The following is a 143,236-nucleotide window of genomic DNA, read 5'->3' on the forward strand; positions in this document are numbered from 1 at the left end:
AGAGGCAGCCCCTCCCTCTAGCAGCCTCCACAATCAATTGAAAAACAGAAACCCTGAGAATGGCTCCAGGTTGGGCTCTGTGAGTTTTTCACAAAATAGCCCCAGGGAAAAGCTACTGTTTGTTGAAAGGCCTCAACTCTACCAGAACCTAGCCTCATCACCCCTCTTTTGTGATTCTCAAAGCAGATCACCCTCCCATTAAACTAACCTGGGAGGGGGATCTCAAAATCTTGGGTAAAGCAGAGCATTTTTCTGCCTGTTCGAACAAACTGACTTAAGAAACCACTCAAGCCACAGGACCTCAAGCTGACCAGAGACTCCAACAAGAGGCTGGTTACAGACAAAAGGGAGATACAGGATTCTTCCTACCTCTTCCAAAAAAAATCAAAAAAAAAAATCAAAGAACTTTTTTTTTCTTCTTCTTCTTTTCTTTTTTTTTTTTTTTTTTTTTTGGTAACTTATATATATAAAAAAATTTTTTCTCCTTTTCTAAAACTTTTATTAATCTTTAATTTTTGCCTTTTTTGAAAAAATAATTGTTTTCCAGTAACTTTTTTTCCCCTCTTATAATTTTTATTTTAGGAATACGTGAATGTGCGTTTTCCTTTCTTTTCTTGTCTTCTTTCTCTTTTTCTTTCTTAATTATCTTTTTGTTTTTTGTCTAGCTCTACTGAACTTCTGATCTTTTTTTTTCTCCCTTTCTTATCCATTTCACCTTTTCCTCTCTTTTGTTCTTCTGTATGTGACTTAACAATTGTCCTGCACATCCTCAGATAAACCCATAGTTAACTAGTAGACCCTATCCCCCATTGTGTACACACTTAGTCCACAAATTTATTACTCAATCCAAAACCTCTGAGACTTAAATTCCTTAATAGCAGTACTACCTCTTTATATCTATATAATATTTTAAGCATTTTTTTAAGTTTTCACATCTCCTCTATCTCCCTCCTGTTTTCTCAATATATTCACATTCCTCTCTAAGTAGATGGTCTTTCAATCTCCATAACTATATTAATTTTTACGTTTCTATTTTTTTTCTGGTCTCTTTTCATTTCCGTTTCCCTTTCTTCTTTTTTTCTCTCTCTCTACTTGCATCCTACCCAACCTATTTCCTGCATTAAGATTAGGACATAGTTAACTCTCCCTGTGCCTCCCCACACCAATCTATTCCTATTTTTTACCCACATCTTTCCATAACCCTAAAAATTTCTGGTTTTCCAAATTCTTCTCTGCGGTTTGAAGCCCATTAACATATAGTTGTTTGATGTTGAATAGATGTATCTGTTGAACTAGATTGTATCTGTAGACTATTGACTGTATAAATGCAAACGTTGGTTGATGGTTGCCTTAAGATAGTGTTTTAGCAAAAAACTGGTGCTATTTTCATCTCAAATGGGCAGAGTAAGCCGGAAAAACACAAGAAAAATGGCAAATCCAGGTATCTCAATTCCCAATCTTGATAATCAGGGGTCAGATCAGATAATGAACAATCCAGAGGAGAGTTCCCAAATAGCTCTACAAACACTGGTGGCAAACATGATAAATGAGAAGTTTGACAACTTACAAAGGACTCTGTATGAGTGTGATAGGGAGAGAGAGGAGGCATCCCAAAAGTTTATACAGGAATATCATAAGCATGAGGAAGCTACTCAAAAACTGATACAGGATTTGCGTGAACAACTTGAGAATACTCAGAGAGAAAGGGAGGAATGGCATGAGCAGGCTGAGAACACTCAAAGAGAACTGCAGGAATCCCACGAATGGGAGGAAAGAGAACTGCAGGAATCCCACAAACGGGAGGAAGCTAATCAAAGAGTAATTCAGGAATTGAGAGACCAGGTAGAGAATACAAAAAGATCACTAAAGGCATTCATGGAATCCATTAGCAAAGAGCTGAAGGAAGTCAGGGAGACCACAAAGGGAATGCTGAATGGAACCCAACAGAAGGAATGGGAGACCAAAGAAACCATAACCAATCAACTAAGTGATTTGAGAACAAACACTGAACACCAAATTAAGGAAGTAAAGAAATTCATACAAGACCTAAAACAGAGCTTCAACAAAGAACTTGAAGCCATCAAAGCTGACCAATTAGAAGGAAAAGAGATAAAAAACAAAGTAGAGAGTCTTGACAGCAGGTTAGACCATGCAGAAGATCGAATCTCAGGGATTGAAGACAGCCTAGATATTATAGAGAAAGAACATACAACCATCCAAGACAAGTCCAAGAAATATGATAGATCTATCCAACACCTGGAAGACACCATCAGAAGGCCCAATCTAAGGATCATGGGTGTAGAGGAGCACCTAGAAACAGAAGTTAATGGTCTAGGAAATTTGTTTAACAGGATCCTAGCAGAGAACTTCCCAAACATACAAAAAGATAGGCCTATTCAGATACAAGAAGCTTTTAGAACCCCAAATAGAGCAGACCAGAATAGGACATCCCACCGTCACATTATAATCCACACAGGATCAACTCAGACAAAGGAAAAGATCCTTACAGCTGTCAAGGAGAAAAGGGTAATCACCTATAAAGGGAAACCAATTAGAATCACCTCAGATTTCTCAGCAGAGACAATCAAAGCAAGAAGAGCCTGGAATGACGTAGGCCATGCCCTAAAAACAAACAACTATCAACCAAGAATACTGTACCCAGCTAAACTCTCCTTCATAACTGAAGGCCAAATAAAAACCTTCCATAGCAAAGAAAAATTGAAACAATACATCTCCACCAAACCAGCCCTACAAAAGATTCTTAAAGATGTCCTACACATAGAAAACCAACAAGAACGCAACAAAGGCCAAGAAACTGCACCCAAACTGAGAATCCAAGAACCATAGGAAGAACCCAGTTTTCGCAGCCCCCAAGAAGGTGGATAACATGGCAGGAACTCCCAAATACCTCTCAGTCCTATCTCTTAACGTTAACGGACTGAACTCTCCAATTAAGCGACATAGACTGTCTAGTTGGATTAAAAAACAAGACCCTTCTATCTGCTGCCTGCAGGAGTCACATCTTGCCCGTAAAAACAAACACATTTTCAATGTTAAAGGCTGGAACAAAAACTACCAAGCAAATGGCCCCCATAAACAGGCGGGAGTTGCAATCCTAACATCAGATAAAATAGACTTCAAATTAAAATTCGTGAGAAGAGATAAAGAAGGTCGCTACATACTAATTAAAGGATCTCTCCTTCAGGAGGATATTACAATTCTAAATATCTATTCGCCAAAAAATGGAGCACCCAAATTTATCAAAGAAACACTACTTTCCCTCAAATCCCATATAGATCCAAAGACATTAATTGTTGGGGATTTTAACACACCACTCTCCCCACTAGATAGATCAACTCGGCAAAAACTCAAAAGAGAAACCGCAGATCTAAACAGCTGCATAGATCAACTAGACTTAACAGACATCTACCGAACATTTCACCCAGCAGCATCAGAATACACGTTTTTCTCAGCAGCACATGGAACGTTTTCTAAAATAGACCACATTTTAGGCCACAAAGCAAACTTGTCTAAATTCAGAAACATTGAAGTTATACCTTGCATTCTCTCTGACCACAAGAAAATAAAATTAGAACTCAACACCAAAAGCCACCAAACAAAGTCCGGTATCACATGGAGGCTGAACAACACACTGCTGAATCACGAGTGGGTCATGGAATAGATGAGAAAGGAAATTCAAATGTTCATGCTATTCAACAAAAATGAACACACAAATTACCAGCTCCTCTGGGACACAGCAAAGGCAGTACTCAGAGGCAAGTTTATAGCTCTGAGCTCCTACATCAACAAATTGGAGAGATCTGAAACCAACAATTTAATGACACATCTAAACCTCCTTGAAAAAGAGCAGCAAGATAAACCCCAATCCAGTAGACAGAAAGAAATAATCAAAATTAAATCAGAATTAAATGAATTAGAATCCAAAAAAACTATAGAAAGAATCAACAAAACAAAGATTTGGTCCTTCGAAGAACTTAACAAAATTGACAGACCCTTAGAAAACCTTATCAGAAAAAGAAGAGAACACACCCAAATTAATAAACTCAGAGATGAGAATGGAAACATCACCACAGAAACAACCAAGATTCAGAACAGTATAAGGGAATACTTCTCAAAACTTTATGCTAATAAGTTTGAGAACTTGACAGAAATGGAACTTTTCCTAGCAAATATTGACATGCCAAAACTAAACCAAGATGAGTTAAACCAGCTTAACAGGCCCATATCAAGCATTGAAATAGAAACAGCAATAAGAGACATCCCAGCTAAGAAAAGTCCAGGACCAGATGGTTTTACAGCAGAATTTTACAAGGCCTTCAAAGCAGAGCTCACACCAATACTCCTCCAACTCTTCAATGAAATTGAAAGAGAAAGCTCACTACCAAACACATTCTATGAAGCCATCATAACCCTCATCCCAAAACCAGGCAGGGACTCATCAAAGAAAGAGAACTTTAGACCCATTTCTTTGATGAACATTGATGCAAAACTTCTCAACAAAATTTTGGCCAATCGACTTCAACAATTCATCCAAAAAATCATACACCATGATCAAACAGGATTCATTTCAGGGATGCAAAGCTGGTTCAATATACGCAAATCAATTAATATTATTCATCACATCAACAGAAGCAAGAATAAGAACCACATGGTTTTCTCAATAGATGCAGAAAAAGCATTCGACAAGATCCAACACCCCTTTATGATGAAGGTTTTGGAAAAATTAGGAATCCATGGAACATTCCTCAATACAATAAAGGCTGTATATGACAAACCTACAGCCAGTATTATACTCAATGGTGAAAAACTAAAGCCATTCCCTCTTAATTCAGGAACAAGACAAGGATGCCCACTCTCTCCACTTTTCTTCAATCTAGTATTAGAATGCCTAGCTACAGCAATAAGACAAGATGCAGACATAAAGGGGATCCAAATAGGGAAAGAAGAAATAAAACTCTCCCTCTTTGCAGATGACATGATCTTGTATTTAAAGAATCCCATAGACTCCACTCCCAAATTACTCAAGCTGATTCAAAACTTTGACAAAGTAGCAGGTTATAAAATTAACCCCCAAAAATCAATGGCTTTTCTGTATGCCAACAATGAGAAAAGTGTGGCTGAAATTAGGAAAGCAACTCCATTTGTAATAGCCCCACAAAAAATAAAATACCTAGGAATTAACTTAACTAAAGAAGTGAAGGACCTCTATGATGAAAACTTTAAAATCTTAAAAAAGGAAATCAACACAGAACTTAAAAAATGGCAAAACCTCCCATGCTCCTGGATTGGCAAGATTAACATCGTGAAAATGGCAATACTTCCCAAGGCTATCTACAAATTCAACGCAATACCCATCAAAATTCCCACCTCATTCTTCAAGGAAATAGAAGAGGCAATCCAAAAATTCATATGGAACAATAAAAGACCCCGAATAGCAAAAACGCTCCTCAATGGAAAGAACACTGCTGGAGGAATATCAATACCAAACTTCAAACTCTACTATAAAGCCATAGTATTCAAAACAGCTTGGTATTGGCATAAGAACAGACCTCAGGACCAATGGAATAGAATTGAAAACCCAGAAATGAACCTACAGACCTATAGCCATCTAATCTTCGATAAGGGAGCTAAAACAATAGAATGGAAGAAAGACAACCTCTTCAGTAAATGGTGCTGGCAAAATTGGTTAACTACATGTAGAAAACTTAAGCTAGATCCTTATATATCACCCTGCACCAGAATCAACTCCAAATGGATCAAAGACCTTGAACTCAAAGCAGACACTCTGAAAACATTACAGGATGGAATAGGAGAAACCCTAGGTCTCCTTGGCTCAGGCCGAAATTTACTGAATAGAGACCCGGAAACACAACAAATCAAAGAAAGGTTGGACAAATGGGATTGCATAAGATTGCAGAGCTTCTGCAGGGCAAATGACATAGCTGGCAAGATCAATAGAAAGCCCACCGATTGGGAGAAGATCTTTACTAGCCATACAATGGACAAGGGTCTCATATCTAAAATATACTTGGAACTCAAAAAATTAACCCCCCAATAACAATTCCTCAAAGGAACAACTGCCCAATAAATAAGTGGGCGAAAGACTTAAAGAGAAACTTCTCTGAAGAAGAAAGAAGGATGGCCAATAGACACATGAAGAAATGTTCAACATCCCTAGCCATAAAAGAAATGCAAATCAAAACAACATTGAGATATCACCTCACTCCAGTTAGAACAGCAAAAATCAAGAACTCTAATAACAACAGATGCTGGAGGGGATGTGAACAGAAAGGAACCTTACTTCATTGTTGGTGGGAATGTAAACTTGTTCAACCACTTTGGAAAGCAGTATGGAGGTTCCTCAAAAGACTTCACATAGAACTCCCCTATGACCCAGCAATCCCACTTTTGGGCATTTACCCAAATGTTTACAAACAAGACCACACTAAAGCTACCAGCACAACTATGTTTATTGCAGCATTATTTACCATAGCTAAGATATGGAACCAACCCAGATGCCCCTCAGTAGATGAATGGATCAAGAAAATGTGGTATATATACACAATGGAATTCTATGCCTCCATCAGAAAGAATGACATTGCCCCATTTGTTAGGAAATGGAAAAACTTGGAAAAAATTATATTAAGTGAAGTAAGCCAGGCCCAAAGAAACATAGGTCCCATGGTTTGCCTTATTTGTAATATCTAGTGTATGTATGAGTCAAGAGGAAAAGGTCAGATAATGTGATGTTAGGAAAATGAACCCTTAGATGTGTATTTTAATGTTTTTTTCTTTCATGCATGTGTTTCTAAAGCATTTATAAGATTATCTCTTTGTTGCTTTGTATATCCCTCCCCCACAATATAACCCCTGCTTTCACTATATTTGATGTCAGTATAACTTGTGGAGGAGATGGGGAAAAACCAGTTGTTTAAGGATACAGGTGGACCTGTTGCAACAATGAGAAGTACAAGTTGTCATGTCCAAAACTAGCTTTACAACGTCGGTGTGGGGGGGGAAGGAGGGGGGAAGGAGAAGGATTGGGATTGGGGGGGAGGGGGAGGCTGGGAAGGGATGTGAAGGGTAAACAAAGGAGGAGGCTGCAATGCTTGGTAAGAAATGTCCGCATTATCCTGCCCACGTAATTGTAACTCCTCTGTACAGTATGTTCACAAATAAAATAAAATAAAATTTAAAAAAATATTTCTACCTGATCTTCATAAGTTTTCCACATGGTCACTTATTGCAGCCATTTTGACCTTCCGAGATAGCGAATATAGAAAACCTGAATGCCACTCTTCCTCTGAAAGCAGAATGACCATATCGCCTAAATCTTAGGCGCATCTATATATGAAAATAGAAACCAGGTGTGTGTGGAGAGGAAAACTTCAATCCTAAACTTACAAAAGGGAAAGACACAATAGTCTTCACCTGTCATCATTCCTTACAAATTATGAAAATAATAGCAAGGTAAACACAATATGAAAGGAAAGAAGAAGAGCACAACTATGAATGCAAGCTATACAAAGAGCAATAGAAAAGTCTGAACTGGGCAGTGGTTGCTCATGTCTGTAATCCGGGCTACTCAAGAGGCTGCCTCAGGATTGCAGTTCATAGCTAGCCCAGGCAGGAAGTCCGTGAGACTCTTATCTCCAAGAAACCACCAGAAAACAGAAAGTAGCACTGGGGCTCAGTTGGTAAAGTGCTGGCCTTGAGCTGAAGAGTTCAGGGATAATGAATGCCCAGGACTAGAGTTCAAGCCCCACCAACGACACAAAAAAAATAAAAGAACGAAAAGTTAGTGAAACCAAATATTGGGTGTTTGAAAAGACCAAAGAATTGCACAAAACTTTAGATTCACAAAGGAAAAACCAGAAGATTCCAATTACTGAACCAGAAATGGAAGTGCACACATGCTTCCTAACCTGTGGAAATGCAAAACAGAGCCAGGAAAGGTGGCTCAGGCCTATGGTCCTAGCTCTTCAAGAGGCTGATTAGGAGAATCAGAGGATACAATCAGAACAAGCACAAAGGTCCACAAGACTCCATCTCCAAAATAGCCTACAAGCTGGGCACAGGTGGCTCATGTCTGTCATCTTAGCTGCTCAGGAGACTGAGGTCTTAGGATCAGTGTTTGAAGCCAGACCAGGCAGAAAAAGCTGTGAGAGTCTTATTTCACAATAACCACATAAAAGCTTTTTGTAAAGCTGAAGCTCAATTGATAAAGAGCTAGCCTTGAGCACAAAAGCTCAGGGACAACACCCAGGCCATGAGTTCAAATCTCTAGAATGGCACAACACAGACTCTAAATTAAAACAATATAAAAAATCCTGGGCTGGAGTCATGGCTAAAGTGGTAGAGGACCAGCAGAGTAAGCAATTGAAACAACCACAGGTCCAGAATTCAAGTATTTGTACCTGAAGCAAAAGAAAGAGAAAGAGAGAAATACAGACAGACAGATGCACATGCCTGTAGGACTGTGCACATGCGCACTTGTGCGTATGCACTCGTGCCCACACACAAAAAATGGATTCTAATCATTACAAATAATTAGGAATCTTAAAGTATCTAGGAACACTACTTCTGTCAAAATTGACTCAAGGAAGCAGACATTCTTGGCTAACGCCTATAATCCTAGCTACTAAGTTGGCTGAGATCTGAGGATCGCTGTTGGAAAGCAGCCAGGAGAAGAAATTCATGAGATTCTTATCTCCAACAAAGTACTCAGAAAAGACCACAAGTGGTGCTTTGGTTCAAATGGTAGAGCACTAGCCTTGATCAAGCAGAGCTCAGGGACAGCAGCCAGGACTTAAGTTCAAACCCCAAGACCAGAAAAAAAAAAGGCACAAGAAAGAAAAATTAAATCAAGAAATAGCAGGAAATCCAAATAACTAAAAAAGAGATTGGGTCTGTAATATAAAGCCTCCCAACACAGACAATCCATCAGATACTCACACACACACTATCACACACAATTGTTTATCTATATTTGAATCACCACAATGAAATATATTCTATTAACAGATGATAGTATTTTAATAAAAGTAAAATTTGGGAAACTTTGTCAAATGCGATTTACATTTTACTTGAGCATTGACCAAATCAACTTTAGGAGGACTATTGATATTGTGCATGAGGTTAGGCCTTACAGTGAGTCTATCATACTTTTAGGACAAGGATGGAATTCTGGGCTGGTCAGCAGTGACACAGGTTTACTGCTTGACCTTATACCATCTCTCCTGGTGCAGGTCAAACATGGCAGATATCTTCAGATCTCTGACATAATCGTGATCCACAGGAGAGACCTTTCTAGATGACTCTTCTTTTCCCTGAAGATGCTGGATCTAAATGTGTTTGAATGTAATATGTTTTCAGGTACCAATGTGAAAAACCAACCAGTAATAACACTTTGTTTTGTGCTAAATATTGAACTTTACTTCCAAGTTTAGTACTCCTCATTACATTTACTCAGAACAATTCATGAGGTAATGTTCAAAAATGAAGTGTAATTCCTGCATAATAGGGTGAAAACATTCATCTTTTGGTATCTCAGTTACTGCAACTTAGCAATTGTACCTTATGCAATATTTGTTTAGTGAACTAACAATAAAAGATAAGTAGGCCTTATTAACTACATTGAAATTTTCTATTACTATGTTTTATTTGCGTTTCAGGCAACAAATTTGGGGTCTTAGGTAGGCAGGAACTTCACCATTGAGATACTCCCAAAGTCCTCTTTCAGTCAGTTTAACACAGATTCTTACAGAATACCTTCTATTATATACTCATTTAATAATTTTAAAGATAAAATATATGCCAGGTGCTGGTGGCTCACACCTGTAATCCCAGCTACTCAGAAAGTTGAGATCTGAGGATTGCAATTGGAAGTCAGCCTGGCAGGAAAGTCCATGACACTCCTTTCTCCAATAAACTACTCAGAAAAGGCCTGAAGTGGCATTGTGGGTCAAAATGGTAGAGGGTTAGCCTTGAGCAAAAGAGCTCTGTGACATTGCCTAAGTCCTGAGTTCAAGCCCCACACTAATAATAATAGTAATTATTATTATTATTATTATTATTATTATTATTATTATTATTATTATTATTATTGGTTCATTATTTAACTCAAAGATTGATCAAAGGTGGATGCAGCAGCTCACTCATGCAAGATTGAATTAGGAGGATTCAGATCCAAGGCCAGCCCAGGAAAACAGTTCACAAGATCCCCCCTCCAATAACAGCTGGGTGTGGTGGTGTACACTAGACATCCCAGCCATGTGTGAGGCTGAGATTGGGACGTTTACAGTGATAGGTCAGTCTGGGTAAAAATGATTCCCTAAGACTCTAAACAACAAAACCTCAACATCTACATTCATATCTCTCATTCCAGATACATCAGGAAACACAAAAAATGAGTATGAAATTGCAGGCTGACCTGGCTAAAAATCAAGGGTATAGCTTACAAAAGTAACCAGAGTGAGCTGGGAAGGTAGGTGAGTGGTAAAGTGCTTGCCTGGCATACATGAGGTCCTGGGTTGGATTATTAGGCACCACATTATGAGAAAATGCTGGAAGTGGTGCTGTGATTCAAGTTGTAGAGCAATAGTCTTGAGCTGACGAGCTGAGGGACAGCACCCAATCCCAGAGTTCAGGCACAAGGACCAACCAAAATAAATAAATAACCAGAGTAAAAAAGACTAGAGCAGGTGTCTAGTAGTAGAGCCTATATCCTAACAGTGCCAAGTGCAGTGTGTAAATGCCACTGCTGCAAAAACAAAACTATGAACCAACTGGAAATTGAATGTAATGGCTTGGTTTAAGTGAATCATGAAAATCTTTTATTCAGTGTAGGAATGAAACACCTGAGTGATGCGAGTGTCACTGCTGATGAGCACAAAGGGACTCAGAAATGAGAAACATGCACCCAGAAACACAGACGTGTCCACCAGCCACAGGTCTGGTTTTGTATTTACACCAACATAAAGAGTGAAAATGGCAGAGAGGAAGTAGAAGGAGACGAACATGCTCACCAGGATAAGGATGGTCCCCATGGCCCTGGCCTCATGATCTGGTCTTCGGGAGGCAATGCGGCTGTGAATGTGACAGACCCTCTGCTTGTGTCTGCGCAGGACAAGGACCATGGAAGAACTGGCCCACGTTATGAAAACCAAGCACATAACATCAATGGAAGTAAGTAAGATCATCTGTGACAAATGTACAAATGGTTTTGTAGGGGCTGCTTCTGTGGAGCAGTATCTATAACGCATGTGCAGAGTAACATTTTGTTTGTGTCTTGGGCCAATCACTCTCAAAGGCACATAAACATTGACCAGGAGCTGCAGGATCCAGAAAAGGCAACCACAGAATCCACAGCCCTTGGGGAATCTAGTAGTGATCTTCCACCAAGCATTTCTAGTGCAAAGCTTTGAGACCTGGAAGCCGCTCAGAAGGCAGGTGACATTAAGACAAACCCCTCTGGCTACTCTGTGGAAATACCAAAGAACTTTACATCCGCCATCATCCAGGAAGTACTTCCATCCAAATCCTGCCATTGTCTGAGGGATCCCAGAGGATAAAATAACCAAGTTGTTGGCAAAGACCAGATGGCTGAGGATGAAGTCTGTGGGCCTCACCTTCTGTCCAGTGAGGAGGGTGTAGTTGTAAAAACAAAAGAGAGTGGAGTTCCCCAGCACCCCTGCTGTAGTCTGTGTGAGGAAGGCAACCCACATGTGAATGTTGGCTTCGGTCATCTTTTTCATATCTAGAAAATCATGGATTTATTTATTTATTTATTGTGTTTTGTTTATTTCTTGTCAGTCATGGGGCTTAAACGCTGAGCCTGAGCACTGTCCTTCAGCTCTTCAGCTCAAGTCGTGCACTCTACCACTTGAGATACCGCACCACTTCTGTTTTTTTCTGGTGGTTTATTTGAGATGAGAGTCTCACAGAGTTTTCTGCCCATGCTGGATTTGAACCGTGATTCTCAGAACTGAGCCACCTGAGTAGCTAGGATTACAGGCTTAAGCCACCAGTGCCGGGCCCGGTTTTATTTACTTGTTTGTTTGTTTGTTTGTTTGTTTGTTTGTTTGTTTTATTGTGAAAATACTATACAGAGAGGTTATAATTACATGGGCAAAATAATGAGTACATTTCTTATCAAGCATTGTTGCCTCCTCCTTTGTTGAAATTATGGATTTTATTGTGACACAAAAAATAGCATGAAAAGTAAACAAATATGAACATGGTAGCAAAGCCAGATTCATAAGGATCGCAGCTTGAAGCCAGTCCAGGAAAAAATGTCCCCATCAGACTCTGTGGCTCAAGGCTAAGCCTTGATTTTAAGCCCTATAATCAAAAGGATAAAAGAATTCTAGGAAATATTATTTTAATTAATTGCATGATTAGTGATATATACCGATACTTGACAGAATGGTGAGACATTAACCAGCATTTTGTTTATAAGGAATATTATTTCTTTTTTCTTTTCCTATTTTTGTCAGTAGCAGGACCTCACTGCTTTAACTGAACTTGTTTTGCTCAAGGCTAATGCTCTTCCACTTTGAGCCATAGCCAATTCTGGCTTTTTGATGATGAATTAGTGATAATACCTTCATGGATTTTCTGCTGGGCTGGCTTTGAATTTGGATCCTCAGAATTCATCCTCCTGAATAGCTGGAGTTACAGTCCTGAGCAACATTATTTCTTATGATAAAGCAGATGAAAACAGTTAAAAATGTGTAAGGCAACACTTGGTTGTGAAAAGCACAATGTCTTAATCCATTCACACCAGCATCAAATAGCAGCAGAGACATATGGTAGACTTAGAAGGAAACACAAGTAGTGCACAAACTAAAGTGTATAAAAGACACACCTTGTTAGTGTGTCAACAAACAGGTATAATCTGAATTTACTCTAGCAATTTCAAATAATTAAGAAATCTAAGGAAGCCAGCCACTTGGAGGCTGAGACCTGAGAATTGCAGTTAGAAGCCAGCTTGGCCAGAAAATATCTCAGAGACTCTTATATCCAATACATTACTGAGAAACGGTCAGAAATACATTACTGAGAATACATTACTGAGAAACGGTCACTGTGGCTGAAGTGATAGAGCACTATCATTGGCCAAAAGCAAGCTCAAGAATACTGCCTAGGCCCTCAGTTCAAGCCCCATGACTGGCAAAAATTAAAAAATAAAAAATATGTACATGGTTGTGTTATATCATTTCAGCAGAGAATGCTCTACCCCTGAGCACACAAAGCTGTGTGGTCTCCAGGATACAAAGGGATGTGGAGCTGCACCAAGATTGCTAACTGAGGCAGGAGACAGGCCTTTGACTCTCACCAAACATTTCTCCTAAAATTAATGAATGTGCCTCATTCCAACCCCACACAGCACATACATTTTACAGAGAATTTACTTCTGCAATTTCTTGATGAGTTCCATTTACTACTGTCACTTGCCTGAGAAGAATAGCTGCTTACCCAGTAGGAACTGGCTGTCAGGACAGAGAAGCAAAGGCAATGGTCACAGCATGTGTGCTCAGCCACAGAGCACACATGATAAAGGCTCAGGACTGCATGGTCTCATCTCCTCTGTGGGCATGCTCATCATGTCACCTGAAAGTGTGGTGACACTGTGTGCATGGGGAACAGATGTTCCCTATGATACACACTGGAGAATTGTAGGTACTGATTAGTACCACTGAACTTCCATGACCATTTCCAACAGATGTGACCCATGGCAAGGGGAGTCCTAGGAATATGGGGCATCTTTTGAAGACAGTCTCATTAGAAGTGAGTAGAGGAACAGGGAACATCTATTTGGTGAATTTTTATGGACTTTTTTCTTTCATATGCAACAAGCAATTTCTCTCTTTAGTAAAGCATTATGTTAAAAGTAAAAATAGGGTGTCCTTTTCTCAGGCATGTGATCCCAGCAGCTCAGGAGGCTAAGATCTGAGGCTGCAATTTGAAGCCAGCCTAGGCAGAAAAGTCTGTGAGGCTGGCTTCTTCAATGAGCTGTGAGAACTCGTGGAGTTGAAGTCCCACCCATTCAGACATCATTGTCGAGCTTCCAGACCGCTGAGGCCAGGCAATCAAAGTGCCCCCTAGGAGGTGAGCCACTGGATATAGGGGGTCGGGGAGTTCTGCAGCAGGGATAGAGAGAGAAGGAAGACATCCAAGGGATGTGGGAAAGAAAGGTGCCTCCCTTAGCCTCACACCTGAGGAGGCCTGGGCCAGCCTGAGGAGGAGAACAGCAGACCAACACAGGCAAGTAAAGAGGCCCAGGAAGAGAGGACCATGGAGGCCAAGAGGCCTGGGGCAAGGCCGTGAAGAACCAAGAGGCCCCAGAGAGCATCATATCCCTCATCCCAAAACCAGGCAGGAACTCATCAAAGAAAGAGAACTATAGACCCATTTCTTTGATGGACATTTGTTGGGAGCCGACGGTAAAGCTCAACAGTAAAGGTCATCTTGACCCTTGTGCTTGCTTGAAGGCACATACAAAAAACTAGCTTACTTGAAAAACACCAGGTGCCCGGAATTGTTTTGCTATGCCTTCAGAGTCTGTTTTACATTTAACCACTTGATCTTGTCTTGTTTTTATTGCACTCTGTTTTAAGTAAACCTAAACATTCCTTGTTTTTCTGGACTATAGTAATCTTATGCTACTTCTTGACTTCCAACAGTACATATTAGGGAAAGTTAAAAATAAACGGTGCTTGAGCCGGGCGCTGGTGGCTTACACCTGTAATCCTAGCTACTCAGGAGGCTGAGATCTGAGGATCACGGTTCAAAGCCAGCCCGGGCAGGAGAGACCATGAGACTCCTATCTCCAATTAACCACCAGAAAACTGGAAGTGGCGCTGTAGCACAAGTGGTAGAGCGCTCGCCTTGAGCTGAAGAGCTGAGGGACAGTGCCCAGACCCAGAGTTCAAGCCCCACAGCCGACAAAAAAAAAAAATGGTGCTGCACTCTTGAGCCGCAGACCTCCGACCCCATCTTTTGTATTCTGTCTTTTTCTTCATTCTTGCCCCTTAAATCAGGATTCCCTTTTGTTGCCAGAAGGCTCTGGGAAACATTGTTGCAAAACTTCTCAAAACAATTTTGGCCAATTGGCTTCAACAATTCATCCAAAAAAATCATACACCACTATCAAACCGGATTCATTTTAGATGTGCAAAGCTAGCTCAATATACACAAATCTATTCATATAATTCATCAAACCAACAAGAGCAAGGATAAGAACCACATGGTTATCTCAATAGATGCAGAAAAAGCACTTGACAAGGTCCAACACCTGTGTATGATGAAGGCTCTGCAAAAACTAGTAATCTAGGGAACATTCCTCAATACAACAAAGGCTGTATATGGCAACCCTGCAGCAAGCATTATATTTACTGGTGCAAAGCAAAAACCATTTCCTCTTAACTCAGGAACAAGACAAGGATGTCCACCCGCTCCACATCTCTTCCATTTAGTATAAGAATGCCTATCTACAGCAATAAGACAAGATGCAGACATAAAAGTGATCCAAATTAGGAAAGATGAAGTAAAACTCTTCCTCTTTGCAGATGACAGGATCTTGTATTTAAAGAATCTCCTGGATTTCACTCCCAAATTACTCAAGCTGATTGAAAAATTTGGCAAAGTATGAGGGTATAAAATTAACCCTCAAAAATCAATGGCTTTTCTGTATGCCAACAATGAGAAGAGCATGGCTGAAATCAGGAAAGCAACTCCATTTGAAATAGCCCCACAAAAATTAAAATACCTAGGAATTAACTTAACCAAAAAAGTGGAGAACCTCTATGATGAAAACTTTAAAAACTTGAAAAAGGAAATCAAAACAGAACTTAGAAAGTGCAAAAACCTCCCATGCTGGACTGGAAGGATCAGTATAGTGAAAATGGCAATACTTCTCAAGGCTATCTATAAATTCAGTGTGATACATGTCAATATTCCAACCTCATTCTTCAAGGAAATAGAAGAGGCAGTCCAAAAATTCATATGGAACAATAAAAGTCCCTGAATAGCAAAAATGATCTTCAACAGAAAGAACAGTGCTGGAGGAACATGAATACCAAATTTCAAACTCTACTACAAAGCCATAGTAATCAAAGCAGCTTGGTACTGGCACAAGAACATACCTAAGGACCAATGGAATAGAATTGAAAACCAAGAAATGAACCTACAGACTTATAGCCATCTAATTTTCAATAGGGAGTTAAACAAATAGAATGGAAGAAAGGCAGCCTCTTCAGTAACTGCTGACAAAATTGGTTAATCACTTGTAGAAAACTAAAGTTAGATCCTTCTATGTCACCCTACACCAGAATCAACTCCAAATGTATCAAAGACCTCAGAGTCAAAGCAGACTCTCTGAAAACATTACAGGATGGATTAGGAGAAACCCTAGGTCTCCTTGGCACAGGCCGAAATTTTCTTAATAGAGACCCAGAAACACAATAAATCAAAGAAAGGTTGGACAAATGGGATTTCATGAAATTGCCGAGCTTCTGCATGGCAAAGGACACAGCGAGCAAGATCAATAGAAAGACTGCAGATTGGAAGAAGATCTTCACTAGCCAGACAATGGACAAAGGTCTCATATCTAAAATATACCCGGAACCCCATAAATTAAATCCCCCAACAACAAATCCTCAAAGAAACAACTGCCCAATAAATAAGTGGGCAAAATACTGAAAGAGAAATTTATCTGAAGAGGAAAGAAAGATGGCCAATAGACATATGAAGAAATGCTCAACCGCTCTAGCCATAAAAGAAATGCAAATCAAAACAACATTGAGATACTACCTCACCCCAGTTAAAATGGCCATTATCAAGAACTCTAACATCAACAGATGCTGGAGAGGATGTGGACAGAAGGAAATATTACTGCATTGTTGGTGGGAGTGTAAACTTGTCCAACCACTGGAAAGTAGTATGTAGGTTCCTCAGAAGACTCCATATAGTGCTCCATTATCACTCAGAAATCCCATTCGGGCATTTACCCCAATGATCATAAACAAGACCCTACTGAAGCTACCAGCACAGCTATGTTTATTGCAGCATTATTTACTACATCTAAGATATGGAACTAACCCAGATTCCCCTCAATAGATGAGTGGATCAAGAATATGTGGTATATATACACAATGGAATTCTATGCCTCCATCAGAAAGAATGACATTGCCCCATTTGTTAGGAAATGGAAAGACTTGGAAACAATTATATTAAGTGAAGTAAGTCAGGCCCAAAGAAACATAGGTCCCATGGTTTCCCTTATTTGCAATAAGTAGTATATGTCTGACAGAAACAGAAATGGTCAGATAAGTTGATGTTAGGCGAAATGAACCCCAAGATAAGGACTCAAATGGTTTTTCTTTCTTGCTATTTTTTCTAACATATGTTATTTATTGTGAAAATACCATATAAGGGAGTTACAATTACATGGGCAAGATAATGAGTACATTTCTTATCAAGTATTGTTGCTGCCTCCTTTGTTTCCCTGTCCTAATCCTTCCCATCTCCCTCCACCCACCCCCCCATATCCACCCTCCCCCGCCAAAGTTGTAAAGTTCGTTTTCCACATAACGACTTGTACATCTCATTGTTGCAATGGGTACACCTGTACACCTGTATCCCGATTTAAACGATTTGTTTTTTCCCTTCCTGTTTCTAACATATTTATAAGATGATTTCTTTGTTGCTTTGTATGTCTCTCTTCCATGGTATAACCACTGTTTCCACTGTATTTGATGTTGGTATAATTTGGGGAGGGGAAGGGAAAAAACAAATTGTTTAAGTAGAGATACAGGAGGACCCATTGCAACAATGAGATGTACAAGATGTTATGGTGAAAAATGAACTTTAGAAATTTAGCATGGGGGGGCTGCACGAGGGCCTCAGGGGGTGTTGGAGGAGGGAAGAGATGGGAAGGGATGGGAAGGGGAAACAAAGGAGGAGGCGCATATGCTTGATAAGAAATGTACTCATTACCTTGATCATGTAATTGTAACACCTCTGTAAGGTATTTTCACAATTTAAAAAAAAGTAAGTTGAAGAGCAGTAAGTGAGAAGACAGAGGAAAAGAGAACACATTGAGGAAATTGGTTGGAATGTAAATGACAAACCAAAGTATTTTAATTAAAATCAACTAGCTTCGTAAATTCATATCATTATTTGCCAGGTCACAATTTCTTCTTTTGTAAAATCTCTTCCATTGATTATCTTCAAATAGTATACTATTGCTTTAAATGTAATGAGAAATCATATCAATTACTCATGACAAAAAGTACCAAGCTCTATGAGATCATTTTAGCTGAGAATGTTTTACCCCTGAGCACACAAAGCTGTGTGGTCTCCAGGATAGTAAGGGATGTAGAGCTTCACCAAGACTGTTAACTGAGGCAGGAGAGAGGCCTGTGACTCTCACCAAATATTTTTCCTAAAATTTAACGTGTGCCTCATTCTAACCTCATGCAGCACAAACATTTTACAGAAAATTTACTTCTGCATTTTCTTGATGAGTTCAATTTACTACTGTCACTTGCCTGAGAAGAATAGCTGCTTACCTAGTAGGAATTGGCTGTCAGGACAGAGGAGCAGAGGCAGTGGTCACAGCATGTGTGCTCAGCCACAGAGCCCCAAGATAAATGCTCAGGACTGCATGATCTCATCTCCTCTGTGGGGATGCTCATCATGTCACCTGGAAGTGCGGTGACACTGTGTGCGTGGGGAACAGAGCTTTCCTGTGACAAACACAGGAGAATTGTGGATACTGATGAGCACCACTGAACTTCCACAACCATTTCCAAAAGATGTGGTCCATGGTTAGGGAAGTCCAGGGAATATGAGAAAACTTTTGAAGATGATGTCATTAGAAATGAGTCGAGGAAAAGAAAATACATTGTGTTAGAAGAGCATGGAACTGAGCAAACAGATTTGGTGATTTTTTGGGGGGGGGAGGGAGGGGTCTGGTCATGGGGCCTGAACTCTGGGCCTCGGTACTGTCCCTCAGCTTTTTAGCTCAAGGCTAGCACTCTACCACTTGAGCCACAGTGTCACTTCCAGCTTTTTTATTTTTGCTTATGTGGTGCTGAGGAATCGAACCCAGGGCCTCAGGCTTGCAAGGCAAGCACTCTACCACTGAGCCACCTTCCTAGCCCAGATTTGGTGATTTTTTTAGGGGGATTTTGTTTCCGTTTGTCTCCAAGATGTGATTTCTTTCGTTAGAAAACCAAGATATACTTTGTAGGTCCCTCCCCCACGGTTTAACCCCTGCTTTCACTGTATTTGGTGTTGTAATGATTTGTGTAGGGGAAGGGAAAAAACAAATTGTTTAAATAGGGATAAAGGTGGACCCATGGCAACAATGAAACGTACAAGTAATTATGTCGAAAATGAACTTTACAACTTTGGTGGAGGGAGAGGAGGGGTGAGTGGGGGGTGAAGAGAGGATGTGATAAGAAGGGGAAACAAAGGAGGCAGCTACAATGCTTGATGAGAAATTTACTCATTGTCTTGCCCATGTAATTTTAACTCCTCTATATAGTTTGAAGCCAGCCGAGGAAAAACAGTTTGTGACCCTTATCTCCAAAAAAACATTCAGACAAGCAGGGCACTGGTGGGTCATGCGTGTAATCCTAGCTATTCTAGAGGCTGATTATCTGAGGATTACGGTTCAAATGCAGCCTGGGCAAGAAAGTCCATGAGACTATTATCTCCAATAAACCACTAGAAAACCGGAAGTCACACTTATCTCAAGTGGTAGAGTGTGAGCCTTGAGGTGAAGAGGCCACGCCCAGATTTCAAGCCCCAGGACCCACAAAAACAAAACAAAAAACTGCTCAGACAAAGCTGTAAGTGCCATGTGGCTCAGCTGGTTGAACACTAACTATGAGCATAAAGAGGCTCAAGACCAGTGTACAAGGCCTGAGTTCAAACTTCAGGACAGGCTGGTGGGAAAGAAAAAAATATCTCAAGTGGAAGTACCATGTAGTATGTAATGGTTAATATTGCTTAAATTATCAAGGCTCAGAGATATGTTTTACAACAGTCTTTTTAATGTTTCCACATGATCTTCATAAATGTTCTACAAGCTGACTTGTTCCAGCCATCCTTCAGAGATAGAGAATATAGAAACCCTGAATGCCACTCTTCCTGTGAACACAGCATGACCATATCACCTGAATCTAAGAGCATCTGTATATGAAAATAGAAACCAGGTCTGTGTGGAGAGGGAAACTTCGATCCTGAACTCAAAAGTCTCCACCTGTCATCATTCCTTACAAAGTAAGAAAATAACAGCAAGGTAAACGCAATATGAAGGGAAAGAAGAAGAGCATAACTATGAATGTAAGCTATAAAAAGAGCAATAGAAAAGTCAGTGAGCTGGGCAGTGGTGGCTTATCCCTGTAATCCTAGCTAATCAAGAGGCTGTCTGAAGATTTCAGTTCAACGCCAGCCCAAGCAGGAAAGTTTCTGAGACTCTTATCTCCAATGAACCACCAGAAAACAGGAAGTAGCATTGTGGTTTAAGAGATAGAGCATTTGCCTTGAGCTGAAGAGCTAAGGGACAGTGCCCAGGACCAGAGTTCAAGCCCCACTACTGACATTTTAAAAAAAGAAAGAAAGAAAAGTCAGTGAACCCCAATGTTGGGTGTTTGAAAAGACCAAAGAATTGCTCAAAACTTTAACTTAGATTAGCAAAGAAAAAACCAAAAGATCCAAATTACTGAACCAAAAATGGAAGTACACACATGATTCCTGACCTGTGGAAATACAAAACAGTGCCAGGAAATGTGGCTCAGGCCTATGATCCTAGCTCCTCAGGAGGCTGAGTTTAGGAGGATCACAGGTTACAGTCAGAACAAGCACAAAAGTCCATCTCCAAAATAGCCTACAAACCGGGCATAGGTGGCTCATGTCTGTCTAGCTACTTGGAGACAGGTCTGAGGATCAGTGTTTCTAGCCAGACCAGGTAGAAAATCATGTGAGAGTCTTACTTCAAAATAACCACACAAAAAAAGCTGGTACTGAAGGTGAGACTCAGATAGTAAAAGCTAGCCTTGAGTACAAAAGCTCAGGGACAACACCCAGGCCCTGAGGTCAAGCCTGTGGAATGGCACAACACAAAAGCAGAATAAAAGCAACATGAAAAACCTAGGCTTGAGTCATGGCCAAAGTGGTAGAGGACCAGCAGAGTAAGCAATTTAAACTACCACAGGCCCTGAATAAAAGTTCTGCCACCAGCAGAAAAAGAAAGAGAAAGACAGAAAAACAGACACCCCCCTTCCGCCCCACAGAATGGATTCTAACAATCACATATAAGTAGGAATGTTATGTTTTAGGAACACTACTCCTTTCAACATTGATTCAGAAAAGCAGACACTGTGGCATCACACCTATAATCCTAGCCACTCAAGAGGATGAGATCTGAGGAACTCTGTTGGAAGCCAGCTATGACAAGAAATCCACCAGACTCTTATCTCCAACAAACTGCTGAGAAAATACTAGAAGTAGTGCTAAGGTTCAATTGGTAGAACACTAGACTTGATCCTCCAAAGCTCAGGGACAACACCCAGGACTCAGTTAAAGCTCCAGGACCAGAAAAAAGGAAGAAGAAATGAAAAATTGAATCAAGAAATAGCAGGAAATCTGAATAACTAAAGAAGAGATTGCATCTGTAGTATAAAGCCTCCCAACACTGACAATCCCACAGATACTCACACTATCACACACAGTTGTTTATCTATATTTGAATCACCACAATGAAATGATACATATTCTAGTAACAGATTATAGAACTTTAATAAAAGTAAAACTTGTGAAACTTTGTCAAATGCAATGTACATTTTACTTGAACATTGACTAAATCATCTCTAGGATGACTGCTGATGTGCATAAGGCTAGGTCTTACACTGATTCTCTCATAATTTTAGGACACGATGCGGGTTACATATAGGAATGAGCAGTGACACAGCTTTACTGCTTGACCTGACACCATGTCTACTGGTGCAGGTCAAACATGGTGGATGTCTTCAGATCTCTGAAATCCCCGTGATCCACAGGAGAGAACTTGCTAGAATACTCTTCTTACCTGATGATGGTGGATCTAAATATGTTTCAAGGTAATATGAGTTCAGGTTATCTATGTGACAAAACAATAAGGAATAACACTTTGTTTTGTGCTAAGTATTGAGCTTTATTTCCAAGTTTAATACTTCCACTCATTACACTTAGCACAATTCATGGGGTAATGAAGAAAAATCAAGTGTTATTCTTGCACAATGGGGTGAAAACATTCATCTTCTGGTATCTCAGTTACTCTACATTAGCAATTATACCTTATGCAATATTTGTTTAGTGAACTAACAATAAAAGATCAGTAGGCCTCATTAACTACATTGAACTTTCCTATAACTTTGTTTTATTTGAGGTTTAGACAATAAGTTTGGGGATTTGCATAGGCAGGAACTTCACCGCTGAGATACTCCCAAAGTCGGCTTTCAGTCAGTTTGACAGAGATTATTACATAACACCTTCTATTATACACTCATTTAATAATTTTTTTCATTTAATAATTTTAAAGATAAATATATATGACAAGCTCTGGTGGCTCACGCCTGTAATGGCAGCTACTCAGGATGCTGAAATCTGAGGATTGCAATTCAAAGCTAGCCTGGCAGGAAAGTCCATGACACTCCTCTCTCAAATAAACTACTCAGAAAAAAAATCTGAAGTAGAGCTGTGGCAAAACAGTAGAGTGCTAGCCTTGAGCACAAGAGCTCCAGAGAATTGCCCAGGTCCTGAGTTCCAGCCCCACCACCACAACAGGAACAAGAACAATAATAACATCGTCATCAACAACAACAACGACAACGACGACAACTAGTAATAATAATAACGTTACTCAAAGAATGATCCAAAGTGGATGCAGTGGCTTACACATGCAAGGCTGAATCAGGAGGATTCAGATCTAAGGCCTCCCCAGGAAAACAGTTCACAAGATTCCCCCCTCCAATACTAGCTGGCTGTGGTAGGGTATACCCGTTATCCCAGCCATGTGTGAGGATGAGATTGGGATGGTTGCATTGATAGATCAGCCTGGGCAAAAACAATTCCAAAAGATTCTATCTAAACTATAAAATTTCAGCATCTACATTCATATCTTTCATCCCTGGTACTTCAGGAAACACAATTGGAGTATGAGGGTGCAGGGTGACCTGGGTACAAAGCAAGGGTAAAGCTCAAAAATAATCAGAGTAAAAAAGCACTAGTGCAGGGGCTCTATGTAGAGCTACTGCCCTATCAGTGCAGAGTGTAATGTGTAAATGCACTGCTGCAAAAGCAAAACTATGAGCCAACTGGACATTAATTGTAATCGCTTGGTTTAACTGAATTGTGAAAATCTTTTATTCAGTGCACAAATGAAACACCTGAGTGATACGAATGTCTCTACTGATGAGCACAAAGGGACTCAGGACTGAGAAACACACACCCAGAAACACAGACGTGTCCACCAGCAAAAGGTCTGGCTTCCTAAGGAGACAAACACAAAGAGTGAAATGGCAGACAGACAGTAGGAGACAACCATTCTCACCATGGTCAGGATGGTATATGTGGCCCTGTCCTAATGGTCAGATCTTTGGGAGGGAATGCAGCTGTGAATGTGCTGGACCTGCTGCTTGTGTGTGCAGAACAAAGACCATAGAGCCACTGGCCCACATCATGAAAACCAAGCACATAACACCAATTGAAAAGAATAAACAACATGTAATAACATTGGAAAGGGTTCTAGCAGGCCTGGGGAGCAGTATCTAAAATACATGTGCAGAGTGACATTTTGTTTGTGTGCTGGACCAATCACTGTCAAAGACATATAAACATTTACTAGGAGCTGCAGGATCCAGAAAAGGGAACCACAGACACCAAAGCACTTGGAGAATCTAGTAGTGATCTTCCACCAAGCATTTCTAGTGCAAAGCTTTGAGACCTGGAAGACACTCAGAAGGCAGGTGGCATTAAGACAAACCCCTCTGGCTGCTCTGAATAAATACAAAAGAACTTTACATCCAGCATCATCCAGAAAGTACTTCCATCCAAATCCTGCCATTGTCTGAGGGATCCCAGAGGATAAAACTACCAAGTTGTTGGCAATGACCAGATGGCTGAGGATGGGGTCTGTGGGCCTCATCTTCTGTCTGGTGAGGAGGGTGTGGCTGTAAAAACAAAGGAGACCGGAGTTCCCTAGGACCCCAGCTGCAGTCTGAGTGAGGAAGGCAAGCCCCATTTCAATGTCGGCTTTGGCCATCTCTTCCATATCAAGGAAATCATGGATTTTATTGTGACACAAAAGAGAGCATGAAAAGAAAACAAGGATGAACATGTTCAGCCAAGCCAGCTAAATGAGGATCGCAGTGTGAAGTCAGTTCAGGAAGAAAAGTCCCCATGAGACTCTCATCTCCAATTAACCACTCATACACCAGGAGTGAGGCTGTGGCTCAGTAGGTAGAGCACTAGCCTTGAGCACAAACAGGCTCATGCACAGCACCAAGACCCTGAGGCTAAGCCCAAGAACCAACAGAAAAAAAAAGAATTCCATGAAATATTATTAATTAATAGCATGAGTAGTGATACACACAATTATTTGACAGAATATTGAAACATTACCAGTATTTTTTTTTTTGCTGGTCGTGTGGCTTGAACTCCCTTCCTGGGCCCTGCCCCTCAGTTCTTCAGCTCAAGGCAAAGGCTCTACCACTTGAGCCACAGTGCCATTTCCAGCTCCTTCTGCTTATGTGGTGCTGAGGAATGAAATGCAGGGCCTCATACATGTGTGGTAAGCAGTCTATGTCTGAACCACCTTCCCAGTCCTCAACCAACATTTTGTTTATAAGAAACATTATTTCTTTTTTCTTTCTCTCTTTTTGTCACTAGTGGGGCCTTGGTGCTGTTTCTGAGCTCATTTTGCTCAAGTCTAGTGCTCTTCCACATTGAGCCACAGCTTCACTTCTGAATTTTGCTAGTGGATTGGAGATAAGAGGCTGGCTTTGAATCTGGATCCTCAGAATTCAGCCTCCTGCATAGCTAGGCTTACAGTCCTGAGCACGACAAGCAACATTGCTTATAATAAAGGAGATTATCTTGGATGAAAACAGTTAAAATTTTATAAACCAACGCTAGTTATGAAAAGCACAATGTCTTTTTTTTGCCCTATGTGGGGAGCCTGAACTCTGGGCCTGGACACCGTCCCTCAGCTCTTCAGCTGAAAGCTACCTCTGTACCATTTGAACAACAGCGCCACCTCCAGCTTTTTCTGCTTATGTGGTGCTAAGGAATCGAACCCAGGGCCTCATGCATGCAAGGCAAGCACGCTACCACTGAGCCACCTTCCCAGCCCAGCACAATGTCTTAATACATTCACACCAGAATTAAATAACAGCAGAGACATGTTGTAAAATGAGATGGAAACAGAAGTAGTACACAAAGTTTACTTTGTAAAAGAAACATCTCACTAATGTACCAGCAAACAAGTATAATCTGAATTAACTCTGGCAATTTCAAAGACATCCAAAGAAGACAGGTGCTGGTGGCAGGTGCCTCTAATCCAAACCACTTGGAAGCTGAGAGCAGAGAATCACAGTTAGAAGCCAGCCTGGACAGGAAATGGCCCTGAGACTCTTATCTCCAATACACTACTGAGAAAAGCCAGAAGTGGCACTATGGCTCAAGTGGTAGAGCACTTAATTGGGCAAAAGAGAAGCTCAGAAACAGTGAGTAGGCCCTGAGTTCAAGCCCCAGGGCTCAGAAAAAATAAAAATTTTATGATGATATCATTAGAACTGGGTAGAGGAAAAGGAAATCTGTTGTGTAAGTGTATGACACTTTAAGAATGGCTTTGGTGAACTTGTAGGTTTTTTTTTCCCTTTGTCTCCAAGATACAATTTCTTTCTATAACAAAAAAACATGATTTAAAAAACAAAGCCAGACATCTGTTGCTCATGCCTGTAATCCTAGTTACTCAGGAGTATGAGATCTGAAGATTGCAATTCAAAGGCAGCATAGGCAGAAAATAGATGAAACTCTTACCTCCAAAAAACCACTCAGAAAAAGCTGCAAGTGGCACTGTGGCTCAAGTGGTAGAGCACTACCTTGAAAAAAAACACCCTCAAGGACAGTGCCCAGGCCCTGAGTTCAAGCCTGAATACCTGTAAAAATTATACTCATTACCTTCCTCCTGTACCTCTTACCCCTCTGTACAGTATTCGTACAACAAAATCCTATAAAAATGCTATGTCTCAGTTGAAATGCTATGTTCTGATCAATATTCAAATAATCAGGGCTCAAAGTTTTACAGTAGTCTTTTTTATGTTTCCCCAGTATCTTCATAGATACCTTCATAGGTTTTTCATATGCTCACTTATTCCAGCCATTTTGACCTTCTAAGATACAGAGAATATAGACATTTCTTCTTCTGAACACAGCATGAACATATCGCCTAAAACTAAGGGGTATCTGTAGATGAAAGTAGAAACCAGGATGGTGCTGAGAGGGAAATGTATAACTTAGAAATGTATAACTTAGAGTCATTATAAAAGGAAAGACCAAGAAGTCTCCACCTGTCATCACTCCTTACAGAGCATGAAAATAATAACAAAGTAAACACAAAATGGAAGCAAAGAAGAAGAGTATAACTATGAATGCAAGATGAAGACAGAAAATAGAAATAAAAATCAGTGAAACCAAATGTTGGATGTTTGAAAAAAGCCAAGGAAACAAACAGAAATTTTACTTCGTTTGGTAACAAGAAAACCAGAAGACTCAAATTACTGAACCAGAAATGAAAGTGCAGACATGATTCTTGACCTGTGCAAATGCAAAACAGAACCAGGAAAAGTGGCTCAGGCCTATGTTCCCAGCTCCTCAGGAGGCTGAGATTATAACAAGCACAAATTCCACAAGACTCAATCTCCAAAATAGCCTACAAGCTGCGCACCTGCTCATAGCAGCTCAGGAGGCTGAGGTCTGAGGATGAGGGTTTGAATCCAGCCCAGGTAGAAAAGCCTGTGGGATTCTCATCTCTGATTCACTACCAATAAAGCTGGAAGTAAGGGCTGTGAAGGTAGCTCAGTGGTAGAGAGCTTGCCTTGCATGCCTGAGTCCCTGGGTTCGATTCCTAAGCACCACATAAGCAAAAAGAAAAAAGCCCAAAGTGGTGCTATGGCTCAAGTGGTAAAGTGCTAGCCTTGAGCTGAAGAGCTGAGGGACAGCGCCCAGGCCCAGAGTTCAGGCCCCATGACCGGACCCAAAAAAAAAAAAAAAAAGCTGTAAGTAAGTAAAGCTGCTGTGCAGATGGTAGAGAGCTAGCCTTGATCAGAAAAGCTCAGGCACAGCACCCAGGGCCCAAGTTCAAACCCAGGACTGACACAACAACAACAACAAAAACCTAGGCTGGAGGTAAGGCTTAAGTGGTAGAGTACCAGTTGAGTGAACAAGGTTAGCAAGCATAGGACCCTGAATTCAAGTCCTGGGACAAGGAGATCAGACACAGAGAGAAAATAGATTATAACAATTCCATAACATAAACTAGATGAAAAGCATTCAAGTTTCCAGGAACACTACTCTTGTCATAACTGACTGAAGGACAGGTGTTGATGTCTGTACTCCCAGCTACTCATAAGGCTGAGATATGAGAATCACAGTTTGAAGCCAGCCCTGACAAGAATGTCTGTGACACTCTTCTCTCCAAGAAACAACTCAGAAAAGGCCAGAGTTGGCAGTGTGGCTCAGGTGGTAGAGAGCGAGCCTTGAGCCATAGAAGCGCAGGGACAGCATCCAGGCCCTGAGTTCAAGTCCAGGAAAAGAAAAAAATGACTGAAGAAATAGTAGTAACTGTGAATATCGAAAGAAAAAGAGAGATTGCATTTCCAGGATAAAGCCACCAACACAGAAAAGCCCACAGATACACACACAGACAAAGACACACAACACACACACACACACACACACACACACAGAGTTTTTTTTTTACCAACATTTGCATCACCACAGTGAAAGGATGTAGATTTTAAGAACAGTTGTTACTAATTTAAAAAATAATTTTAAATTTTCTTTGTCAAATGCACACTACATTTTCATTGAACATTGACTAAATCAGCCTTAGGATGACTGCTGATATTGTGCATGAGGTTAGGCCTCACACTGAGTTTGTCCGACTTTTAGGACAAAGATGGAATTCTGGGCTGGTTCTGCATCACAATTAGGAACCAGCAATGACACAAGTTTACTGCTTGACCTGCCACCATGTCTCCTGGTCCAGGTCAAACATGGTGGATGTCTTCAGATTTCTGAAATGCCCGTGATCCACAGGAGAGACCTTTCTAGACTACTCCTTTTACCTGAAGATGTTGGATCTAAATATGTTTGAAGTTAAGGTTTTCAGGTATCCAAATGAAAAAACAACATCTAATAACACTTTTTTTATGCTAAATATTGAACTTTATTTCCAAGTTTAATATTTCCAAACATTAGAATTGTGCAACACATTTATTAGGTAATGGAGAAAATTAAGCATAATTCCTATATACTGGGGGGAAATATTCATCTTTTGATATCTCTGTTACTGCTAAGAAGACAGTAATTGTGCCTTTCCTTCTTCTTCATTTGCTTAGTGAACGAATAGTAAAGTATCATTAGGACTCAGTAACTGCATTGAAATTTTCATATATCTTTATTTTATTGTGGTCCCGGCAACAAACTCAGGGTCTCATGTAGGCCAGTGCTTCACCACTGAGATACTTCTGTGGCAGTCCTTTGTCAGTTTCACATGGATTCTTACAAAATACCTTTTAATATATAATCGTTAAATAATAATAAAAACAAAAATTTCTGCCAGGTACTAGTGGCTCATACCTGTTTATCCTAGCTACTCAGGAGATTCATATCTCAGGATTGGGCTTTAAAGAAAACCCAGGCAAGAAAGCTTGAGAGACCCTTATCTCCAATAAACTACCAGAAAACCAAAAGTAGGGCTGTGGCAAAAATGATAGAATATTAGTTTAGAGCAAAAGAGCCCAGGGGTAGCTCCTAGACCCTGAGTTCAAGTCCCATAAATGACATAATAATAATAATAATAATAATAATAATAATAGTAATAATTTAATGAAAAACGGATCCAAGATGTATGCAGCAGTGGCTCATATCTGTAAGGTTGAATCAGGAGGATTCAGGTTCAAGGCCAGGTAAACACTTCATTAGATTTCATCTCAAGTGCTAGCTGGGCGTGGTGGTGCTCACCTGTTATCCCATCCATGTGGGAGGCTGAGATTGCAGTGGTGGCAGTTATAGGTAAGACTGGGTGAAAAATTCCATCTCAACCAAAATCCACGTCAATATCTTGGTTCACATCTGCCATTCCAGGTACTTCAGGAAACACATAATAGGGTAAAAAAGCAAGACTATATCTCAAAAATAACTAGACAGAAAGAACTAGAGCATGTCTCCAGAAATCAATCCCCTACCCTATCATTTCAGGGCACAGAATATAAATCCCAGTGCTGCCAAAATAAATTATGAACTAACTGTAAAATCTGATGTAAGGTATGGTTTCATCAACTTAGGAAAATCATTTTTAGTGCACACATAAAACACCCAAATGGCAAAGGTGTCTCGGCTGATGAGCTCAAAGGGGCTCCTTACTGAGAAACATGCATCCAAGAGCACAGCTATGTCCATGAGCCCTGGGGCTGGCTTCCTATGTGAACTAAACCAAACAGTGAAAATGGCAGAGAAGCAGTAGACAGAGACAAACATGCTCACCAGGGTCAGAATGGTGCACGTGGCCATGGCCTCGTGGTCAAGTCTTCAGGAGGGAATGCTGCTGTGAATGTGCTGGACCCTCTGCTTGTGTCCTTGCAGGACAAGTACCATGGAGCCACTGGCCCACATCATGAAAACCAAGAACATAACATCAATGGAAATGAAATAAGACCACCTGTAATAAGGTTGTAAAGGGTTGTGGTGGACCTGTGTTGCAGTATCGATAGCCCACGGGCAGAGTGACATTTTGTTTGTGTCTTGGGCCAATCACACTCAGAGGCACAGAAACATTTACCAGGAGCTGCAAGATCCAGAAAAGGGAGCAACAGACCCCAAAGCACTTGGAGAATTTAGTAGTGATCTTTCACCAAGCATTTCTAGTGAAAGCTTTGAGACCTGGAAGCCACTCAGAAGGCAGATGGCATTGAGAAACCCCTCTGGCTACTCTGTGGAAATACAAAACAACTTTACATGTAGCATCATCCAGGAAGTACTTCCATCCAAAACTTGCCATTGTCTGAGGGATTCCCCTGGATAAAACAACCAAGTTGTTGACAAAGAACAGAGGGTGGCAGATCAGGTCTGTGGGCCTCATCTCACGTCCATGCAGTGAGGAGGGTGGAGCTATAAAAGCAAAAAATGGGGGAGTTCTCAAGAATCCCAGCTGCAGTCTGAGTGAGGAAGCCAACCCCCATCTCCATGTTGGCTTGAGTCTAGGAAAGAATTTTTTTTATTGTGAGACAAAAACTACAATGAAAACAAATAATTTTGACCTAGCTAGCTGGGCACTGATGACTAAAATCTTTAATCCTAGCTACTCAGGAGGCTGAGATCTGAGAATGATTCCAGATCTGAGAATTGTGATTCGAAGAAGCCAGTCCAGGCATAAAATTCCCATGACACTCTTACCCTCAACTAACCACTCAAAATCAGAATCAGTGGTTTAGCTGAAAGTGTTGGAGCAGTAGCCTCCACATTTGACCCAGGCCTTAGTTCAAGACACTGGGCAATTTTTTAAAAAGCTATCAAGCTTCACCAACCACATAAAACAATAAAGAAAAGTCAGTTAAGCCAAATGTTGGGTTTTTGAAAAAAAAAACCTATGAATTGTACAGAACTTTTACTTAGATTGGCAAAGGAAAAAGTAGAAGAGTCAAAATACTGAACCAGAAATGGAAGTGCACACATGATTACTGACCTGTGCAAATATAAAACAGAGCAGAGAAAGGTGGCTCAAGCCTATGATCCTAGCGCCTCAGGAGGCTGAGATTAGAGGGATCACATGTTACAAACAGAACACACACTAAAGTCCACAAGACTCCGTCTCCAAAATAGCCTACAAGCAGGGCACAGGTGGCTCATGTACGTCATCTTATCTGCTCAGGAGACTGAGGTCTTAGGATCAGCGTTTGAAGCCAGATCAGGCAGAAAAACCTGTGAGAGTCTTATTTCAAAAAAAAAAAAAACACAAAAAGCTGTTGGTGAAGTTGAGGGTCAAATGATAAAGAGCTAGCCTTGAGCACAAAAGCTCAGGGACAGCACCCAGGCCATAAGTTGAAACCCCTGGAATGGCACAACACAAAGACAGAATAAAAACAACATAAAAATCCTTGGCTGGAGTTATGGCTAAAGTGGTAGAGGATCAGCAGCGTAACCAAGTTAAACTACCACAGGCTCTGAATTCAAGTCCTGGTACCTGAAGGAAAAGAAAGACTAAGAGAAAAAGACAGACAGACAGATGGACACATGTGTGTGTGTGTGTGTGTGTGTGTGCGCGCGCGCGCACGCGCACGCAGGGGGGGCAGACACTCACACATACACACACAGAGAATGGATTCTAATAATTACATAAAATTAGGAATGTTAACGTTTCTAGGAACACTACCCCTGTCAAAATTGATTCAAGGAAGCGAAACTGTAGGCTCATACCTATAATCCTAGCTACTCAGGAGGCTGGGATCTGAGGATCTCCATTGGAAGCCAGCCAGGACAATAAATTCATGAGACTATTATCTCCAACAAAGTACTCAGAAAAGAGGAGAAGTGGTGCTATGTTTCAAGAGGTAGAGCATTTGCCTTGATCCCACAAAGCTCAGGGGGAACACCCAGGACCTCAGTTCAAGTCCTAAGACCAGAAGGAACAAGAAAAGAAAAATTGAATCAAGAAATACCAGCACATCTGAATAACTAAAGAAGACATTGCATCTCTAGTATAAAGCCTTCCAAAAGAGACAGTCCCATAGACACTCACAAACACACTATCACACAAAGTTGTTTACCTATATTTGACCCACCACAATGAAATGATATATATTCTAGTAACAGATTATAGTTGATTCACAGCCAATTCTGGCTTTTTTGTGATGAATTGGGGATAATAGATAGCCTCATGGACTTTTCTGCTGGGCTGGCTTTGAACTTGGATCCTCAGAATTCATCCTTCTGAATAGGTGGAGGTACAGTCCTGAGCCCAACAAGCAACATTATTTCTTATGATATAACAGATGAAAACAGTTATAATTTTGTAAAGCAACACTTGATTGTGAAAAGCACAATGTCTTAATGCATTCACACCAGCATCAAATAGCAGCAGAGACATATGGTAGACTTAGAAGGAAACACAAGTAGTGCACAAACTTCAGTTTATAAGAGAAACAACTTGTTAGTGTATCAACAAACAAGTATAATCTGAATTTACTCTAGCAATTTCAAATAATTAAGAAATCCAAAGAAGGGCTGGGAAGGTGGCTCAGTGGTAGAGCGCTTGCCTTGCATGCTCGAGGCCCTGGGTTCGATTCCTCAGCACCACATAAGCAAAAAGAAAAAAGCCAGAAGTGGCGCTGTGGCTCATAGTGGTAGAGCGCTAGCCTTGAGCTAAAGAGCTGAGGGACAGCGCCCAGGCCCAGAGTTCAGGCCCCACGACCGGATTAAAAAAAAAAAAAAAAAAGAAATCCAAAGAAGCCAGATGCTGGTGGCAGATGCTTATAAGCCTAGCCACTTGGAGGCTGAGACCTGAGAATCACAGTTAGAAGCCAGCTTGGCCAGAAAATATCCCTGAGACTCTTATCTCCAATACACTACTGAGAAAAGATCAGAAGTGGCACTGTGGCTGAAGTGATTGAGCACTGATCTTGGTCAAAAAAGAAGCTCAGGAATAGTGCCTAGGCCCTGTGTTCAAGCCCTAGGCCTGGCAAAAATAAAAAAAAAAATGTACGTAGTTGTGTTAGATCATTTCAGCAGAGAATGCTGTAGCCCTGAGCACACAAAGCTGTGTGGTCTCCAGGATATGAAGGGATGTAGAACTGCACATAGACTGTTAACCGAGGCAGGAGAGAGGCTTGTGACTCTCCCCAAACATTTTTTCCTAAAATTCAAGACATGTTCCTCATTCTAACCCCACATAGCACACACATTTTACAGAGAAGTTACTTCTGAATTTTCTTGATGAGTTCCATTTACTAATGTCACTTGCCTGAAAAGAACAGCTGTTTACCCAGTAGGAATTGGTTGTCAGGAGAGAGGAAATAAGGCAGTGGTCAAAGTATGTGTGCTCAGCCAAGGAGCCGCAAGATAATAGCTTAGGACTGCATGATTTTATCTCCTCTGTGGGTATGCTCGTCATGTCACCTGGAAGTGTGGTGACACTGTGTACATGGGGAACATAGTTTCCCTGTGACAAACACTGGTGCATTGTGAATAATGATGAGCAACACTGAACTTCTACAACCATTTCCTACAGATGTGGCCCATGATTAGGGAAGTCCAGGGAATATGGGGAAACTTTCAAATGCAATCTCATTAGAAGTGAGTAGAGGAATAGGAAATCTATGGTGTAAGAATGTGAAACCTAGAACTTTTATTTGGTGAATTTTTAGGGAATTTTTTCTTTCGTATCCAACATGCAATCTCTCTCTTTAGTAAAACAGTATGTTAAAAATAAAAATGGAGTGTCTTTGTCTGAGGCCTTTGATCCCAGCAGCTCAGGAGACTGAGAGCTGAGGATGCAGTTTGAAGCCAGCTCAGGCAGAAAAGTCTGTGAGGCTGGCTTTTCCAATGTGTTGTTAGACCCTGAGGAGTGGAAGTCCTGCCCACGCTGACATCACTGTCCAGCTTCCAGACAGCGGGGCCCTGGCATCAAAGGGCTGTTGGGGGGGCACTGAATATAGGTGGTCTGGGAGTTCCTGGAAGGGATAGAGAGAGGAGGCAGACGCCCAAGAGACTTGTGGGAGACAGTTGCCTCCTGGAGCCTAAAGCCTAAAGCTGGCCTGATCAAGATACCCAAGCCAGGTCTGAGGGAGAGACATGGACCTTTCTGAAGTGAGTGCAGGCCAGCAGAGATTACCAGGAAAAGAGATCCACTGAGGGCTGAGAGGCCAGGGGAAAGGCCTTTGAAGAATCAAGAGGCCTGAGAGCATCATAACCCTCATCCCAAAACAAGGCAGGGACTCATCAAAGAAAGAACTATAGACCCATTTCATTGATAAACATTGATGCAAAACCTCTGAACAAAATTTTGGCCAATCGACTTCAACAATTCATCCAAAAATTCATACACCACGATCAAAAAGGATTCATTTCAAGGATGCAAAGCTGGTTCAATATATGCAAGTCAATTAATATAATTCATCACATCAACAAGAGCAAGGATAAGAACCACATGCTTATCTCAATAAGATGCAAAAAAAATATTTGACAAGATCCAACATCCCTTTATGATGAAGGCTCTGGAAAAACTAGGAATCCAGGGAACGTTGTTTACTACAATAAAGGCTGTATATGACAAACCTACAGCCAGCATTGTATTTAATGGTGAAAAACTAAAACCATCTCCTCTTAGCTCAAGAACGAGGCAAGGGTGTTCACCTTCACCACTTCTCTTCAATCTAGTATTAGAATGCTTAGCTACAGCAATAAGACAAGATGCAAACATAAAAGGGATCCAAATAGGAAAAGATGAAGTGAAAATCTCTCTCTTTGCAGATGAGGAACTTATATTTAAAGAATCTCATGGACTCCACTCCCAAATTACTCGAGCTGATTCAAAACTTTGGCAAAGTAGCAGGATATAAAATTAACCCTCAAAAATCAATGGCTTTTCTGTATGCCAACAATGAGAAAAGCAGGATTGAAATCAGGAAGCAACTCCATTCGAAATAGCTACTTCAAAAATAAAATTTTTAGAAATTAACATAACCAAAGAGATGAAAGGCCTCTATGATGAAAACTTTAAAAACCTGAAAAATGAAATCAAAACAGAACTTAGAAAGTGGCAAAACCTCCCATGATCCTGGATTGGAAGGATCAACATCATGAAAAATGGCAGTACTTCCCAAGACTATCTACAAATTCAATGCAATACCTATCAATATTCCAACTTCATTCTTCAAGGAAATAGAAGAGGAAATCCAAAAATTCATAGGGAACAATAAAAGACCTGAATAGCAAAAACGATACTTAACAGAAAGAACAATGCTGGAGGAATATCAATACCAAATTTCAAACTCTACTGCAAAGCCATAGTAATCAAAGAAGTTTGGTACTGGCACAAGAACAGACCTAAGAACCAATGGAATAGAATTGAAAACCCAGAAATGAACCCACATACCTATAGTCATCTAGTCATTGATAAGGGAGCTAAAAAATAGAATGGAAGAAAGACAGCCTCTTCAGTATATGGTGCTGGCAAAATTGGTTAATCACTTATAGAAAATTAAAGCTAGATCCTTATATATCACTGTGCAGCGGAATCAACTCCAAATGGATCAAAGACTTCGGATCAAATCAGCCACCCTGAAAACATTACAGGATGGAATAGGAGAAACCCTAAGTCTCCTTGGCACAGGCCGAAATTTTCCTAGTGGAGACCCAGGAACACAACAAATCAAAGAAAGGTTGGACAAATAGGATTGCATGAAATTGCAGAGCTTGAGAGTTCCGGGAACCTGGTGGAGGAGAAGCTGGAGGCTAAACAAACTCTGGCATAAAATGCAGTTTTAGTGTTCCATTGAACAGTCCTAGGCCTAAGAATTACACCAAGTGTGCCATCACAGTACAGAGAGTTTGGCCAAAAAGAGAAAATCCAGGCAAGGAGATAGATCTGAGCACTTGCCAGCAGACGAGGCTGCTGCTGTAGTGGCAGCAGTGGCAGCCATAGCTGCCATACCTACAACACAGAAAGTCCGGGACAAAGGCACCAGACACAGTGGGTGAGCAGATTCTACTCAACACCAGCAAGAATTGACAAGGAGCAGATATCTTCATCCTGCAGAACCCAGACTAGAGATGACCTAGGAACCAAAACTCCAGTGGCATGAGTTTAGAACCCTGAAATCCTCACTCATTCTCGGGAAGCAGAGGAGGGAAGGCCACCCATACCCTATACCATTACCGGAGATCTCCATCTTTATACTGACAAAGGCCTGGCTGAGCTGCTAGCTCCAACTCAGGCCTTGAGAGAAAACAAAAGAGTCTTTTAGCAGGTCACAGGAATCTTCCCAGACCTGCCAGGCTCAGCTCCACCCAGGGAAAAGTCACCTAACCCAGAAAGAGCAAGCTCTGCCTTCCCAGGAATGGCTTTCTGCACTGGGTAAACAGAGCCAGAGACTGCCCCTCCCTACAGCAGCCTAGACAAGCAATTGAAATCCAGTAAGCATAAACCCTGAGAAAGTCTCCAGGCTGGGCTCTGTGTCTCAGAAGCTAGCCCTTCAGGGAAAAGCTACTGTTTGCTGAAAGGCCTCAACTCTACCCAGAACCTAGCCTCATCACCCCAGCATCTCCAAACTAGAGGAAACAGCCATCTCCCTCTTTTGTAATACTCAAAGCAGATCTCCCTCCCACTGAACTAACCTGAGAGGAGGATCAAAAAATCCTGGGTAAACAGAGCATTTTTCTGCCTGCCCAAAGAAACTGACTCAGGTAACCAATCAAGCCACAGGAAAACCAAACACCACAAGCAGACCAGAGACTAGAACAAGAGACTGGTATTGGACACAAGGGAGATACAGGATCTTCCCATTCCCCATTTCCCCAAAAAAAGTCAAAGAACTTTTTTTGTACCTTATTTAAAATTTTTTTTATTTTTAATTTCTTTTCTTTTCTTTTTGTTTTTTTTTTCTTTTCTTCCTCGTATAATTTTTATTTAGGTGTATATGTGTGCATGCTTTTTTATCTCTACTGACCTTTTTATCCCCTTCCTTTCTTCCCTCCTTTCTTCCTTCCTTCCTTTCCTTTCTTTCTTTCTTTCTTCCTTCCTTCCTTCCTTCCTTCCTGTCTGTCTGTCTTTATTTCTTTCTTTCTTCTCATTCTTTTCACTTTTGCTTCTCTCTTGTTCTTTTTTGGGTGAATTAATTGCTGTTCTGCTCATCCTCAGATATACCCATTGTCGATTCTTAGATCTTATCCCCCATTGTGTGCACACTTAATCAAGAAATTTATTACTCAATTCAAAACTTCTTAGACTTAAATCCCTTAATAGCAGTATTACCTCTTTATACCCATATAATATTTTAAACATTTTTTTAATTTTTCATGTCTCCTTTATATCCCTCCCCTCCTCTCTTCCCATCACCATTCTTCTCTGAATACTGTTTTCAAATTTGCAGTTTTTAAGTGTTTCATTTTTTAATTTTAATTTTTTTCCATTTTTTCTTGTCTCTCTTTTTTCATTTTCTTCTTTTTTTCTCTCTGCTATCATTCTGTCCAATCCATTTCCCTCTTTGAGATTAGGACTTGTTTAATTTCACTCTCCCCTCACGGTTCCACATCTCTCTAATCCTATTTTTCCCCAAATTCTCCCTAAACCTAATAATTTCTAGTTTGCAAATTCTCCTTTGCTGTTCTTAGGCCATTAAGACATAGTTGTTTGATGTTGAATAGATTGTATCTCTTGAACAAGATTGTATCTGCAGGCTTTTGACTGTGCAACTACAATCTTTGGTTGATGCTTGTTGTTGAGTGTTCTAGCACAAAATGTGTTACTCTCATCCCAAATGACCAGAACAAGCTGAAAAAAAAAAATAAAACTGGCAAGTCTGGGAATCTCAACTCCCACTCATGATAATCAGGTGACAGAACAGAAAATGAATTATCCAGAGGAGAGTTCCCCCCAAACCTCTACAAACACTACTGGTAAACATGGTAAATAAAAAGAGTGAAAACCAGCAAAGGCCTCAGTGTGAGGATGATAGGGAGAGAGAAGAGGCAAACCAAAGATCAATACAGGAATCTCATCAGCGTGAGGAAGCTACTCAAAGATTAATACAGGAATTCCATGTGCAGATTGAGAACAGTCAAAGAGAAATAAGGGAATTGCATGAGCAGGTTGAGATCAGTCAAAGAGATAGACAGGAATTGCGTGAGCAGGCTGAGATCATTCAAAGAGATAGACAGGAATTTCCTGAACTGGCTGAGAACAGACAAAGAGAAAGTCAGGAATGGGGTGAGCAGGCTGAGAACACTAAAAGAGTACTACAGGAATAGTGTGAACATGAAGAAGCTAATCAAACAGTAATACAGGAATTTAGAGAGTGGGATGAGAATACAGAAAGATCACTAAAGGCATTCATGGAATCCATAAACAGAGAGCTGAAAGAAGTTAGGGAGACCAGAAAGGGAATGCTGAACAGAACCCAACAGAAGGAATGGGAGTCCAAGGAAACCATAACCAATCAACTAAGTGATTTGAAAATAAACACTGAACACCAAATTAAGGAAGTAAAGAAGTTCATACAAGATCTAAAACAAAGCTCCAACAAAGAGCTTGAATCCATCAAAGTCGACCAACTAGAAGGAAAAGAAATAAAAAACAAAGTAGAAAGTCTTGACAGTAGGTTAGACCATGCAGAAGTTCGAATTTCAGGGATTGAAGACAGCCTAGATATTATATAGAAAGAACATACAACCATCCAAGATAAATCCAAGAAATATGATAGATCTATTCAACACTTGGAAGACACAATCAGAAGGCCTAATCTGAGAATAATGGATGTAGAGGAGCACATAGAGACAGAAGTTAATGGTCTAGGAAATTTGTTTAATAGGATCCTAGCAGAGAACATCCCAAACATGCAAAAAGATAGGCCTATTCAGATACAAGAAGCTTTTAGAACTCCAAATAGACCAGACCAGAATAGAACATTGTGCCACAACATTATAATCCACACAGGATCAACTCAAACCAAGGAAAAGATTCTTAAAGCTGTCAAAGAGAAAAGATCCATCACCTATAAAGGGAAACCAATTAGAATCACCTCAGATTTCTCAGCGGAGACAATCAAAGCAAGAAAAGCGTGAATGATGTATGCCATGCACTAATGACAAATAACTATCAATCAAGAATACTGTACCCACCTAAACTCTTCTTCATACCCGAACATCAAATAAAACTATTCCATAGCAAAGAAAAGATAAAACAATAAATCTCCACCAAACCAGCCCTACAAAAGATTCTTAAAATCCCATGGACTCCACTCCCAAATTACTCAAGCTGATTCAAAACTTTGGCAAAGTAGCAGGTTATAAAATTAACCCCCAAAAATCAATGGCTTTTCTATATGCCAACAATGAGAAAAGTGTGGCTGAAATTAGGAAAGCAACTCCATTTGTAATAGCCCCACAAAAAATAAAATACCTAGGAATTAACTTAACCAAAGAAGTGAAGGACCTCTATGATGAAAACTTTAAAATCTTGAAAAAGGAAATCAACACAGAACTTAAAAAATGGCAAAACCTCCCATGCTCCTGGATTGGAAAGATTAACATCGTGAAAATGGCAATACTTCCCAAGGCTATCTACAAATTCAACGCGATACCTATCAAAATTCCACCCTCATTCTTCAAGGAAATAGAGGAGGCAATCCAAAAATTCATATGGAACAATAAAAGACCCCGAATAGCAAAAATGCGCCTCAACGGAAAGAACACTGCTGGAGGAATATCAATACCAAATTTCAAACTCTACTATAAAGCCATAGTAATCAAAACAGCTTGGTATTGGCATAAGAACAGACCTCAGGACCAATGGAATAGAATTGAAAACCCAGAAATGAACCTACAGACCTATAGCCATCTAATCTTCGATAAGGAAGCTAAAACAATAGAATGGAAGAAAGACAGCCTCTTCAGTAAATGGTGCTGGCAAAATTGGTTAACTACATGTAGAAAACTAAAGCTAGATCCTTAAAAATGCCCTATACATAGACAACCAACAAGACCACAATAAAGGCCAAGCAACCACACCCAAACTGAGAATCCAAGAACCATAGGAAGAACCCAGTTGCCGCAGACCCCCAAAAGGTGGATAAAATGGCAGGAACCCCAAATACATCTCAGTCCTATCTCTCAACATTAACTGACTTAACTCTCCAATTAAGCAAAATAGACTGTCTAGTTGGATTAAAAAGCAAGTTACTTCTATCTGCTGCCTTCAGGAGTCACATCTCCTCTTAAAAACAAACACATTTTTAATGTGAAAGGCTGGAACAAAATCTACCAAGCAAATGGTCCCATAAACAGGCAGGAGTTGCAATCCCGATATCAACTAAAATAGACTTCAAATGAAAATTAGTGAGAAGAGATGAAGAAGATTGCTACATACTAATTAAGGGATCTCTCCTTCAGGAGGATATTACAGTTCTAAATATCTATTCGCCAAACAACTGAGCACCCAATTTTATCCAAGAAACACTACTTTCTCTCAAATCCTACATAGATCCAAACACATTAATTGTTGGGCACATTAACACACCACTTTCCGCACTAGATAGATCAACTCAGCAAAAACTCAAAAGAGAAACTGCAGACCTAAACAACTGCATAGATCAACTAGATCTAACAGACATCTACTGAATTTTTCACCCAGCAGAATCAGAATACACGTTATTCTCAGCAGCACATGGAACATTTTCCAAAATAAACCACATTTTAGGTCACAAAGCAAGCTTGTCTAAATTCAGAAACATTGAAGTTATACCATGGATTCTCTTAGAACACAAAGGAATAAAATTAGAACTCAACACCAAATGCCACCAAAGAAAATCCTGTAACACATGGAGGCTGAACAACACATTGCAGAATCACGAGTGGGTCATGGAAGAGATTAGAAAGGAAATTCAAATGTTCATGATATTCAACAAAAATGAGCACACAAATTACCAGCTCCTCTGGGACACAGCTAAGGCAGTACTCAGGGGCAAGTTTTTACCTCTGAGTTCTGACATCAACAAATTGGAGAGATCTGAAACCAACAATTTAATGACACATCTGAACCTCCTTGAAAAAGAGCAGCCAAATAAACCCCAATCTAGTAGATGGAAAGAAATAATTAAAATTAAATCAAAATTAAATGAATAAGAATGCAAAAAAATAGAAAGAATCAACAAAACAAAGAGTTGGTTCTTCGAAAAAATAAACAAAATTGACAGACCCATAGTTAATCTTATGAGAAAAAGAAGAGAATACACAAATAAATAAGCTCAGAGATGAAAATGGAAACATCACCACAGAAACAACCAAGATTCAGAACAGTATAAGGGAATACTTCTCAAAACTTTATGCTAATAAGTTTGAGACCTTGGGAGAAGTGGACCTTTTCCTAGCAAATATTGACATGCCAAAACTAAACCAAGATGAGTTAAACCAGCTTAACAGGTCCATATCAAGCATTGAAATAGAAACAGCAATAAGAGACCTCCCATCTAAGAAAAGCCCAGGACTAGCTGGATTTACAGCAGTATTCTACAAGGCCTTCAAGGCAAAGCTAACACCAATACTCCTCCAACTCTTCAATGAAATTGAAAGAGAAAGTTCACTACCGAACACATTCTATGAAGCCATCATAACCCTCATCCCAAAACCAGGCAAGTACTCATCAAAGAAAGAGAACTTTAGACCTATTTCTTTGATGAACATAGATGCAAAACTTCTCAACAAAATTTTGGCCAATCGACTTCAACAATTCATCCAAAAAAAATCACACACCACGATCAAACAGGATTCATTTCGGGGATGCAATGCTGGTTCAATATACGCAAATCAATTAATATAATTCATCACATCAACAAGAGCAAGGACGAGAACCACAGGGTTATCTCAATAGATGCAGAAAAAGCGCTTGACAAGATCCAACACCCATTTTTGATGTAGGTTCTGGAAAAATTAGGTATCCATGGAAGATTCCTCAATACAATAAAGGCTGTATATGAGAAACCTACAGCCAGAATCATACTCAATGGTGAAAAACTGAAGACATTTCCTCTTAACTCAGGAACAAGACAAGAATATCCACAATTTCCACTGCTCTTCAATCTAGTATTAGAATGCCTAGCTACAGCAATAAGACAAGATGCAAACATCAGGAGATCCAAATAGGGAAAGAAGAAATAAAACACTCCTTCTTTGCAAATGACATGATCTTGTATTTAAAGAATCCCATGGACTCCACTCCCAAATTACTCAAGGTGATTCAAAACTTTGACAAAGTAGGAGGGTATAAAATTAACCCTCCAGAATCAATGGCTTTTATGTATACCAACAATGAGAAAAGCGTGGCTGAAATTAGGAAAGGAACTCCATTCGTAATAGCCCCCAAAAAATAAAATACCTAGGAATTAACTTAACCAAAGAAGTGAAGGACCTCTATATGAAAGCTTAAAAACCTGAAATCAAAACAAAACTTAGAAAGTGGCAAAAACTCCAATGCTCCTGGATAGAAAAGATCCACATCGTGAAAATGGCAATGCTTCCCAAGGCTATCTAAAAATTCAGTGCAATACCTATCAATATCCCAACTTTATTCTTCAAGGAAATAGAAGAGGCAATCCTAAAATTCATATGGAACAATAAAAGACCCCCAAATAGCAAAATTGATCCTCAACAGAAAGAACAGTGCTGGAGGAATATCAATACCAAATTTCAAACTACTACAATGCCATAGCAATCAAAACAGCTAGGTATTGGCATAAGACCAGACCTGAGGACCAATGGAATAGAATTGAAAACCCAGAAATGTAATCAGTGATAAGGCAGCTAAAAAATAGAATGGAAGAAAGACAGCCTCTTCGGTGAATGGTCTGGCATAATTGGTTAGCTACTTTTAGAAAACTAAAGCTAGATCCTTATATATCATCCTGCACCAGAATCAACTCCAAATGGATCAAAGACCTTGGAGTCCAAGAAGACACTCTGAAAACATTACAGGATGGAATAGGAGAAACCCTAGGCCTCCTTGGCACAGGCCGAAATTTTCTTAGTAGAGACCCAGAAATACAACAAACCAAAGAAAGATTGGACAAATGGGATTGCATGAAATTGCAGAGCTTCTGCATGGCAAAGGACATGGCTAGCAAGATCAATAGAAAGGCCACAGATTGGGACAAGATCTTCAGTAACCATATGACGGAAAAGGGTCTCATATCTAAAATATACCTGGAATTCAAAATATTAAATCCAACAACAACAAATCTTCAAAGAAACAACTGCCCAATAAATAAGTGGGCTAAAGACTTACAATGAAATTTCTCTGAAGAGGAAAGAAGGGTGGCCAATAGGCACATGAATAAATGCTCAACCTCCCTAGCCATAAAAGCAATGCAAATCAAAACAACATTGAGATACCACCTCACCGCATTTAGAATTGCTATATCAAGAATTCTAATAACAACAAATGCTGGAAGGGAGGTAGACAGAAGGGAACCTTACTACATTGTTGGTGGGAGTGTAAGCTTGTTCAACCACTTTGGAAATTAGTATAGAGGTTCCTCAAAAGACTCCACATAGAGCTCCCATATGACCCAGCAATCCCACTTTTGGGCGTTTACCCAAATGATCACAAACAAAACCATACTTATGCTACCAGCACAACTATGTTTATTGCAGCCTTATTTACCATAGCTAAGATATGGAACCAACCCAGATGCCCCTCAGTAGATGAATGGATCAAGAAAGTGTGAGATATACACAAAGAAATTCTATGCCTCCAACAGGAAGAATGACATTGCCCCATTTGTTAGGAAATGGAAAGACTTGGACAAAATTATATTAAGTGAAGTAAGCGAGGCCCAAGGAAACATAGGTCTCATGGTTCTCTTATTTGCAATACCTCGTATATGTCTGAGTCAAGAAGAAAAGGTCAGATAAGCTGATGTCAGGGGAATGAACCCCAAGATAGATAAGTATTCACATGTTTTTTTTCTCTTTCATGCAATTGTTTCTAACATATTTATAAGATGATTTCTATGTTGCTTTGTATGTCCCTCCTCCAAGGTGTAACCCCTGGGTTCACTGTGTTTGATGTTGGTATAATATGGGGACAGGGGAATGGCAAAAACAAATCGTTCAAATAGGGATACTGGTGGACCGATTGCAACAATGAGAAGTACCAGTCGTTATGTTGAAAAACAAACTTTACATCTTTGTTGAGGTTGGGGAGAATCGGGTGGGGATTGTGGGGGGAGTATGGGAAGGGATGGGAAGGGAAAACAAAGAGGATGCAACAATGCTCGATAAGAAATATACTCCTTTTCCTTCTTGTGGCTTCCGGGAGGAGGCCGGTACTATCTTGTGGATAAGCCCGACAGTTGTGGCCAGGTTGGGGGCTGTGAAGCATCACTGGCCATCACTTCAAGAGTGTAACATTGCCAGCTACCAGTGGCTCTCCCCTTTGATCCTTGCCACTATGGAGGCGGACATATGAGGATGGTGGTTAAAGTCAACTCAGGCTGGAAAGTCCTTAAGGCTTACCTGCAGTCGATCATCAGAAAGTTGGATGTGCAGCTTTGGCTCACTCAATTGACTAGCTGCACCTTAGAAATGGAGGCTGAAGATGGGAGAGGCAGAGAATTGACAATTGATTCCATCATGAGCAAAGTGAGAGATATTAAGAATAAATTTAAAATGAAGGCCTTAGTGATGATTTAAGCTTGACTAAAGTCTTTGCTGATACTACAGATAACTCAGGAACTGTTAACCATATTTGATAATGGCGAACAACCCCGAGGACTGGTTGAATTTCTTGCTCAAATTAGAGAAAAACAGTGCCTCCTTAGATGATAGTCTTTTAAATAAATTGACTGGTCGTTACAGTCAAGCTATTGAAGCACTGCCTCCTGAAATATATGGAAAAAATGAGAGTTTTGCTCAAATTCAAATTAAATTTGCTGAGTTAAAAGCTATTCAAGAGCCTGATGATGCTCATGACTACTTTCAGATTGCCAGAGCAAAGTGCAAGAGGTTTGCTTTTGTTCACATATCTTTTGCACAGTATGAGCTTTCTCAAAGTAATTTCAGAAAAAGTAAACAACTTCTGCTGAAAGCTGTGGAAAGTGGAGCAGTCCCACTGGAAATGCTGGAAATTGCCATATGTAACCTAAACTGCCGCGGACCGGGTTCTGTCGGGACGACGGAGGATACCTAGGGGAGGAACCTGGAATAGGATGGGGAGATGGCAAACAGACAACTCACACACATTAGGAGTGGATGCTGAGTGCTGAGTGCGATTTAATGCAGAGGATAACAAACTTTTATAGCAAAAAGTCTCCATAAGAAAGGGCAAAAGGTTACATAATCTTGCTGCAGGGCTTCATTCTTGGGCGGTCACCAGCTGGTCGCCTGAAAGGGCAAAAGGTTACACAACCTTGCTGCAGGGCTTCATCCTTGGGTGGTCACCAACTGGTCGCCTGATAGGCACTTGTTTCCAGCTTATCTCTAAGAAATATAATGGGTTTTGATGTTTGTCACCAACTAACCATTACCTTATTTCTATAGAGGCCTTAATTGTCCCATAAGATCTTTTCTGTTCCTTCTTTAATAGTAAACACCAAGGAGACTTAGATTTAGCAAGTCTCTTAGTAAATGAGGAAGTTCTTTCTCCTAAGTAGTTATCTCAGCAATTGCCATACATTCTTTCTGTTCTAGCCGCGCCTACAACTTTTTGTAAATCTCTTACAAACAATTCCTTCTGCTGAAGTGACTTTGTGAAACCCCCAATACTTTTATATTTGCTTATGGCTTGTCTACTAGCCTCCATAAGAGGGGTTTCAGGGTAGCACTTAACTCTGGTGAGTTAGTCATATTTTTAAGACACTCATCAGATATTGGAGTCGTCAACACTCTTAAGAAAGAGCTTTGAATAAGGGAACGTTGACAATGAGTAAGTACAATGAGCAGAAGAAACAGTAAAAGATTAATAGGCACTCTTATGAGGAAAAGATAGGCAGAAACACATCTTTTCCAGGGGTTTTGCCAGCCTTTTCCCAGGAGTAGGCCTCTTAGAAGCCCTATTCTCCGAGGTAGACTTCGGTGAAGTCCCAAAACTCAGAGATAGGTCTCGAGGCCCCTATCATGGTCTGATAGATGGTTTCCCATGCTAAGCAGACTCTACTGGGGTCGGCGTGGCACTAAACCTCTAAAAAAAAGAAACTGCTTTCAGAGGAGGAGGAGAAGAGTCTGTCAGGTTCTACGATGTTAACAGCCCAGGAATCCTCCTCTGGTTCTCTTGGACATGTGTTGAATAGGGACATTGGCAGTGACTCCAGAGGACTGGCCACTAAAGCCTGTTATTTAATGGAGAGAACATACCCTCACAAGAGGCAAAAATAGGTCCTTGAAATCCTTTGAAGCAAACTAACAAAACTAAACTGTCTTGCCCATTTGGAAAAGTTCCAATTAACCTTCTGAACAGCCCAGATTATCAAGGGAAGGGGTTAGCTCAGTTGTGCCAGCTTTTACAAAAAGACAGAATTCTGGATCAGAATGCCGAGATTTGATTGTGTCTGGATCTAAACCCAGTGGAAATGATTGTTAAGAATCAAGAGTTTTGAAGTCTATTCAAAATATCCATGCCAAGGAGCCTATGGTATCAGATGAAAAGAATTCTGAATTTCTTAATGATTCGATAACCCTGAACAACAAAACTGAGCCAAGTCTTCTAACTAAATTAGAAGAAGATAGAGTATCAAGATCCAAAGATTCTAGGAAGTACAAAGAAACAATGGCAGTCAATGAAAAAGTCAGAATGTGTGAACCAGAACCCTGTATTTTCAAATCAGCAGCATATTCCTGAAGCAGCTCCAAAGCTTGATACAGAGAAATGTGCCACGATTGAACAAACTGTCTTGCCCATTTCAAAGCAGTCACCATCAGTATCTGCACCTAAATGGACTGATCCAAAGTCTATCTGTAAAAGACCAAGTAGAGATACCTTGGATGATTACATGAGCTGTTTTAGAACTCCCGTTATAAAGAATGACTTGCCACAGGCCTATCCGTCATCGATTCCTTATGGCTAGCGCACTTGTTTCCAACAGCAAGTCTCTGCTACTCCTCTACAAATCTCACAGTTTTCAGGAGCCTCAACAAATGAACGCATTTCAGTTAAAGGAAAAATGTATGCTATATTAAAGCAGGTAGGCAGTGGAGGTTCTAGCAAGGTATTTCAGGTATTGAATGAGAAGAAACAGATATATGCTATAAAATATGTGAGCTTGGAAGATGCAGAAAACCAAACTATTCACAGTTACTGGAAAGAAATAGCTTATTTGAACAAGCTGCAGCAGCACAGTGATAAGATCACCCAACTTTTTGATTATGAAATTACTGACCAATACATTTACATGGTAATGGAATATGGAGATATCGATCTGAACAGTTGGCTGAAAAAGAAAAAATCCATTGATCCATGGGAATGCCAGAGTTACTGAAAAAATATGTTTGAAGCAGTGCACACAATCCATTAGCATGGCATTGTTCATAGTGATCTGAAGCCAGCTAACTTTCTGAGAGTTGATGGAATGCTAAAGCTAATTGATTTTGGGATTGCAAACCAAATGCAACCAGATGCAACAAGCATTATTAAGGATTCTCAGGTTGGCACCATTAACTACATGCTGCCAGAATCAATCAAGAACATGTCTACCTCAAAAGAGGGGAAATCCAAGTCAAAGATTAGCTCCCAAAGTGATGTTTGGTCCTTAGGATGCATTTTGTACTATATGACTTATGGGAAAACTTCATTTCAGGATATAGTTAATCAGATTGTAAAATTACAAGCCATAATTGACACTAATGATGAGATTGAATTTCCTGATATTCCAGAAAAAGACCTTCAGAATGTATTAAAGTGTTGCATAATAAGAGACCTTAAATAGAGGATATCGATTGCTGAGCTCCTGGCACATCCTTACGTCCAGATTCACAGGAAACAAAGTAACAAAGGACAGCACTGATGAGATGAAGCAATTTCTGGGTCAGCTTGTTGGGCTCAATTCTCCTAACTCCATTCTGAAAGCTGCTAAAACTTTATATGAGTGCTATAATAGTGCTGAAATCATGATTCCTCATCTCTAAAACTTTTGAAAAAAAGTGGGAAAAATAATAATGAGCAGCTACTCAGAACCTGTCAGATAACACTATAAAGTATGTGGGGTGGTTCCCCTGCACTCTGGAACCTGGGCACTATGAACTGTAAAAAGTATTCTGTAGATTATCCTCAAGAGAAAACTGTAAAATAGCAGCCATTAATGGCACTGTATATATTAAATTAAAAAATTGTTTATTTACCTCTTTTCTGCTTTCCTGTAAATCTAATCTATTTGCCAGCATTTCACACTGATGTGTGCACAACTGCAATACATTCAGAAGGACTCTGTAAATAAAGCTTTGTGGCCTAAAGTGATACTAACATTTCAAAGTGGAAAAATTATTTTTAAAGCAAATATATGGTTAACAGGCTAGCCTAATTTTTAATAAAAATTGCAAGAAGAGAAAGCTGGACTAGGTGTTATTATGTAAACTTTTTAATTAATTTACTTCATTGTTATTGTAATGGTGATTATGTAATGAGTACATTCCTTTTGTGCAGTGTCTTCCCTTCACTCACACTGTCCCAGTCCCTCCCTCCCATCTCCACACACAAGGGTCAAGTGAGATGTACTGCTGTACTTTTCCACCTTTTTTCCTCAAGTTCTCTACCCTCCAGAGATAGACACATGAATACACCATATATAAGGAATACAGAATAATTGAAAACATAAATTAAAATACAGAAAAAAAAAGAAATGTACTCGTTTACATGCCCATGTAATTGTATCTCCTCTGTAAGGTATTCTCACAATTTAAAAAATGCCCTTAAAAAAAAGAAATTGCAGAGCTTCTGCATGGCCAAGGACATAGCTAACAAGATCAATAGAAAGCCCACAGATTGAGAGAAGATCTTCACTAGCCATACAACAGACAAAGGTTTTATATCTAAAATATACCTGGAACTCAAAAAGTTAAATCCCCCAAGAACAAATCCTCAAAGAAAAAACTGCCCAATAAATAAGTGGGCTAAAGACTTATAGAGAAACTTCTCTGAAGAGGAAAGAAGGATGGCCAATAGACATATGAAGAAATGCTCAACCTCCCTAGCCATGAAAGAAATGCAAATCAAAACAACATTGAGATACCACCTCACCCCAGTTAGAATGTCTAGAAGCAAGAACTCTAACAATAACAGATACTGGAGGGGATGTGGACAGGAGGGAACCCTACTGCATTGTTGGTGGGAGTGTAAACTTGTTCAACCACTTTGGAAAGCAGTATGGAGGTTGCTCAAAAGACTTCACACAGAGTTCCCCTATGACCCAGCATTCCCACTTTTGGGCATTTATCCAAATGATCACAAAGAATACCACACTGAAGCTAATAGCACAACTGGTTATTGCAGCATTATTTACTATATCTAAGATATGGAACTAACCCAGATGCCCCTCAAGAGATGAATGGTCAAGAATATGTGGTATATATACACAATGGAATTGTATGCCTCCATCAGAAAGAATGACAATGCCCCATTTGTTAGGAAATGGAAAGACTTGGAAACAATTATATTAAGTGAAGTAAGCCAGGCCCAAAGAAACATAGGTCCCATGGTTTCACTTATTTGCAATAACTAGTATATGTCTGAGACAAGCAGAAGTGGTCAGATAAGTTTATGTTAGGTGAAATGAACCCCAAGGTAAGGATTCAAATGTTTTTTCCTCTCGTGATTGTTTCCAAAATATTTATAAGGTGATTTCTTTGTTGCTTTGTATGTCCCTCCCCCATGGTATAACCCCTGTTTTCACTGTATTTAATGTTGGCATAATTTGTGGTGGGGAAGGGAAAAAACAAATTATTTAAATAGGGATACGGGCGGACCCATTGCAGCAATCAGATGTACAAGACATTATGTTGTAAAATGAACTTTACAACTTTGTTGAGGGGGAGGGGATTGGGTTGAGAAGGTTGGGTGTGGTGGTGTGGGAGGTGATGGGAAGGGATGGTAAGGAGAAAACAAGGAGGAGCAAAAATGCTTGGTAAGAAATGTACTCATTACTTTGCAATGCTTGATAAGAAATGTACTCATTACCTGCTCATGTAATTGTAACCCCTCTGTCCGGTATTTTCACTCTCAAAAAAAAGTAAGTTGAAAAGCAATAAGAGAGAAACAGAGGAAAAGAGATCACATTGTAGACATTGGTTGGAATGTGAATGAGAAGCCTAAGTGTATTAAAGTAATGTCAAATATCTTCATACATTCATATCATAATTTGTCAGGTCACAATTTCTTCTTTTGCAAAATATCTTCCAATGACTATCTTCTAATAGTATACTAGTGATTTAAATGTAAAGAGAAATCACATCAAGACATTACTCATTGCAAAAAAGTACTGAGCTCTATTTGCTTATTTTAGCCAAGATTGTTTTACCCCTGAACATACAAAGCTGTGGGGTCTCCAGGATACGAAGGAATGTGGAGCTGCACCACTGAGGCAGGAGAGAGACCTGTGATTCTTAACAAACATTTCTTCTAAAATACAAGAAGTGTGCCTCATTGTAACCCCACACAGGACACACATTTTACAGAGAAGTTACTTCTGCATTTTCTTGATGAGTTTCATTTCCTACTGTCACTTGTCTGAGAAGAATACCTTCTTACCCAGTAAGATTTGGCTGTCAAGACAGAGGTGCTGAGGCAGTGGCCACAGCATGTGTGCTCAGTCATGGAGCCCCAAGATAAAGGCTCAAGACTGTGTGATCTCATCTCCTCTATGGGTGTGCTCATCATGTCACCTGGAAGTTCAGTGACACCGTGTGCGTGGGGAACAGAGGTTCTCTGTGACAAACACTGGAGAATTGTGGATACTGATGAGCACCACTGAACTTCCATGACCATTTCCAACAGATGTGACCAAGATGAGGGAAGTCCAGGGAATATTGGAAAACTTTTGAAGCCGATCTCATTAGAAGTGAGTAGAGGAAAAGGATATCTATTACGTTAGAAGAGCATGGAACTGAGTTAAATAGGAGTGGTGAATTTTTAGGGCAATTTTTTTCTTTGTCTCCAAGATGTGATTTCTTTGTTTAGAAAACCATTATAAAATATAAAATAAAAAAGCTGGGCACTAGTGGCTCAAGCCTATAATCTTAGCAACTCAGGAAGCTGAGATCTGAGGACTGTAGTTTGAAGCCAGCCCAGGCAAAAAAAAATTGAGATGCTTATTTCCAAAACAGTATTCAGACAAGCAGGGCACTGGTGGCTGATGCCTGTAAACCTAGCTATTATGGATGTTGATAACTGAGGATTACAGTTCAAATGCAGTCTGGGCAAGAAAGTCCACGAGACTTTTTTCTCCAATAAACTACTAGAAATCCCGAAGACACTCTTAGCTCAAGTGGTAGATTGTGAGCCGTGTGGTGAAGAGCCCACGCTCAGAGTTCAAGCCCCAGAACCAACAAAAACAAAACAAAACAAGAAACTACTCGGACAAAGCTGTAAGTGCGATGTGGCTCAGGTGGTTGAACCCTAACCATGAGCACAAAGAGTCTCAGGACCAACGCACAGGCGTGAGTTCAAGCTTCAGCACAGGCTGGTGAGAAAGAAAACAATACCCCAAGTGGAAGTACCATGGACTATGTGATGGCTAAGGATGCTTAAATTATCAAGTCTCAGAGATACGCTCTACAACTCTCTTTTTAATGTTTGCACATGATCTTAAACTTTCCACTTGCTCAATTATTCCAGCCATTTTGACCTTCAGAGATAGAGAATATAGAATTCCCGATTGCCACTCTTCCTGTAAACTCAGCATGACCATATCGGCTAAATATAAGGCGCATCTGTATATGAACGTAGAAACCAGGTCTGTGTGGAGAGGAAACTTTGATCCTGACCTTACAAAAGAGAAAGTCCCAAAAGTCTCCACCTGTCATCATTCCTTACAGAGCAAGAAAATAATAGCAAGGTAAACACAATATGAAAGGAAAGAAGAACTATGAATGCAAGCTATAAAAAGAACAATAGAAAAGTCAGTGAACTGGGCAGTGCAGCAGTTGCTCATGCCTGTAATCCTAACTACTCTGTGGTTCAAAGCCAGCCCAAGTAGCAAAGTCTCTGAGACTGTTACTCAATGAGCCACCAGCAAAGAGGAGATAGTATTGTGGCTCAAGTGTTAGAATGCTCACCTTGAGCTGAAGAGCTCAGGGACAGTGCCCAGGACCAGAGTTCTAGCCCCATGACTGACGTAAAAAAAAAAAAGAAAGAAACGTCAGTGAACCCCAATGTTGGGTGTTTGAAGAGACCAAAGAATTATGCAAAACTTTTACTTAGGTTGGCAAAGGAAAAACCAGAAGATTCAAATTACTGAACCAGCAATGGAAGTGCACAGATGATTCTTGACCTGTGGGAATGCAAAACAGTGCCAGGAAAGGTAGCTCAATCCTATGATCCTAGCTCCTCAGGAGGCTGAGTTTAGGAAGATCACAGTTTAAAATCAGAACAAGAACAAAATTCCACAAGACTCCATCTCCAAAACAGTCTACATGCCGGGCACAGGTGGCTCATATCTGTCATCTTAGCTACTTGGAGACTGAGGTCTGAGGATCAGTGTTTCTAGCCAGACCAGGCAGAAAAGCCAGTGAAGCTCGTACTTCAAATAACCACAAAAAAAAGCTGGTACTGAAGGTGAGACTCAGATAGTAAAGAGATAGCCTTGAGTACAAAAGCTCAGGGAGATTACCCAGGCCATGAGTTCAAACCTCTGGAATGGCACAACACAAAAGCAGAATAAAACCAACATGAAAAACCTAGGCTTGGGTCATGGCGAAAGTTGCAGATGACCAGCAGAGTAAGCAATTTAAACTACCACAGGCCCTGAATTCAAGTTCTGGTACCTGCAGAGAGACAAACCGCATCCCCCACCCCAAAGGTTTCTAACAATCACATATAATTAGGAATGTTAGTTTCTAGGAACACTACTCCTGTCAAAATTGACTCAAGAAAGCAGACACTGTTGCCTCACATCTATAATCAGAGCTACTCAGGAGGCAATCTGAGGATTGCTGTTCGAAGATAGCCATGACAAGAAATCCATGAGACTCTTATCTCCAACAAAGCACTCAGAAAAGACCAAAAGTGGTGCTATGATTCAAGTGGTAGAGCACTAGTGGTGATCCAGCACAGCTCAGGGACAACACCAAGAAACTCAGTTCAAGCCCCAGGACCAGAACAAAAAAGGAACAAGAAAAGAAAAGCTGAATCAAGAAATAGCAGGAAATCTGAATAACTAAAGAAGAGATTGCATCTGTAGTATAAAGCCTCCCAACACAGATAATCCCACAGACACTCACAAATACATACACTATCACACACAGTTGTTTATCTGTATTTGAGTCACCACAATGAAATTATATATATTCTAGTAAAAAATCAGAGTAATTTAATAAATGTAAAACTTGTGAATCTTTGTCAAATACAATGTATATTTTACTTGAACATCGAGTAAATCATCTTTAGGATGACTGCTGATATTGTGCATGAGGCTCGGCCTCACACTGAGTCTGTCAGAATTTTAGGACAGGATGGAATTCTGGACTGATCTGGGTTACATTTAGCAATCAGCAGTGACACAGGTTTTCTGTTTGACCTGACACCATGTCTCCTGGTTAAGGTGAAACATGTCCGATGTCTTCAGATCTCTGAAATCCCAAAGGAGAGACCATTCTAGAATACTCTTCTTACCTGAAGATACTGGGTCTAAATATGTTTCAAGGTAATATGTTTTCAGGTATCTATGTTACAAAACAATAAGTAATAACACTTTGTTTTTGTGGTAAGCATTAAAGTTTATTTCCAAGTTTAATACTTCTATTCATTACACATACTCAGCACAATTCATGAGATAATGAAGAAAAATTATGAGTAATTCCTGCATAATAGGGTGAAAACATTCATCTTCTGGTATCTCAGTTACTGCAAATTAGCAATTGTACCTTATGCAATATTTGTTTAGTGAGCTAACAGTAAGAGATCATTAGGCCCCATTACCTACATTGAAATTTTCTATACCTTTATTTTATTTGAGTTTCAGGCAACAAATTTGGGCTCTTCCAAGGCAGGAACTTCACCACTGAGATACTCCCAGTTTCACACAGATTGTTACATAACACATTCTATTATACGCTCATTTAATAATTTTAAAGTTAAAAATTTATGCCAGACTCTGGTGGCTCAGGCCTGGAATCCCTGCTACTCGGTCGGAAAGCTGAGATCTGAGGATTGCAATTAGAAGCCAGCCTAGAAGGAAAGTCCATGACACTTCTCTCTCCAATAAACTACTCAGGAAAGATCTGAAGTGGTGCTATGGGTCAAATTGTAGTGTGCTAGCCTTGATGAAAAGAGCTCTGGGAAAGTGTCCAGGCTCTGAGTTCAAGCCCCACAACTAATAATAATAATAATAATACTCAAAGAATGATGCAAGGTGGATGCAGTGGCTCACACATGCAAGGTTGAATCAGGAGGTTTCAGATCCAAGTCCAGCCCAGGAAAACAGATCACAAGATCCCCCCTCCAATAGTAGCTGGGTGTAGTGTTGTACACCCATCATCCCACCATGTGTGAGGATGAGATTGGGATGGTTGCAGTAATAGGTGAGCCTGGGCACAAACAATTCCCCAAGACCCTATCTAAACTATAAAATCTCAGCATCTTCATTCTCATCTGTCATCCCTGGTACTTCAGGAAACACAATAGGAGTATGAGGGTACAGGCTGACCTAGATATAAAGCAATGGTATAGCTCAAAAATAACCAGAGTGAAAAAGGACTAGAGTAGGTCTCTAGTAGATGAGCCTTTGCACTTGCAGTGCAGATCGTAGTGTGTAAATGCCATTGCTGCAAAAACAAACCTATGAACCAAGTGGAAATTGAAGGTGATGGCTTACTTTAAGGGAATCATGAAAATCTTTTATTCAGTGCAGGAAGGAGACACCCGAGTGATACGAGTGTCACTGCTGATGAGCACAAAGGAGCTCATGACTGAGAAACACACACACAGGAACACAGCCGTGTCCATAAGCCACAGGTCTGGTTTCATATGTAGACCAACACAAAGAGTGAAAATGGCAGAGAGGCAGTAGAAGGAGACGAACATGCTCACCAAGGTCAGGATGTTGTGCAAGGCCCAGATCTCGTGGTCAGGTCTTTGGGAGGGAAGCTAGAAGGAATCATGTTGAGCTAGGTAAGCAAAGAGCAAAGAGACAAACGGTACATGGTCTCCCTGATATGTGGATGCTAAATCCAAAATGTTAGGTGATACAACAAAATTAACAGGACTTAAGAAACAAAGAACTCCCACTCATCTGGTCGAACCACTACTAAATATCCCCATGCTGCTGATCACAAGTATGGTGTATATGTGTACACCATTATATGTTATAGACTGTGATAGACAATTTGCTCCAGGAAAGTTAGAATGAACTTGTGACTTTAAATGAGCATCATTATTCCACCATACTGTGAAATTTGGGAAATTATGTAATCACTTAATCACAATTAAAAAAAAAAAGATCCTTGGGGAAGGTAGGGAGGGAAGGGATGGTAAGGGGAAAAAATGGAGGGGGTAACAATGCTCAATAGGAAGTGTACTCATTACCTTCTCATGTAACTGTAGTCCTCTGTATAGTATCTTTACAATAAAAAAGTAAAAAATAATAAAGAAAGAAAAAATTTAAAAAATAACCAGAGTGAAAAAGGACTAAAGCAGGTCTCTAATAGCTGAGCCTTTGCACTTGCAGTGCAGATCGTAGTGTGTAAATGCCATTGCTGCAAAAACAAACCTATGAACCAAGTGGAAATTGAATGTAATCGTTTAGTTTAAGGGAATCATGAAAATCTTTTATTCAGTGCAGGAAGGAGACACCTGAGTGATATGAGTGTCACTGCTGATGGGCACAAAGGGGCTCACAACTGAGAAACACACACACAGGAACACAGCCATGTCCATGAGCTACAGGTCTGGTTTCATATGTAGACCAACACAAAGAGTGAAAATGGCAGAGAGGCAGTAGAAGGAGACGAACATGCTCACCAAGGTCAGGATGTTGTGCAAGGCCCAGATTTCATGGTCAGGTCTTCGGGATGGAAGGTGGCTGTGAATGTGTTACACCATCAGCTTGTGTCTGTGCAGAACACAGACCATGCAGCCACTGGCCCACATCATGAAAACCAAGCACATAACATCAATGAAAGAGAATAAGACTATCTGTGATAAATGAACAAATGGTTTTAGTGGGGTTTCTACTGTGGAGTATATATAATGCATGTGAAGAGTGACATTTTGTTTGTGTCTTTGGCCAATCACTCTCACAGGCACAGAAACATTTACCAGGATGAGAAAGGTCCAGGAAAGGGAACCACAGAATTCAAAGCACTTGGGGAATCTAGTAGTGATCTTTCACCAAGCATTTCTAGTACAAAGCTTTGAAACCTGGAAGCCAGAATGCAGGTGCCATTAAGGCAAACCCCTCTGGCTACTCTGAATAAATACAAAACAACCTTACATGCGGCATCATTCAAATCCCTCCATGTTCTGAGGGATCCCAGAGGATAAAACAACCAAGTTGTTGGCAATGACCAGATGGCTGAGGATGGGGGTCTGTGGGCCTCACCTTTCAGTGTAGAGGGTGTAGCTGTAAAAACAAAGGAAGGGGGGGACCAAGATGGCGACGGAGCAGTAGGGAAACGCCACAGCTCTCTCCAACCAAAAAGAGAGTTCGAGTTCCAACGCTTAATCTCCCCAAGAGACTGACAACAACAAAAAGACGAACACTCAGAGAAAAACCAGAGGCAGAGAATAACAAAAAAAGAAAGAGACGAAAAGAAGAATTTCAGAACAGAGAAAAGTGAAGACCCCTCCCCCAACCTTTACTGGCCGCGCGGCAGTGTGCCAAGCCGCTGGCCAGCCGGCCCGGCGGGGGCTACGGGAGCCCCAGAGACACAGCAGAGACACAGGGGGCCGCTTTCAGATAACCAGGTACCAGTTTGCAGAACAGCGGATCGCCAGGAACAGAGAAACCTACCAGCCGGGAGTCTCCACGAGGATCCCACCCCCACCCCTCACTCTCCACCCGAGCAGAGAGGCTCCATCCCGCCAAAGCCGCTCGGCACCAGCAGCGCAACAAAGGGACCTGTTGGCAGACCACCCGCCCGCCCAATCGCGATCGCAACGACCCAGCCCTGCTCGGGCCCCAGAGGTACCGTGAAGAAGCTGCCTGAGCGTGGACACTTTTGACCCGACAGCTTCGACAGAGGCAGAGACAGAAAAGAATCACACAGAGCCACCACCGCCCAACCCAGCCCGGATTGCAACAACAACTGACGACCTACAACACACAGAAACAACCAGCTCCAGGGTGAGTACCCCACAGGGGAAGTGTATCCCTCAAGGGAGACCAGAGCTGGAGGGAATCCCCAGACCCTGACCTAGACTCCCTACCCCCAACACCCGGACCACAGGACCCACTAAAACTGGGAACTGTTTGAGAGCTCCACCAGCCCGTGGAGCACACTCAGCTGGCCAGGCTAGAGCAAGAGCACCCCTGGAAGGGAGCTTAAATGCCCAAGCCAGGAACAGCGCCCCTGGGTCAAGACTACCAACAGTAGAAGAAATTTGAACTGTGTCCCCCAGGCTGTATAACCTAGGTGGTATACACATCAGCACAGGCCTAACGAGTGCGCTCCAGGCTGCATAACCTAGGTGGTACACACATCAGCACAGGCCTAACAAGCGCGCTCCAGGCTGGGGCCGGAACCAGGCCCGGGGATCCGGCGCCTGAACAACACAACCAACTCCTCCCAATTGAAGTAAAAAGCTGAGCCTCAACAGAGGGGAGAAAACCAGGAAACAACACTCCCCGGGAAGCACGCCTGTGACAACAAAAGACCTGGAGGCCCAGGACAAGAGAAGCCCAAACCCCACCAAAACTCCACCCATATACCCTAGACTGGGAATTGGGCAACACAGGCTGCCAGCACCTGATAGTAAGCAGGAGCTCAGACTGTTAAGGCGGCTCAGCAATAGAGTGATAGTCTTGGATGTATGAGGCCCTGGATCTGATTCCTCAGCATCACAAAAGCAAAAAGGGTCAGAAGTGGTGCTGTGGCTCAAATGATAGGGTGCCAGCCTTGAGCTGAAAAGCTGAGGGACAGCACCCAAACCTAGAGTTCAAGCCCACAACCAGCCCAAAACAAACAAACAAAAACACATCAGGAGCCCATAGCAGACTCCAGTATTTGGGAGAGTGCATCCAGAGCATCTGTTCTTCACAAGAGCACCCGTAGGAGCAAACACAAGCAGTCTAGGCTGCTCAACCCTTCCAAAGGCGGGAACTGCCAGCAATCTACAGCAGAGAGCTGAGAATCCTAAGTAAGTCAGAATAGCAGCTGGAAATAGGCTCTCAACAGAACCCAGATCAGGCACAGACTCTCTCTACCAATACAGAATCAGCAACCAAGCAAAGACAGACACACCAAAACAAAATTGAAGAGCAGTCTCCTGAACCTCCATGCGAAAATCACAGAGAAAAATCACAAGGTTTACCACCACCCAGGAAAGCAAGCTCACCTAAAAAGCCAGCAGCCACACAGGGGAGAGCCCCAGTGGGAGCAAAGCAGGAATGGAAGACAAAAGCTACATCCAAGGGTTGCTGGAGGCAATGACTCAAGAAATAAAGCGAGAAATTGATCAGAAATTGAAAGAGCACAAGGATGAACTATCCAAAGAGATACAGGGTATCAAACAAGAGATGCATGCAAAAATAGAAGCTGCACAAACCTCAGTAAGAAGTGAGATAAACGCCAAATTAGAGGTAATGCATACCTCATTGAGAGGTGAGATCAGTACTCTGAGAACCAACATTGAATCCATAAAGGGATCCATTTCCTCCATGCAAACCACAATAGAAGCCACTGTCAACAGAGTGAATGAAATGGAAGGTAGAGTGTCAGATACAGAAGACAGAATACACCAACTGGACCAAAAAGTGACAGATATGGAAAAATCACTCAAATTAAACCAAAGGGATATTCAAGAGCAAGCAGATAATGCTAAAAAATTTAACCTTTGCATAATTGGAGTGGACGAAGGTGAGGAATTCCAGAGCAAGGGAATACAACACCTATTTAACAATATAATCAATGAAAATTTTCCCCACCTCAAAAACGACCATCTTAACTACATCACAAAAGCTTATCGAACACCCAACAAGCAAGACCCCAGGAGAAACACTTCTAGACACATTATAGTAAAAATGATAGATCTGAATAATAAGGAAACAATCCTGCATGCAGCAAAAATGAAGAAGGAGCTATACTACAACGGGAAAAAAATAAGAATTACTGCAGATCTCTCTACACAAACAATGAATGCAAGAAAAGCCTGGGAAAGCACCATACGAGCCCTGAGAGCCAATAACTGCCAACCCAGACTGATATACCCGGCAAAGCTAGTATTCACATTCGATGGAGAACTGAAAACTTTTAATAGCAAAGAAAAACTAAATGAATACATAAACATTAAGCCAGCATTACAAAGAATTCTAAGAGGGGAGACACAACCTGAAGAAAGCAACCAGGAACTGGGGCCTGCCCCAAACAGGCGTTATTCAAAGTCTAACTGAGCAAGCACAGGAGGAAAGGAAAGAAGAAAAACTTAGGAAAACGGAATGGCAGGGACAACAATGCATCTCTCTATACTTTCTCTTAATATAAATGGGCTGAATTCGCCAATTAAAAGGAAACGAACTGAGGACTGGATCAGAAAACAAAACCCATCCATCTGTTGCCTTCAGGAGACCCACCTCTCAGCCAAACATAAAAACAAACTCAGAGTGAAGGGGTGGAAAAGGATCTACCAATCAAACGCCCCCAGTAAGAAAGCAGGTGTAGCTATCCTGATATCTGACAAAATAAACTTTTCATTAAAATCAGTACAGAAAGACAAGGACGGACACTACATATTAATAAAGGGAACAATCCAAGAGGAGGATATAACCATCATCAACTTATATGCCCCAAATATTGGTGCACCCAGATATGTCAAACAAATGCTCTCAAACTTACAGAATAAAATAGATCCCAATACAACAATACTAGGAGACTTTAACACACCACTCTCACGAAAGGACAGGTCTACCAACCAGAGGATTGGCAAAGAAGCTACCGAATTAAGAGAGGCCATACTTCAAGCGGAATTAACTGACATCTACCAAGTATTTCACCCTAAAACAACACAGTACACATTCTTCTCAGCAGCTCACGGAACTTTCTCCAAAATAGACCATATCATAGTTCATGCAAGGAACTTAAGCAAATACAAAGGGATCGACATAATCCCCTGTATCCTATTTGACCACAGTGGAATCAAGCTAGCTCTCAATAACAAAGCATACCGCAGAAATTTCTCTAATACATGGAAATTGAACAGCACACTCCTTAACAATGCCTGGATAACAGAAGAGATCAGAGAAGAAATAAAGCATTTCCTACAATTCAATGAAAATGAAAACACCTCACAAAGAAACTTGTGGGACACAGCAAAAGCAGTCCTGAGGGGCAAATTTATTGCCCTCAGTGCCCACATCAAGAGAATGGAGACAGACCAAGTAAATAATCTCATGTTGCAATTAAAACAGCTAGAAAAACAAGAAAAAATGGGACCTAAAGTTACTAGACGAAGCCAGATAACCAAATTAAAAGCAGAGATTAACCAATTAGAAAATCAGAAAACCATAACCAAAATAAACCAAACAAAAAGCTGGTTCTTTGAAAAAATAAACAAAATTGATGGTCCATTGGCTAGATTAATTAAAAAAAGAAGAGAGGAAACCCATATTAATAGGATTAGGGATGCCACGGGAAACATCACAACACATACCCAAGATATCCAAACAATTCTAACAGACTACTTTCAAAAGCTATACTCTCTAAAGGAAGAAAATCGGGCAGAAATGGATGCATTTTTAGAGAAATACAAGTTGCCCAAACTGAGCAAAGAAGAAGTTAACCAATAAGCCAATATCCTATAATGAGATACAAGAAGCTATCAAAAGTCTTCCAACAAAAAAAAGCCCTGGACCAGATGGATTCACAGCAGAATTCTATAAGACCTTTAAACAAGAACTAATACCCATACTCCTCAAGCTCTTCAGAGAAACAAAGAAGGAGGGAGCTATCCCAAACTCATTCTACAAAGCCAATATCACACTCATCCCCAAACCAGGCAAAGACCCAACCAAAAAGGAGAATTACAGGCCAATCTCCTTGATGAACACAGATGCAAAGATCCTTAACAAGATTCTAGCTAACAGAATCCAGAAACACATAAAAAAAAATAATTCACTATGACCAGGTAGGCTTCATCCCAGAGACACAGGGATGGTTTAACATACGTAAGTCAATAAATGTAATCCAACATATCAACAGAGCCAAGGTCAAGAATCACATGATTATCGCCACAGATGCAGAAAAGGCCTTTGACAAAATTCAACATTCATTCATGCTAAAAGCTCTGGAGAAAATAGGAATAGAAGGAACATTTCTAAAAACAATAAAAGCCATTTATGACAGACCAATAGCCAATATTATACTTAATGGGGAAAAGCTACAACCAATTCTCCTAAAATCAGGAACAAGGCAAGGATGCCCACTGTCTCCACTCCTCTTCAATATAGTCCTAGAACCCTTAGCCAGGGCAATAAGGCAAGAAAAAGACATTAAAGGGATCCGCATAGGGAAAGAAGAAGTTAAGCTATCCCTTTTTGCAGACGACATGATACTATACCTCCACGATCCCAAAAACTCCATCTCCAAACTCTTAGAAATCATAAATCACTTCGGCAAAATAGCAGGATACAAAATAAACCCACAAAAATCAGTTGCCTTCCTATATACTGATAATGTACAGGAAGAGAGGGAAATAAAGGGAGCAACCCCATTCACAATAACCTCCCAAAAAATAAAATATTTAGGAATTAACCTAACCAAAGATGTAAAAGAACTATTTAATGAGAACTATAAAAAGTTAAAGAAAGAAATTGCAGAAGACACTAGGAAATGGAAAGACCTCCCATGCTCTTGGATAGGCCGACTTAATATAGTAAAGATGGTAATACTTCCAAAACTAATATACAAATTCAACGCAATTCCTATTAAAATCCCAATGACGTACATCACTGAAATACAGAAAACAGTCCAAAAATTCATATGGAACAACAAAAGACCTAGAATAGCCAAAACAATTCTAGGGGATAAAGACAATATGGGAGGGCTATCCATGCCGAACTTCAAACTCTACTACAGAGCTATAATAACAAAGACAGCATGGTACTGGCACAAAAACAGACCCGAAGAACAATGGAACAGAATAGAAGATCCAGAAATAAATCCACAGGCCTACAGCCAGCCAATATTCGACAAAGGAGCCAAAGACATACAATGGAAGAAACACAGCCTCTTCAACCGCTGGTGCTGGGAAAACTGGGCAGCCACATGCAGAAAACTAAAAGTGGACCCCAGCCTATCACCATGCACCAACATCAACTCAAAATGGATTAAAGACCTTAACATTAAACCTGAATCTCTGAAACTACTGCAGGACAGAGTAGGAGAGACACTTGAACTAATAGGCACAGGAAGGAACTTCCTGAACAGAGTCCCAGGGTCACAACAAGTTGGAGAGAGACTCGACAAATGGGACTACCTTAAAATAAAAAGCTTCTGCACAGATAAAGCTATCGCAACCAAGCTAGAAAGACAACCAACTAATTGGGAAAAAATATTTACCAGCAATATATCAGACAAGGGGTTAACATCCTGTATATACAGGGAACTCAAGAAACTAATCCCTCCCAAACCTAACAAACCAATTACTAAATGGGCAAGGGAACTAAAGAGGGACTTCTCAAATGAAGAAATAAAAATGGCAAAGAAACACATGAGGAAATGTGCATCATCCCTGGTGGTGAAGGAAATGCAAATAAAGACAACCCTGAGATACCACCTTACCCCAGTCAGAATGTCCCACATCCACAAATCAGCCAACAACAAATGCTGGAGGGGATGTGGAGAACAAGGAACTCTATTACACTGCTGGTGGGAATGTACACTTATACAACCACTTTGGAAAGCAGTCTGGAGGGTCCTTAGAAAGCTAAAGATTGACCTCCCTTACGACCCAGTCATACCACTTCTAGGCATCTACCCTGAACAACAGGAACCAATATACAAGGACACGTGCACCTCCATGTTTATTGCAGCACTGTTCACAATAGCTAGGATATAGAAACAACCTAGATGCCCCACCACAGATGAATGGATCCAAAAATTGTGGTATCTATACACAATGGAATATTATGCAGCCATTAGAAATGACAAAATAATGGCATTTGCAGGGAAATGGATGGAGTTAGAAGGAATCATGTTGAGCGAGTTAAGCCAAGAACGAAGAGACAAACAGTACATGGTCTCCCTGATAAGTGGATGATAAATCCAAGATGTTAGGTGATATGACAAAACTAACAGGACTTAAGAAACAAAGAACTCCCACTCATCTGGTTGAACCACTACCAAATATCCCCATGCTGCTGATCACATATATGGTATATAACGTGTGAGCACCATTATATATTACAGACTGTGATAGACAATTTGCTCCAGGAAAGTTAGAATGAACTTGTGACTTTAAATGAGCATCATTATTCCACAATACTGTGAATTTCCGGAAATTAAGTAATCACTTAATCACAATCAAAAAAAAAAAAAAAAGAACCTCGGGGAAGGGAGGGAGGGAGGGGATGGTAGGATGGAGGGGGTAACAATGTTCAAGAGGAAGTGTACTCATTACCTCACTCATGTAACTGTAACCCTCTGTATAGTATCTTTACAATAAAAAATTTAAAAAAAAAGAAATGTATGCATTATCCTGCCCATGTAATTGTAACCCCTCTGTACTGTATGTTCACAAATAAAATCAAATAAAAAAATAAATTTAATTAAAAAAAAAGATGGAGTCATAAGCAAAATGGAGTTACAGAAGCTCAGAGTAAAGTCTAAGATGATGGGGTTTGACAAGTTCTCCTACAATCTAAGATAAACTGCTTTTATTCCTAGTGATGGGGCTTGAACTTAGGGCCTAGGCACTATACCTGAAACTCTCTGTGCTCAAAGCTAGCACTCAACCACTTTTGGCTTTTTCTGTTTATGAGATACTGGGAATTGAACACAGGCCTTCATGCATGCAAGGCAAGCACTCTACCCCAAAGCCACATTCACAGGCCAAGATAAGCTCCTTTGTTATAAGAAACAATGTTCCTTCTCAGACTCAGGTCTCTAATCCTGGCTACTCAGGCAGCTGAGATCTGGGGATCCTGCTTGGAAGCTAGCCTAGGCAGGAAAGTACCTGAGACTCTTCTCTCCAATTCACCATCAGAAAACCAGGACCTGCGGCTCAAAGTGGAAGAGCACTAGCCTGGAGCAAGCAAGAGCTCAGCAACAGCACCTAGGCTCCACAACTGACAAAAAAGAAAAAGAAAAAGAAAAGAAATAATGTTCCTTAAAGGCAAGATGTTGGTTGATGTCTCACCATTATATCAAGTATTTGTTTGTATCACTAACATGCATCTTAAATAACATTTCATGGAATTATTTTGCTGTTATTGTTGTTGGTCCTGAGGCTTGAACTCAGGGCCTGGCAACTATGCATGGACTTTTTTGCTCAAAGCTAGCACTGTACCACTGCAATATGGCTCAACTTCTGGCTTTTATGGTAGCCAAATGTGTGGTATGGGAATTCAGTCATGAGAAACAGAGAAACCACATTTTGAGAGGTTGAGTTGGGAGTCTTACTGGAGAACCAACGAAAGCAGGTGTACTTGTGTCACAAAGACCTGCAGCCCCTCAAATACACTTAACACCTTCAGAAAAGAGGAGACAGAGCTGAAAAACAACATCAACAAAACATAGCAGCTCCTATGGAGAGCTGAATTGGGACACAATGGTGACTGGAGAAGAGCAGGGGAAGGAGGCATGGCGTAATGGAGCCTGAGATGGTTCTGGCCTAGAGAGGGTCAGGGTCATGGAGCAGTGTCATTGGGAGATCAAGAGTCAAGTTCAAGGCATAGGACTGACAGGTCCAGTATCTATTGTCCAAGTCCATGCCACTGCCTCTAGGATGCCCCCATCATTTGTGTGTGGGAATTCATCTTCCCTCATCACAAAGACAAGATGGTGCCAGTGACCACTTTAGCAACAGGTTGACCCAGTATCTTAATTACATGGGGATGAGACTCTCACAGACCTCTTGACGGACTGGCTTTGAACTGTGATCCTCAGAACTCAGCTTCCTGCATTGCTAGGATTACTGGTACCTGGCTTGGATAGCTTTTTGTTTTTTATTAAGGTCTTGAACTGAGGACTGGGTGCAATGTGAAGCCTACTGCTCTACCACTTTCAGCCAAAGCACTGGTTCTAATTTTGAGTGGTTCGTTGAGGGTAAGAGTGTCATGGGAATTTTCTGCCTGAGCTGGCTTTGTCCAACCACAAGTCTCAGATCTAGAATCATGATGCTCAGATCTCAAGCTCCTGAGTAGCTAGGATTAAAGGCATAAGTCACCAGTGCCCAGCTAGCTTGCATGGTCATAGATATTTGTTTGTTTTTATTGTATTTTTGGTCTCACAATAAAATGAATTCTTTCCTAGACTCAAGCCAACATGGAGATGGGGGTTGGCTTCCTCACTCAGACTGCAGCTGGGATCCTGGGAAACTCCTCTCTTTTTTCCTTTCATAGCTACACCCTCCTCACTGGACAGCAGATGAAGCCCACAGACCCAATTCACCACCATCTGGTCTTTGCCAACAACTTGGTTGTTTTATCCAGGGGAATCCCTCAGACAATGGCAGGTTTGGGATGGAAGTACTTCCTGGCTGAGGCCGGATGTAAAGTTGTTTTGTATTTCCACAGAGTAGCCAGAGGGGTTTCTCTTAGTGTTACCTGCCTTCTGAGTGGCTTCCAGGTCTCAAAGCTTTGCACTAGAAATGCTTGGTGGGGGGCTGGGAAGGTGGCTCAGTGGTAGAGCGCTTGCCTTGCATGCTCAAGGCCCTGGGTTCAATTCCCCAGCACCACATAAGCAAAAAGAAAAAAAAAGCCAGAAGTGGCGCTGTGGCTCAAGTGGTAGAGTGCTAGTCTTGAGCTGAAGAACTGAGGGACAGCGCCCAGGCCCAGAGTTCAGGCCCCACTACCGGACCAAAAAAAATAAAAATAAAATAAAAATAAAAAGTAATGCTTGGTGGAAGATCACTAATAGATTCCCCAAGTGCTTTGGATTCTGTGGTTCCCTTTTCTGGATCCTGCAGCTCCTGGTAAATGTTTATGCCCCTGAAAGTGACTGGACCAAGACACAAACAAAATGTCACTGTACATGCGTTATAGCTACTGCGCCACAGGCCCACCACAACCCTTTACAACTTCATTACAGGTAGCCTTATTCTCTTCCATTGATGTTATGTGCTTGCTTTTCATGATGTGGGCCAGTGGCTCCATGGTCCTTGTCCTGCACAGACACAAAGAGATGTTCTGGCACATTCACAGCCCCATTTCCTCCCAAAGACCTAGCCACCAGGCCAGGGCCACAAGCACCATCCTGGTCCTGGTGAGCATGTTCGTCTTCTTCTACTGCCTCTCTGCCATTTTCACTGTTTGATTTAGTTCACATAGAAAGCCAGCCCGATGGCTTATAGACACGGCTGTATTCCTGGATGCATGCTTCTCAATTCTGAGCCCCTTTGTACCCATCAGCAGAGATACCCACTTCACTTCGGTATTTTATGTCTACACTAAAAAAATTATTTTCCTAATTTGGTTAAACCATACCTTACAGTAGATTTTACAGTTGGATCATAATTTGTTTGGGCAGCACTGGGGTTTATACTCTGTGACCTGCACTGCTAGGGTAGGGGATTGATTACTGGAGACATACTTTAGTTCTTTCTCAGTCTTGTTATTTTTCAGATATAGCCTTGCTTTGTACCCAGGTCAGCCTGCACCCTCATACTTCTATTATGTGTTTCCTGAAGTACCTGGGATCTCAGATGTGAACCAAGGTGTTGAGGCTTTTTTTTCTTATCAATATTTCACCCAAGTTTACTTATAACTGCAACCATCATAATCTCAGCCTCCCACATGGATGGGATGACAGGTGAACACCACCACACCCAGCTAGCACTTGAGATGGAATCTTATGAACTGTTTACTTAGGCTGGCCTTGAACCTGAATCCTCCTGATTCAATCTTACAGATATGAGCCACTGCACATATCTTGGATCCGTTTTTCATTAAATTATTACTATGATTATTATTATGCCGTTTATAGGGCTTGAACTCAGGACCTGTGTGCTATCCCTCAGCTCTTTGCTCCAGACAAATATTCTACCATTTTGAACCACAGCTCTGTTTATCCGTTGGTTCATTGGAGATAAGAGTCTCTCAAGCTTTCTTGCCTGGTTTTCTTTGAAGCCCTATTCTCAGATCTCAACCTCCTGAGTAGCTAGGATAACAGGTGAGAGCCACCAACACCTGGCAGAAATTTTTGTTTCTATCATTTTTTTAACAAGTATATAATAAAAGGTATTCTGTAAGAATCTATGTGAAATGGACAAAAGAGGGCCAGGAGAGTATCTCAGCAGTGAAGCACTTGCCTACAAAAGACCCTGCATTTTTTAACAGAACCACAATATAATAAAGATATATGAAAATTTCAATGCAGTTATTGACTCCTAATGATATTTTACTTTTAGTTCCCTAACCAAATGAAGAATAAGGAAAGGCACAATTGCTGTGTACTCAGGAATAACAGTGGTATCAGAAGATAAATCTTTTCCTCTATTATACAGGAACTCCCCGACCCCCTATATCTGGTGGCCTACCCTCCAAGCCACCCTTTGACATCATTGAAGAAGCCAGCATCACAGACTTTTCTGCCTGAGCTGGATTCAAACTGCAGCCTCAGACCTCAGCCTCCTGAGCTGCTGGGATCACAAGCCTGAGACAAAGACACCCCATTCTTATTTTTAACGTGGTGTTGTACTAAAGAGAGAAATTGCATGTTGGATACAAAAGAAAAAAGTCCCTAAAAATTCACCAAATAAATTTTCTAAGTGTCACATTCTTACACAATAGATTTCCTGTTCCTCTACTCACTTCTTAGGAGGTCAGCTTCAAAAGTTTCCCCATATTCCCTGGACTTCCCTAACCCTAGGGTCACATCTGTTGGAAATGGTTGTGGAAGTTCAGGGATGCTCATCAGTATCCACAATTCTCCCGTGTTTGTCACAGGGAAGCTCTGTTCCCCATGCACACAGTGTCACCACACTTTCAGGTGACATGATGAGCATCCCCACAGAGGAGATGAGATCATGCAGTCCTGAGCCTTTATATTGAGGCTCCCTGGCTGAGCACACATGCTGTGACCACTGCCTCTGCTCCTCTGTCCTGACAGCCAATTTCTACTGGGTAAGCAGCTATTCTTCTCAGGCAGTGACAGTAGTAAATGTAACTCATCAAGAAAATGTAGAAGTAACTTCTCTGTAAAATGTGTGTGCTGTGTGGGGTTAGAATGAGTCACAGGTCTTGTCATTTGGAAGAAACGTTTGGTGAGAGTCACAGGTCTGTCTCCTGCCTTGGTTGGCAGTCTTTTTTTTTTTTTTTTATTCCGGTCGTGGGGCCTGAATTCTGGGCCTGGGCGCTGTCCCTCAGCTCTTCAGCTCAAGGCTAGCGCTCTACCACTTGAGCCACAGCGCCACTTCCGGCTTTTTTCTTTTTGCTTATGTGGTGCTGAGGAATCGAACCCAGGGCTTTGAGCATGCAAGGCAAGCGCTCTACCACTGAGCCACCTTCCCAGCCCTTGGTTGGCAGTCTTGATGGAGCTCCACATCCCTTGGTATCCTGGAGACAGCACAGCTTTGTGTGCTCAAGGGTAGGGAATTCTCTGGTGAAATGATATAATACCACTTCATATTTTTTTTTCAATAGTAATGAACCAACATGATTTCTCCTTACATTTAAAATAATAGCATGTTATATGATGATAAACATTGGAAGATGTTGTACAAATGAGTAATTGGTGACATGATAAATTAAGATATCAATGTATGAGGTTAATTGACTTTAATTTATAATGCCTTGCTTGTCATTCCCATTCCTGCCAATTTCCTCAGTGTTCCCTCTCCCTCTGCCTTCTCTCTCATTGCCCTTGCACTTTTGTAAGGAGTTCCTTCTGATTATGATTATTTTCCATTGTGGGGCTTGAAATCGGGCATAGGCCCTGTCATTTAGCTTTTTCACTCAAGGCTGGTGAACTACCATTTGAGCCACAGTTACACTTCCAGTTTTTCCTGGTTGTTATTTGGAAATAAACGCCTCATGGGGGCTGGGAAGGTGGCTCAGTGGTAGAGTGCTTGCCTCACATACATCATGCCCTGGGTTCGAGTCCTCAGCACAACATAAAGAGAAGAAGCTGGAAGTGGGTGCTGTGGCTAAAGTAGTAGAGCACTAACCTTCAGCTGAAGAGCTGAGGGACAGTGCCCAGGCCCAGAGTTCAAGCCCCATGAACTTTCTTGCCTGGGCAGACATCAAACCTCATTCCTCACATCTCAGCCTCCTGAGCTACTTGCTCCTAGCTTAGGAGATTCTTTTTTTTGGGGGGGGGGGTCCGGTCATGGGGCCTGAACCCTGGGCCTGGGCGCTATCCCTCAGCTCTTCAGCTCAAGGCTAGCGCTCTACCACTTGAGCCACAGCACGACTTCCAGCATTTTTCTTTTTGCTTATGTGGTGCTGAGGAATCGAACCCAGGGCCTCAGGCATGCAAGGCAAGCACTCTACCACTGAGCCACCTTCCCAGCCCAAGAGATTCTTTTCCAATGAAAACTTTTGACTGGAAACTCTATTTCATTGGCAGACTTATCTATGTACATGATCAGGGAGCACATAATATATGCTTTTCCACATCTCTGAGAATTGTTTATGCTCTGAGAAATAGAGAACCCTCATTGTCCATGAGTCACTGAAGAGTCTGGACCACTCAGAAACCACAGCCATGTGGGATATACAGTCTAAGAGCTTGAACTCAGGGTCTCAGTCTCTTGCTTAGTTTTTCAGTCAAGAATGCTGTTCTATCACTTGATCCATGTTTCCATTTCTGGCTTTTGGATGGTTAATTGTGGATACAAAGTCTTGTAGATTTGTCTGCTCAGGCTGGCTTCAATCTGTGATCTTCAGCTCTCACCCTCCTGAGTGGCTAGGATAACAGGCATCAGCCACCAGCACCTTGCTTCTTTGGATTTCTTTTTTGAAATTGCTACAGTAAATTCAGATTATATTTGTTCACTAATAAACTAATAACATATATCTTTTACGAATTGAAGTTTTGCAATACTTGTGTTTCCTTCTGTGTACAATATGTGACTGTTCTTATTTAATTCTGATATGGATACATTAAGACATCGTACTTTTCCTTCCAATTTCTTTAAACTAAGCACTGTATTACAAAATTTTTTTTAATTTTTTTTTTTTATTCCGGTCATGGGGCCTGAACTCTGGGCCTGGGCGCTGTCCCTCAGCTCTTCAGCTCAAGGCTAGCACTCTACCACTTGAGCCACAGCGCCACTTCCGGCTTTTTTCTTATGTGGTGCTGAGGAATCGAACCCAGGGCATCGAGCATGCAAGGCAAGTGCTCTACCACTGAGCCAGATTCCCAGCCCTGTATTACAAAATTTTAACTGTTTTCCTCGAAGATAATCTCCTTTATTATAAGAAATAATGTTCCTTGTCAGGTTCAGGACTGTAATCCTAACTACCCAGGAGGCTGAGATCTCAGGATCCTAGATTGAAGCCACCCAGGGCAAGAAAGTCCATGAGACTCATCTCCAATTCACCACCAGAAAACCAGAAAGTGGAGCTGAGTCTCAAAGTGGGAGAGCACTAGCGTTGACTAAAAACAAAGCTCAGGGACAAAACCCAGGCCCCACTAATAACAAAAAGATTTTTTTTAAAAACAACAGATGTTCATTGTAGGCAAGATATTGTATGATGTATCAACATTCTATCAAATATTTGTGTGTATCATTTCATGCAACTTTTTTCTATTTATTTGTTTGTTTGTTTGTTTGTTTTGTTGGTTGGGTCTTGAACCCAGGGACCAGGCTGTCTGCATGAGCTTCTTTTTGCTCAGTGCTAGTGCTCCACCATTAAGCCATGGCTTCACTTTTGGGATTTTTCAGTAGCTAAGTGGGGATCAGAGTGTCACAGACCTTCCCACCCAGGCTGGCTTAGAAACAGGTTCCTCAGATCTCATACTCTTGTGTCACTAGAACTACTGGGTCCCAGCTTGGCTAGTATGTTCACACTTGTTTGTTTTCATGCTATTTTTTGTGTCACAATAACATCCATTATTTTCTAGATATGAAAGAGATGACTGAAACTAACATGGAAATGGGCATTGCCTTCCTCACTCAGACTGCAGCTGGGGTCCTGGGGAACTCCTGTCTCCTTTGTTTTTACAGCTACACCCTCCTCACCAGACAGAAGGTGAGGCCCACAGACCCCATCCTCAGCCATCTGGTATTTGCCAACAACCTGGTTGTTTTATGCACTGGGATCCCTCACATGATGGCAGGTTTTGGGTGGAAGTATTTCCTAGATGATGCCACATGTAAAGTTGTTTTGTATTTCCACAGAGTAGCTAGAGGGGTTTCTCTTAACACCACCTGCCTTCTGAGTGGCTTACAGGTCTCAAAGCTTTGCACTAGAAATGGTTGGTGGAAGATCACTACTAGATTTCCCAAGTGCTTTGGTGTCTGTGGTTCCCTTTTCTGGATCCTGCAGCTCCTTGTCAATGTTTCTGTGCCTCTGAAAGTGATTGGCCCAAGACACAAACAAAATGTCACTCTGCATATGCGTTATAGATACTGCGCTGCCAGCCCACCAGAACCCGTTGTACGTTTGTCACAGCTGGTCTTAATCTCTTCCGTTGATGTTTTGTGCTTGGTTTTCATGATATGGGCCAGTGGCTCAATGGTCCTTTTCCTGCACAGACACAAGAAGAGGGTCCGGCACATCCTCAGCCGCCTTCCCTCCCAAAGGCCTGACCACGAGGCCAGGGCCATGCGCACCATCCTGACCCTGGTGATCATGTTTGTCTCCTTCTACTTCCTCTCTACCATTTTCACTCTTTTTATTGGTCTAAGTAGGAAGCCAGGCCTTTGGCTTATGGACACAGCTGTGTTCTTGGGTACATGTTTCTCAGTATTGAGTTCCTTTGTGCTCATCAGCAGTGACATACGCATCACTCAGCTGTTTTATATCTGCCCTAAAAAATCATTTTCATAATTTGGTTAAACCAATACAATTCATCAGATTTTATTGTTATGTCACAGTTTTGTGTTTTGCAGCACTTGGACTGAGGCTCCACACTCTGCACTCACTAGTGCATGGCTCTACTTCATGTGTCTACTTCTGATCTAGTTCCTATTACTCTTATTATTGTTGAGATATAGCCTTGCTTTTTAGCCTGGTCCGTCTGAACCATAATATGCCTAGTATGAGTTTCCTGATGTATTTGGGATAAGTCATTCTCTAAGTCGCTGAGATTTTTTGGTGAGATAAATTCTTAGGAAATATTTTTGCCAAGGCTAATTATAACTGCAACCATCCCAATCTCAGCCTCCCACATGAATAAGATGACAGGCATACACCACCACACCCAGCTAGTACTTAAGATGGGGTCTTATGAACTGTTTCTCTGGCCTGGCCATGAACATGAATCCTCCTAATTCAACTTTTCAGGTGTAAACCACTGCATACATATTGAACCAAGCTTTATTATTATTATTATTATTATTATTTTGAGTTGTGGTGTTTGAAATCAGGGAATGAATGTTATCCCTAAGCTCCTATGCTCAAGGCTGGCATTCTATCATTTACAGCCTCAGCTCCACTTCCAGATTACCAGTGGTTATTTGGAGTTAAGAGTCTGTCAGACTTTCCTGCCCAGGCTTGCCTGGAACTATGAGCCTCAGATCTCAGCTTCCTAAGTAGATAGGTTTACAGGTGTTAGCCACCGTCGCCCAATATAAATTCTTAGTCTTAGACTTGCAAAATTATTATATAATCAAAGGTATTCTGTAAGAATCTGTGTGAAACTGAGACAAAATTGCCATGGGAGTATCTCAGCTTTGTGGAGTACTTGCCTCTGTGAGTTTGTTGCCTGAACCTTAAATAAAATAAAGTCATAAGAAATTTCACTGAAGTTATAGAGGCCTAATGATCTTTCACTGGTAGTTGACTAAGCAACTAATGAATAAGAAAAAGTACAATTGCTGTCTAATTAGCAGTAACAGAGGTACCAGAAGATGAACCTTTTCACCCTGTTTTACAGGACTTAAACTTAATTTTTCTTCATTACCTAGTGTCTTGTAGCTGAAGTAGTAATGCTGATGTTAACCAGTACCATCTTGGTCATGTTGTGGATAGGGAGTTGGTCTAGCTGGCGCCACTTTTTCTCCAAAGAGTAGCTAGGTGAAGTCCCACCTTCCAGGTGATGGGGATGCCTGAATTCCTGGAGGCAGTGGTGGCCACTGGGACAGTAGTCAGTCCTGTGTTGAACTTGGGAAACCCTTGATTTTCCTGTAACCCTGCTCCCTGATCCTGACAATGTAGGCCCAGGCGATCTGAGGCACCATGACACCATGCCTTCTGTGCTGTGTCTCCTGTGTCTGCTGCATCTTGGCTCTCCCATGATAATCATGGCATCCCACTCCAGCTCTCTATTTTGGTTTATCTGGCTTGATGGTATTGTTTTTCTGCTCTTTCTTTTTGCTCCTGTTCTTATGGCTCAGTTTTCTGACCATATTTAGTGAATTTGAGGGACTGCAGGTCATTGGGACAAGCGTGCACCTACAGTCACTGGCTCTCTAATAAAGACTCTTAATTCAACCTTTCAAAATATGGCTTCTTTGTTTCTCATGACTGAGATACCTTACAACAGATGGGGGTTCGTCATCTGGGATTTCAGTCAGCAAGATCCCAGTGTGAAGAGGGCACTTGGGTTCCTTGAAGCCACACTGGCAAATGGACTCTGCAATCCAGGCTGTTTGAGGATGGGGGGCTTGAAAGGCAGGCACTGCTTGAGAATTTCTCAGAGCCCAATGGCTTTTTGTCCATTCTGACAGCCAGGATCTGGACACTGCCATGCCACTAAAATCTTTTTGGAGTTTGGAGTCGCTCAGGAGACCTCAGAGTGAGTTTCTGTTTTATCCCTGATTTCTTTTTTTTTTTTTTTTTGGGGGGGGGGTCCGGTCGTGGTGCCTGAACTCTGGGCCTGGGCACTGTCCCTCAGCTCTTCAGCTCAAGGCTAGCACTCTAACACTTGAGCCACCACGTCACTTCTGGCTTTTTTCTTTTTGCTTATGTGGTGCTGAGGAATCAAACCCAGGGCCTCAGGCATGCAAAGCAAGCGCTCTACCACTGAGCTACCTTCCCAGCCCTATCCCTGATTTCTGTTGTTATGATTTTTCTGTTTTCTGGGGCTCAATCCATCTGGAACAGTGGAGAGCTGGGGAGTGGCCACACTTGGTAAACCATTCCCATCATCTTCATGAGTGTGACTACACTCTGGGGTTGTTTGCTGTGGTGAGAGGACCCAAGGGACCAGGCCAGCCTAGTGGCTGTTTTGCCCTGCTCTCATACTGTAGAGACTTTTGACTCTTAGGACAGTAGAGAGTTCAGGTTACAGCAGAGGTGGGAGTGGCCACCCAGCCACCTTGGATTTTTGTGTGCCTGTCTTGTCCAGTACTGTTTTCTGCTTCTTTGTTTTTCATTTGAACATCTCTGGGGGAATCAAAGTTTCAGCCTCTGACTGGGGCCGCTTGTGGGCCAGCTACATCCCCTCCTCATGGAGGCAGTTAGAGAAATGATGTAGGCAGCCTTAGACCTTCTCCTGCCCTGGTTAATCTTAGTTTCCATGTGTATTGGAATCGTGAAGTGCTCTAGTGAAAAATTGAATACAAGACAGAGTCTGCCAGCTGGTGGTCTGAGTTTGTCTTCATGTGACCTCCCACTCTAATGTCCTCCATCTGAGAACATTAAAAGGTCAATTGATATGCTAATGTTAACAGACTTACCTCTTTTCCTAAGCCTTGCAGAAATGATGCCCAGCTAATGTGCTTTGTTAGAATAAGTTTTGACCTTAAACATGGTCATCTGCAAGAGATTCTGCTTGTTTGTTGGCAAAAAAAAATGTCTCTTGCCACTGAAATTCCAAAAATGTATGGCTGCCATTCATCTTTGTGTGATTTAAGATGTTTGTGCACAAGTCTGTATATGTGTTTTTGTGTGTGAACAAGTTCAAGATGAAAGTTGTTAGCATGCAGTGAAAAAATGGGCAGGTTTAAACTTCAACCACAAAGAAAGTAAATGGGTGAGCTTAAGCCTAAACTACAAAGATGATCCTCTGATTTGGGTCTTACCAAATGTCCCAAAGGATTGTTCTGTTGTGTTAAACAGGAATTTTAGTTTAAAAGTTTTCAAAGGGTTAATTCAAACTGCAGGAGGGAAAAAGGGACATTGTAAAACAAACTACCAGAAGGTAATGGGTTTTGCCTCCTGCTTCAAGATTTCTAAGGGGTTAATATAAATGCAAAACAAAGCTGAAGTGTGAAGTACTAAGGGAAATCAGTAAAAAAAAAAAAAAAAAAAAAAAGTTGGGGGGAGGCTTTGGAAAGAAAATCAGAGATTGGTTCCTGGATAAAAATATATATACATGAGGGGCTGGGAAGGTGGCTCAGTGGTAGAGTGCTTGCCTTGCATGCATGAAGCCCTGGGTTTGATTCCTCAGCACCACATAAGCAAAAAGAAAAAAAGCCAAAAGTGGTACTGTGGCTCAGGTGGTAGAGCACTAGCCTTGAGCTGAAGAGCTGAGGGACAGTGCCAGGCCCAGAGTTCAGGCCCCACGACAGGACCCAAGAAAATAAATAAATAAATAAATAAAAATATATATACATGAGAAGTAAAATTGTCCTAAGTATTTGTTTCAAAGTAGAAAAGGGGAAAATTAGAACTACCAAAAAGAATGTTTAATTACTGTCTAGGTTTTGCCTTTATAGGTCTTCTGTAAATTACAGGTGGGACCACAGGTGACTACAAAAGACTCCTTCAAGTTTGTCAGATATAAGTTTGGCTCTTAGTAAGTTCCAAGCAAGCCATGCTTTAAAAAACTACTATTGGTTTCCTTGTTGCTTCAATTGGATTAAAGGAGCTTTTAACCAAGACTCATTTGATCTGAGGACTGAGGTTCAAAACAAGCCCAGGCGGAGAAAGGTCCCTGGGAGTGAAAGACCCCAGACTCACTGGGATACTTTCTTCGACGGGAGGGCACCCCAAGAACCAAGACTCCAAGCCAGCAGCTGCAATAAGCAAGAGGAGTTTATTTGGCGTTTGTGCAAACGGGCTCTCTGTCCAGGGCAGACAGGAAGCCCCATCCAGCGGTTACAGGCACTTTTAAAGACAAAGACCACAGGATTAGCATATAACACCAGGTGTCCCTGGGATTGGCCCGTTTAAAAGGTCACTATGTACTTTAGCAATTATTTTTTTACTACCCAGGGAAGTTTATAACACTCTTTGCAATAAGACAATTAGTGCAGACAGAGGTAGTCACTCTGGGAGATAAGGGTTCGGAGATTTACAGTGTTACAGGTTTGTGACTGATTAATTAACAATTTGGCCTAGTCTGCAGAGCTCACCAGATGGCCCTTATCTTGAGCCCCCTAAACCGGGAATTTCTGCACAGGAATGCAGAGGAACATACTCTTTGTTCCTTATCTTGGGTCCCATTTGGCCAGTTGGGGAATTTATTTGTTAGCTCTTTATTTAAGACTACAGAGCTTGTCCCAGGGCCGACACCTAGACTCCGAAGCTTTTTATTTATCTCCAGCGAGGGGAAGGGTCAGAGCTAGTGCAAGCAAGTTTACAGAAGCAAAACCAGCAGTTAGCATTTGTAAAAATGTAACTCTAATTTTTAATCTTTCAGGGAGATGCTCCTCTCTAATTGACCAACAGAGTGCTGGAAGAGTGGAGCTGTGGCTCAAAGTGGTAAAGTGCTTGCCTCAGGGACAGCACCCAGGCCCTGAGTTCAAGGCCAGCAACTGCCAGAGGGAAATGCCAATGGGGACATCATCACAGCCTGGAAAAGACACTCCTAGGACAGAAGCTTGTCCTGATGATGATGGAGCATTCAGAAGCAGTTGAAAGACACTGCTCAGATAAGAGAGATAGTGTCACATCCTGGAGTCACTTGTGCTTGGCCCTTGAAAATTAATCAGAGCCTGGAGGTCATAAAAAAAATAGTTTGTGAACATGTTTATCTAATGCCCATGTCTGCCTACTTTGCAACTGGGCAGAAACTAACTCCCTTGCCTGTCAATCATCTGTTATAGAGGGTAGCTAAGGTTGTCGATGAGGCAATAGTTTAAAATCCCTGCCCTGTGTATCTGCTTGATAGGGTAAATTAGACTTTTCCAGAGAACCATACAAATATCCAAGTACAGAGAGCAAAGAAAGGTTTATTGCCAGGAAAGGGGCTGCAAGACCCCTTCTCACAAGGGAGAAGTGAGAAGAAGCACCAGCTATTGTCTGGGTGACCTATATAACCTAGGAGGTCTAAGAGGGACTAGAAGGGGCTAAGGGGCAGAGACCAAGGTGTGGACATGCAGGCCAGGGACTTCATCATGGCAGACTAGGATTTATGGCTGCTAGGATTTATGCAGCCCTGGAGCTGCCCAGACCTGAAGGTCACTCTAAGGGGCGCTTGCTGCCTTATATGGTGGTAGCTGCCCCAGAGAAGTGCCATCCCAAGGCAAAGGATGTTGGAGGCTGATTATTTACTGCCTTTACTAAATGGGCCTAGTGTTGCCGAAGAAGGGGGTATGCCAAGCTGTGGAGAGAGGAAGGAGTGTACTAAGCTACGGGAAGGGAGCTCATTTCTCTAACACTGCTCAAAGCTCTAATTGGCAATGAGTTTTGGTCTGGCAGTAGACACATAAATTCATCTGTTCAGGAAAAGAGGTTTGTACCCAGTAGTCATGAGCCTGAGTTTGTGCCTCTATTGGGCTGTCTAGGGACCTTCCGAAGTTGTAAATGTTACCAAAGATCAGGTTCCCCAGACAGCTAGAAAATGCTTTTGCAAACCAGAGTGCTGAACAGGCTACACTACTGTACCTCAAAAAAAAGTCTGGGATGGAATGTAGCTCAGTGACAAAGTGCTTGCCTAGCAAGTGCAACGTCCTGGGTTCAATCCTCAGTACCAAAAAAGAATACAGTTTAAAAAATAAAAGGAAGAGCTAGGAAGATGGCTCAGTGGTAGAGCGCTTGCCTTGCATGCCTGAGGCCCTGGGTTCGATTCCTCAGCACCACATAAGCAAAAAGAAAAAAGCTGGAAGTGGCGCTGTGGCTCAAGTGGTAGAGCACTAGCTTTGAGCTGAAGAGCTGAGGGAGAGCGCCCAGGCCCAGAGTTCAGTCCCCACAACCAGACCCAAAAAAATAAAATGAAATAAAATAAAATGAAAGGAAAAGAAAAAGTCTGTGCACATAATAAAAGTTGAGTGCTGCATGCACTTTCCATTTTGGAGCAAAATATATTGTTCCTAATGACATCTGATCTTGATAAACCCTTGGTAAAATAGGCTTAGGCTTTAGGGCTGTGGTTCAGCAGGACCAGCACCCCTGGGTCAGTTTGAACAACTTACAGGAGATGGATCTTTGACAATCAATCCTCTGTAAGACCAAGGGACCAAAGTCATTTTTAGGAAAATGAGGAAGGATAAGTAAAAGGAGACATAAAAAACAGTGGTTCTGGCCTAAGCCTTCCATGTCTGCCCAGGATGTCCTAGCCTTATTGTTAACAAAAGTTGTCACCCTGGTAAATTGCGCTGGGTCACTGCCTGAAAACTACTTCGGAAACCAGTGGGCCCCCACCTGCCAAGCCTGTGTATTCAGAAAAAGCAACCAGGAGAGAAATGTGAGACTTTGCTAAAGTCATACTTTTGCCTTAGGTTAAGTTAAAACTGCATCCTTAGTTTTAGTCTGGTTCCAGAACTTAGAGACAACCCAGCAGGAGGTGTGCAATCTGTCTGAGAAATGTGGGGACACTGCTGCTTCCCAACCTGGATCCAACCCATCCCTTCCAACCTGGTGTTCAGAAGTTCATCAAGGATGGCTGACAGCCATGTGGAAGAGACTCTACGTCGTCATCCTGACCACCCCCCACTGTGGTGACAGTAGATAGGATCCCTGCCTGGCTCCACTACATGCAGGTCATTCCTGGTGGAAGTCCCATTTGGATCTTCTGAACCTAGAACTTTTCTGTGACATTCTTTCTGTAGTACATAGATTTGTACATCTTACCCAGCCACGCCTGGGCAAAGATTACTGGTCATGCTGTTTCATGCATATGGAACAGGTCTAGTATAGAAGAGCCTCTTGTAAACTTCAGTTATAAGTAACTTGGTTGGGCATAGTCCTAAGGGCCCAATGCAGGTCTGTCATACATAAAACCAGTAGTGAATGAATATGGGTGATGGCAACATTTTGGCCACATGGTAGATAGAGAGTTGGGTTTAGCTGGCACTGTCTTGTCTTCATGGTGGAGGAGAGTAAAATCTCACCTCCCAGGTAATAACCTTGCCTGAATTCCTAGAGGTAGGGGCGTGAATTTCAACAATAGGTTACTGGACCTATCCATCAGGGCCTTTAACTTGGGAGACTCTCCAGTTTCCTGTGATGCTACCCTCTGATCCTGCCCCTATTTAGGCCCTGACCAGACCAGGCACCATTCTGCCATGACTCATGTGCTGTACCTCCTGTGTCTCCTGTCTCCTGGCTCTCCTCTGTCACCATGGAATGCCACTTCAGCTCTCCACTGGAGGATTTGGTTTGTTGGGATTGTTTTTCTCTTCATTTCCTCTCCTTCTTTCATGGCACAATTTTCTGACAGTGTTAAGTGATTTCAAGGGACTGCAAGTCTTTGGGACAGGAGTCCACCTGCAATTGACAGCTCTCCAATAAAGACTCCAGATTTGACCTCTCAAAATGTAGCTTTCCTGTTTCTCTCAACTGAGATATCTTACAACATGCTGAGTAAATGTCATAACTTCAATATTCAGCATTTCAAGAGAGCCCAGGACACCACAGGAACATGCAAGGGGTGGCACTTCTCAGGAGTCCTTCTGCACTTCCAAGTGCTTGGATGGAAACTTACACCAGGTTTGGCACTGTCAGTCAATGTGTCTACACAACTACCTACCATTGAGAATCGTGATAGACCTGTATTTGCCATTTTATATTAGACCTGTATTTGCCATTTTGTATTTTCTTTAACTTGCCTTTCTGCTTCGTTACACAAGCCTGCTAAACCTTGAAGAATGCAGCTGCTATTCTACCTGCCCTCCAGCCCCAGACACTCCCAGATCTGGAGCTGAAGTTAATGACCCTCTGGCAGGGAGTAAGAGACAAAGTACACATTCCAGACCCCACACACACACACACACACACCGGAGCCTGGGATTGGAGATAGTGGCTATCTGGCAACCACTTCCCCTAAGTCACCTTAGAAGTACCGTCCAATTATTTTAGAGCACAACAGTCCACTAGCCTGACCAATTATTAGCCCCAGACTTTCTCTCCCACCCCCCCTGCTTTGTATTACGCCAATCACCAGCTAGAATTATGATTTAAATTTCCCGCATGGTGTATTGATTTGTTGCCAATACATACTGAGGCCTTACCCCTACCAAAGAACATATAAAAAGTGCTGTGACCCTGTGCTGGGGGGCCTCTCGTCTGCACTCGGACATCAGTGCACAGAGAGGTCCTACTCGAGCTCCTCAATAAATGACTCATTGCCACTTGCATTGATCTTTGGTCCCTGGTAGTCTTTTCCAGCGCTCCAAGTCTCCGGGCATTATACCATCAAATGCTCTGATGGCTTGGATGGGAACAGCCACAGGCCCATACCATCATGAGGGGAAAATTATTTTAGAGGTACTGGGGTTAGAACTCAGGTTTTGGACTTGTATGCAGGTGTGCTTCACCTTAAAGTACGACACACCCCTTCACGAATGTGCATGTCATCCTTTCCCAGAGGATCCCAATGTTTGTCCCCCGCCCTGAGACCTGACTCCTGCAGGCAGTACCCCCGAATGTCCCCCTCTATCTGGTCTCCTGGCACCCTCGTGCAGACTGCCTTCCCCTGGAAGCCTTGGGGCGAAGAGGACTACACTATCCACAATGCATCGCGGCGAGTGGCAGTAGGCTGAGCCAATGAGTTTCGACCAGAGCACTCAGGGCTCTCTGAGCAGATGCTGGGCGGGACTTCTGGCATCGCTACCGGATGTCACTCTGGCGGATCTCAGGGTCTCCCTCTGCACCCGCACAGCGTCGGGGTCATGGCACCCCGACCTAGGCTACGGGACTGCGGGGGCGAGACGAGAGTCCTGGACGCCCCGGCTTCCCCGGGAGGCGGCGGCGCTGGGCCCGGGTCCTCCGGGCAGCCTCCGGCCGGCGCTGACGACCACCGCCATGCAGCCCGCGGTCCAGGTAAAGTTCGCATCCCTGGAATTTCACCCGCGCTCCTGACCCGGAGCCGGGGGGGCTGTGAGAAGGGGGGATCGCCGTCTGGATTCAGGCTATTCAGCGTGCATTTCCCAGAAGCTGCCCAGACCGCCCAGGGCGGTCAGTCAGGCTGGGAATTCGGAGGACGCGTAGCTCCATGGGCAGGGGAGAAAAGGGGACCTGGGTCCAGGAAGCCCCAGCCACGGCCCCCAGCCCGCCTCCCCTTCACTCCCGGGGCTGAACCCCCTTTGGAGCAGGTGTTGTGAGTGGCGTCCCAGGGCCTCGGTCTCAGTCCCTGGAATTGTGTCCTCGGTAGACGTGGCTTGCCCTCTAACACTCGACGGGTCTGGAGATCCTAAAGAAACCCCAAGCCTGGGCTGGAGTTTGTACAAAGTGATTTATAATGCCACTCAGCAACCAGCAGGGAGAGAGAGGATGGGCACTGCTCCCAAATGTGGGAACCATACGGGAAGCCCGGCCAACGTGGAAGACAAGTGCAGCTGGAACTACTGTGCCGTTTGAGTGTGCGAGCACACCGTAGACACCAAGGGAGGTAACTATGTGTGTCAGGGCCTGCGAGTGAGGGAGGTGTGGCTCCAAACCTGCATATGGGGAGAGCGTGTGGCCATCCCGCACCCCAGTGCCATTCTGGAGAGCCCCTGTCTAACGAAAGTGGAGGCAGCCCTGCCTACCAGGCCCAGAAGTCAGGTGGTGTCTCCCTGCTCGCCTGCCTGCCTTGTCGCGGAGGAAATGATCAAGTGCATCACGTAGGAGACTGATTGTCGGGGGCAGCAAAGTCCGGCACCTTCTCTGGGGGGGGGGGGGGGGGAGTAGGAGGTGACCCGTATTGTCAAAAGGGGGTGAGTGTAGGTGAATCAACCTGGAATCAACCCGAGGGCAAAAGCTGATGGTGTCATGTTCTCTTCCAACCCGCAGGCCTGGATGACGTTTGAGAATGTGGCCATGTTCTTCTCCCAGAAGGAGCTGGGGTTTCTCAGTCAGGCCCAGAGGCTTCTCTACCTCGGTGTGATGCTGGAGAACTTTGCACTTATAAACTCAGTGGGTAAGCCTGCCACACCCACCTCTGCTCTGGCTCTGCTCATCCCCCATTCCCACAAAAACGGCTTTCCCCTGAACTGCAAGCCCTTGGGCTCTGCTCTCTTGTCCTTTTCCTGCCACGTGTACTGAGTTGTTCACACTGCTACCATCGTGGGCACCCACAAGGATGGAAGTCAGCTTAGCTAGTCTCGCCTTGCTCACGCTTCCCCTAAGTGGGTGTCTTGGATATCCTTGGTGCCATTTGTTCCTCATTCTGCCCACATCATCTTGGGGACATTTTTTCAAAACGACCTGTTTAAAGGATTCTATGCATTGCTGCAATTGATGCCCACACAGACCATGAGCTGTATTTTTTGCCAGACCTTCCTTCTAGTCTCCCTCAAAATACCCCTTTTTCTGGTCTGTTTTGTGCTGAGCTGCCCAAGACCGCTGCTGAGAGCTGGGCGGCCCTGTCTTCCCCTGGGAACTTGGGTCAGGTACCTCTCATAGGATGCACAGCTGGAATCCAGGGAGATCTCGGTTGCTGCATAGGGCAGATATGGTGGGACAATCTCAGAAAGACCTGTGCCAGTCAGGGAGACCCAGTGGGAGGGTGTCACATCTGGGCTCTTTTCAGATGCCAGGAGACTGACCGATGTCAGGCTTAGTGCAAATATCACTGTGGGCAGCTCAGCCTGCCTCCCAGTGCCTGTGATGGACATGTTCCACCTTCCTGTGACTTGTCATGCCCACTGTGCCTCTGGACCCTGGCTCTCTGACCCTTCCTGTCCCTCCATACTACTTGTTTCAGCCCCGTGCCCTTCAGCAGTGTGCATCAACGCTATGTATAACTATCCCTAAGCTCAATTCATTTCTCTTTTTTTTTTTTTCCTGTTAGTTGTGGGGCTTGAACTCAGGGCCTGGATGCAGTCCCTCAGCTCTTCAGCTCAAGGCTAGCTCTACCACTTGAGCCACAGCGCCATTTCTGGCTTTTTCTGCTTATGTGGTGCTGAGGAATTGAACCCAGGGCCTCATGCATGCAAGGCAAGCATTCTACCACTGAGCTGCCTTCCCAGCCCTCAAGTTTGTTTTTCTAGGCATGGTTTCAATTTTTTTTTTTTTTGTCAGTTGTGATGTTTGAACTTGGGGTCCAGGAGCTGTCCCTGAGCTCTTTTGCTCCAGGCAAGTGCTCTACTACTTTGAGCCATAGCTCCACTTCTGGTTTTTGAGTAGTTAATTGAAGGTAAGAGTCTCACTGGGACGTTTCTGCCCAGTTGGCTTTGAACCATCATCCTCAGATCTCAGCCTCCTGAGTAGATAGGATTACAGGTGTGAGCCTCCTGTGCCAGCTTGGATTCAACCAATTTTGTACATAGCATAAGCTTATTATCTGGTGATATAAAGTTCTGGCTAGGGGGCTAGGAAGGTGGCTCAATGGTAGAGCACTTGCCTTGCATGCATGAGGCCCTGGGTTCGATTCCTCAGCACCACATAAGCAAAAAGAAAAAAGCCGGAAGTGGCACTGTGTCTCAAGTGGTTGAGCGCTAGTCTTGAGCTGAAGAGCTGAGGGACAGCGTCCAGGCCCCGAGTTCAGGCCCCACGACCAGACCCAAAATAAATAAATAAATAAATAAAAATAAAGTTCTGGCTAGGGGAAATTGTGTGGTGAGGCTGGCAGTTTTCAAGGGGAGATGCAAATAACTAAAAGTTGTTTGCAGAGAAACAAATTGAAATGCTGCCTCCCCTCATTATGCTGTAGCTCACCCGTTGCCTGTGGAAGTTTCCAGATTCTGTTGTCTTCAGGTGCTTAATGCAGTGATCGAGGCTTTTCTTCCAAAACAGCCCCCAATTCCACATCTTACACACTGTACTATCTCAGTGTAGAGAGCACACCTCACTTGTACAAGGCCCTGGGCTACATGTACTTCATCATCATTTCTCTGGTTTCAGGCTGTGGGCACAGAGTCCAGGATAAAGAGGCATCTTTGAGGTGAGTGTCCCCCTTGGAGTCTGCCAGAACTGGTCCATTCCTCCCCGAGACTCACCCCTGCCACACCTGTGCCTCCGTCTTGAAGCACATCTTACAGCTGGCTGCTCCTCCTGGGCTGGAGCACTGCTTGGTGGCAGTGTATGCAAGCCAGCCTCAGCATCACAAAGAAGAGAGAGCTCTGGAAAACGGCATGGCCGGGACTGTCTCTAAAGAGCTATGGATTTGGTATGTCGGGGAAGCCATGTGATTGTAATGATCTGTGGAAAGAGCTCTCAGATTATCCAGACCTTCTGCAGCTCTGTGTCATTCCTAAAGGTGAGGAGCCAAACAATGCCGAGCATGGGGGGGGGGGGGGGGGTGCCTTACACCACGGGAAAAGTCATGACAGGGTCCATGAAAGCAGAGCTATGTCCGGCCATAACCTTACCATCGACACACCAGAAAATCCTGGTGAGCCCAGCAAACATGGGGGTGCATTCTATGGTGAGCCCCAGCAGAGGCACACTGGGGAGAGGCCTTACAAGTGTCGGGAGTGTCGTAAATCTTTTAAGGAAATACGTGCGCTCACTGTACACTGGAGAGTCCACACCACAGAGAGGCCTTACGAGTGCCAGGCATGTGGGAAGTCATTTAAGGAAGTCTGTGCGCTCACTGCACACCAGATTGTCCACACAGGGGAGTGGCCTTACGAGTGCCAGGCGTGTGGGAAGTCATTTAAGCGAGGAGGTACCCTTGCTGCCCACCAAAGCATTCACACGGGAGAAAGGCCCTATATTTGTGGCGAATGTGGGAGATCATTTACTTGGCATGCCCACCTCGAAAGTCACTGTGGAATTCACACAGGAGTGAAGTCTCATGAATGCAGCAAATCTGGGAAAACCTTTAGGCAGAAGTCTGTTCTCCTTAGACATCAGGTGATTCACAACAGAGAAAGGCCGTACAAGTGTTTAGAATGTAGAAAATCCTTCAAACAAGAACAGGACCTCACTATGCACTGGCGAGTCCACACCGGAGACAGGCTTTGTGAGTGCAGAGAGTGCGGGAAGTCCTTTAAGCAGAGAGATGCTCTGACGGTACACCAGAGAGTCCACACTGGAGAGAGGCCCTATCAATGTGGTGAATGTGGGAAGTCTTTCACTCAGCGTGCAAACCTTGGGCATTCCAGAATTCATACCGGAGAAAGTCTTATGCATGTAGTGAGTGTGGGAAAGCTTTTAGGTACAGAGCCAATGTTGTTCATCACCAGGAAACCCACAAAGAGAAAAGGCCATACGAGTGTGGCCAGTGTGGGAAAGGCTTTAACCAGAGAGCTCATCTCATTATTCATGGGCCGGTCCACATTGGAGAACAGCCTTACGAGTGTGAGCAATGTGGGAAAGTCTTTGGGCACAAAACAAGTATTATTCGTCACAGGAGAGTGCACAGTGAGGGAAAGCTCCAGAGTGTGGTCAGCGTAGGTAACACCTTAACCAAAGATCTTACCCCATTACACATGGAACAGTTCATGCTGCACAGAGGCCTTGAGGACACGAGGAAGCTCAGAAACGAACTGCAGAACCCTCTGGTCTCCTTCAACACCAGAACTGTCACATCATAGAAAGTCCCTGTGAAGGTGACAGTTGTAGCTCTTAGCACCGGGTTCAAGCTTTATTAAGCAGCAGGAAGTCCCTCCCTGGGAACAGCCTTAGAACAGGAAGGATGGTGCCACCTGTATTTCCATACTAAAGAGCTTCTGTTAGGAACCCATATGCCTGCAAGTAAGCTACACACCGGATGTGTCCAGCAGGTGAGAGTCCCCACAGGGAGATTGCCCTGAGCTCTGGGGTAAAGTCACCTGAGGCCCTTAGGAGCTGCCTTGCACATGCTGCACTTTTCAGGGCTTTTGACACAGAGAGTTCATTGCCCCTCTGTCTTAGAGGAGAAGTCTCCTTGTACCACCTTACACAATGGACGAGTGGTACACTTGAGGGACAGCACGATGCACACAGCCTGTGTCCCTGCTGTCTCACTTCCTGGTGGGAATCTTCAGCAGCCTGAGCCATTAAGACAACTCTAATGTGTTTGCTGAGTAGTTATGTCCTGGCTGATACCACTAAGGCCAGAGGGGTTTAGAAGTGGTCTCTAGACAGCCTCACCTGAAGATGGTTTTAATTTCTGTCTGTTCTGTAGGCGATGTCCTTGATCACAATGCTGCTTCTATTGCTGTTCTCAGAAGCTGTTGCTTCTGCAAGTCAGCAGACAGTCACAAGGTATTTTTTTGTTTTTTTGTTTTTTGCCAGTCATGGGGCCTGAACTCTGGGTGTGGGCGCTGTCCCTCAGCTCTTCAGCTCAAGGCTAGTGCTCTACACTGGAGCCACAGCGCCACTTCCTGCTTTTTCTGTTTATGTGGTGCTGAGGAATCGAACCCAGGGCCTCATGCTTGCAAGGCATGCACTCTACCGCTGAGCTACCTTCCCAGCCCCAGTCACAAGGTTTTATTGGGAAAATACAAAACAAAGTCTGCAAAAGCAAATTATTTGAAAACTCTTTTTGACAGATAAGTACTTGCCAGTCCTTTTATTTTTTTGTGTTGGTTCTGGGATTTGGACCTCACCTTGCTTGTTCATAGCTAGTATTCTACCGCTTGAGCCATATCTCTAGTACAGCATTTTGCTGGTTAATCAGAGATGGAATTTGTGAACTTTTCTGCTAGTTTCTAGCAGAAACTAGTTTCCAGCCTTGAACTTGGGCTTATAGGTGTGAGCCACTGGCACCTAGCTCAGAGTCTTTGGTTTGTTTGTTTGTTTAATGGGCCCAACTACATATGTTACAGGGAAGGACCAAGCCATAGATGACCAAATAACAGTTGGGCGGTGGTGACTCACACCTGTTAATTTCCTAAGCTATGAATTTTAGGAGACTTGGACAACATAAATATACTTATTATACAAAGAAGCCAGTATAAATGCATCCATATTGCTTTAGCTTTTTACCTTTGGAGACAAAATTTTGTATGTCTGGCTAGATATTAAATGTATAGCACTGACAAAATCAACACTTTAGATCTAAATAATACTAATCTGTGTAACCACAGTTCTAAGGAATTCATCTAAGAGAGTTGGACATAACACTGAAATTAACCTTGACTCAGGTAAGAGTTGGTTTCCTTAGTGAGCAGAATCCTGTCCACATCAGCAGACTACTTAGACAATTGCCTTGTAAAATATAATCTTTGTCCATGAAGCCAGTATATTTTGTAAATGTTATTACAACACGAAATAAATGAGTTCATAGCCCGAGTGGTTTCTGTTCTTTTTTAGAGGAAAAACAGGGTTTGGCATGTGCTGATTGAAGACTGGGAAATTGCAGTCATTTCTGTTGGGTCTGGTACAGCAGTGTGGTCCTTTCTCCAGCTTAATGTCCCTCTTGTGCAGTCCCTCTCCATTGTACATTTTCTGCCCGCTAGCACCGTGACGGTTTGCTGTTTCCATCACGGCCCCTGGAACTGAACGAGTATGGCCAAAAAATAGAGAGGTGAGCGGGGTTGGGTTGGGAGGTGTAGCAGATAATGCTGACGGGTGACATCGATGGAAATGGGAGGCCTGAGGGAGAATGCCGACAGGGGTGACATCGATGGAGATGGGAGGCCCTGGGGGAATGCCGAAAGCAGTGACATGGATGGAGAGGCCTGGTGCTGTCCCAGGCCAATGGAGATCAGATGGAACCGCCAGGCCTGAGGTGCGTTCAGGACCCAACAGACTGAGAACCCTGGTTGGACCCACGTTGGTTATTCTCATCTTGCTCATGGAATCCAGGCGTCCTCACCCTCCGCTCCATAGGGTGGAGAAGTGGTATTTAGCCAGTTTTTCTAAGCTTCATGATAGGAAAAAGCAGGTGGGGGTCCTGGCCTCCGTGTTACTGAGCGGCTGGAAGGGGGTTGATACCCATAGCGTTGGAAGGACGCCGTTCTGACCAATTCTAAACACACTGTGGTGCGCATTGAGTGAACTGTAGACCTTTGCTCTCTAACCCATGCCCCGCTCCTTGCCTAGGCGGCACCTCGGTGTGTGGACTACATTACCCAGAAGGTGCAGCGGAGAGCGGTGAAGGTCTGAGCCAATGAGCTGAGAGAAAGGCCATTTCCGTGTCCGGCAGGCAGGCGCTGGGCGGGACTTCTGCACCTCCTTCGCTGTTCTCGCCGCCACTCCGCGTGTGTGCCGTGGCCGGAGCCGTGGGGGCGTGGGCCGGGTGAGGCGGCCCGCGGCGTGTGTGCGCGGGGTGCGCGTACTCGCGGCCCGGCGGCCGGGGCTGGAGCCGGGGCCGGGGCCGGGCCCGGCCTGTGGGCTGCCAGAGCGGCCGCCACGCCGAGGGTCCCGGGCCTGTGCCACCTGCCCGCTCCCTCTCCGCCCGAGTCCGGGCCCGTGCCTCCGCGTCTGCCTGCGGGCCGAGTGTGGTCTCCACCTCTGTGTGTGTCTGGAGGAGGCCGAGCGTGGTATCCACATCCGTGTGTGTCTGGAGGAGGCAGAGCGTGGTCTCTACATCTGTGTGGAGGAGGCCGAGCGTGGTCTCCACATCTGTGTGTGCCAGAGGAGGCTGTGTGGTCTCCACCTCTGTGTGTGTCTGGAGGAGGCCGAGTGTGGTCTCCACCTCTGTGTGTGTCTGGAGGAGGCCGAGTGTGGTCTCCACATCTGTGTATGTGCCAGAGGAGGCCGAGCATGGTCTCCACATCTGTGTGTGGAGGAGGCCGAGCGTGGTCTCCACATCTGTGTGTGCCGGAGGAGGCAGAGCGTGGTCTCCACATCTGTGTGTGCCGGAGGAGGCAGAGTGTGGTCTCCACATCTGTGTGTGGAGGAGGCAGAGTGTGGTCTCCACATCTGTGTGTGGAGGAGGCCAAGCGTGGTCTCCACATCTGTGTGTGTCTGGAGGAGGCCGAGCGTGGTCTCCACATCTGTGTGTGGAGGAGGCAGATTGTGGTCTCCACATCTGTGTATGTCTGGAGGAGGCCGAGCGTGTGGTCTCCACATCTGTGTGTGCCGGAGGAGGCTGTGTGGTCTCCACATCTGTGTGTGTCAGGAGGAGACTGAGTGTGGTCTCCACATCTGTGTGTGCCGGAGGAGGCAGAATGTGGTCTCCACCTCTGTGTGTGTCTGGAGGAGACTGAGTGTGGTCTCCACATTTGTGTGTGTCTGGAGGAGGCCAAGTGTGGTCTCCCCATCTGTGTGTGCCAGAGGAGGCCGAGGTTGGTCTCCCCATCTGTGTGTGGCCAGAGGAGGCCACGTCAGGTCTCAGCTACTGCAGCCAGGAGTGGGTGAGCCCTGAGTGCCAAGGCTTTGGCCCCATGAAGTCTGGGCAGGGCCGTTGAGCATCCATGTCCCTAAGGGAAGTCAGGACTTTCATTTTCAAGGGGCTGGGAACCACGAGAACACTGGAGAGAAGAGGCACACAATCTGAGTTTGGCTTTTCAGAGTTTTCTAAAAGCTGCTTACAGTTGGTGTGGGGGTGGAGGGTCGCTGAGCACACAGAGAACTTTGACCCTTGTCCATGTTCCCGTGGGTGAATCTTGGGGATAATTTACTGGTTCCTCAGTCACCTCACTCCTGGGTTGGACAGGGAACCCTGAGCCCGTGGGGCCCGCCCTGGCGCCTGCCTCTCATGCCTTGCTCTTCCCACAGATTCCCATGATTATGGAAGTGCCAGGAGACCCCACACAGGTGAGTGGAAGATGTTCTGGACCCTCCATGCAGGTGACCATGCCCTTTGCCTCCTTCGTGTTGGAGGATCCTTCTTTTCCAGTTCTTGAGCTCTCAAAGTTGATGGTGAAAAGTTAGGCTTCTGTGGAGTGCTTTGCATTGCTTGCAGCCATGTGTTAAGGTGTGAATGGTTGCCACAGCCTTAGGAACTTGAATACATGTGTGTGGAATTGAGGATGAGCTTGCCATGTGTTTTCATTGGTGCTGAGAGCGCCGGTGCAGGAATCAGAAATGGCAGCTCAGATGGACATAGTTTGAATGACAGGACCCAGGACTTGTCAGGCTCCACGTGGCTCTAGTGTGGACACCACATGATATTGGGGTGACAGTAGGAAGACTCAGTTTGAGCGCAGAGAAACTAGTCTGTACAGTGTCAAGCTTGAGGGAAGGCTTAACCTTTGTGGAAGATGTGTTCGTTTTACATGATACTTGGAGTTGATGTGTCCGGCCTCCAAACCATCCCTTGCCTCCCATTGCCCAGGCTTGTATGCTTCTACAGGTGTTCTTCCTATATCTGCCATTGCATGTGGATAGCCTGGTCGCTGTCTGGGGCTGGGGGGGTGGGGGGGTGGGGAAGGGAAGATGGAGCTGTGTGAGGCAGTGATAGTTGTTAGGTCATAATGCTGGTATAAAGTGGGGATGCTGTGTGTGCCTTGGCTCCTAAGAAACAGCCCAGGGCCTGGTGCTCCTGCTTCGTACCCGATGCCTCCATGTTTTGTGAAGTTAAGAAGCTACACTACAGAGGGGTCTTGCTAGTGGAGAGGTCTTGCTGGCCAGCCATCATAAAGCCAGAATTGATGCCCTGGTCAGACTTAGGAGCCTGGCATGGTTCATAATTGTTAGGCCAGCCTGCAGTGTCATTGCAGTGCATCTTCTGTCAATGCACCAAGCACACTGGATAGCAAGTGGTGAGGACAGCGAGGGCGTGTCTGTGTTGAGGGACAGAAGGCAGGAACAGCTGTGGGAGCACACATTAGGGAGAACATGCACCTGGAAGAACATAGAAAATGCCAGCCCTCCGGCCTGCTGCTGATAATGTGAGGGAGGCAAAGCCTCATTTAGTGATGCTGGAGAGTACCACGTGAGTGTCTTTTGGGCAGTTGTGTAACAAGAATAGATATAGCCCTACATGCTAACACTAAAAGTTAGGTGGTATCTGCACGCTCATCTACTTGCTAGTGCTGTGCAAAGAAACTGACCAGATACTGAATGGAAAGCTCCTTCTCCGAGTGGGGAGATGGTGTATTGAATGTACAGGACAGATGGAGAGGGTTAGATGGGATGATCTCTCTGGACTCCAAGAAAGGAGCTGATCATGGCATGTTCTGTTCCAGTCACAGCAGACCTGTGTGACTTTTGAGGATGTTGTCATTTACTTCTCCCAGGAGGAATGGGAGTTCCTCAATACAACCCAGAGGCTCCTGTACCTCAACGTGATGCTGGAGACCTTTGCACTGGTAACCTCCCTGGGTAAGATCCTCATACCTGCATGTTGCATGGCCTCTTTTTCCACAGAGGCAGCTTCAGATCTACCACTAGTCCTTGGGCTCTGCTGACTTCTCTATTTTTTTGTCACATGTGCTGTTGGTGCCATAGCTGAGCTGTGCACACTACCCTGAGCAGCCCTAATGACTGCTGAGCTAATGAGAACAGGCACCAGTCTGGGTGGAAGTTGGCTGGCTGTCAGCTTCGACATCCCTTGCTTACCCATTCCCGGACTGCGTGGCTGCTCTGTGACACCTGAAGTTTCCTCACAGTTGCCCCCTTTAGGAACTCTGGGCATCATCGTGATCGAGAGCCACACAGACCAGGGACTGTGATGTCTGGGCCCTCCTCCCAGTATTGTGTCTTGTGCTCAGTGCCACTAGGGTGTCATCTGCCCTGCCTTTCCCTCGGAACATGGTTTCATGTCCTTCTCAATCTGAGCAACTGGGTTGGTAAGGCTATCCACTTGAAGGGCACCTGACTTGGATGAGGTCATGGTACCTGGCTGTTACCCTGGCATGTCAGGAAACTTCCTGTGTGCTTAGTGTTGGTGGGTGCCATGGGACACACCCCATTTCTACCCTGTCACCCCTATACTTGACACCAACTTGTCACTGTGTTTCTAGGCCTGGTGCCACCTATAGGTACCACCTGTAGTTCTGTTTATAGAGAAGTATGCTCAAACCCCTGCCTCTTCCCCAGCAGCTACTCGTTCTTGTGTCCCTTGTAAGGGGACGTTTGCCCAGGTTCCTAGTGCTGCAGAGCAACACCTTCTGTACCTGGACCCTTGCTTCTGTATCCTAAGAACAATCTTGTGGGACCAGAGTTGTAGCTCAGTGGTAGAATACATGCCTGACATGCATGAGGCCTTGTGTTTCATCTCCAGCACCACATTTTCTCTGTGGCTCAGCTTTCCGCCATCACCTGCGTGCTTGTAGCCATCATTTCTCTGATTTCAGGTTGTGAGTATGGAATTGAGGATGAGGACACATCTGTGCAGAGTGTTTCTTTGAAAGGAATGTCACACTTGAGGATTCCAAAGGCAGGCACACCGTCCCAGGACACTCACCCTTGTGACCTCTTTGTCCCAGTCTTAAAAGATATTGTGCGCCTGGCAGAACTACCCGTGCAGACACTGTATGTGGCTGGCCTTCCCCAGCATCTGAACCATCGCAGTGCAGAGAAACACTGGAAGATTGACACGGACCAAAACTCACTTTTGGAGAGAGATGAAGTTTGTGTCTCAGGGAAGCCCTTCGGCTGTGAGAGCCTTTGGAAGGATTTCCCACTGTCAGACCTGAGACCCCGAGTCCTTCCTAATGATGAGAAGCTAAACAATGAGTTTGGGGAGGCTTTTCACCATGGAAAAAGTAATTGTAAGTTGGTTAAGTGCAGAAAAACTTCCAGACCCTTAAGTTTGTCTTTTCATCACCCAAGAGTCTACACAGGAAAAAATCTGTATGAGCATAACAAGTGTGAGAAAGAGTTCTGTGATGATCACTCACTTGCCCAGCACCAGAGAGTGCACACTGGAGAGAGGCCTTATGAGTGCAGAGAGTGTGGGAAATCATTTAAGGAAAGATTTTCCCTTATTGCACACCAGAGAGTACACACTGGAGAGAGGCCTTATGAGTGCAGAGAATGTGGGAAATGCTTTAGGCGAGGATGTTTCCTTACCACACACAGGAGGGTGCACACTGGAGAGAGGCCTTACGAGTGCAGAGAGTGTGGGAAGTCATTTAGGGAAAGGTGTTCCCTCACTAAGCACAAGAGGGTCCACACGGGAGAGAGGCCTTACAAGTGTGGGAAATGTGGGAAGTCTTTTACCCAGCGTACCCACCTCGTGAGTCACAGCACAATTCACACTGGAGAGAAGTCTTATGAGTGCGGTGAGTGTGGGAAAACCTTTAGGCAGAAGTCTGTGCTCATCAGACACCAGGTGGTTCACAACGGAGAAAGGCCCTATGAGTGTGGTGAATGTGGGAAATCTTTCAATCAGCGCTCCAACCTTATTTCTCACTGGGGAATTCACACTGGAGAGAAGTCCTATGAGTGCAGGGAATGCGGGAAAACTTTTAGGCAGAAGTCTGTACTCATCAGACACCAGGTGGTTCACAATGGAGAAAGGCCTTATGAGTGTAAGCAGTGTGGCAAGTCCTTCAAGCGAGGATATGCCCTCACCGTACACCAGAGAGTCCACCTGGAGAAAAGCCTTATTCATGTGGAGAGTATGAGAAATCCTGCAAGCGAGGAGACGCCCTTATTGTACTCCACAGGCTTCTCACTAGACAAAGACCTGATGAATGCAACAAATGTTCATCTCCTTCAGCCCCAGAACTACCAAGGCATAGAAAGGCCACATGGAGTTGGTTGTTACGGGAACACTTTTGGCCCAAGCTCCAACCTTACTCAGCAACAGAGAGTCCCTGCTTGGGAACAGCCTCAGACCTGAAGGGAGAGTGCTTTCTGTTTGTGATACCTAACCCAGACAACCTTGATTAGCGAGACATCTGCCTGAAGCTGAACCACATCCTTCCAGGGATCTGGTGAGGCCTCTAGGAGCTGTTCCTCACATCATAAGCTTGTCACAGTGCAATCATTGCCATCCTGTCATAGAGGTCTCTTGGCTAGAGTGAAATAATTGCCACTCTGTCATAGAGAAACCATCACCATGCCATCCTTGTGGGTAGAATCTACACTGATAAGGTAAAGTAAGCCAGGTATGTCTCTGCTCTGCCATTCTGTGATGGAAATCTTGAATAGCACGAATCATTAGGGGAATTTCAGTCCTTTTTGCTGAGTGACGGTGGATGCCATTAGTGCCAGAGGAACTCAGACCTGGTTCAGCTTGATGCTTTCAGAATGGCTTAGCTCCTTGTGGAAGTTCTTAGCCTCACATGAACTTGATGCTCCTACCTACATTGCTCGTTTGTCACTAATAAAGACTATTGTTGAATACACCTTGAGCACAGTAGTGGTAACTATGCGGTGGAGTCCTAGAGAATCATGTTTACAGAAGGGATGTACAGTGAGGGATCAGCATTCTGTGCTTCAGTGAGAAGAGTATAATAGCAGGCTGTAAGACTTCTTACCTGCTGTGGTCAGCATCCTGCATTCCTTGTGAATAACTGCCCTGTGCTCCTGTCTACGTCCATTTGTTTTATGGCCCTGTTTTAGCTTGGCGCTCACCAACATGAAAACACACTTCTAGGAGAGCACAGGTTGGTTCCAGGATCAGGGGGAAGACTCCCAACCACAGAGGGCCAGTGACCTCTCGATATCTGCTGGCTCCAGCCATGACCCTGTGCACTCTGCCAGCCGTTCCTTTGTGTCTACAGCCGCCCTGAGCCCCTGGCGGACGCAGTTGAGCACTGGGGGCGGGGTAGGAGGATCGCACCTCTGGACGTTCTTTTACTGCGGGCTGAGCCGCGCGAACTACATTGCCCACAATTCAGTTCACTGAATAACAGCCAACCCGGCCAATGGGCATGGAAAACAGCCGTTTCCCGCCCTCCCCCCACCCCAACCGCCCTGGAGCTGTCTCGATGGTTAGGACTATGTGGGGTGGCTGCTTGTAGTGGGAACGGGTTCGGCGTAGGGATCGGCGCGGACGTGTGCGGGGTGAGGATCGCCCTCGCCAACCGGCTGGGCTGGGGCACGCACGCGGAGGCGGTCTGCGGGGCGTGATGGCGGCCGTCCCGGGGCCCCGGGCTCCCCAGGTTCAGGTAGGTGGGACCGGGAGGGGAGGGGCAGCGCCCGGCGGGATCCCTGCCGCCGTGCCGGGCTGAGGACCGGCCGGGGGGGGGGGGGGGGGGGGCCAGCCGGCGGGGCGGTGTCACGGGAGGTGGGGAGGCTCTCGGTGGTCCAGTCCCGTCGCTGCCGTCCCCCTCTGCCATGTAGGAGGATGAGGCAATGTCGGCGGGCTTTTGGTCAGCCTGGCAGGCACAGCCCGGCCTGGGGCCGCGGAGAGAGAAGCTGAGAAGCCGAGGCTTCGGTGTGACCGTGGGGAGGAGTGGCAGGGGCGGGGGGGGGGGGGTGCCGGCGGCGGGAGGAGAAGCCTCTGGCTGCGGCCCAGGTTGGAGGCCTGTGCGGCTCGGTTGTGAGGCGGGAGTGCGGGTCTCTGACCCCGTCTGAACACCTTAGCCGGGCAGGGGTGCAAGGCCGGCCGGAGAGGGTGTGGCGGCGGGAGTGCTAGGCCCCTGCATGCGGGGGACAGGGGGCAACGGGGGAGGGGGGGGAGAAAAGTATGAGGCCCCGCCATGGGGGGGGCTTAGTGAGAGCTGACCCCTCCCTCACCACAGGGCCTCGTGACCTTCGAGGACGTGGCCGTTTGCTTCTCCCAGGAAGAGTGGGGGATCCTGGGTGAGGCCCAGAAACTCCTGTACTTGGATGTGATGCTGGAGACCTTTGTGCTCACCACCTCAGTGCGTAAGTCCTCCCTCACTGCTTACCGCCTCAGTGTTAAGCCCTCCCTTTGTGGGTAAGTCCTCCCTCTGTGGGTAAGTCTGCCCTCAGTGCTCACCACGTCAGTGGGTAAGTCCTCCCGACCTCGTTCCTCCCCGGAGGCTGCTCTATCCTTCCCCAGACAGATCATGGCCCCACCCACTCCCCCACACACTAAAGCTTTGCTGATGTGTTCCTCATTTTGTGCCTAAGACTTTCCCAACAGGTATGTTTTAATTTTATGAAATTCATGAATTAATAACTTTTTGGTGGTGGTTGGTGGTGGTCCTCGTGGGCCCTGAACTCGGCCTGGGTGCTGTCCCTCAGCTCTTCAGCTCAAATGCTCTACCACTTGAGCCACAGTGCCACTTCCAGTTTTCTGGTGGTTTATTGGAGATAAGAGTCTCACAGACTTTCCTGCCTGGGCTGGCTTTGAACCAAGATCCTCAGATCTCAGCTTCCTGAGTAGCCAGGATTAGAGGCATAAGCAACTGGTGCCCAGCTTAAAACAAATAGTTTATAAGGTCCCCAAGTTCTGAGTGGCTCAAAGCCAGCCTGGGCAGAAAGTCCATGAGACTCTTATCTCCAGAAAACCTCCAGAAAGCTGGAAGTGGCACTGTGATTCCAAGGGGTAGAGTGCTAGCCTTGAGTGAAAAAGCTCAGAAATAGCACCCAGGCCTTGAGTTTAGGCCCCACAATTGACAAAAAGAAGAGAGAGAGAGATGTTACTGTAATTTCTGAAAGCACTGTGACATGGGAGCCCACAGGTGGACAGGAGAAAGACATCAGAGGGTAAAGTGTTAGGCTACAGCCTTTACTGGGGTTTTTGCATGAGATAAAGCAGAAAAAAAAAAAAAACAGCTTATATTGACTGGGTCAGGTGACTTCTGTGGGTTTGAGAAGAGGTCTGGCCTTGCCATCTACTATTTCCAGCACATTTAGGGCAAAGGAGTACATTCCAGTTGTACAAGGCACAAAAAACAGACTTGCAATATGGGCTCTGAGATGGTTGTTTGCATATGAGCTGCATGCTTTCTGATGAACTGTGGTCTTTGTGAAGAACTGGCCAGCCCTCGTGGGGAAGGGACAGTATCTCTGGCCAATAGTGTTACACCATACAGAATGTATACACCATACAAATGTAAATTATCCACCACTTTCAGCATGCCTTTTATCCGTGTCTCTTTCAGATTGTTGGCATGAAATGAAGAATGAAGAGACATCTTCTCTACAGTTCATTTCTGTAGAAGAGCCATCGGTGGTCAGGACTCCAAAGGCAGGGCCGTCCACATTGAAGATGCACCTCTGTGACGTCTTTGCCCCAGTCCTGAAAGACATTTTGCATCTGGATGATCTACCTGGATATGAGCCGTATTTTATGGGGGCCCATGCACACTATTACCAGGACCAAAGGCATCAAACCAGTGAGAATCTGTTAAGAAGAGATGCGGATAGCTGCTTGAAGAACAGCGTGGACCGAGTGTCGGAGAGCCCCTCCCTCTGCAGGGAGTTTGGAAGGGACTTCTCAGCCAGGTGGGGCGCTCTCGAACCTCAGGCCATTTCCAGAATCACCAAGTGCAGGGAGGCACTCCACTGCGGAGAAAGTCGCCACCAGTCAGATGAACACAGAAGAGCTTCCAGCCCCAAACGGCCAAGTGTTCAGCAGCTCACAGACTGCAGCTTTGAATCTAGCAAATGTGGAAAAGCTTTCCAAGGTGCACACTGGCCTGGGTCACCCCAGAAGAGCCTCACAGGACAGAGGCACCATCAGCGCAGCCAGTGCACCAAGTCCTTTTCCCAGCAAGCTTCTCTCATCACCCACCAGAGACTTCAGAACTCTGTAGAAAAACGGTACAAGTGTGGTGAGTGCGGGAAGTCCTTCAACCAGAGCTCCAACCTCATCGAGCACTGCCGAACCCACAGGGAAGAAAAGCCCTATGAGTGTGGGGACTGTGGGAAAGCCTTTGGGTGCAAGTCCAATCTTCTTCGACACCAGAGGACCCACACAGGAGAGTGGCCCTATGAGTGTGCTGACTGTGGGAAATTGTTTAGGCAAATCTTCAGCCTTGTTAAGCACAAGAAAATCCACACTACTGCAAGGCCTTATGATTGTGGCCAGTGTGAGAAATCGTTTAGTCAAAAGGCCACTCTCGTTATACATCAGAGAGTTCACACAGGAGAAAGGCCTTACACGTGTGGAGAATGTGGGAAATCTTTCAGCCAGAGCTCCAACCTCATTCAGCACTGCAGAATTCATACTGGGGAAAGGCCTTATGAGTGTGGGGAATGTGGCAAATCCTTCAGCCAGAGAGCCACCCTCATGAGACACCAGAGAACTCACACCGGGGAGAGGCCTTATGAGTGCAGGGAGTGTGGGAAGTTCTTTAAACAGTACTTCTACTTCATTGAACACTGTAGGAGTCACACTGCAATGAAGATTTATGAGTGTGGCCAGTGTGGGAAATCCTTTAGCCAAAAAGCCACACTCATTAGACACCAGAGAGTTCATACCGGGGAAAGCTCTTATGAGTGTGGGCAGTGTGGAAAAGCCTTTGAGTACAAATCCAAACTTGATCGACACCAAAGGACTCACAGTGGAGAAAGGCCCTATGAGTGTATGCAGTGTGGGAAGTTCTTCAGGCAAAGCTACAGCCTTCTTGAACACCAGAGAATTCACACTAGAGTAAGGCCCTACATGTGTGACCAGTGTGGGAAATCATTTAGCCGAAGAGCAGACTTCATTAAGCACCAGACGGTTCACACGGGAGAGAGGCCTTACAAGTGCGGTGAATGTGGGAAGGCCTTTAATCGAAGCACCAGCCTTACTCAGCATTGCAGAATTCACACGGGAGAAAGGCCATATGAATGTGAGCAGTGTGGGAAATCCTTTAGGCAGAAGTCTGACCTCCTCCAACATCAGGTGGTGCACACTGGAGAGAGGCCTTACGAATGCAGCAAATGTGGGAAGTCTTTCAGCCAACGTTCTAGCTTCTTTCAACATCAAAAGAGTCACACCATGGAGAGACTCAGGAAGGCAGTACACCTGGGAAAGGCCTCAGCCTGAGGTCTAACACCACCTAGCTTCCAAAAGCCCATATTTGAGAAAGGCTTTAGACCTGCCAGGAATGGGCTGTCTCCTCCACTCACTGTAACAGACCTAGAGAGCCTTTGTGAGGGCTCCTCTGCCCCTGGATGAGCATCCCAAGAGCTCTGGGCAGGAGGGAGGTTTGCAGGCACCGCCCTGCAGTGTAGAGTTACAGTACTTCCAGCTCTGCTGTCACGGAAAGCCGTCTACCTTCCCTCTAACAGAATGCTCTGTGTGCACACACCCACCACGTACTGCATTCGTCCCTTCCCTGTGCCTTGTGAGCCACTCTGTTCCTTGTCCAACTGCTTTGGAGGACTGGGTCTGGATCTAGCTGGAGGCTTGTGAGCACCAGTCTCACCTCCCTGTGGGTGGTGTTTGTGCTCAGCAAGTCACACAAAGCACTAGCTTCATGTCTCGAAGGCTCTGGTTTATGCACTAATTATAATCATGCACCACCCTGGGTGGGTAGAATGCTAGCACTGTGCCTATGTGTATGGAAAGGTGAACAATTTCATGAGTCCCCTCGTTGATGGACTTCAGTCACCACCTGTCAGCAGACACTGGCTTTCACTGGGGCTTGCTCAATTTGCCTTGCTGCCCAGTATCTCCAGTGGAATAAAACATTGTGATCCTAGTCTTGGACTGTGTGGGTATTCATTTGGGGAGTTTATGTTAGAACACAGGTAAATTGCTGCTTAGAATAACCTGGCTTTTGTATGTGTGTGTGTGTGTGTGTGTGTGTGTGTGCGCGCACATGTGCACCAAATTACATTCAAAATGTTCAGAAAAATATAATTGTATATACACACACGTATGATGTATGTATGTGGAGACAAAGGAAATGAGATAAAACCAGTAAATGAAACAAAATATTAAAATTGCTGCCAGGCACCGGTGGCTCACATCTGTCATCCCAGCAACTCAGGAGGCTGAGATCTGAGGATTGCAGTTCAAAGCCAGCCGGGGCAGGAAAGTCAATAAGACTCTTATCTCCAATTAAGCACCAGAAAACATGAAGTGGATCTGTGGCTCAAAGTGGTAGAGTACTAGCCTTAAGCAAAAAAACCCAGGGATAGCATCTAGGCCCTGAGTTCAAGCCCCACAACTAACCAAAAAAGTAAAATTGCATCTTTTTCTCTTGAAACTTCTGTACATTTGAATTATGAAATTTTTTAATTCATTGATGCATTTTCCTATTTACTAGAAAATATTACTATATTGTAGGCTGCAAATACAAATGTTTGCTATGATTTCACCCATTGTTTCCCCCTGGAAACCAGCCAGAAAGAATGGGATTGTCCTTAAACTTGTAATGGAAAGTTTGCACACGTGCACAGAGAAACTACACTAAATGCTGTGCACATGGCCCCTCCATAACAAGTTTCAGCTGAGTTCAGGTGTGAGCAATCTAGCCTGTGTTCTATCTTTGAACATTAAGATATGAGGAACATTAATCATTGTGGCAGTAAAAAATAAGCATGCATGTGGAAAAATCCACGAATCCTCTCTAGTGAAAGCATGGCCTTCTGTGCCTGTCCTAAGGGGTGGGCTGCCTTGCACCCTGACAACTGCTACTCCTGCTCTTCCTCTTCTCCGGGGAACAGTAGCTTCCAACTATTACATGTGGCTGAGGAAAATGATATGGCATGCTGCAGGGGATTGGCTTCATGTTGGTCCTGGTAGATCCCAGGTATGCAGCAAAGCGCCCCAACCACAGGTTACACAACAAGTATTTCTTCTTACATGAGCCTGTAATATGTATACAATATATATAGAAGTACCGGGGTTTGACAGAGCTTTGTGCTCACTGGGCATGACCTCTACTTTGTTGTTGTTCAGTCCTAGGGCTTGAACTCTGGGTCTGGGTGCTGTCCCTCAGCTCTTCAGCTCAAGGTGGGCGCTCTACCACCTGAGCCACAGCATACAGTTTTCTAGTAGTTAATTGGAGATAAGAGTCACAGACTTGCCGGGCGCTGGTGGCTCACGCCTGTAATCCTAGCTACTCAGGAGGCTGAGATCTGAGGATCGCGGTTCAAAGCCAGCCCGGGCAGGAGAGACCGTGAGACTCCTATCTCCAATAAACCACCAGAAAACCGGAAGTGGCGCTGTAGCTCAAGTGGTAGAGCGCTCGCCTTGAGCTGAAGAGCTGAGGGACAGCGCTCAGGCCCAGAGTTCAAGCCCCACGACCGACAAAAAAAAAAAAAAGAGTCACAGACTTCTCTGCTTGGGCTGGCTTTGAATCGTGATCCTCAGATCTTAGCCTCCTGAGTAGCTAGGACTACAGGCATGAGCCACTGGTGCTATACTGGTACTCTGCCTCTTGAGCCTCTGCATAACCCTTTGTTATGTTGGTTATCTTTCAGATTGGGTCTTGCTTTGTGTCTGGGCCAGCCTCAATCGCAGACTTCCTGTCTGTGCTCCTCATGCAGGTGGGGTGCCAGGCGCCTGCACGGTGCTCTCCCCACCCCCTCCACTCTCTCCCTCCATAGCTGGGATGATGAATGTCCACCAGCACGCTCCACCATCAATGGAGATATCTCAGACTTTATTAGCCCAGGCTAGCCTTAAACCACAATCCCCCAGTCTGCATCCCAAGTAATTAGGAAGACAGGCTTGAGCCACCAACTTAGCCCACATTTTCTCTGGTAACAGGTAACACACATAGTTTATATTTCAACTCAGCATGGAAGTGAGCAGTTTTCACTGAACTAAAGAAATTCATTGGCATCCTGTTCTGTCTTGTTTTGCCTTGTTTTGTTTTTGGGGCTTGAACTCAAGACCTGGGTGCTGTGCCTGAGCCTCTTTGTACTCAAGGCTAGAGCTCTACTACTTGAGCCATAGCTGCCACTTCTGGCTTTTTCTTTTTTCTTTTTTTTTTTTTGGGGGGGGGGTCCGGTCATGGGCCTGAACTTTGGGCCTGGGCACTGTCCCTCAGCTCTTCAGCTCAAGGCTAGCACTACCATTTGAGCCACAGCACCACTTCCGGCTTTTTTCTTTTTGCTTATATGGTGCTGAGGAATTGAACCCAGGGCCTCATGCATGCAAGGCAAGCCACTTTCCCAGCCCACTTCTGGCTTTTTCTAAGTAGTTGATGGGAGATAAGAGTCACAGACTTTTCTGCCCAGGCTGGCTTCAAATCATGGTCCTCAAAGCTCAGCCTCCTGAGTAGATAGGATTGCAGGCGTGAGCCACAAGTGCCCAGCTATGTTCATGCTTAATGTAGTGAAATTAAACGCAGGGCCTAGACATTGTTGAGTTATGCCTCCAAGTCACACTGTTGTAGAAGTAAAAAATAATGAAACACAAAAAGCCAGAACACCTATGCCTCTGTGCACAAAAGAACAATGTATTTCACAACTCCTAGTACATGTGTGTTCTCTGACAGGAGGAAAGGCAGCTGAGGCATCCCAGCCCCCAGCCTGGAGGCCAGCGTCTTCCCAGCCTTCTGAAGAATCAGATTTTGAACTCCAGATTGTCAAAGTGATTTAAAATGTTAGAAACCATGCACACAGACATTCACTTCAGTGTGGGGGTCTCGCCCATCTCTGCCCTCCTGGTGGGTATCATCACCTTGAGCAGCTTTCCGAGGCCCATGCAATGCACAGGTGTTTGTTGCAGATGACCAATCACAGTCCCCATGCACGCACTGTCATTACACTTCTAGGTGCGATGATAATCGCCTCCCACAAGAATGAGGTCATAATCACAGTTCCCTTGCACTCACGCACTGTCACTGCACTTCCAGGTGCAATGATAATCGCCTCCCCCCGGAGTGAAGTCATGATCCCATCCCCTGGCACACACGCACTGTCACCGCACTTTCAGGTGCGATGATAATTGCCTCCCACAGGGGTGAGGTCAGGCAGCCCCAAACCCTGATCACAGGCCTCTCCACCTGCGCGACACTGCTGCCCAGGGGACAGCTGTGTCTGGGGGAGAAGCAATGATTTTGCTTGGGTTATATAGATTTATTCAGACTCCTCTAGTCATCTTTACTGTAAATCCATGGGACATTGCCAGATTTGGCTTATATGATTTCTTCAGGACCAGGACTGGGCTTTTTGGAAGTTTCAAAGGTAAAAGTCTTCAGATTTAACATCAAGGAGCAAGTGAGGTCTGATTAAGCATAGAAATCTCCCTCACTGGCTCTTGCAATGCTCTACGATCCATCTACAATGTCACTGTGGAGAACCAAGTTCCTCAGTAAAGGCCACTGCTGCGGCTCCAGCGAACCCCAGAAATGAACTGAGTGCTGCAAGATACCAGTAGGAGAGACCCTGCAGAGATCAGGACTCAGAGCCCCCAACCACCTTGGCTCAGTGAAGATCCCGCAGACTCCAACGGCTCAGGACTCAGAGCCACACACACACACCTCAGCTGCGCCTCAGGTAAGAGCTGACCCCCTGCAGGTGGCATCAGGTTATAGGAAGGGCTCATCCCAGAAACAGAGACCTAAGTCTGGCTTGGGACTAAAACAAACCACACACACACACACACACACACACACACACACACACACACACACACACACACACACACACACACACACACACACACACACACACACACACACACACACACACACACACACACACACAGAGCTCAGAGTGTTGACCTAGATCATCATGTATCTATGTAGATCTGGAGACACGGCAACTCTTCCCTGCTTTCTGAATTACTGAAGACTTTAAATCTGAATGGGAAAAACCCACCACACCCCTCAGCCTCACAGGCTCCTCCCACAGACTGGGTTTGTAAGGGGCAATTCCTGCTCCCCTGCGCCGACCATAGTGTATATTGTGTAAATTCCTTTCAGTCCTGGTCTCCCAAGTCGGTCCTGTTCTTCCCTCATTTAGTTCACTCCGCTGCTTTCATTCTTTTTTTTTTTGGGGGGGGGGCGTCCGGGCTGGGCGCTGTCCCTCAGCTCTTCAGCTCAAGACTAGCACTCTACCACTTGAGCCACAGCACCACTTCCGGCTTTTTTCTTTTTGCTTATGTGGTGCTGAGTAATTGAACCCAGGGCCTCAGGCATGCAAGGCAAGCGTTGTACCATTCAGCCACCTTCCCAGCCCCTGCTTTCATTCTTCCACATCTATTCTAGCTGTTATCATTATGTGTCCTCCATCCCAAGTGACCCCTGGAAGTGACCATGCTAAGGTGCCGCATTCTGTGTGTGCCTGAAGAGCAGCAGACAGGAGTTTGCACTCCTACCGTGGCTGTGCATCCCTCCCACCCAGCACTCCCAGAGCCACCCTGGAGACGCTGCTCATGCTTCACACGCCCCAGTGGTCAGGGTACCCTTGAGAAGACATTTTAGGGACGCAACAGCACATTCCTACCTCGCATCCCTTAGCATTATTTCTTCACAGATGTTCTGCGTCACAGTGCTGGTTTCTTGAGATAGGGCTTTGGAGTTGTTCACAATGCCCAGTCTGCTTTGTTGATGAGATGTAGGAAATGCAGACATGTTTTGAAATTACATGTTTCATGCATTTCTTCCTCTGAAATTACACAGTGTTAAGGAATGGAAATGTTTAGTCACACTTATTTCTGTGTCATGCCCAAAATTGTTTGCCAATTATTTTAATGTTTGGTATATAAAAACTACAAATGATTGTAACTGGAAAATACAAATAACGACAACTACTTCATATTTCTCTTTGGCTACTTTTGCTTTCATTCATATATGTCTGTTTTAAGTGTTACTGAACTATTTCTGGTAGGTTACACATAGACAGCCATGGTGACATAATTAAGTGAATTCTTTTTTCGGTTGTGGGGCTTGAATTCTGGGCCTGGATGCTGTCCCTCAGCTTTTCAGCTCAAGGCTAGCGCTTTACCACTTGAGCCACAGCACAACTTGTGGTTTTCTGGTGGTTAATTGGAGATAAGAGTTTCATGGACTTTTCTGCCCAGCCCAGGCTGGCTTTGAACCACGATCCTCAGATCTTTACAGGTGTGAGGACCAATGCCCAGCTTTAAGTGAATTTTAATTATATCTAAATAATTGTTTTGATTTTAAAATTAATAAAATTTTAATCTAAACTAAATGAATATCAGATATATTGCACTTGAACATCTAATTCAATTATTCTCAAAACTATATGAAATATTGATATTTGTACTCTCCAAACTATAAATCAGATAACTTTTTTATTTTTACTTTATTTTTTTAACTGGACACGGGGCTTGAACTTGAGACCTGGGCACTGTCCCTGAGCATTTTTGCTCAAGGCCAGTGCTCTACCACCACTTTGAGCCACAGTGTCACTTCTGGTTTTCTGGTGTTAATTTGACGTAAGAGTCTCACAGACTTTCTGCCTGGGATGGGTTTGAACTCTCAGAACTCAGTCTCCTGAGTAGCTGGGATCACAGCTGCAAGCCCCTAACATCAGATAACTTTATGAATTCCACCTATCTATGCTTCTGACCTATTAAACTTCTGCACTTCTGTCTAGATCCTGACATTTTAAGAAAGGAAATGCTCTGCAGAGGCTCTGGATTTTGTGTTTCCATGAGGCTTGCTTGGTAGAAAACCACCCATGTCATGCTCACAACTGTCTTCACCCATCTCTGCAGTTGTCTTTGTGTGCATGAGCCAGGATCCCGTGTCTGTTCAAAGTGAGAATATATTGTATGGACTAAATATTGAAAATTGAGAGACATAACAGTGGCGGTGTTAGACTTTGCCAGAAAACCACAGGGACATCCGGCTATAGTCAGTAAAGAGACCGCAAGATCCTTCTCACCAGGTGACAGGAAGTGAGAAGTGCTGGCTATTGTCTCGGGTGGTCTTTTATAACCTCTGGGATATGGGGGATCATGTTGCCTTATATGGTCATAGCTATCCCACAGGGGTGATCTCTCAGGGAAAGGGGGTAGGGACTGATCATTGGCTGCCTTTACTACATGGGCCTAGTGTTGCCTAGGGAAAGAGCATGTTAAGCTATGAGGGAGGAGGCTTCTGGACTAACAGGTGGTATGTCATTTGTCATGTGTTCAACTCTGTGTTCCTCTGAATGCAGTGTGCTCTTGTTATTGCTGTGATGTCTCCTGCCAGCCTGGATATTGGGATTGTCTTCTTCGCTCAGACAGCAATTGGCTTTGTGGGAAATTTCTCTCTCTTCTGTCTGTACAGCTTCATTTTGCTCTCCAGACATTTCTCCAGACCCACAGATCTGATTCTCAATCAGCTGGTGTTGGCCAACTCTATGGTTCTTTCCTCTAAAGGCATAACTCAGACGATAGCTACTTTGGGATGGAACTATGTCCTGGATGATAGGAGATGTAAACTTGTCTTCTACTTCCACAGAGTGGGCACAGGTGTGTCCTTCACCACGGTCTGCCTCTTCAATGGCTTCCAGGCCATTAAACTTAACCCAAGTATTTGCAGATGGATTGCATTCAAGATTAGATCTCTAAAGTTCATTGGGTCCTGCTGTTTTCTAAGCTGGATCCTCCACCTCCTGATAAATTCCTTCCTTCCTTTAATCATACATGGTCCTCTGAGCAAGAACAATCTCAGCATGGGAACACAGCATGGTTACTGTTCCTGGAAGATGCCAGAGAGATACAGTTCGCTCTACACACTCTTATATTTCTCACCTGACTTGATGAGTTTGAGTTTCATGATCTGGGCCAGCAGCTCCATGGTGCTTGTCCTGCACAGACACAGACGGAGGCTGCGGCACATTCACAGCCTGATTCGCAGGCACCCCCATGAGGTCAGAGCCATGCGCATCATCCTCATCCTGGCCTGCTCCTTCGTCACCTTTTACGCTTCCTACGCCTTTCTGACCGTTTGGACCACTCTGGTTGCACACCGTGGCCAGTGGGTGGTGAACAGCTCTGTGCTCATGGCCTCATGTTTCCCTGCACTCAGCCCCTTCGTGCTCATCCTCACCTATACCCGCATCTCCCAGTTCTTCGCCAGAGTGAGGAAAATCGATGTTTCTTAGATTCTCGGGGCCCAGTCTGTGTTCTCCACAATGGTGGGAGATTCTGGCCCACACCAGTTCGCACGGCGCGCGGGGGGGGGGTGGGGGGAGGAAGGGGGCGGGGAGGAACCTCAGCGTCGAGAACATATGGTGGTTCGTTGTGTGTAAGCGCTGTCGACCGTGATCATGACAATTCGCCTTGTGAAGGTAAAGTGTATTTGTGACGTTAACTAAGGATTACTGTCCCACGACCGTAAAATGTGTCATCGCTTACTCTCAATAAAGAAATTAAAGAAGAATGTGGGACGGCAAGGACAGCACCGCCGAGCCTCCGCTGCCGCCTCGTGGGAGCCGCGGGGCTGGCTGGTTCGGAATGGCGGCTGGGGCGAAACCCCGGCCGGAAGCCCCGGGAGTTCCCTTCAGGCCTCACGAGATTCCCAGAGGTTTCTGTCTGCTTGTCTGCTTGCTTGCCGCTGCTTTTGTCAGCGTCTCTTCTTTTTTAAATAAATTCATTTCGCCAGGTGCCGGTGGCTCGCGACCGTCACCCGAGCGACTCAGGAGGCTGAACTCCGAGGACAGCAGTTCAAAGCCAGCCTGGGCTGGTACGCCCCCGTGGGCGCGCGGTCCCGGAGCGGGACTTCCGGCGCCTTCGGTAACGTCATCTTCGCCGGCCCCGGAGTCGTCGCTCTGACGTCTCTCGGTTTGCAGCGTGGAGAGCAGGTAGAGCGGGACCTCCGGCGCCTTCGGGGACGTCATCTTCGCCGGCCCCGGGGTCCGCTCTCTGACGTCCCTCGGTTTGCAGCATCGAGAGCGAGCTGACTGAGGGCCGGGTCGGGACCCTGAGGCGGCTCCGGGAAGGTCGGCCGTGGCCAGGCGCAGGCCCCACCGAGGTCGGTCCCAGCCCCACCGGCGCCTGTGGGCGGTACCCTCGTTCCGAGGTCTGGGTCTCGGGGCGCCGGGCGGGCGGAGGTTCGGGGAGCCGGCTGAGCCCCTGGACCCGGCGGGGACCGCGGCGAGGTGGATGCAGACCTGCCGTGGTCAGCCGAGCACTCGGACCCGTGGACCGCCGAGAATTCCGAACAAGAGAGGGACACCATCCGAGACCGGGTCTGGAGTTCGTCCGGTGGAAGCAGATCCGAGGCGAGGCGCGGTGGATGCGCCTTGCACGGCCGCATGGAGGTCGCATGGAGGTTGGACAGGCGCCCCGATATTGCCGGGACAGAGCAGGGCAAGGACGGCCCTGGGGAGCAGAGGCCCCCGTGTTCCCCGTCCCCCGTGGGCTGCCCATCCCCGCGGGGCCCCATGGCTGCGGAAGTGCCGTTGGAACCCGTGGTGGTACGTGGAGAGCGGCCCAGCCCGTCACTGCCCACCCACGTTCTCCCAAGGTCTATAATAGCCGGGACTCCTCGCCTGCTTCCCCTAGACCTTGGGATGGAGAACCCCCTACCACTTAGAATTTTAGATCCGAAGAGGGAGGCGGTCTGCCCAGGTGTTAACCAGTTGTTGGGTTGCAGAAAGGAAAACCACGTGAGTTAAGACGGCGGCGAACAGAAGGATTGAGCAGGGACCAGGGTCTGATGTCTCCTCAGAGTTCGGGAGCCCCAGAGGAGGGTGGCCTTGGGGGGGTCGCTGTGTGGGATATGGATTGTGGACCTCCCAAAGTATAGCAGTTCGTGCTCTCAGCAGCCCCTGCCTTGCCAGGACAGCGTGTCCTTCGCAGACGTGGCCATCTACTTCTCTTGGGAGGAGTGGAATCTTCTTGATGAGGCTCAGAGACACCTGTACTTCTCTGTGATGTTGGAGAACCTGGCCCTCACGTCATCCCTGGGTAAGTTCCGGCTCTCACCTAGAGAGGACCTCTGGGATGGGCAGAGTGCTCAGGACTCCTGCCTGCTGGCTGAAATGGGTTCAGAGAGGGCCTGGCCGAGGGGAGAACATGACAGTTGGGCCCATGCCACAGTTCGATAGCATGCATAGCATGCATAGCATAGCATGCAGGTGTGGCCACTGTATGCTGGTTTGCATTCTTTCTCTATGTCCAGGATCATATGCTAGGCCTATAGTTTGTTTCTTGAGGACCTTCCATGATTTCCACTCCCACCCACAGTTTATAAAGTTTCCTCTTTCCCCACATCCTTTCCAGCATTTGTTGTTGGTGGTTTTTTTTGTTTGTTTGTTTTGTTTTTGCTAGTCGTGTGGCCTGAACTCTGGGCCTGGACGCTGTCCCTCAGCTCTTCAGCTCAAGGCTAGCACTCTACCACTTGAGCCACAGGACCACTTCTGGGTTTTTCTGCTTATGTGGTGCTGGGAATCGAACCAAGGGCCTCATGCATGCAAGGCAAGCACTCTACCACTGAGCCATCTTCCCAGCCCCTTGGTTTTTGTTTTGTTTTGTTTTAATGGCTGCCATTCTGACTGGGGTGAAATGCAGTATTGGGGTGGTTTTGATTTGCATTCCTTTTGTTAGGTTTTTAAAAAGAGGTAGCCAAGTAAGAACAGCACCAGCACGCACGTGGTATTTAGGTAAGGGGTAGGTTTATTCAGTAGACCTGCTGGGACCAGGCAAGGGTGGCACTCCACGTGGCTGGGAAAGGCCTGGGAATGAGAGAGAGCTGGGAAGAGAGGAAAGAGAGAGAGAAGAGCCAGAAAAGAGCAGAGAGAGGGGTAAGAACAGTAGCACTCACGTGGTATTCAGGTAAGGGGTAGACCTGCTGGGACCAGGCAAGGTTGGCACTCCACGTGGCTGGGAAAGAGAGAGAGCAAGAAAGCAAGAAAAGAGCAGCAAGAGCTAGAAACGAACAGAGAGAGAAAAAAGGGGGCAGCAAGAGAGCAAGAGAAGAGCAGCAAGAGCTAGAAACGAACAGAGAGAGAAAAAAGGGAGAGTCTGGGCCTGGGCTAGGCCTTATGTAGGGTATGGGCGGGGAAAGGTGTGGCCACATCAAATTCAGATATGACCTCTTCCAGGTGTCCCAGTTGCCTAGGTAATGCAGGTACTGGGTGGAGACTTTGCTGCGAGGAGGGTGGAGTCTGCTGGCCATCCAGGAACGGACCTTACACCTTTTATGACCAAAGATTTCTTGTTGTATCTTTTTTTGGGGGGGGGTAACAGTTGTGGGGCTTGAATTCAGGGTCTGCATGCTGTCCCTGGGCTTTTTTTGGGGGGGGACGGGAGGTCCGGTCGTGGAGCCTGAACTCTGGGCCTGGGCACTGCCCCGCAGCTCTTCAGCTCAAGGCTAGCGCTCTACCACTTGAGCCACAGCGCCACTTCTGGCTTTTTTCTTTTTGCTTATGTGGTGCTGAGGAATCAAACCCAGGGTCTCATGCATGCAAGGCAAGTGCTCTACCACTGAGCCACCTTCCCAGCCCTCCCTGGGCTTTTTCACTCAAGGCTAGCATTCTGTCACTTTGAGCCACAGCACCACTTCCAGTTTTCTGGTGGCTAATTGGAGATAAGTGTCTCATGAACTTTCTTGCTCAGGCTGGCTTTCCCTGCATGTTTCCCTAGATGGTTTTCTGTTCTCTTAGGTTTAAGTGTCCTTATTTGGTTCGCTTTGCTCATGTATTACACTTTTGTTGGGTTTGATTCCACACACCTTGTATGATTTTGGCCCATACAACCTTTGTGCTAGCTGCATTTGGGGCTGCTGGTCTTTGAGACTTGTGTCCACCAGTTCTCTGACTCCACTTCCAGCTTATTTGGTGATTAATTGGAGATAAGAGCCACACAGACTTTCCTGCCTGGGCTGACTTTCAACTGTAATTCTCAGTTCTCAGTCTCCTGAGTAACTAGGATTACAAGCATGAACCACTGGTGCTGGGCTCCATATTATATTTTGAATGTCTTTGTTGAAAATCATATGGTTGTAGCAGCCACACCTTACTCCTGTGTCCTTTCTTGGGGAAGATTTACTTTGCTTGTGACTTTGGGGGCCTGGTACTACAGGGTAGCTGTGTTTTTCAACCTGACCTCAACTCTTTTGTGACAGATGGCCCTATGGTCTGCTTCTTTTCTGTACCAAGTGTCCATGTGAGATTCTGTTTCCTCTCACTAATGAAAGCAACATGTAGGTAACTGTTGCTCCTGTTTCCAGGTCGCTCCTTAGAAGTGAAGCATGACGGGACACCTTCCGAACCAAGCATTTCTGTGGGATTGTCTCAGGTCCAGGACCTGCTCTCCAGGTTCAGCTCTCCAGAATGAGTGCTCCTGTGAAATGCATGGCCCCGTCTTGAGAGGTATTTTTTACTCGGCTCAGCACCATGGGACACACAGCAGGAAGAAGCCGTACACATACAAGGCACAGCCATACCTCACAGCAGGGTTACAGCATCACTGGCAGCATATCAGAGAGCTGCCATTCGGAAGCTGTGTGGATAGACTCACATACAATCCGCGTGTCAGGGAAACCTTTCACCTGCAAAGAAATTGCCAAGGGCTTCTCACCCAGTGTGGTGTTCCCTCATCAACAAGACTGTCCCACAGGAAAGAACCCAACCAGTGGTGACAAGTGTGGGGTGGCCTTGCACAGTGGAAAAGTCATCATGCTGGGGAAAATGTAAGAAAGCCTTCAGCCACATCAGCACACTTGTTCAGGACCAGAGAGTACTCATCAGGGAAGGGCTTTTTGAGTGTCACAAGTGTAGAAAAGCCTGTACATGAAGGTGTAACCTCATCCAGCACCAGAAAGTGCACGGTGAGGTCAGGCCTTACAGCGAGTGTGGAAAGTGTTTTACCTACTACTCCGGCTTCGAGATACACTGGCGAGTCCACACTGGAGAGAGGCCTTACTCGTGAAGTGAGTGTGGGAAGTGGCTTCGGTCAGATCTACAGCCTCAACAGCCACCAGAAAGTTCACATTGGAGAAAGGTGTTACGAGTGCAGAGAATGTGGGAAATTCTTTACCAAAGATCCAACCTCATTCAGCACCAGCGAGTCCATGCTGGAGAAAGGCCTTATGAGTGCAGAGAATGTGGGAAGTCCTTTAGCCAAAACTTTAGGCTCATCTACCACCAGTGCATCCACACTGGAGAAAGGCCTCATCAGTGCTGTGAGTGTGGGAAAGCCTTTAGCCGCAGCTCCAGCCTCATCCACCACCAGAGACCACATCGCAGTGCAGTAAATGTGGGAAGTCTTTTAAGCAAAGCTCCAGCTTCAGTTCGCATTGGAAAGTCCACATGGGGAAAAAGCCCTATGCATGTAGGGAATGCAGGAAGTCCTTCAGCCATAGCTCTAACCTTAAGACCCACCAGAGAGTTCACACTGAGGAAAGGCCCATCGAGTACAGGGAATGTGGAAAGTCTTTTAGCTGCAAATCTAACCTTATCAAACACCTAAGGATTCACACTGGAGAAAGGCCTTACCAGTGCACTGACTGCAGGAAGTGCTTCAGCCAGAGCTCCAGCCTTATTCAGCACCGGCAGCTGGACACACAAAAGCCCTACCAGTGCCGTGACTGTGGGAAAGGCTTCGCCTGCAGGTCTGTCCTCACTCAACGCCGGAGAGTCCACACTGGAGTAAAGCATTAGCTTTCCTAGTGTCATGACGCCAGATGAGACCACGTGGGAGAACCGCCCACCCCAGACTGAAGTTCCAGGCACTCAGAGGTTTTTGTTTTTGTTTTGTTTTGTTTTGTTTTGTTTTGTTTTGGTCGGTCGTGGGGCTTGAACTCTGGGCCTGGGGGCTGTCCCTCAGCTCTTCAGCTCAAGGCAAGTGCTCTACCACTTGAGCTACAGCGCCACTTCCGGTTTTCTGGTGGTTTATTGGAGATAGGAGTCTCATGGTCCCTCCTGCCCAGGCTGGCTTTGAACTGTGATCCTCAGATCTCAGCCTCCTGAGCTAGGATTACAGGCGTGAGCCACCAGCGCCCGGCGGACTCAGAGGTTTTAAGAAGAGGTTGCCCCTTCTAACCTGTGCAGTCCCTTGCCATTCTAGGCAGAGCCATTTTACTGCCATCTCCACCAAGGGCACACAGTGTGACATCATCACTGTCACATATCGGGGAAAATGACCTGCCTTTTTGCCGCTTGCTGACCCTCATGCCATCCCATTCGTGAAATAGGACATGAACTTGACCCAGTTTGATACCTGTGACCCCAGAGGAAGTATCTGGGGGCAGCCTGGCCAGAACTGATTTCATGAACTTGTTAGTCTCAGGACAGTCTCCAAGTCACTGATTGGAAATTGCTTGCCTCAAGGTCTCTTAGTTGTTTTTGTTTTTTGTTTTTTGTCAGTTGTGGAGCTTGAACTCTAGGCCTGGACACTGTCCCTCAACTCTTCAACTCAAGGTGAGCGCTCTACTACTTGAGCTACAGTGCCACTTCCGGTTTTCTAGTGGTTTATTGGAGATAGGAGTCTCACAGTCTTTCCTGCCCAGGCTGGCTTTGTTTTTTTGTTGTTGTTTTTGTCGGTTGTGGGGCTTGAACTCTGGGCTTGGGCGCTGTCCCTGCACTCTTCAGCTCAAGGTGAGCACTCTACCGCTTGAGCCACAGCACCACTTCCCGGGTTGGCTTTGAACCAGGATCCTCAGATCTCCGCCTCCCAAGTAGCTAGGACTACAGGCGTGAGCCACCGGCGCCCAGCTGGTCTCTTAGTTTTTTGTTTTTTTATGTTTTTTTTGGGTGTCCAGTCGTGGGGCCTGAACTCTGGGCCTGGGCACTGTCCCTCAGCTCTTCAGCTCAAGGCTAGCACTCTACCACTTGAGCCGGCTTTTTTCTTTTTGCTTATGTAGCGCTGAGGAATCGAACCCAGGGCCTCATGCATGCAAGGCAAACACTCTACCACTGAGCCACCTTCCCAGCCCCGGTCTCTTAGTTTTTGTAGTAATAAAATTTCTATTTAAGCTACCTGTCTGTGATCTTGGGATTCTGTTCGCTGTGAAATGGCTTGAGAACAGAACTGGGCCCTGCCAGCATCGCATAACAAGTGGCATTCAGTGTTGGGGGCAGGAGACCCAGGTAACTTCTGTCTCAGAGACAGTGATACAGTGGGAGTGTGTAGCCCTGGTCCCCCTGGGAATGACTGCAGGCTCTGATGGCCCTGAGTGGTGAATCAGAGCCAGAATCTTTTGTGGGCTCTGGGGCACCTTAAAGAAGCAGGACATTGTGAGGACCAGGGCTTTGAGGAACCATGAGCTGGTTCCTCATGCTTCTTTGCTTGAGGTCCTGCATAGGTACTGAGTACCAATACCCATGGCTCAGTACAGATTCATCATGTAAGATTACAGCCGCCAGAGAGAGCTACAGTTGGTACAGAAACACCTCATTGATGGGGAGGAGGGGAAACTTCAGAATTAGAGGACATGTGTACCTTGTAAAATGTGACTGCACAAGACCAATGTGGGCAAAAGCTCTCAGCATCTCCAGCGATGGGATGTTCTGTAGAGATCATTGTCAAAAAAATTAAGCTAAAGCCGGGCGCTGGTGGCTCATGCCTGTAATCCTAGCTACTCAGGAGGCTGAGATCTGAGGATCACGGTTCAAAGCCAGCCTGGGCAGGAGAGACCATGAGACTCCTATCTCCAATAAACCACCAGAAAACCGGAAGTGGCGCTGTAGCTCAAGTGGTAGAGCGCTCGCCTTGAGCTGAAGAGCTGAGGGACAGCCCCCAGGCCCAGAGTTCAAGCCCCACGACCGACCAAACAAAAAAAAAAAAAGCTAAAAGTTTTGTGTATTCCATTCCAGAAATCTTACTAGAGGTCTATTGAAGGCTGAGATCTGAGGATCACCAGCTGCCTGACAGGCCAGGAAGGGAAACGTAGAGGAGAGATCCCTTCTTCAGTGATGTAGCCTTGTGACCCAGCCTTCATCCTGAGTGGGAAGGAACCTCACGTGCTGCCACTCAGTCAGAGGCATCAATAAAGACACGGAGTTAATATTGCTAGGTTTCCTAGTATTACTAAGCTCATTAAGACAATGAACACATTGGTAGTTCACGTCCTTCTCTAGTCTTTCTCTCACATTCCTGGCCTTCAGGCAATCACTGGTTTACATTCATTTATGTAACAGACTGTATTCCTGGGATTTTAGACAATTTATTTCACCAAGTGTTTATTTTTTCCTAATTTATTATGAGAACCTACTTGTGTTGAGTTGTATGTGTGTGTGTGTTGGTCATGGGGCTTGAACTCTGGGCCTGGGTGCTGTCCCTCAGCTCTTCAGCTCAAGGTGAGCACTCTACCACTTGAACCACAGCACTACTTCCAGTTTTCTGAGTGGTTTATTGGAGATAAGAGTTTCATGAAGTTCCCTAGCTCGGCTGGCTTTGAAACACGGGTCCTCAGATCTCAGCCTCCTGAGTAGCTAGGATGACAGGCATGAACCACTGGCGCCCAGCTTTGTTTTGAGATTCTTTAAAGATTCTTACCTGCACTGTTCATTTTATTGCTGAGCAGTTTGTTTTCTGTGGACAGACAAGTTGTTGAACCACGCATCTCTCTCATCTGTGGGCATTTGGGTTGTCTCTGGTTTGGAGTAACTCCAAGTATAGCTGCTGCAAATGTGTGCAATAGAGTTTGCCTTCCTTTGTGTTAACAATCGAAGTGCAATACCTGAGACACAGGTAAATGTTACCTGAGGAAGAAACTGCCAAACTGGGAACCAATGTGGTTATTTCCTTTCACTTACTCAGCAAGAATGCTACCTCCATATCCTTACCAACATCTGTATCATCTGCCTCTTAGGATTTGGTCTTATTGATATAATTCTATATTACTGTCAGGATTGTGATGTTGGCTGCTTTCACATGTATTTGTCATTGTGTGTCTGGTAAAAATGTCTGCTCATATATTTTTGTCTGTTCCTTGTGAATTATATTGTTCCCTTTCATTAACAAATAGCTCATTTTCTTGTTTTTTCTCTTAATAAATAGCACATTTTTGACCCACTTACATATCATACCTTTTTTTTTTTTTTTTTTTTTGGTCCCTCATGGGGCTTGAATCTGGGCCTGGGTACTGTCCCTTATCTCTTCAGCTCAAGGTGATCGCTCTACCACTTGAGCCACGGCATCACTTCTGGTTTTCTGGTGGTTAATTGGAGATAGAGTCTCATGGACTTTCCTGCCCAGGCTGGCTTTGAACTGTGATCCTCAAGATCTCAGCCTTCTGAGTAGCTAGGATTATAGGTGTGAGCCACCGGTGCCCAACCACCACACTTCTAAGTTTAATCTGTATTGCTACCATTCTCTACTCCCTCTCCCTCTCCTTCTCCCTCTCCCTCTCCCTCTCCCTCTTTCTCTCTCATATATTATTATTTTATTTTTGTTGGTTGTGGAGCTTGAACTTGGCCTGGGCACTATCCCTGAGCCTCTTTGTGCTCAAGGCTAGTTCTACCACTTGAGCCACAGTACCACTTCCAGTTTTTGAGTGGTTTATTGGAGATGAGTCTCACGGGTACTTTTCTCCCCAGGCTGGCTTCAAACTCAATCCTCAGGTCTGAGCCTCCTGAATAGCTGGGATTACAGGTGTGAGCCACAAGCACCTGGCTGCTCAGATATTCTCTATAGTGACAACTCAATAACATGGTTTGATGGGTTGATGGCTTTCCTGTGGTAAATCAATGTCAAAATGAGATTAGTGGGCACAGGGTGGGAAAAAAGATGCTAGGAATATTCCATCCCATTTCTACCACGGCTGCCCATGAGTTGTGAATAACAGGCACCCAGCCTAGTGCTGATCTTAATATTCTCTCTTAATAAGAATATGGAAATGTGTTCGTGGTCTCCTGATACCTAGGGGTGACCTCTTAGTACTGGAAATCTGGCCGGACACAAGAGGCTCACACCTGTCATGCTAGCTACTTAGGAGTCTGAGCTCTGAGGATCACTGTTCAAAGCCAGCCTGGGCAAGAAAGCCCATGAAACTTTATCTCTAATTAGCTAGCAAAATGCCAAAGTGGAGCTGTGACTATTTGAGAAAAAAAACAAAACAAAACTTCAAGCACAGCACCTAGGCCTTGAGTTCAAGCTCCAGGACTAGCACCAAATATATATATAGGAAATCTGGAACTCTGGTTGGATTGAGTCCAAGAGTAGGGACTCAGAATGTGGCTCAGAGGTACAGTGCTCGCCTAGCATGCAGAAAGCCCTGTGATTCCTCAGTACCACATAAACAGAAAAAGTCAGAAGTGGCACTGTGGCTCAAGTGGTAGAGTGCTAGCCTTGAACAAAAGAAGCTTCAGGGACAGTGCCCAGGCCCTGAGATCAAGCCCCAGGACTAGCAAAAAAAAAAAAAAAGATTCCAAGAGTGAGTATCTGGGCACCATTGGTGCATGCATGCCTATAATCCTAGCCACTCAGGAGGCTGGGATCTGAGAATTGAGGTTCAAAGCCAGCCTGAGCAGAAAAGCCTATAAGGCTCCAATTAATCACCAAAAAATCAGAACTGTGCTGTGGCTCAGAGTAGTAGAGCACTAGCCTTGAGCAAAAGAGCTCAAGGACAGGGCCTAGTCCCTGAGTTCAAGCCCCATGACTACAAAAATTCCAAGGGTAATTCAATCCTAGAGCATGGTTTTTTGTTTGTTTTGTTCTGTAAGACTGAGTCTTAGCCTATGCGGGCCTTGTCCACAGTCCTGGGATTACAGGTGTGGCTCACACACAGCCAATCCACTAATCTAGCCCTATAAAAGATCCTATAAGAGGAAAGAGGTTTAGGAAGAACTTTAGATTAATGCAGAGCAAAGAGCTAGCGAGGAAGCTCATCATGCAGCCTATCACTCTGAAGTTCCTCTGAGGTGAGCTTCATGAATGAAAGGAAAATCAGCCACATTGTATGTTGGAGTGTGCATGCACAGGTATGGGGGTATTGTTGAGGAAAATTTCTGATTACCTAGAGAGTGGGGTTTCCTAGAAGTATTTCTTGTTTTTTTTTGATAAAACTATTCTGACTCAAATGTCTTGATGCTGGGGTTCATGTGTAAAGGCCTGGCCTGTCTTCTAGATGAGTCTTAATATTTGGGGTGAGTCTTGTTAATTTAGTTCTGGTGCATCTTGTAATGTTCAGGTGACTCCTGTTAATGTTCTGGTATATCTTGTTAATTACTGTTATGCTTCTGGTCGTTCATTTGTGTTACCTCTTACAAAAGTGTTGGTCAATAGATTGGAGTTGGGGTAGTTGTTGAAATTTAAAACCAAGTATCAATTACAGCTATACCATCTTATGCACGGTGGACAGTCTGAGATGCTCTATGGATGCCTGAAACAAGAATGGTACTTCGCCTCTCTCTGCCCCTCCAGGACTGGAGACTGAACTCAGGCCTTCCTCACCCTTGCTAGAAGAGCTCTCTACCACTGAGCTGCAGCCCCAATCCTTTTGTTTTTATTTTCAAGACAGGATTTTAAGTTCTAGCCTGGAACTTAAAATCCTTCCTAACTAGCAAATAGATAGGATTATAAGCTACTGTGTTCTGCTCTTACTAAAGACCTTAGCATTCTCAGATTAAGCATCTGTTATTGAGTCAAGTTGCCACGCCTACTCCGGTGGAGTCTGCTTAGCATGGGACTTCACCGAAGTCTACCTCAGAGAATGGGGCTTCAAAGAGGCCTACCTCCTGGAAAGGCTGGCAAGCCCCTGGGAAAGATGTGTTGCTGTTTTTCTTTTCTTCACTGTACAGGAGTGCCTATTAATCTTTTACTGTTCCTGCTGCTTATTGTACTTACTCATGCTCAACCTTCCCTTATTCAAGGCTCTTTCTTGGAAGTGTTGATGACTCCAACATCTGATGAGTGTCTTGAGAATATGACTAACTCACCAGAGTTAAGTGCTACCCTGAAAGCCCCTCTTATGGAGGCTAGTAGACAAGTCATAAGTAAATATAAAAGTATTGGGGGTTTCATGACGTCACTTCAGCAGAAGGAATTGTTTGTAAGAGATTTACAAGAAGCTGTAGGCACAGCTAGAGCAGAAAGAGTGTATGGCTATTGGAGACTTTCCTTTAATCCTAAAGTATATACAATAGGTTCATATAGATATCCTGTAGATAAGAAAGATGTAGAGGGATATTTAGACCAAAAGCTAAATAAGATTCTTAAAAGGTTGGTAGATGAAAGGTGGCAATGGCTTATCAGAGGAAAATGGTAGGATCCTCCATTATCTAGAGGACCCCAAAGACTTCCCCCAGATCCATAGCCTTTTACAGGTGTGTATGATAAGGATGGCAATCGTTGGGAAAACTACTTAGGAGAAAGAACTTCCTGTTACTCTCTTTCATTTACTGAGAGACTTGCTAGATCTAGGCCTCCTTGGTGCTTACTATTAAAGAACGAACAAGAAAGATCTTATGAGACAGTTAAGGCCTCTAAGGAGAAGAGTAAACGATTATGTGAAAGGGTTACAGAAAAGACACTATGAGCTTAAATTTGATATATGGCCAGATTTAACTAAGTATACTGAATATCATGATTTTGGGCCACAAATTGGGGACCCTCTAAAGAATGGCAAAGAAGCACAATTGCTTAGAAAAGATTTGAAACTTATAAAGTATAAAACTAAACAAAAGTAACTATGAAGTACTAGAGTTCATGCCTTTCTGTTCAGCACCTTGCCCATATGCTCTGGTTAGTGGTTAATAGGTGATAAACATCGAAAAAAATTGTATTTCTTAAAAATAGAGGTAAAGCCTGGAACAAGTGCCTATCGTCATAACTTGTCATCCAAAAAACAAGATCAGGCGACCAGCTGGTGACCACCCAAGAACGAAGTCTTGCAGCAAGATTGTGTAAAATTTTGCCCTTTATCATGGAGACTTTCACTATAAAAGCTTGTTATCCTCTGCAATAAATCGCACTCAGCATTCACTCCTCTTGTGTGTGAGTTGTCTGTTTGCCATCTCCCCACCTATTCCAGTTACCTCCACTAGGTGTCCTCCGTCGTCCCGACAAAGCCTCTTTCTTGTGTGTGAGTTGTCTGTTTGCCATCTCCCCACCTATTCCAGTTCCTCCACTAGGTGTCCTCCGTCGTCCTGACAGAGCCGGTCTGAGGCATCAAGTATGTTCTATCTATCTATCTATCTATCTGTCTGTCTGTCTGTCTGTCTGTCTGTCTATCCATCCATCTATCCATCCCCTCGCTGGCTTGAACTGAGGGGCAGGGTGCTGTCCCTGAGCTTTTTCCCCACAAGGCTGGCTCTCTACCACTTTAGCTTCATCTCCATTTCCAGCTTCTTTGGTGGCTAATTGGAGATAAAAGTCTCACACTTGGGCTGGGAGGGTGGCTCAGTGGTAGAGCGCTTGCCTTGCATGCCTGAGGCCCTGGGTTCGATTCCTCAGCACCACATAAGCAAAAAGAAAAAAAGCCGGAAGTGGCGCTGTGGCTCAAGTGGTAGAGCGCTAGCCTTGAGCTGAAGAGCTGAGGGACAGCACCCAGGCCCAGAGTTCAGACCCTACGACCAGACCCAAAAAAAAAAAAAGTCTCACACTTTCCTGCCTGGGCTGGCAGTTTATGGCTTTCTTTGGCACATGCAATATACCTGAGTTGCCACTCTTGCACTTTGGGTTCACTATTTATGTGAGAATTGCCTGCGATACTGCTTGGTTGATAACTGAGCAGTTTCTTGCATGACCTGCATGATGTTGGCTTGCACATAAACATGGGGCGGGGGGGGGGGGGGGGGCGGCACAGATGTCCTGGACTTCAAAAAGGAGAGGCCAGCAGGGATTTTCCATTGCCCAGAATGCCACACTGTTTAAAATGACAAATTATTTCTATTTGTCATTTTCCATTTACTATTCTGAGGCCGTGGCTGGCCTTGGGTGGGGTGGGAGGGAGTGTTGGGTGTTCAGTAGCCATTGGTTGCCTCAGTGCTTTGTGTGTGTTAACTCAGGTCCTGCGGTGACGCTGGCAGCTGTGTCTTTAGAGATTCAAGGCCCCTTGCCACAGACAGGGACCCTATGGGTGGTGGCACACCTGGCTTACACGTCTAACACCAGATTTGAGAGCAGAACCTCGGGGAACAGGGCTTTGGATCCACTGTCCTCAAAGCAGCTTTCTCCCTATGGACGTGGCAGACTGTCTGCTAAGTGTGGGGGTGTGGGGGAAGGGTCAGGTTAGGGAGTAGAAGGGGTTTGAGGAAGAGAGTTTCTGTGAGGCCCAGATGAAGGTGGCACAAGTCTCATAGAGAGAGACACAGAGAGAGCCCAGACCAGACCTCAACACCAAGCCTGAAACCCAAGATGGGGCTGGAGAGATTTGGAATCGGGCCCAGAAAATCCTTGTAGCTCAAGGAGGAACTCGGTACTTCCCCCTGGGGCTGGCAAGTCAGGAGAGCACTGGGCCCTAAGCGTGGCAGGAGCAAAGCGACATCGTAAACCCAGAGACCAGAAGCTCCATGGTAAACAGACTAGGGAAAGGCAGAGCACATTCAATGCCCACCTAAGAAGTTGGTTGTGTTGTTTCTGTGTTCTGTTTTGAGGTCTTGAGGACTGAACCCAGGCCTTGCCCTTACTAGGTGGGTACTCTACCGCGGAGCAGGGTTCCCAGGCCTTCACAGAGGAGGGCTTAAGGGAGTAATGTTTGACTCATTAATTCATGACATCATGGTGGCTATGTAATGCAAAATGAAATGACTTGAACTCAGAAATGGATCAGATATTTAAGTGTTTATGTATCCCTCCTAACAAACATCCTCTTTCTTTTCTAATTTTTACAGCATGAACTTTGCTGTTTTAAAAGTACAAAACATGAGGGCTGGGAAGATGGCCCAGTGGTAGAGTGCTTGCCTTGCATGCATGAGGCCCTGGGTTCGATTCCTCAGTACCACATAAGCAGAAAAAGCTGGAAATGGCGCTGTGGCTCAAGTGATAGAGTGCTAGCCTTGAGCTGAAGAGCTGAGGGACAGTGCCCAGGCCCGGAGAAGAAAGAAAAGAAAAGAAAGGTGGTTCCCCCACCTTCCCCCCACCCCTAACGATGTGAACTCACAAATAATGAAAGCAGGGTTTAGGAGACAAGAAAATAAAGGTTTCTTTTAAAAAAGTACAAAACGGGGCTGGGAAGGTGGCTCAGTGGTAGAGCACTTGCCTTGCATGCTCAAGGCCCTGGGTTCGATTCCTCAGCACCACATAAGAAAAAAGCCGGAAGTGGCGCTGTGGCTCAAGTGGTAGAGTACTAGCCTTGAGCTGAAGAGCTGAGGGACAGCGCCCAGGCCCAGAGTTCAGGCCCCACAACCGGACCCAAAAAAAAAAAAAAAAAAAAGTACAAAACATGAAATGTTAACAATATATAACATGAGAAAAAAGTTGGGTTCACACCTGTCATCCTAGCTACTCAGGAGGCTGAGAGCTGAGCATCGAGGTTTAAGGCCAGCAGAAAAGTTTGTGGAGTCTCTTATCTGTAATTAACAAGCAAAAAGGCAGATGTGGCACTGTGACTCAAATGGTAGAATGCTAGCCTTGATTAGAAAAAGCCCAGTGAGGGTGCAAAGCCTTGCATTCAAGTCCCAGTTGCTTGATTTGCCTAATTATATATCTCTCCTACTTCCAGATCCCAACCTTTAAAAACCTACCAATTGTTGAAACTGATCCCCAGAGACACCAGACAGTGAGAAGTACTTGCTTAAAGTAGAATCTTTCCAACAACTCTTCTAAGAATGACTCTAAGCCTCCAACAATCCTTTCAACATGAGCCATCTCTGGATAATCTCGCATTTGGAAATCTTGAGTTTAACCCAACCCATGCCTCCACTGTCAAGAAGGAAGAGGTCTCTGTGTTCTCCAGCAGTCAGCTCAAGTTTCCTCAACACAGCAGCAACTTGGGTGCAAGGCAGGAGCTGCAAAGACTCTATCAGCTTTTTCATTCATGGCTGCAACCAGAAAAACACAGGAAGGAGGAAATTATCTCCCAGCTGGTTCTGGATCAGTTCATTATTAGTGGATACTGCAAAGACAAGACTGACTTGAAAGAGAAATGGGAGTCCAGTGGCAGAAGCCTAGAGAAACTACTGGAAGTGCTGACAGATGACTGTGTGAAGACACCTGACTTAGTGAGTGCCGAGTTCTGATCTGGGCTAAGGGATGGAGGGAAGTCCAGAACTTGCCTGGACATAGAGAAGCTTTATATAAGTCCGCATGCTTCCGGCCATGGAAGATTTCCAGTGCTCCAAGTTAGCAGGAAAAAGGCAGAAAGGTCTGAAATCTTTATCCTGCAGGACACATTGGAGCCAATGACCAGTTGCTTGCTTGATGGAGTTCATCACCTTCAAGTAGGGTAGAGGCAAGAGGACCTGTCTCAGAGATTAGCATGTAGGCAGAGAGAGACTTCAGGAATGAAGAAGGAAGGCTTTGATAAGAACTGATTCTTCAAAGAGTCACAATATAATTTTACTGATCAGGACAAACATAACAGATACTACAGTGGATCCTTATTATCAGATTCCACGGTTGCAAAATTCCTGGTCCCATGACACATTCTTGGTCCTTTACAGACAATGCAAGGTAGCAGAACATTTGAGCCACCTGGTGGGCTCAAATAGTTTATGTGCTGGGTGTGTGTTGGGTCTTCGTCCCCTCCTCCCCCCCCCCCCTTCCCCAGCCTCCCTCAGCCCCGGAGACAATCAGACACAGCGGGGAGCCAAATCCAAATCCAGGTAGAAAACACTCCTTTAAGCTGGGCGCTGGTGGCTCACGCCTGTAATCCTAGCTACTCAGGAGGCTGAGATCTGAGGATCACAGTTCAAAGCCAGCCCGGGCAGGAGAGACCGTGAGACTCCTATCTCCAATAAATCACCAGAAAACCGGAAGTGGCGCTGTGGCTCAAGCGGTAGAGTGCTCGCCTTGAGCTGAAGAGCTGAGGGACAGCGCCCAGAGTTCAAGCCCCACGACCGACAAAAAAAAGAAAACACTCCTTTATTAACAGAGAGCAGCCTTTTTTAAAGCCAAGAAAGGCAGATGGCATGGCAAGGGAGGAAGAGGAACCAATCACTGTCAAGATCACACCCTATCATGCACCTAAGCCTTCACGGGCTGGTTAGGCACTGATCAGAAGGCAAATTGGGCTCTGCCCACTCTACTCTCTCCCAGCGCCATCTTGGCTGCCCATGTGCTCTACAGTAAATTGGGCTCTGCCCACTCAACCCCCTCTCAGCGCCATCTTTGCCGCCCATGTGCTCTACAGGTGTGTTTCATTCAGGTCTGAGTTTTAGGCTGCTGGCCATGTGTTCTGTGCTAAGTCAAACATATGGTTATATCAAAAAACATATGACAATAATTGTGGCCAAAAGCCCACAAGAAACCACACTTACATTCTGCCTCACCAGGGCTGGGAAGTTGGCTCAGTGGTAGAGCGCTTGCCTTGCATGCCAGAGGCCATGGGTTCGATTCCTCAGCACCACATAAGCAAAAAGGAAAAAAAAAGCTGGAAGTGGCACTGTGGCTCAAGTGGTAGAGCACTATCCTTGAGCTGAAGAGCTGAGGGACAGTGCCCAGGCCCAGAGTTCAGGCCCCACGACCAGACCCAAAAACAAAACAAAACAAAACATTCTGCCTCACCAATGATCTAATATTTGCTAATTGGGTGTCTTTATGACTTGACAACATGAAATCTTGTGAGAGCAGCACCATCAGAGAGAACTGGGAAAGACACAGTGCCCAGTGCCTAGATGAGATTGTGGAAAAGCTCACTGAGGGTAGGTTGTCAGATGAAAAAGCATCTTTTTTTTATTTTTATTTTTTTACAGGTCCATGTCCACATGCAGGGCCGAGAAGCCCTTTTCTCTGAGCACATGCCCTTAAGAGAAGTCATCTTTCATTTCAAACAGATGTTAGCAGAAACCCCAACAGGAGGGACTGCAGGGATGTTCTCTGGGACTGCCTCAGACCCAGCCTTGGGAGCAGGTAGGTCAGGTGACTGGCAGGAACTCCTGGGCCACCTTTTCTAGGGCACACTTTCATGGCATTAACTTATTTCCACAGGAAATGAAGCTGGTTACAGAAATGGCTGGAAAACCACCCAAGCAGATGACAGTCTTACTACTGGTCAAGGGAATCACACAGCTCCCCTCTATATTTTCCAGAAAGAAAATGGCTCTAGGACAGATGAAGAAGGGTTTCTTGTGGGGACCCCAGAAGAGCCTCTGGGTCCCAAGAAGAGTTCCTGAAGAGACCAAATGATCAAGATGGCCCTTCGGAGGGGCAACTAGAGTTTTTCTCCATGTCAGTCAGGTCCTTCCCTGAGCTCAACCCTACTCACCAGAGCAATGACAAACACCAAGGAAGATCCTCCCACGTTCAGAAAGTGTACCAGTGTAAGGAATGTTCCAAAACATTCACATATCTCTCTCGCTTTCTGGCCCACCAAAAAAGGCACAGGAACGAGAGGCCATTTCTCTGCGCCAAGTGTCACAAAGGTTTCTACCAGGCATCAGACCTACGACGAGTGCATCAGATAATTCACACAACAAAGAAGCCGTTTGTGTGCAGCAGATGTGAAAAGTCCTTCAGCCACAGGACCAACCTGCAGGCTCATGAACGGATCCACACTGGGGAGAAGCCCTACACCTGCTCCCTTTGCCAGAGAAGTTACCGCCAGTCATCCACATACCATTGCCACCTGAGGATTCACCAAACACATCGGACCCACAAGTGTTTCACCACCAAAAAAGCAGACTCAAAAATCTTCCTCCCTGGAGCATGGGGGGGGGTGTTCAGAACAATAATCTCAGATACTCAGGAAGCTGAGGTCTGAGGATTGAGGCTCAAAGCCAGTCTGGGCAACAAAGTCCATAAAATTCTTATTTCCATTTAACCACTCAAAAGCTGAAGTGGAGCTGCAGCTCCAGCAGTGAACTGAAAGCAAAAAAAAAGCAAAGGGAGAGCTCCCAAGCCTTGAGTTCAAGCCGTGGTACCAGCACACACAGAGAGAAAAATGTTCCTTCTACACAGTAACTTCAGTTACTGTCCTGTAATGTGCACAAACCTGAACTTGTGTATGTGTGTGTTTATATATACATATGTATAGTTTCTATCACTGAATCATTGTTCAAAGGATTATATGTGTTTATAAATGATTCTGTCATTTTACTGTCTCCTTCCACTAAATGGAGACACTAAAAGAGGGTAGGGGATGCCTCATCTTTTGTTCACTGAAATACTTTAAATGTGTAGGAAGTGGCTGCTCTTTCCTGTCCAATAAATATCAGTTAGATAAATGAACATGTAACTCTATGCCTACCTCTTAAAATTCAAGAATGCATTCCACTTGGGAAGACAATAATTTCATTGGCAAAGAGACACGGGAAGAAGTGTAGCTTTCTATTAATTTCTTCCAAAGATGGTGGGTGGGAAGTAAGGGAGATGAGTATTTCCAAACTAACTTAAGAAAGTCATTCAGAGAAAGAATTCTGTGTGGAGCAAGGTAAGTGGGCATGGGGGTGGTCAGCTTGCTGGGACAGCTGTGAGAGCTGGAAATTGGGTCTCAATTCCACAGTGCTATGTAGAAATGACCCAAGTCATGGCAGATAGGAATTGGATTTACTCAGACAAGATAGTGAGGAAACAATCCTCAGGTGAATTCGGGGTGGGGGGGAGACAAGAGAGAGGGAAAGAGAGGGAGAAAAGGGAGGGAGTGGGGGAGAGAGAGAGAGAGAGAGAGGGGGGTGGGGGGAGAGAAGAGTGTGTGAGAGTGAGCAGGTCCTGAGATTTGAACTCAGGGCCTGGGCACCTTACCTGAGCTTTTTTGCTCTAGGCTAGTAACACTCTGCCACCTGAACCACAGCTCCACCTCTGGCTTTGTGCTGGTTAACTAGAGATGAGTTTCCTGGACCTTGTTGCTGATGCTGGCTTCAAGCTGAGATCTTCAGATCTCAGGCTCCTGAGTAGCTAGGGTTACTGGTATGAGCTACTGGTGCCTGGCTTTTTTTTTTTTCCACAGTGCTCTGGTAAGGAAAGAAAGTGCATCTTGGAGACAAAAGAAAAAACTCCAAAAAATTCATCAAAGCCATTTGCTCCAAGGTCCAGAGACCTCTTGTCTCATTTCACTGTTTACTCTGTTGGGAGTATGTATAATTCTCCTGTTTTGAGTGCAAGCCAGTGGCTGGTGCTCATTTCTCATTGCTGTGGCTTCGCTAAAACAAATCCATGATGACCCTTTCAAAGTAAAATAATAAGACAAGATAAAAAAATAAATAAATAGCCGGGCACCAGTGGCTCACACCTGTAATCCTAGCTACTTAGGAGGCTGATATATGAGGATTGCAGTTTTGAAGCCAGCCTGGGCAGGAAAGTCTGTGAGAATCTTAGCTCCAATAAGTACTCAGAAAAAGCCGGAAGTGGGGCTGGGAAGGTGGCTCAGTGGCAGAGCGCTTGCCTTGCATGCCTGAGACCCTGGGTTCGATTCCTCAGCACCACATAAGCAAAAAGAAAAAAGCCAGAAGTGGTGCTGTGGCTCAAGTGGTAGAGTCCTAGCCTTGAGCTGAAGAGCTGAGGGACAGCGCCCAGGCCCAGAGTTCAGGCCCCACGACCGGACCCCCCCCAAAAAAGCCAGAAATGGTACTGTGGCTCAAGTGGTAGAGCACTAATTTTGATCAAAAGCTCAGGGACAGAGCCTAGGCCCAGAGTTCAAGCCCCAGGACTGGCAAAAAACATTTTCTTGATAAACAGAAAATACTGAGCCATTCACCCTTTCTCCAAAATTGTAAAACACAGATTATGCATATATTTGCAAAATATGGTTGTTTTTCCTCATATTTTAACACATGCTAACTTTATTACTTTCAGGTGTTTTTGTTTTTTGGGTGTTTTTGTTTTGTTTTGTTTTGTTTTCTGGTCCTAGGGCCTGAATTCTGGGCCTGGGCGCTGTCCTTCAGCTCTTCAGCTCAAGGCTAGCTGCTCTACCATTTGAGCCATAGAGCCACTTTCCAGCTTTTTCTGCTTATGTGGTGCTGAGGAATGGAACCCAGGGCCTCATGCATATGAGGTAAACTACCACTGAGCAACCTTCCTAGCTCCATGTTTTATGTGCTATGAAAAGTATGATTTTCAAAAAAAGTTCTCACACATTTTCAGACTTTGTTTCTTCCCAGATATGCTACATGTATCTCAGTGGTGAGAAATAGATATGGCATTTAGTAAACTGGTTATATGTCAACGTCTAGTGTGTTGGGGTCCCTGGGTAAGGGTCACGAAATCACCAGGGCACAAGGGATGCAGAGTGCAAACAGCAATTGCCACTGCATGCTGTGCTTTATTGTTAGTGAGTATTTAAAGACAAGCAAGCATAATCTTTGCCAAGATTTGGTCAGAAAACATTTACACAAAAAATTTCCACAGATACATTTTTACTTGACCTATGAGACAATGTCTAGGTATATTATTATCTAAACTTAGAGCAAGCTCAAACCACTTCTCTAATCTCAGGAAAATGCTTGACCAGTTGTTCATCTATGCTTAAGCAAGCAGAAGAGCCACTTCCTCAGCTCTCAGGTGTCTGTGACATGTGTCTGGAGATAGGGAGAGAGAACGTTTTCCCTCTCTAGCCTGGCATCCCAAGAGCTTTCCTAATCCCAAACACAGTCCTCAGATAATCCCGAGGCTGGAGCCTACATCATTCTGCCCCCTCAACATAGACCCTGAGTCTTCACAATTTCCTTCTTTTTTCTTTTGTTTTAAAAGTAAAGCTTTCCACAGGGTTATCATAGAAACTTGCATTGGTTTCATAAAAATCAAATATAACAGCACAAGCACAAACAGAATAATAACAATCATAATTCCCATACTACTAGCAGTATGTGAAATGCTTTGTAGTATTCCTTTTTTTTTTTTTTTTGGGTCCAGTTGTGGGGCCTGAACTCTGGGCCTGGGCGCTGTCCCTCAGCTCTTCAGCTCAAGGCTAGCGCTCCACCACTTGAGTCACAGCGCCACTTCCGGCTTTTTTTCTTTTTGCTTATATGGTGCTGAGGAATCGAACCCAGGGCCTCAGGCTTGCAAGGCAAGCGCTCTACCACTGAGCCACCTTCCCAGCCCCTGTAGTATTCCTTTTTGATCCAACCCTTCCAACTGTTTAATAAATGTATCAGCAATATTAGAATCATCATCATTTGCAAATTGTTTACCAAAAATATCATGTACATTAAATCGTAACTGAGCAATCAATTGAGCAGCAGTAGAATTTCCAGATAAATACTGCTGTATTACATTACAATCATGTATAGATTCATTATATTTTACATTAGTAATGCAAAAGGTAGTCGAATTCCAATCACATTTTAACAATAACTGTTTTTCCACAACCAATAACCTTTTTCCTAACCATCCCACTGTCTGTTTAAGAACATTAATCTGTGTTTGTAATTGAGCATCAATTTCTACCTGTGAGACCCACAATTTATGTGAATCCCGGTGCCATTCTTCCACAAAGTGTTTAGTTTGTAAGGAAGTGTGCAGGGCAATTTCAGACACCGCAGCAACAGTGGTAATAGCAATTAAGCTTAAAATCACAGCCACAATGGCTCCAATCATATGTTTTGTACATTTTAGTAGTTTGGTAAAAAATTTAATAAAAACACTATCCAAAGGGTTTTGGGACATTCTCTTTCTAATTTAACAGGTAGCCAAATATAAGTTCTTTGTTGTAAAATCATAATACTATCACTGTCATTAAAATTAAGAGAGGAATTAACACAAGAATACAGGTGACAATTGAAACAAGAAATAGTAGGAGAAAACGTAAAGTTTCTCACGAAAAATACATAAGGCAGGGGTACACAAGCAGTTACATTATAAGATTTATACAAAGTAAAATTATAAGTGGACGCAGAGTTCGCCGTCCCCAAAAATGATCCATTTGATAGCATCACGGGTTTCAGCGCTGCTGCGACCATCCAAAGATGAGTCTGAACAGCAGTAGGTGCAGCCATGAAAGCCCATCGAGCATCTGCAATGCCTCCATCTCCCCAGGCCATCAATTGAGCTCCAGTAAGCGATCCATTAATGGCATCCAGCATCCTAGTAACATTTGATAAATCACATCTGGTAATATTCCATTCTGAACATGTGTTAATAAACTGTCCAAAAGGTCCCCAATTAATGAATTTATTGAACATTTTTCCAAATGTTCCTCTGCACTCTTGCCACACAAAAGGCTGATATTTTAAATCAATATAAGTAAAATCAGGGCACATAGGTAAGGATAACTTGCCATCAAAGGTGACACTTTCCCAGCTATTATTAATGGACCAACTAGTTAATCGCTGTAGCTGTGTTCTCGAATTGGAAGTGCGTTTCCCAGGTAAAACCCAATGTTGTCAATTCATAACTAAACAAGGAGGAGGCCCCAAACAAACAGGCAAGGAATGAGTATAGTAAGTAAAATTTAAAAAGCTACCATCATCCTTATTATAAAATGTCAAATTATTTTAAGGAGGAGATAAAATAGCAGGAAGAATATAGAGGGTTATATCCATGTCTCCCCAAACAACAGGTTCCAATAAAGGAGGGTTAGGAACAAAGGCCCAATAACTTACATTAGCATTAGCATGGACAAAGTTTACAGTAAGCAGGGCACACATGGCCAGGAACAAGTTCTCAGCCGTGACAGGTTTACCAGTACGTTGTAACATCTTTTGTCCTTCTCCAGTCAACTTTTTAACTTGCCCCCAGGTGGGCAGCGGGGTTTTTTTCTTTTTCAACTGGTGGCTGATTCCTTGCAGGATACCGGGTTGTCCTCACTGGGCTGCATCTGTATCCATCATGCAGGAAGCCAGCATTGTTTGCCATCCTGTGTAGACACAAAACCATACCCTCACCCCTTATGTAATAATGTTCCTGGTTGTCATTCTGCATCCAATGCAATCTTAATCCATACGGGAGCATTTAAATAAGGTTTTTCAGAAATTTGTTCAAAATGGCACCCAGCTCTAGTTAAAATATCTCCTTGTGGTAAGTTTAAAAAATTAAGAACAAAAAGAGCTTGATGTAAAATTGTTTTAGGATTTTACATGGAAAACCATAAAATATCCATACCTTCATCCAACCTTTTCCTCCTTTTTAATTTTTTAATTTGTTGTTTTAGTGTGCCATGAACTCGTTTAATAATGGCTTGTCCTTGGGGGTTATATTTTATTTCTGTAATATGTACCACATCATAAAGTTTACAAAATCTTTTAAATTTGATACTTTTATAGGCTGGCCCATTATCAGTCTTTATTTTGGCAGGCACTCCCATAATGGCAAAAGCTTCCAATAAGTATTCTATTACATGGTTAACAGTTTCTCCAGTAAGGGCAGAAGCCCAAACAAATTTAGAATAAGTATCTATTGTAACATGTACAAAGGAAAAACGGCCAAAGGCTTGCACATGGGTTATATCCATTTGCCAGAGCTTGTTAGGTTGTAATCCTTGAGGATTTACTCCAGCAGGTACAACTCTCAAATGCATTGGTCTGCAGATAGGACACCTTTTTATAATTTGTTTAGCTTGAGAATAGGGTATTTTATAATGCATATGTAAATGGCCAGCATTTGTATGTAAATGAGCATGATCCTGTTCAGCAGAAGCAAAACTAACTAATTTATCAACCTGATTATTGCCATATACAAGGTACCCAGGTAACGAAGAGTGAGCCCTAATGTGAGTTACAAACACTTTGGCATTACGTTGTTGCAGTAATGCTTGTAATTGTTCAAACAATTGGTTTAGCTGGGGTTTAGATGAATAAGTAACAGCAGTGACTATATTAGTCACAACTCCTACAGCATAGGCAGAATCAGTAACAATATTAATATCTCCCACAAAATCTTGTAACACTTTAATAATAGCAAAAAGTTCATTTTGTTGAACTGATGCTAAAGTAGTTGTTTGTACCCAATATTTATTTGTTGTCCAATAAGCACTTTTTGTTTTGGAGCCATCTGTAAAAACGGTAAGAGCAGTGGGAATAGGGGCCTTGGTAATTATATCATTAATGACAAATTGTTGTTTACGCAAGCAATCCCACAATCTACCTTTGGGAAAATGATAGGAAAATTGCCCAGTAAAATTTACGAATGCTATTTGTAGCATTTTAGACATGTTTAACAAATATTCTATTTGGTCTTTTGGCAAAGGAAAAATAATTTCAAATAAATCATACCCCGATAGGGTAAATACCCGTTGTCTGGCCTGTTGAATAATAATTGCCAACTGTTGTTCATAAGGCATAATATTTTTTGTAAATCTATGCCGTGTATAAATCTATTTTAATGGTAGCTCATTTTGTCCTAAAATTTTTGTTGGGTATTTCCATGTATCTAAAATATATAAATTTATGGGTTGATTTAGCATTAATCGATGTAAAAACATTTATTTTTTGCTCTACAAATTGTAATTTTTTTGCCTCCTTAAAGTTTTTTTTTTTGCTATGTAAATCATGCTCCCCTTGTAACAATAAAAACAAATTATGTAATTGATAAGTAGGAATTCCTAAGGCCGGTCGCATCCAATTAATATCTCCTAATAGCTTTTGAAAACCATTTAACGTAAGCAATTGATCACGTCGTAAAGACATTTTTTGAGGTGCTACTGTTTGTCTAGAAACAACATATCCTAAATATTTTACCACCGTATCTTTTTGTATTTTTTCAGGTGCTATTATTAATCCAAAATCTTTAGATATAGAGGGAAAGCATCTTTTATAGGAATTCCTTTATTGTCTATTTTTGATCTATATTCCCTTGCCCAGTGCTCCCCTTTTTTACATTTAGGGCAAATTTTTGGTCCTCTCTTGTTAACTCCAGTAGATTTTTTACAACTTTTCTTTATATGTCCCATTTGACCACATCCAAAACACTTTAGAGGGTTTTGTTTGCAAAGCATGCCAAATAGTGGCCATAGTTTTAGCAAACACCTGCATACGCCTGGATTCAGATGTAATGTCTTTGCAGACCCTTAAATATGTATTCACATCCCCAGATTCTTTAATAGGCAATAGGGCTCATCTACAGACCTCATTAGCATTTTCATAAGCCAACATGCGCAGCAGTTGTTGCCTTGCAGCCTCTCCCACAATAGTACGTTCCAAGGTCAATTTTAATCGTGATAAAAATTTAACATAGGGATCATTAGGTTTTTGAATTACTTTAGTCCAAGAGCCATAATGCTCTCCTACCGGTCGAATCCTTTCCCATGCCTCAATACCTATGTCTCTTAACTGCTCATGAATCTCTTCAGGAGAGTTCACTTGCATATGAGCATCTGCATATAGTTCTGTTCCACTTAACATGGGAAAGGTTATGACCTGTAGGCGTGGGTTACTGCTCTGTGCATTTTGTCTAGCCCTTTCTGTACATAACTCAGCAAACCACATTTGCCATTGTAGGTATTTAGGTTCTTTAAGCAAGGCTCTACAAAGCATCTTCCAATCCTCAGGAGCAAAATTATTGTAATGTTGAGCAAGCCCATTAAGCAATTTCTTAACATAATGAGACTGAGGACCATACAACATCACTGCCTTCTTAAGTTTACCAATATCATCAACAGCAACACCTTCATATCTGGCTGGTTGAGCTATACCATTCATAGGGGGTGGTCGAATTACAGGATAAGAAAAAATAGGCATTTCATCATCAAACTCACTGTCTGCGCCCTCTGTTTTGTGAGGCAGTGACGCTGTAAAGCTCGCATCGGCCAGCTGAGAAACCGAAGGCTGCTTTACTTTCACTTTCTCAGGTTCTCCTTTCACTCTGTTAATTTCCAATTCCATATGTTGTAATTTTGATAAAAATCAATTCCATTTGCTCAGACATTTTATTTACACTTTCAGTTTGTTCCTTTTCAGCCTTTTTTACCTCTTCTTTTTTCTCTGTTAATTGCAATTCATCCTTATCTATTGGGTCCTTAACCTCAGAGTCCAATTGTAAATCTACAAGAGAAGGAGTGGCCTCTTTCTTTAAGTCCGCTATTAATCTTTTCTCATTCAATGCTTTAAAAAGGGTATGTAAAATAGCCCAAATGGACCAAAATCTAATCTTTTTCCCTTCTCGAACAGCTCTTTCTACATTATTCTTTACTCGTTTCCAATTATCAACATCTAAAGTTCCTTCATCGGGGAACCAAGGATTCCATTCCCTAACTACATTAATACACATTTCTATGTCACAAGAAGAAATATTTACACCATAAGCAGCAAGTAAATGTTTAAGCATATGTAAGTACGGAGTAGACCTAACTTGTCCCATCACCCTGTAATTAAAAGTACTTACCTGAATATCCCTTCCTGAATTCAACAATGCAGGGTCCAATTGTCAACGTCTAGTGTGTTGGGGTCCCTGGGTAAGGGTCACGAAATCACCAGGGCACAGGGGATGCAGAGTGCAAACAGCAATTGCCACTGCATGCTGTGCTTTATTGTTAGTGGGTATTTAAAGACAAGCAAGCATAATCTTTGCCAAGATTTGGTCAGAAAACATTTACACAAAAAATTTCCACAGATACATTTTTACTTGACCTATGAGACAATGTCTAGGTATATTATTATCTAAACTATTTTAGAGCAAGCTCAAACCACTTCTCTAATCTCAGGAAAATGCTTGACCAGTTGTTCATCTATGCTTAAGCAAGCAGAAGAGCCACTTCCTCAGCTCTCAGGTGTCTGTGACATGTGTCTGGAGATAGGGAGAGAGAACGTTTTCCCTCTCTAGCCTGGCATCCTAAGAGCTTTCCTAATCCCAAACACAGTCCTCAGACAATCCCGAGGCTGGAGCTTGCATCATTCTGCCCCCTCAACATAGACCCTGAGTCTTCACAGTTATACATCAAAATTTGCCGAATTTTTTTTTTTTTTTTTTTTTGGGTCCGGTTGTGGGGCCTGAACTCTGGGCCTGGGCGCTGTCCTTCAGCTCTTCAGCTCAAGGCTAGCACTCTACCACTTGAGCCACAGCGCCACTTCCGGCTTTTTCCTTTTTGCTTATGTGGTGCTGAGGAATCGAACCCAGGGCCTTAGGCATGCAAGGCAAGCGCTCTACCACTGAGCCAACTTCCCAGCCCCATATGCCGAAATTTTTTATGCTTAATTGGTTGAACCTAAAACCAGATAAGATTAGGGGGAAATGAGGAATAGTAGTAAACTTAAATACTGGAGCTATTCCTTCAAGGACTTCCTTCAGATTAAAGAAATAAAAGACGTTTTAGGGGAAATGAAACAGGAGACCTTGAAGAAGGCAACTCAGAAATATGGTATTTAGAAACGCAGAAGTGCTGTCTTTGCTTCTGAGACCACAGAACGGGTTCCTTCCTGAGGGGTGCGTTCCTTACCCTAAAAACTAACAGCTAGAAAGGTGGCTCAGTGATAGAGTGCTCGCCCCGCAAGCGAGGCCGTGAGTTCGATTCCTCAGCATCACATAAACAGAAAAGCCAGAAGTGGCGCTGTGGCTCAAGTGATAGAACGCTGGCCTTGAGCTGAAGCGCTAAGGGACAGCGCCCAGGCCCTGAGTTCAAGACCCAGGACTGCAAAACAAAACAAAATCCTAACCCTTGTCTGACAGGACGCGTGCCTTCCTGAGAAAAACGCTTCCCCCAACTTCAGCCACCTCCTGCCCCAAGTGCAGAGACAGCGGGCGCCTCCCGGTCTGTGTCGAACACTCAGAAGTCACACCGGCTGCATCACCTCGGGGCCAGACCCTGCCTTTACCCCACAAACACCTCACGCCCGGGGACGGTGTTCCCAGCCCGGCCCGCGCGCCCCGGCCCCGCTTCTTCCTGAACAAAGCCCCGCCACGCTTTCCCAACGCCGCGGGCTTCCTCCCCTGCTGAGCACCAGAGCGCCATCTTTGACGGGGAACTACACTTCCCAGAATGCTCGGTGCTAACCCCCGTGCGCATGAGCCAATGAGAGCTCGGCATTAGGCGTTTCCATGGTAGTAGAGGGGGGTGAGGGCGAAAGTTCGGCCTCGGCTTTGTGGCGGCCATTTTCCCGGTAGAGATGATGAGACCGTGATGGCGGGGAGCCGACGTCCGCCTCACAGCAACGTGGCTGGCTCGCGGTAAGCCGCGTCAGGCCCGGGCTCCCACTCCGCCCGCAGAGTCCCATGGCGGCGGCCGCGCTGAGGAACGCGGCCCAGGTGAGCGCGGCGCCCCGGCCCAGCGGAGCCCTAGGTGAGGGGGCCTGTGCACGCGGTCTGCGAGGTCTGTGCGCGTGCGCGGCTTGTGTGCACGCGCGCGGTCTGCGAGGCCTGTGCGCGTGCGCGGCCTGTATGCGCGCGCGTGGCCTGTTTCTGTGCAGCCCGGGCTCGGTCGGTGGGTGGCTGGTGGCCGAGGCTCCGCCGTGATGCCTGAGGTGCGGTGCGGTGCGGCAGCGGGCGAGGCGCCCGGGACGGCTCCTGTGAGGTCTCAGAAGCTTCCCGAAGGAAGAGCAGAGCGGAAGGGTCGGTGAGGACTTCGAGGCCCCGGGCGGTTCCGTGGTTTTTTTTTGCAGTGTTCCTTGGCTAGCGAGAGGTCGCCATGGCCGCTTGAGCAGTCAGTCGTCTGTCCTGCATGATGGAGGTGCGGGCGAGAAGCAGCAGGTGACTTCGTGGTCTAGCACGAGTCTGGAGAATGTAGCAGATGGTGGAAGGTCGAGTGGAGGCTGCCTCTCGCGCAGGTGAAGGTGCACGTGCCAGGGTTGTGGCTTAGGGGAGGTGATTACTTTCTGGAATTGAGTTTTAAATGATGGTTGGATTTTCGATGTGGATAGTGAGGGAGGCAATGATTCAGGGATGAACCTAGGGTTTTCGCAGGAATGCAGGTTCTGTCCACAAAGGTAAAGATGTAATATTCATGGGGATGTCACGGGGTGTGATAGGTCATGTTAACACTCTGAGATGCTTCAGAAACCAGTGAGTAGTGTGATTGAAGAGCTGAACACAGCAGTCGTGAGAATCAGTAAGTGGGAATCAGTAAGTGGTTGCGTATGGAGGCATCTACAGTGTGGTATTATTGGATTAAGGGAGTGGATCGCATTTAGGAGGCAGCCTTTATGGACGATTGGGAAGTGGGTGAAGCCGAGGACTGCCTGTTGGTGCTTTATGGGGTGGTGCTATTGGTTGTACAATCCTGATACAGGGGCAAGTGGCCATGAAGGTAGAGTGTTATACAGTAGTTTGCCAGATTTCATAGACTTTCAAAGAGGAAGGCATGTGAAACTGGGACAGATTTGTTGTGTATTTGAGAACAGTAACACTCCCTGTGTACTTGGTACTTATTCACTACTCATTGGGATTTTGAGGTTTGGAGTGTTTAGTTCAACCTGGAAAATCAGCCCAGGGTAAATAAGATTATCTGTGATATTCACTTAGCCGGAAGTGCATTTGCATTAGGGACAGTTGGTCTTTGTGTGTTGAGAAGTTTGGACACGTGCAGAATAGAAGTGGGATGTGGTTCTGGGAGCTGAGGCGAGCACATATGTGTGTGTCCAGCTCAACTCCAGCAAGAATGGAGCCAGGGACACAGCTTTTGTAGGATTTGAGTCTCCCACCACTAGTGGGAGAGCTTAGAACAGGTCTGAGGTAATGTGAGGTTGCCCAGGGTATTCTAGACAGTGAACGCAGTGTGATAGTTGGAGCCAGGGCTCATAACATGGTGGCTCGACATCTAGTGAGACTAGGATTATAGCAAATGGTGACTTCAAGCCTCCCTGGAGGCTTGTTGTCCCTGCCACATGGACAACTCTTTTCTTTCGAATGCAACCTGTTCCTGTGTAGCAGGTTTCAACTTCCACCAACACATCAAGTCATGGAGATGGGTCGGTTGTGGTTCCAGGGGAGGCCTTTTGGTCATCATCCCAGTTGCTGAGATTTTCTGCTCTTCACCTCCATGTGGTGCTGGGTGGTGTATATTCTTCTCTCCCAGCATGTGTATAATAAAATTGTGCAACAAATCGCTATTTCAGTGTCAGATAACGCGTTTGGCAATCCCCACAATCCTAGGATTTAAATGTTACCACAGTAGTGTGAAGAGGTGGTGGTTAAGACACCACATGTGGGAAGTCAAAGGTGTCAGTGGTGTGGGGTGGCGAGGGGGTATGGCCATGGGAAGGAGCTGTGTCTGCAATTACAGGGGATGAGTATCTAAAGAGTGATGTAGCTGGGCGCCAGTGGCTCACGCCTATAATCCTAGCTACTTAGGAGGCTGAGCTCTGGGGATTACAGGTTCAAAGCCAGCCCGGGCAGAAAGTCCGTGAAACTTTCATCTCCAATAAACTACTCAGAAAACCGGAAGTGGTGCTGTGGCTCAAGCGGTAGAGTGCTCACCTTGAGCTGAAGAGCTGAGGGACAGTGCCCAAGCCCAGAGTTCAAGACCCACAACCGACAAAAAAAAATGATGTACACAGCCAAAAAGCCACCTGGCCCCAGAGCCCTGACCTTCAGTCTGAAAAGAATGCTGAAGGAAGGAGGGTAGATCTGTCGTGCCCAGTCCCTAGCTCAGTTGTATATGTCTCCGTATGTACCACATGACCAGTAAGCCTGAGAGGACCGTGACACTGTGGATCTTCCCTGACTAGAAGAGCCTGGGAACGGGTTGGGCATAAGTATGTGGCAGAATTGGTTGTGTGTCCTAAAGAGAGGCTTTTGTAATTTGGGAAGTGTCTCCGTGGCACTGTGACCTTTGAAGATGTAGCCGTCCACTTCTCCTGGGAGGAATGGGATCTCCTGGAAGAGACTCAGCAGTGCCTGTATCGCCATGTGATGATGGAGAACTTAGCCCTGGTGACATCCCTAGGTGAGTTCCTCACCCCTGACTGCCTGGAGCTGGACCTCGGCCCTTCACACAGGTGTCCTTCACAGCACTTCCCCATCTGTGCACTCTACTACCTGTCATTCTCAAACCCACACTGGACCTTATCCCACACGTCGGGGTTCATGTCTCCCCAGTTCTCTCTGTTCCTTCTGTGGTGGTATTCTCCAAGACAGACCTCAGTATATTGTGTCACAATGTATGTATGCATTCTTACACAGTCCTCCTATTTTCCTGGGCCTGGACACACCATCCTACAACAGCACATGTGTGAACAAAGCAGTCACATGCAGCACACATAGACACATCATCCCCCATACAAGAAACGTGTCAACAGCAAGGTTTCTGATAAAAGCTGTTGTGCAGAATCAGGTTTTCAGCCCTTCCTCCTGTCTGTCCATACATGGTTGTGTCCACTGCCTCACGGCTCTCTCCATGAGAGGGTTTCATCATCTGTCAGTGGCAGTGTGCACTTACAAGCGCTTCTTGCTTTCAGGTTTTTGGCATGGAGCAGAGGATGAAAAGACACCTTCTCAGCTGAGTGCCGCTTTTGAAGCGTCCCAAGCCAGAACTTCTGGAGAAGGTCTGTCTCCCCACACGTCTCATACCAGTGTGACATGGGGCCCAGTCTCGAGAGACATCATGCACACATGTGGCCCAGAGGGAACACAGCGTGAGCAGGCAAGTGAAGCCTGGCAGAGGCAGTTCTGTTGCAATGCAGACACTCATCCACACCAGGAGCAGTTGGGAGAGAAAAGTAGCACAAGTAGTGTAGGCCTTGCCTCTTCTGGGAAGGTCAGCGAAACCCCTATGTCGGGGGAAGCCCTCCCTGATGGGGGTGGCGGCCAGGGGTCCCTGGCTACTGCAGGACTCTGGCATGAAAAGCCCACGTCCACTGGGGAGCGGTCAGATGCTAGCAGTCACGAGACAGCCGTTCATCACAGTGGAAAGCCTGATTGCAGCTATGTGACAGTCACAGACACGCTCAGCCACACACGCTTAGCTGGTCAGCAGCAGCAGAAAGCCCTCCCTCGAGAACGGTGCTACACGTGCAGTGACTGCGGGAAATCCTTCAGCAAAAGCTACAGCCTCAGCGATCACTGGCGGCTCCACACGGGGGAGAAGCCATACGAGTGCGGGGAGTGCGGGAAGTCCTTCAGGCAGAGCTCCAGCCTCATTCAGCACCGGAGGGTTCACACCGGCATACGGCCTCACGAGTGCGAGCAATGTGGGAAGCTGTTCAGCAATAAGTCCAACCTCATTAAGCACCGGCGAGTCCACACCGGAGAGCGGCCCTACGAGTGCAGCGAGTGCGGGAAGTCCTTCAGCGAGAGTTCAGCGCTCCTGCAGCACCACAGTGTGCACACCGGAGAGCGGCCCTACGAGTGCAGCCACTGCGGGAAGTTCTTCACCTACCACTCCAGCCTGATAAAGCACCAGAAGGTTCACAGCGGCGCCCGGCCTTACGAGTGCGGCGAGTGTGGGAAGTCCTTCAGCCAGAACTCCAGCCTCACGGAGCACCGGCGGGTCCACACCGGAGAGCGGCCTTTCAAGTGCGGCGAGTGCGGGAAGTCCTTCAGCCAGAGCTCTGCATTGCTTCAGCATCAGAGAGTTCACACCGGAGAGCGGCCCTATGAGTGCAGCCAGTGCGGGAAGTTCTTCACCTACAGCTCCAGTCTCCAGAAACATCAGAGGGTTCACACTGGATCGAGGCCCTATGAGTGCAGCGAATGTGGCAAATCCTTCACGCAAAACTCCAGCCTCATTAAGCACAAGAGGGTCCACACTGGAGAAAGGCCTTATAAGTGCACCGAATGTGGCAAGTCCTTTAGTCATAGCTCTAGCCTCATTAAACACCAGAAAATTCATAGTCGATGAAGGCCAGTAAGGCCTTAGGATTGACAGAGAAGCTCTAGCTCTGTTAGGCGGTGCTGAGAGCAGTGAACAACAGAATTGACTCAGCTCAACATCTTAGCAGATTACTGTCAGTTGGTGATGTGCTAGTTCCTTGTTCAGTACAACTCTGGAGAATTGGTGTCATGTCTTTAACAAGCCACCTTATCCGTCCAGACCTGCACAGGAGGCCCAGGTATGTTGTAGCTACACTGCTGGGTGCTGCCTTGTTCTGTGGCCATCACAGCTCTGCCTCCTGGTGACGCCTACAGTGTGCTGTTCACCCAGCGTGGTGTGTGAAGCCGGGTGGAGCTGGGCTTCCCCCAGGGTCCACAGAGGCAAGCTGAGCAGACAGCTCTTTTTCCCTTCTCCTTTCTTTCCCAATGACATGGGGATGGACCTGACCCAGGCTGGCCTAGAGGACTCAAAGGGTGGACTGAATAGTTCAGGTGTCTTGTTCATGTCACATGACTTAATGGATGTTCTAGCCTCAGTTCTACCACCTGCCTCCCATGCTCTGGTTTGTATAATAAAAGTCTTTATTACTTAAGCCACCATCTTCTTGGGAGTTCTGTTTGCTGTATGTTTTCAAAACATGGATTTTGCTAACATGAAGGTGAAGGAACCCAGTGTTTCTGTGTGTCTTAAGGGAGAGTAGGATGTTTCTATGTGTCTTAAGGGAGAGTAGGAGAGTGGCTCTACTGGTCTGGATGCAGTTTGCCTTGCTGGTCTACTTGGATTCAGGTCAGCCTGAGGAGAGTCAAGGACAGGGTGACAGTTGGGTGCTTCTGAAACAAACGTGAGATTCTCCTGGGCACGAGTTGCTGCACCATGCTCAGTGCTATGCGGGGAAACTTGCCCTGGTGTGGTCCGTCTGCCTACCCTGAATTCTGAAGGGCCACACCACGAGATGTTAAGATTGTGGTGCGACTTAGGACATTTAAGGAAATACTGAGTTACAGAGGAGTGCTGGAGGCAGCCACAGACTGGTTAGAGGAACCCCATTATACCTCCGCAAGGCATGCTGTCAGACAACACTGAAAGAGGAGCATGCTCTAGAACTGTACCCTGCAGCTGAAGTGGAGTCAGATCCTCAGTGTGCTCTTGAGGCTGCTGCTGGGCAGGCAGCCAGCACTTAAGAGCAGCAGCACTCAGAGCAGCATGGGAGGCACTACCGGGCCTCTTGAGCCACCAGCATTCCTGCCGAGGGCCAGGTCTGAACGAGAATGTACAGGACATGTATTAAAAAGTCCAGGGCATTCAGTGTACATTTTTTTTCATAAAGGAAGCCTCACATTGTAGATATTATTAGTTCAGGCTCAGATTTAAACCTAGTGTTTCTCAGCTCTTTTGACATGGCATTGTTTCACCTTCCCAGTGGATTTTATTCCTTTGTTCAAGAACCTCTACCTTTTAGTAAGCACCCATGTATGCTCATCATGTCCATGTCTCTCAGGTGAACATCATTTGCCCTCCCCACTTCTGATCATTGTCTGTTCAGTCTTTCCCTAGGTAACTCAGGAGCCAAATCTCCTACTTCATCTACTAAATAACCACACCTCACTTTTGGTTCTGTCTGGCTCTCCTGTCATCTGGTAGGTGGCACACAGCTTTGCCAGTGGTTCCCATACTTGCATGTTGAGTTCTTTGAAAAGTTAGAGGCCACCCTTCCTCCTATCATGATTGTGCCAGAGGAACATTCACCTATGTTGTAATTCAGGCATTATAATTTTAATACAAGGCGAATAAATCTGTATCCCTATAAAAGCTGAAATAGTCACAGCAGCTTTATTTATACTCAAAATATCTTAAGTGACACAAATATCCCTAGTGATTTGTCCATAGAACAAAATTTGACTTAGCCACCATTAAGAACTTTTCACTTAAGTATTGTTGAATCCCAAAATAATTATGCAACTCATATATATACATATATATGTACTTTATATATATGTTTATATATAAATATATATATATATATATATATTTTTTAGTATAACTTAAAATTCCAGAAAGTGCAAATATTTATCGTAAAGGAAACCACTGTTACCTAGAGAGCTGGGGAGTGTGAACATTACAAGAGAACAAGCTAAACACAGGTGACAATTGCGCTCATTCTCTTGA

The 143,236-nt window shown here is 44.5% G+C and overlaps 6 protein-coding genes, 2 long non-coding RNA genes and 3 pseudogenes across 11 annotated transcripts; 9 read left to right on the forward strand and 2 right to left on the reverse strand.

The window, feature by feature from the left end:
• Positions 1-10,856: 10,856 nt before the first annotated feature.
• LOC138812409 (vomeronasal type-1 receptor 1-like) lies at positions 10,857-11,768 on the reverse strand. The gene has a single exon (XM_070000363.1). It carries the CDS (start codon positions 11,766-11,768, stop codon positions 10,857-10,859), a length of 912 nt encoding a protein of 303 aa, XP_069856464.1.
• A 32,881-nt stretch (positions 11,769-44,649) lies between these two features.
• On the forward strand, positions 44,650-45,253 carry LOC138812410 (dual specificity protein kinase TTK pseudogene; annotated as a pseudogene).
• A 1,575-nt stretch (positions 45,254-46,828) lies between these two features.
• LOC138812411 (dual specificity protein kinase TTK pseudogene) lies at positions 46,829-48,183 on the forward strand (annotated as a pseudogene).
• Positions 48,184-65,901: 17,718 nt separating this feature from the next.
• On the forward strand, positions 65,902-66,891 carry LOC138812412 (vomeronasal type-1 receptor 1-like; annotated as a pseudogene).
• Positions 66,892-71,669: 4,778 nt separating this feature from the next.
• Positions 71,670-72,572, forward strand: LOC138812413 (vomeronasal type-1 receptor 1-like). The gene has a single exon (XM_070000365.1). The coding sequence runs from the start codon at positions 71,670-71,672 to the stop codon at positions 72,570-72,572; it is 903 nt and encodes a 300-aa protein (XP_069856466.1).
• A 9,058-nt stretch (positions 72,573-81,630) lies between these two features.
• LOC138812708 (uncharacterized) lies at positions 81,631-85,160 on the forward strand. Of its 2 annotated transcripts, none has more exons than XR_011367625.1 (3): positions 81,631-81,833; positions 82,785-82,911; positions 84,837-85,160. It is a non-coding gene; the product is annotated as an uncharacterized lncRNA (long non-coding RNA). The 2 variants fall into 2 exon arrangements; XR_011367626.1 differs by lacking the exon at positions 81,631-81,833 and adding an exon at positions 82,169-82,401.
• Positions 85,161-85,283: 123 nt separating this feature from the next.
• On the forward strand, positions 85,284-95,050 carry LOC138812414 (zinc finger protein interacting with ribonucleoprotein K-like). Its single transcript, XM_070000366.1, has 7 exons — positions 85,284-85,602; positions 87,046-87,125; positions 88,908-88,964; positions 89,011-89,103; positions 90,528-90,566; positions 91,940-92,075; positions 93,050-95,050. The coding sequence occupies exons 1-7, from the start codon at positions 85,284-85,286 to the stop codon at positions 94,540-94,542; spliced, it is 2,217 nt and encodes a 738-aa protein (XP_069856467.1). The 3' UTR covers positions 94,543-95,050.
• Positions 95,051-95,117: 67 nt separating this feature from the next.
• Positions 95,118-114,398, forward strand: LOC138812415 (zinc finger protein 208-like). The gene is given in 15 exon segments (XM_070000367.1): positions 95,118-95,815; positions 96,392-96,518; positions 97,724-99,585; positions 106,647-106,753; positions 107,291-107,555; positions 108,267-108,330; positions 108,383-108,893; positions 109,265-109,386; positions 111,650-111,701; positions 111,703-111,942; positions 111,944-112,090; positions 112,092-112,365; positions 112,367-112,454; positions 112,457-112,660; positions 112,663-114,398. Coding segments are annotated over 15 exon segments (4,521 nt in total). The 5' UTR covers positions 95,118-95,776; the 3' UTR covers positions 113,082-114,398.
• An 8,635-nt stretch (positions 114,399-123,033) lies between these two features.
• On the forward strand, positions 123,034-126,381 carry Zscan4 (zinc finger and SCAN domain containing 4). Its single transcript, XM_070000811.1, is given in 4 exon segments — positions 123,034-123,524; positions 125,217-125,373; positions 125,452-125,626; positions 125,629-126,381. Coding segments are annotated over 4 exon segments (1,320 nt in total). The 5' UTR covers positions 123,034-123,131; the 3' UTR covers positions 126,224-126,381.
• A 2,299-nt stretch (positions 126,382-128,680) lies between these two features.
• On the reverse strand, positions 128,681-135,833 carry LOC138812707 (uncharacterized). Its single transcript, XR_011367624.1, has 2 exons — positions 134,713-135,833; positions 128,681-131,251 (listed from the first exon to the last, which is right to left on the reverse strand). It is a non-coding gene; the product is annotated as an uncharacterized lncRNA (long non-coding RNA).
• A 575-nt stretch (positions 135,834-136,408) lies between these two features.
• LOC138812675 (zinc finger protein 154-like) lies at positions 136,409-142,972 on the forward strand. 3 transcript variants are annotated; one of them, XM_070000761.1, is made up of 3 exons: positions 136,409-136,603; positions 139,069-139,204; positions 139,716-142,972. In XM_070000761.1, exons 2-3 carry the CDS (start codon positions 139,171-139,173, stop codon positions 141,095-141,097), a joined length of 1,416 nt encoding a protein of 471 aa, XP_069856862.1. In that variant the 5' UTR covers positions 136,409-136,603; positions 139,069-139,170; the 3' UTR covers positions 141,098-142,972. The 3 variants fall into 3 exon arrangements, with proteins under 3 accessions (XP_069856862.1, XP_069856861.1, XP_069856863.1); XM_070000760.1 differs by having other exon boundaries at positions 136,409-136,569; XM_070000762.1 differs by lacking the exon at positions 136,409-136,603 and adding an exon at positions 136,740-136,872.
• The last annotated feature ends 264 nt before the right edge of the window (positions 142,973-143,236 follow it).

This window comes from Dipodomys merriami, unplaced genomic scaffold (assembly GCF_024711535.1).
Source record: "Dipodomys merriami isolate MVZ:Mamm:240054 unplaced genomic scaffold, mDipMer1.0.p SCAF_57, whole genome shotgun sequence".
NCBI classification, from domain to species: domain Eukaryota; kingdom Metazoa; phylum Chordata; class Mammalia; order Rodentia; family Heteromyidae; genus Dipodomys; species Dipodomys merriami.

Excerpts from the sequence above, each read along its gene's own strand:
- LOC138812413 (XM_070000365.1), top strand. The coding sequence starts at position 71,670 with ATGGAAATGGGCATTGCCTTCCTCACTCAGACTGCAGCTGGGGTCCTG.
- LOC138812414 (XM_070000366.1), top strand. The coding sequence starts at position 85,284 with ATGTCCGGCCATAACCTTACCATCGACACACCAGAAAATCCTGGTGAG. Across the intron at positions 85,603-87,045 it reads GAAGTCATTTAAGCGAGGAG|GCGATGTCCTTGATCACAAT; the intron begins GTACCCTTGCTG and ends TCTGTTCTGTAG. Across the intron at positions 89,104-90,527 it reads GCCGTGGGGGCGTGGGCCGG|ATTCCCATGATTATGGAAGT; the intron begins GTGAGGCGGCCC and ends CTCTTCCCACAG.
- LOC138812675 (XM_070000760.1), top strand. The coding sequence starts at position 136,537 with ATGGCGGCGGCCGCGCTGAGGAACGCGGCCCAG. Across the intron at positions 136,570-139,068 it reads CGCTGAGGAACGCGGCCCAG|TGTCTCCGTGGCACTGTGAC; the intron begins GTGAGCGCGGCG and ends TAATTTGGGAAG. Across the intron at positions 139,205-139,715 it reads AGCCCTGGTGACATCCCTAG|GTTTTTGGCATGGAGCAGAG; the intron begins GTGAGTTCCTCA and ends TCTTGCTTTCAG.
- LOC138812409 (XM_070000363.1), bottom strand. The coding sequence starts at position 11,768 with ATGACCGAAGCCAACATTCACATGTGGGTTGCCTTCCTCACACAGACT.